The sequence below is a fragment of the Aotus nancymaae genome, unplaced genomic scaffold, assembly GCF_030222135.1.
Source record: "Aotus nancymaae isolate 86718 unplaced genomic scaffold, 86718_ANA_hifiasm-v0.15.2.pri h1tg000003l, whole genome shotgun sequence".
NCBI classification, from domain to species: domain Eukaryota; kingdom Metazoa; phylum Chordata; class Mammalia; order Primates; family Aotidae; genus Aotus; species Aotus nancymaae.
Genome location: NW_026988414.1, coordinates 16,458,259 through 16,602,437, shown reverse-complemented (window position 1 = coordinate 16,602,437; position 144,179 = coordinate 16,458,259).

The window sequence follows — 144,179 nt, the reverse complement described above, 5'->3', positions numbered from 1 at the left end:
GAGACACAGAGCCAAACCATGTCATTCTGCACCTGGCACCTCCAAATATTATGTCTTCACATTTCAAAACCAATCATGCCTTCCTAACAGTCCCCCAAAGTCTTAACTCATTTCAGCATTAACTCAAAAGTCCACAGTCCAAAGTCTTATCTACAAGAAGGCAAGTCTCTTTCGTATATGAGCCTGTAAAATCAAAAGCAAGTTAGTTACTTCTTAGATGCAATGGGAGTACAGGCATTGGGTGACCATTCCAAATGGGAAAAATTGGCCAAAACAAAGGGGCTATTGGCCCCATGCAAGTTTGAAAACCAGCAGGGCAATCAAATCTTAAAGCTCCCAAATGATTTCTTTTAACTCCATGTCTCACATCCAGGTCACGCTGATGCAAGAGGTAGGCTCCCATGGTCTTGGGCAGCTCTGCCCCTGTGGCTTTGCAGAGTACAGACTCCCTCCCAGCTGCTTTCATGGGCTAGCATTGAGTGTCTGTGGCTTTTCCAGGAAAACAGTGCAAGCTGTCAATGGATCTACCATTCTGAGGTCTGGAGGATAGTGACCTTCTCTTCAAAGCACTAGGTAATGCCCCAGTAGCTACTCTGTATGGGGACTCCATCCCCACACTTACCTTCTGCACTGCCCTAGCAGAGGTTCTCCATGAGCTCCCTGCTTCTGCAGCAAACTTCTGCCTGGACATCCAGGCATTCCCATACATCCTCTGAAATCTAGGTGGAGGTTCCCAAACCTCAGTTCTTGACTTCTGTTCACTGGCAGGCTCAATACTATGTGGAAGCTGCCAAAGCTTGAGGTTTGTACCCTCTGAAGCCACAGCCCAAGCTCTACATTGGCCCATTTCAGCCATGGCTGGAATGGCCGGGAAACAGGGCACCAAGTCCCAAGGTTACACACAGCATGGGGACCCTGCGCCCAGCCCATGAAACCACTTTTTTCTCCTAGGCTTCTGGGTCTGTGATGGGATGGGCTGCCATGAAGACCTCTGACATGCCCTGGATATGTTTTCCCTGTGGTCTTGGGGATTAACATACAGCTCCTCATTACATATGCAAATTTCTGCAGCCAGCTTGAATTTCTCCTTAGAAAATGGAATTTTCTTTTTCTATCATATTGTCTGGCTGCAAATTTTCCAAACTTTTATGCTCTGTTTCCCTTGTAAAACTGAATGCCTTTAACAGCACCCAAGTGACCTCTTGAATGCTTTGCTGCTTAGAAATTTTTTCTGCCAGATACTCTAAATCATCTCTCTTAAGATCAAAGTTCCACAAATCTCTAGGTTAGAGGCATAATGCTACCAGTCTCTTAGCTAAAATAGAGCAAGAGTCATCTTCACTCCAGTTCCCAACAAGTTCCTCATTTCCATCTGAGACCACCTCAGCCTAGCCTTTATTGTATATATCACTATCAGCATTTTTGTCATAGCCATTCAACAAGTCTCTAGGTTGTCCCAACCTTTCTCACATTTTCTTATTTTCTGAGCTCTCCAAACTATTTCAGTCTCTGCTTGGTACCCATTTCCAAAGTCGCTTCCACATTTCAGGTCTCTTTTCAGCAGCACCCTACTCTACTGGTACCAATTTACTCTGTTAGTCAGTTTTCATGCTGCCAATAAAGACATACCTGAGACTGGGCAATTTACATAAGAAAGAGGTTTAATTGGACTTACAGTTTCAAGTGGCTGGAGAAGTCTCTGAATCATGGCAGAGAAGGCAAGAAAGAGCAAGTCACATCTTATGTGGATGGCAGCAGGCAAAAAGAGAACTTGAGCAGGGAAACTTATTTTAAAACCATCAAATCTCATGAGACCTACTCACTGTCATGAGAACAGCATGAGAAAGACCCACCTCCGTGATTTAATCATGTTCTCCAAGACCCTCCTACAACATGTGGGAATTATGGGAGCTACAGGATGAGGTTTGGGTGCGGACACAGAGCCAGACCACATCACCATCTTTAAGGAGACATTAAGAAGTTGTTTATGGGGCTGGGCGCGGTGGCTCATGCCTGTAATCCCAGCACTTTGGGAGGCCGAGGCGGGTGGATCATGAGGTCAAGAAATCGAGACCATCCTGGTCAACATGGTGAAATCCTGTCTCTACTAAAAATACAAAAAATTAGCTGGGCACGGTGGCACGTGTCTCTAATCCCAGCTACTCAGGAGGCTGAGGCAGGAGAATTGCCTGAACCCAGGAGGCGGAGGTTGCGGTGAGCCGAGAATGCGCCATTGCACTCCAGCCTGGGTAATAAGAGCAAAACTCTGTCTCAAAAAAAAAAAAAAAAAAAAAAAAAGAAGTTGTTTATGATAAAGGCTCTGATAAAATGCCCATGCTTAGAGATGAAGTAGCCTTAAAAAATCATTGCAACTTAATTTGCTCACTAGCACAAGTGTCCTTTGTAAAACTGAGCAGAAATCAGCTCCTAGAAATTATGAATGTTTATCAGTTGATTGGATTGATGATTTCTTATCAGATCCTCCTGTGGTTGGATTCTTCATTCTAGACACTCCATTGTTTGTTACTGTATTGCTAAAATTGCTATGATCATATTAATTCCCAAGTTTATTCCTCAAGAGATTTTATATCTGTTTTGTTTGTCTAAGAATCGTAACCTCATTTGAGTCATTTAAACAATTCCTATTTCTGCCTTTCCTTTAGTAATCTTTCTCTTAGTCATCCCTGATAAATTTGGGCTTGTTTGCTTTTTGGCATTCTGCTTTTGATGCATCCCATGACACTCAAGCAGAGCAGTTTTCTAGACATTTAGAACAGAGGGCTAGAGTTCATGGCAATGTTAATGATACAGCAACTTTCTGCATGTTATTAATTTAGAGATGGATATATTTTAAGAGAATAAGTGAATAGAGAAGGAAAATGGAGCAGGGAAGGAAGACTAAACTTGAAAAAGAGGAATGAGGCAGCTAAACAAATGATTAATAATAATGATTCCAGTTAATAACAATTTCATTCATTAAGTAATTACTTGGTTCCAGGCCCTGCAAAGTACTTTATCCACATTATATTATATAATTCTCAATACCACCATAAGATATATTCTTTTCCTCATGTTACCAAGGAAACTGAGGCTTGGAGATGTTAAATCACTTCCTACAGGTCATACAGCATTTGAATTGCAAAGGAGATTCAAACCTAGTTTCTTTTCAACTTCAAAGTCTATTACATCTTTAACCACTGTGCCTGTTAAGTCTGAGAATAAGCCAGTCGTTCTTCACTTGGGGTGATTTTACCTCCGGAAGATATTTGGCAATGTCTGAAAACAGTTTGGTTGTCACATCTTCTGGGTGGAAGGAAAAAGGGGTGCTACTGGCATCTACCAGGTAAAGGCCAGGGATGCTATGAAACATCCTACCGTGCACAAGACAGCCCCCACAACAAAGACATACTTGCCTCTAAATGTCAATAATGCTGAGATCAAGAATGGAATGAAGTTCCAGCTACTCAAGGAGGCTGAGGCAGGAGAATTGCTTGAACCAAGGAAGTGGAGGTTGCAGTGAGCCAAGATTGCACCACTGCACCCCAGCCTGGATGACAGAGGGAGACTCCATCTCAAAAAAAAGAAAAAAGAAACCAAATAAACACAATGAAAAAATGATGAGGGTGATATTACCACTGAAACAAAAACAGTAAAGTATTGGTGAGGATGTGCTCAAAGAGGCATGCTCATATCTTGCTGGGAAGAATATAAATTAGTGTAAGAATATAGAAAACAATTTGGTTGTATCTAACAAAATTCTTTCTGGGAAGAATATAAATTAGTTTAAGATTATAGAAAGCAATTTGGTTGTATCTAACAAAATTCCGTGTGTGAATTTATACACACACACACACACACACACACACACACTCCCTTTGACCCAGAGTAAAACAATTCTAGAATTTTTTTCTCACATTTGTAGTAAAAAAAAAAAAGAATGGAATGAAGTTACTGATCTTTATAAAAATTATATTTTTGTCTCATTAATATTAAGATGTATTATCGTGTCTAGAAGGACTGAAAGTGCACAAGGAAATGGGTTTGCTGTGCAGAAAGAAGGGGAAAAGGAATATACTTTGGAGTGGGACTTAGAGCCTTGGGAGGAATTTGCTGACCACAAGCACATCATTGTTAAGAATAAGTTCTGAGCTACCAATGCATGTCAACCATCCTTTGCATGGGTGGTTTGGGCCTAGATAGAAAGAATTGGCCTTTGAATCAATACTCAATGATTGTAACAGATTGGCCTCTTTCCTGTGTTTTTGCTATTCTTTCTTCATGAAAAAAATAATGTCTGTTTTAAAAGGAGGATCTATTACCTGCTATATTTAGTGTCATGAAGGAGAACTGCAATATTTGCTTTCCATAAATTTGCAAAAAGAAAGATGTTTTCCACCCACCCCCATCCATGCCATGGTTTTCCACTGACAGCTGCATATATGGGTATCCTGCCATATATCTCTGGAGAGAAGAAGACCTGGGAGGCGTGGGCAGGCTGATGAATGGAGCCATTGACTCAGATGTTCCTCGATGGGCAGGCGTGATTATTTCAAGGGGCCAGTTCTTCCACTGTGACCACACAGCTGAGGGCACAGCCAATGAATAGGTTTCACCCAATAATTTCTGGTTGATTCATATTTGGGTCAGTGATGTGGTGGGCAACGCCAGCTGCCGCCCAGGCTTCAAGGGTAACTTTCCGAGCTGGGACTCCTTACAATTCTGCCCTGTTAATGGAAGTTGGGGGAAAATCTAGGGTGGATCCCTCCAGGCATGAGTGGGTGAGGAGAGGAAACTGAAGGAAATGGCTTTCATGAATTATTGCTAGAGTTTTTACAGAAATAAAAGTATGGCTTTGAGGAGGAGGTGGAGGAATATCAGCATCATGCCACTCCTATTGCTCTTCGGATAAAGTTCAAATTGCCTCATGTGGCCTACTAGGCATGACATGAGTGGGTTGCCATGCCATCTTTCTCTGTAGCCTCCTCCTAGGCTGCCCTTATCTTCAATATCTGCCCTCCAGTCAGGCTGACCACCTTTTAGTGCCTCTGACAGGGCATTGCTCTCTCCTCAAAGTCTTTGCAAATGCTATTACCTTATCCTGGGAGGGCTTGCTCTCGAACCCCTATCCTGTTAAATCCTTCTCATCCTTGGGATATAATAGGGATGTAACTTTCCTGACCTCCCGGACTAGATCAGATTGCTGTTCCATGTTTCTATAGTAACCTGATCTTCTTCATTGCAGTTACCCCAACAGCTATGTTTCTCGTCTGTCTTCCTCATGAGTCTGTGAGCTACAGGAGGGCTAGAAAATATCTACCTTAGTCTCTTTTGCATTCCTAATACCTAGTCCAGCACCTTGTCCATAGTAGGTTTTACTGAATGTGGTACTTAATAGAAAATAATAAAGGGAAGAAAGAAGGAGAGAAGAAAAGAAGGGAAGGAAGGAAAAAGGGCAGGAGGAGGGAAGGAGGCATGGAAAAAAGGAAGAGGGGAAAGGAGAGGAAAGAAAGAAGAAAGGGGAGAATTTAATTTGTGAAAAAAAATTTCAATCATCAGTTTCAATCTCTGGACTTACCTGTAAGTTGATGGTAGAATTGATTGAAGTCTAAAATCTATGTCTCCTGAATCTCAGTTCAATAGAACAAACACATAAGTGCAATAAATCCAGAGATAATTCAGAGAGAGGTCAACTATCCTCATAACTTGGAGGAAATATATGAGTTTGCTGTGTCTCAGTGAAAGCCAGTTCCCTGTCATGGCCTATTGAGCAGCTACATATTCTGTCTTCTGCTATTATTTGGAGAGTGATTAGAGGCACCAGGAAAATGATTAGAAACATCAAGAGAAAGATCAGGTGCATCAGAAGAATGAGTAGGGGCATTAGTATTGATCAAGCAGGAACTCTATGCCAAGGACTGTTCAGGGCACATCAAACATGTTTTCTCATGCCATCCTCACAAACCGCACATTGAGGTGAGGATTATTCCCCCAGTGAGGCTAATGGTGAAATCAAGACTCAGAGAGTCTCAGGGTATATTAGGAGAAAGAATCATGCCCTGGATATCTGGAGGCCTTTGTCATTTATTCCCTTTCCCCACCCCAGGCCTACCTGATGACTTTTACTTACACTTTACATTCCTATTCAAATGTCACCTTCTCAGGAGGGATTTTCTTACCTCCCTTACTAGGTCAACTCCTCTCTTACAGACCTCCATCTCCTCTTTGTACTTGTCACTTCTAATTAGGCATTTTTGAGTGATTAGTTGACTAGTATCTGAACGCAAGGTACATACCTGGACTGGTTTGCCCTTGTTTTCCCAGCTCCTGAATAGTCCCTAGTATGTAATATGTTGCCCATAACCACGTACAAGCAAATGAGTTAGATCATTTTGTTGAGCACACACTGTGTTCTGGGCCCTGTGCTGATTGATCTTGCTGTGTACAGTGGAAAGTCATACATGGCCACTGCTTTCAAGGAGCTCATAGTCCCATGGGGAGATTGTCTTATTTTTTTAAGATACTACTATGCTATTTTTTAAAGATACTACTTGAAAAAATAAGAGAATTAAAATGTTATTGGTAATAGGGAGCCCAGGGAAGTCCCTGGGTGGAGAGAAGGTAGAGATAGTTCATTTTACCTGGTAAGGGGTTTCAGGAAATGTTTTCTGGAGGAGACGGAGCTTGGTGAGAGCCCACAAAAGTGAAAAGGTGTTTATCAGGTGGACAAGGATGATATGTGGTAGGGGGAAGGAAAACAGATGAAGAGAGAAATATGAGCAGTGGGAAAAGAAAGGGAGGTATAAAACCACATCTCTAGCAAATGATTTGGTTTGCCTGGAGTGCTTGCTTGGTTCAGAGGCACATACAAAATTGCAGTTGAAGAGGTATCTGTGGGTTAGATCATGAAGTGTTTTTTATGCTTGCCTTGGGAGACTGAACTCTTAATAGTAACCACATGTTGATGGCTAAACACAGTTAAAAGGATATTGAACCATTCATCCATTATTTGAGTAAACATTTATTGGGTAGTTATATGCAAGCACACTGAAAAAGGTGGGTAGAAATAATACAAATTCCCTTCTCCAAGAAGCCTGCATTCTATCAAATATGTAACAGAAGTCAGACCCTGACCTCTACTTTAACTTGTGAGATGCAAAAAAAAAAAGAGCAAACTGAAAGCAATCAGTCATCTTCTACTCAGCATACCCAGAGCGGCCTGATAGTGGCAGAGTAGGCAATGGTGAGGGATGTGAGGAAAGACGAATTACTGTGAAGGGATGATACGTAACTCCAGGAGCTCTTCCCGGAGAAAGTGGCTCAGAGGATAAATTCTGCAATGCAAAGAGAAGAATGTGTTTTCAATGCACATAGTTTTATGTTCTTAAATATCTGTTGCATTTTTTTCCCCATGACACAGGTCTAAGAAAGCTTCTCGTCTCTGACACTAAGTGACTACTCCAACTTTGTAGTCTGTTCACATCCTCCACTTAACTAACCTTTCTTGAACATCTACATTTTGCTAGGCACTTTAATAAGCATTTATTTATACTATTCCATTTACCCACTAACATGTAAGATCTGTTTCATAAACGCCATCTTGCAGATGAGACAACTGAAACTAGAAAGTGTTAGCTTGGTGCAAAAGTAATTGTGGTTTTGCATTATCGGAATTTGCCATTTGATACTGAAATACATTCTTAAATAAATGTGGTTTATGTTGTACATCATTTTAATGGGCATTTCATAGTATTTTTGCTAATGACATTATTTGCTGTTTATTTTATGTTTATTTTAGACTATAGAAATGATGTTAGATGAAAAGCAAATTCGAGCAATTTTTTTTATACAAGTTTAAAATGGGTCATAAAGCAGAAGAGACAATTCACAAGATCAACAACAAACACTTTTGACCCAGGAACTGCTAATGAATGAAAAGTGTAATGGTGGTTCAAGAAGTTTTGCAGAGGAAACAAGAGCCTTGATGATGAAGAACGTAGCGTAGCTGGCCATTGGAAGTTGACAATGACCAACTGAGGGCAATCATTGAAGCTGATCTTTTTACAACTGCACAAGAAGTTGCTGAAGAATTCAACATCAACCATTTTACATTCATTTCACATTTGAAGCAAATTGGAAAGGTGAAAAAACTCGATAAGTGGGTGCCTCATGAGCTCAGAAAAAATCATCATTTTTGAAGTGCCGTCTTCTCTTATTCTACCCAACACACCATTTCTGAATTAGATTGTGACATGTGATGAAAAGTGGATTTTATATCACAACCAGTGTTGACCAGCTCAGTGGTTGGACTGAGAAGTTGCAAAGCACTTCCCAAAGCCAAACTTGCACCAAAAGCCTGTCATGGTCACCAGTTAGTGGTCTGCTGCCAGTCTGATTCACCATAGCTTTCTTAATCTGGGTGAAACCATTACATTTGAGAAGTATGCTCAGCAAATCGATGAGATGAACCAAAAACTGCAACACCTGAAGCCAGCATTGGTCAACAGAAAGGGTCCAGTTTTCTACAACGCCTGACTGCATGTCGCACAACCAGTGCTTCAAAATTTGAACAAATTGGGCCATGAAGTTTTGCCTCATCCACCATAATACCTGACTTCTCACCAACCGATTATCACTTCTTCAAGCAGCTCAACAACTTTTTGCAGGGAAAATGCTTCCACAACCGGCGAGATGCTGAAAATGTTTTCCAAGAGTTCATCGAATCCCAAAGCATAGATTTTTACTCTACAGGAATAAACAAACTTATTCCTCATTGGCAAAAATGTGTTTATTGTTATGGTTTCTATTTTGATAAATAAAGATGTGTTTGAGCCTAGCTATAATGATTTATAAAGTTCATGGTCCAAAACCACAATTCTTTTTGCACCAACTAGTCCAGCAAGAATATGTTTCCATAAATGTTCTACAATGAAATCTAAGAAATTTCCCATATATTGTACAGTATAACACACGTTCTATTCAGATGTCTGCATACTAAAAAAAAAATGCGATGAACAAAACCACTGAATGCTAGCAAAGGGATTATTCAATAATTATCATCTCCCAGTTATTTGTTATTGCCAGGAAGTCCTCTGACTTTATGCAAACCTTACCCCCTCATCTTTCACATTAGGAAACTGAGGCCCAGGGAAATTTAGCCCTGGCTCAGTGTGATAGAGAGTGTTTGCAGCCAGGCCAGAGGTGAGACCCAGATTTACAGATCTTATGATCTTCTCACTAAAATTTATAGTTCTAATGCTAGATTCTGATTCTTATTTCTCATTTTATGTTCTCCTTGCAGTAAGTAAGGTGTGCTGGGAACAGTATAGGTTTTGAAGCCAGTTAAATCTTGGTCCAGGTTAGAGCTCTACCATTGATTTACTCTGTGTCCAAGAACAAGATTCCTCCTGGGTTTCTATGTCCTGTCAAATGGGGTAAAACAATCTCTCTCTAGTAGGTTTGTGATGAATGTCTAAAAAAATGGCATGTATAGAGTAAATAGCACAGAGTTCAACATATAATCTGACCTAATACATATTAGTTTTTCAACTTCCCTTACTGGAAGATGGAAGGAAGGTGAATCTGCCATGATCGCTACTTTCAAAGAATGTGAACTCTCTTTGCTCCCTGTATCCCAACAAAGATTTGTCTCTTATCACTGTGACTCTGCTATCAGAGCGGGAGAACATAGTGGTTGGAAACACTTCCTCAGACTGGAGCAACTGGCTGGGATTTGAAGAATGTCCCCCCAGGGTCTCTGAGTCAGCAGGACTTTATGTTCACCAGTGGAGCACACCAGTTACTTTCTGGATATATAGAACAATTCCATTATTTACTTGTGCATAATGATTTCCTTCCTTGTCAGAGCTGAGGTGCTAGTGTTATGTTATGAGGGAGGACTCTGATTTGAGACTGCTCTTTAGTCTCTTATTTCAAAGATAGTTTTTTTCTTAGAAATGGCAAGATTGGACTGCACCTTTTCATGGAAATTCTTTTCTCTGAAATAGTGGAACTTTGTAAGACCCCTTCAGAGTGAAGTGGCTTAATTTTCAGATTTGAATTTCATTGAAGATGTTTCTGACAGACATATCCCTTCAAAGGTAGTCTTGCCTTCACTACGTATTTGAGAGCAGAATGAAGCATGTTTTGCATCTTGAAAATAGAAACCAAGGCACCCCATCTGTGTGTGTGTGTGTGTGTGTGTGTGTGTGTGTTTTACCTTGCTTACATCTCCCTTTTTTATTTTTAGTAAAACTTTATAATTGCTATAAGTCCCAAAAATTTATATACCTTCATTTTTTATTTCCAGTGGAAAATGACAAGATTCAGACAATTTCCCACATGTCTCCAAACCTACTTGTTCTAGAATCATGTAATGCAGTATATATGGACACAAATTGTATCTTTTCTTTTTATTTACCTCTAAGAGCTCACTTTTAAGTGCTCCCATGAGGCTTTTTTTTTGTTTGCTTTATTTTTCTTTTAAGTAAAATCTTAAACTGCCCACTCTAATGTTGAGGTACTGCATAGTCCCAGTGAGTGATTGCAATGGGATAGAATGTGATAGAAACAAAGACCATGAATCAGTAAGTACTTCCTAATTATTCAAAGAAGGTATATACAGTGCCTGCCATGTGGCAGACATAGTGCTGGGAGATGAATTTAGAGCAGGGAAAAAATAAAAAGAAAAGACATAGTACTTGCCCATATAGTGCTAGCTTCTTAGAAATTTTTGGCTGAATTTATGAATGAGAGTATTTTTTCATTTATAAAATGGAAATAAAAGCAACCATGTACTAGGGCAGTTGTGAGAGTTAAATTACATGTATGCATGAACATGAGGTAATATGGCAAACTGATTAGGAGGTCAGGCTCTGAAGTCAGAATGCCTGAGTTTGAATCCCAGATCTAAACACTGACCTCCTTTTGCCTCAAGTTTCTCTTCAGTAAAGTGAGAGATATGTTTTGGCTCTGTGTCCTCAGCCAAATCTCATCTTGAATTCTAATCCCCACGTGTTGAGGGAGGGAACTGTAATCCCCATGTGTTGAGGGAGGGGGCTGATTGGATCATGGGGGTAGTTTCCCCCATGGTGTTCTCATGATAGCGAGTGAGTTCTCATGAGATCTGATGATTTTATACGTGTTTGACATTTCCTCCTACACACACTATCTCTTTCACCTGCCACCATGTAAGACGTGCCTGCTTCTCCTTCCATCGTGATTGTAAGTTTCCTGAGTCCTCCCCATGTGGAACTGTGAGTCAATTTAACCTCTTTCCTTTATAAATTAACCAGTTTCTGGTAGTATCTTTATAGCAGGTGAGAACAAACTAATACAGTGAAGAAAATGCTAGTAGTTGCTATAAGGAGAAAAAGAGATAATTTACAAAAAGCACTTAGTGCTTAGCACAGAGTAAATGCTCAATGATGCTAGTTCTTGGGTACATAGTAGATGCTCAATTAAATTTTGTTAATAATTCACTGAAGCCAGAAGAAGTAGATGTAAGTAGAACTGAATGTGTTTTTATATGTGTAACTTATCTAAGATAATTACGTTTGAGAGTTATTGTTTCCAGTAAAGCTCTTTAAATATTATTACACAGCTCTTGGGAATCTGGAAAAGCTTTACTCATTATTCCAATACATCTCCCTGAAGACTGATTTCCACCCCCCCACAAGTTTCCACGTTCTTCATGGGTCTGGAATTTAGTCAGAGAGACAGGTTACTTTTCTCTAACCCAAGCCTTCTTCTTGAGTGATTAAGCACATAGTTTCATAGGAAGTTTAAGACCAGAACACATAGACACAGGGAGGGGAGCATCACACACTGGGGTTTGTTGGGGGGGCCAAGGAAGGGACAGCGGGGGAGGTGGGGAGGTCGGGGAGTGATAACATGGGGAGAAATGCCAGATGTAGATGATGGGGCCGGGGGACGGGGGATGGAGGCAGCAAACCACACTGCCATGTATGTACCTATGCAACAATCCTGCATGATCTGCACATGTACCCCAGAACCTACAGTACAATATAAAATTAATTAATTAAAAAAAATGAATTATGGCATTTGTCAAGTCAGGCACTCAAGAGTCAGGGATTTGACTTAAGTAAATTGATTGCTGGAAACCCTTGAAACTTGTTATCTTTAAGTTGCTTACAGCCCCTGTGACCAGAAATACATGGCGACTCCCAATAACATCCGCGTTTCTTACAACCCCACCCATATCAGTTCAAAGATCACATAGCTGATTCTTTTATTAATCAAATATGTATTGAGCTTACATAGTATCCAAAGCACTCTGCTAAGTGCTCAGGATTTAGACATGAATAAAGTGGTATCTCTGCTATGTGACTGTTGTCTTCCAGTGGAAGATTAGATAAGGAGGCAGAAAATTTCAGTAGATTATAGCAAACAGGATGGTGGCACAGGAACATGTCTGGGATACATAAGCAAGATTCCTTTCTCCTTTTTGGGGCTAGATTACAATTTAGTGATGATTGTCAGAAAAATGCGTCTGCTGAACTGAGGCCTGAAGAGAGGGTAAATGTAAGCCAGGAAAAGTGGACATGGGATTTTAGGGTGCATTTCAGCCAGAGATAACAGCATATAAAAGCCTAGGAATTAGCAAAAGCATAGCACATACAGGAAACTGTAAAGAATGAACAAAGTCTTGTATATAAAGTTGGACATAACGAGAGTTGAGGGTGGAAAAGCAAACCAAAGGCAAATATTTTCTAAGGAATTTGAACTAGCTCAGTGCTTAGAACATTGGTACATCTTTGTTGAAAGACTAAATGGATCAACATACTGTATTCTGAGGGAAATGAAGAGCATTAATTCATTTAAATTAGCCTCTGACTTGTGTTATATAAGCATAGAATCTAGGTTAACAAATAATTCACCTGGTGCCTCATATGAAAGCTTGATATAGCAGAAACAATTTTCCTCTGCGTTGCAATCACTATAGCATGTAACAAAAAGGGAATATGGGATACCAGGAGGAGGAGACAGATAGAAGAAGATGCATCCCAGGTAGCAGACTAAATAAGGAAGGCCTATGCCCAGCCCAAAGAAATGCAGAGATGGGCAAGTCATCTCACGTGGATAGGCAAATGAAAGGAATGTGTATATTTAAGCCCCAGAGAGCAGCATTCCAATGCTACCTTTGTCCCTACCACTTATGAACTTTAATCTTTTTGAGACTAAGTTTCTTTATAAGAAAGATGGGATTTATAACATTCCTGCTTGGAGTTGTTGTGAATAGCTTTATGTATAATGCCCTTATATACAAAATTCACAGCATAGAGCCTATACGTCTATTGGAACACTCAGAAAAGAATATTTAAGATAAAAAGCCATCCTAAACGTAGATGTTTTCTAATATACCACCAAGAATAACTATATTTATTGAATGCTTATATTGTGTTACGCGCTGTTCTAAGATATATAGTGACCGTGGATTTAATCCTGCCAAAGACCCTATGAGATAGTGAATTCTGTTATTCTCACTTTGCAAAGGAGAAAACAGAAGCCCAGTGGGAATAAGTATGAATTTGCATGGAGATGCATGGCCAGAGGTGGTAGAGTTGGGACTCAAACCCAGGCTGTCTGGGATTGAAATGCTTTCCTATATTGTTTTAAAAAATAGCCATACAGTAAATAAAATATCACAGTGTTATGTATGCAGTCAGTTCTGGCAACCCTGATCTAATGCTGCATTTGGTCATAAACTGAACTCAGGGAGTTTGGAAGCTGAGTTTTGAAACAACTTTAAATCATCTTAGCCCCTTAATACTCATATCAGAAATAATCTTATTTTGCTTATATTGTTAGACAATTACCAATAACCTAACTATGGTTTTGTCTAAGACACTGATTAGACTTAGTTGTCTGGAAGATTTAGTTGTCTGGAAATACGTTATGATATTGCATAAACTTCAAAAAAAAATCTAGGTAAGTGTTGCCTTTTACACACATACAAAAAGTTTTGTTTAATGTGAAGAGACTTGCTGAAATGTTTGGAATCAGTCCACGAAACTGATTTCCTAACAAAGAAGATATCGAGCCATGGAGTTTAAAAAACAGGGAAGAATATTCAGGTATGATGCAGTCATCATCACTGGATTCATAGTACTGTTTGGTTATATGTAACAGAAATAAATCAAACTTGTTTAGATAATGAAGGGGGATTTGTTTATGGTTGTATCCAAAAGTTCAGAGGAAGGAGGGGCTTTCTGTAAAGCTCACATCAGTGGCTCAGGATTATTACCAAAAGGCTATTTTGTCTTTTTCTTCTTTGTTTTCTATCTTTTTGTTATCATATTAGAATATAAGATGGCTGTGATAGCCAGATGCTTAAGCATGCATACCTGGAGAAAGAGTCTCACTGGGGATCAATCAAAACTACCTGAAATGGGTAGCCAAGAAAGGTAGCAGGTCAGTTCTCCAAAGGAAATTTGTGGAACTATTATCCTTAGGAAAGGGAAATGGATGGCAAACAGTAAACCAAGGTGTACACTGAAATCTCTTTCTAGGGGAAAAGAGTCCACATTCAAAAGTCCCAAGCATTGTCTGAAGCAGTTTTATAAGGCTTCAATCAACATTTGCAACTTTGTATTTATTGGATTCATCTGTGGTCACGTAGCATAACTGCCTGATCTGTCCATAAATATCTGAAGGTCATTCTTAGATCTTAGAGGAATATTAAAGTGTGAATGTTTTATTTCTAAGATTGGGAAACTGATGTTCTGGGAAAGAAAGTGCCTTGTCTAAATTCTTCAGGCTGGTAAACACAAATCCGGCATGAGAACCCATTCTTGCCTGTGTCTCTCTTGAGTACACAGAGATAAACAAAAGAAATTTCAACTAATCATGACAAATATCAAATTATTCAAATACCAAACAACTTAGCTAATTCTCGTTGTTTTAAACACTGAATCACAAATGAGGCAAGACAAGAGAATGTCAGAGGTGCACACATAACATGATAGGCATGCATGGGAGTAGTAGCATGTTTGCACTATTATTTGTTTATGTGGCTTAGTATCCAAGGGACATGATGTATTGTCATTTATCAGAGACTTGGGCTCGAGTGTGACTCTGGTTTAAGTTTTCCATAATCTGCTCACTACATTTCTTCCTTTAAGCAGCTCTTCCACAACGGTAAAAGCATCAGGTGACAACTTCCATCTGGCAGGTCCCAAGTTACTTTTCATGTAATTCATAATTTTAAGAAGCTATCTCTTGATTGTTGGGCCCAGTTTGACAAGCCATTTTGTGTGTGTGTGTGTGTGTGTGTGTGTGTGTGTTTGAGACATCATTCTAATTATCTTAATATCTTAGAAGGAAGAACTCCATAATTATCTTTTATGGGAAGACTCAAGACACACATTTGAAATTATATGCCCAGGACTTTATGTGCAGGAGAATTAAGGTGTCATATTATCCAGTGTCCCTGGCAAGCTTTTAGAACTAAATTTGAGGCTACAAGATGTTTGTTGTTCATTACAAAGGTCAGGTTTGACCACGTTTATTAAATTACAAACTTTCTTGTCTTGTATCATCGGAAGATGGTATAAATTAAGGCTTTCTTGTTCCAGTCACAGTACAGATTGCAGCTGAAAAACATCTAAAGGGGTTCGAGTGACCAAGAACATTGAACAGAAAAACCATAACAAACAGTACCTGCCCTTGGGGATTCCCTATGCTATTTGATACAACAGAAAACATACCATATGTTAAAATTTAAGACAGACCAAATATCAATCCCTTCCTCAAAATAAATCAAGCTGTCAGAAGATAAGCCCTGCTGCTTCTAAACTTGACCCCTCCTGTTCCCACCGCAATGATCCTGCTCTCTTACTACTTTCACAATCAAACAACATCAATAGGTTTTTAGTGCCTTAATGATCAAGTTCAAATGCCTTAAAACAGTGGTCCCCAACCTTTTTGGCACCAGGGACTAGTTTTGTGGAAGACAAGTTTTCCATGGACTGCGGGGGGCAGTATGGTTTCGGAGTGATTCAAGAGCATTACATTTCTTGTGCACTTTATTTCTACCATTATTACACTGTAATACATAACAAAGTAATTATACAACTCACCACAATGTAGAATCAGTGGGAGCCCTGAGCTTGTTTTCCTGTAACTAGATGGTCCCATACGGAGGTGATGGGAGACAGTCACAGATTCTCATATGAAGCACACCATCTAGATCCCTCACATACACAGCCCACAATAGCGTTCGTGCTCCTATGAGAATCTAATGCTCAGGCAGTAATGCAGCAATGGGGAGTGGCTGAGAATACAGATGAAGCTTCACTCTCTTGCCCACTGTTCGACTCCTGGTGTGTGGCCCAGTTCCACATGGACCACAAACAATCTGTGGTCCAATTGTGGGGGATCCTTAAAAGATATACAGTGACTCCCTTAGTCTCATCTCTTAATGTTCTTTAAGGCCCCATTTTACCACCAGACAAAAAAAAAAAAACGACCTAATTTTCTGCTACATGCTATACCTATTCACATAGCTAAACTTTTGAAAACACTATTTCTTCAGTCTGGAACGTTCTACCCTAGTAGTCCAAGTAACAAAATCACCCTTTGTGATATAGCTTAATTACTGAAATCTTTGAGAAGGGTGAATTTTATGGCATATGAATTATGTCTTAAAAAAGATGCTACTGAAAACAACAACGAATCACTGATGACCATTTTATGATAAGCTTCCCTCTCTTAACTCATCCTACCATACAGTCAGGTACCTGAAAGCAGATATTAACATGCACACAATACTACATTAGGGACCAATTTTTTTCTCCCTTAAAACTCTATGTTTATATGTTTACTTGTTTATCTTCCATTAGACTTGGAGTCTTTAATGTGGTAGCCTTTAATAACACGTAGGCTGTTGAGCTCTTAAAATATGGCTAGTCCAGAATGAGATGTGCTGGAAATGTAAAATTCACACACAACATGTCAAAGTTTTGTTAAAAAACAATGTAGAGTATCTCATTAGTAGTTTTATTTTGATTACCTATTGAAATTAAAACATACATTGGGCTAAATAAAAATATTATTAAAATTAATTTCATCTTTTCTCTTTCTCCTTTAAAATGTGTCTACATGAAAATTTAAATTTATGTTTGGGGCTCATTTTATGTCATTTGGACAGCGCTGATCTAGACAGTGAGATAGTTAACGGTAGAGACAGTGTTTTATTCATCTCTGCGTGTAGAGTCGGACCTGTGGTAGGTGATCAGGGACATCTCTGCATGAGGTGAGTGAATAGCATTAACTCCCAAATGAACAGTGCAGATACTGAGAACAACGGGACTATAAGGGAGAGGAAATGAACACTATTTCCATACAAGGCCAGGAGAATCTCATGTACAGATTTTCCTGGCCTTGTATGGAAAAGGCCTTGCAAAGGTCAGGTTTGCAGAAGGCCTTGAAGCTAGAAACGAAGGCCTTGGAGCTAAATTTTTGAGTAGCTAAAGAAGAGATTATAGGATTTCCCCCAAGTCACTCTCAGTGTTCATGTTTCTCCTATGAAAATAAAAGGGCAGCATAAAATGGGCTTTGATGTGACTTCATAAAGATGATCTCATCATGACCACTCCAATGGGAATATTTATTTTACCCTTGATTTGGGGTTGCTGATTAGCTTCCAAGGTATGTAGAGGGTCCTGGCACCCCTGGGATTTCTCTTAAGATTTTTTATATACATGTGGTTGGTTCAGCCAAGAAGAGGCACAGAGTTAATCTAAGGCCTTCTCTGTTCAAAACTGTCAGCTCTGCAGTTTTGATTCATGGTCGATTCTGTAGGCTATTCTGTAGGTTGATGCAAAAATAACTGTGGCTTTTGTCAGTAAAAGTAATGGCAAAAACCACAATTTCTTTTGCACCAACCTAATACATACATCTGAATGGGCTGTAAGCAGACATCTGCCTCATAGCAACCACTGATTGATGATTTTTTCTAATTAAATTAATCCATTCAGACAGACTCTCTGAAATTCAGATTTTAAAATACAAAAGAAGATAGGGCAGTTATTTGCAAGATAAATCTCTTTCAATAGTAAATATAGTTTTGTATAATATTATATCATAACAATGCTAATAATAACAAAATTTATTAAAAATTCACTGTAATGGACATTGAATGATATTTACATTATCTCATTCGAACTCCACAGAATAAAGTTTGGATTGCTATTCTACATTACAAATGAGTTAAGTGCTCAGAAAGTGGAAATAACTAGGCCAGGTGTGGTGGCTCACGCCTGTAATCCCAGCGCTTTGGAAAGCTGAGGCAGGTGGATCACGAGGTCAGGAGTTCGATAACAGCCTGGCAAACATAGTGAAAACCTGTCTCTACTAAAAAAACAAAAAATTAGCCAAGTTTGGTGGCAGGTACCTGTAATCCCAGCTACTTGGGAGGCTGAGGTAGGAGAATGGCTTGAACCCAGGAGGCGGAGGTTGCATCGAGCTAAGATTGCGCCACTGCACTCCAACCTGGTCAACAGTGTGAGACTCCATCTCAAAAAAAAAAAAAAGTGGAAACAACTGGGCCAAAGTTGAGGAGGAATTAGAACTCAAATCTGTTTTGCTTATTTTTGCTACTATGTGATGTTATTTTTAGGGTGTCAGGCATAAGTTTTGTTCAGGTTGTCCTGCCACTGACTTGATAAATCAGTCCCTTAGGAAATAATCTACATGCAGAACTTCCAACTGATTCAAGAAAACAGAAACTCAAAACCCTGCATTTCTGTCACATACCATTTCTCAGTGTAGAGTTGGAACTTTCAATACTGGGACCCTGCTCTCGAACTCCGCAGGCCTAATCATCAACACCTCCTCAAGGTGCCAGCCCGAAAAGGACCACGTTGGGTTGGCCTTTATTTCAGAGAAAAGGGGCCTATCTGCCCAGGCTCCTCTTTCCTCCTTGGCTTTCAGATTTACTTTCAACACTATTTTTCAGTTTGATAGGCTCACACAGACTGACTTTGGTGAATTGACAGAGATAAAAGAAAATAAAAACCTGATTATGAACCACATGTCTGAGTCTATAAACTGGATATTTCCTGGATGTGTGGAAAATATAACAGCGCTAGGTTTTTTTTTTTTTTTTATTCCCTTCCTCTTGGACTGTGAGTACAAGGCTCCTTTGAGAATGAGCAGGAATGCCTATAAGGAGTTTTCTTTTTCTTTTCCTGACTCCACTTTTTGTTTCTGGATTACAATTTATATCAGAAAACATTTCCTTTGGTTTGGAGATATTTTTAGAAGTCCGAGGGTGGCCTCAGGAAAAATGGAAAATACTCTGTTATTTATTTCTTTATCTTCCAACTTCTCAGTTTCTCTCTTTAGTTTCCAGTCTGGTCCTTGCCCTCACTCTTGCTCCTTTTACTATCACAGAAAATCTTTTGCCTCTTGTTTATTTCTGTAGGGAAACACCCAGTGTAGGAGGTGGTAGCTCTGGAATTTGTCATTGATAAGCCACCTCCTTCCAGAGATCACAAACTCATTCTGACTGAAGCCTTCTTTTTTTCTTTTTTTGCTTTAAATCTGAGGAGCAATAATTTCTTGTTTGAAAGTAATGGACACACGTGGATGGTATCCTGGGGAAGAGGAGGAAGAGCAGCACTACAGTGTTATTTTATGGGCAGCCTCCTACCTCAGCTGTAGGCACAGAAAGGCAAAGGGAGATCCTTATTTCATACCTCTATGAGAAGGTACACTTTAAGCATTGCAGAGATCCTGAATTGGTACTCTAGGGAATATGCAATGTCAATCATACAGCACCTCTGATGAAAAACCAACGGGCCTAGAACCTTTGAATACTTATGGTGCTGAAGAACTCATTACTTTGGAAAGTTTACTGTTATTATCTTGTGCTTCATATCATCAAATGCATTCTGAGGGCCCACTGAGTGCTAGGAAGATCTCAAATCATTTGGAGAAAATGCAGCACTGTGTATTTGTCCTCCAGATAGGTTACATTCCTGGCTGAGGTCACAACATCTGGTGCAAAACTAAATAATGCGAGGGTGATATGGGATTAGTAAACATTTTTACACTCCTGCTAAGACAAGAGAGGGTTTTGGAGATAAAGATTCAAAGACAATTATATGTGAAAGAGCAAAGTCTGATAGTTGAGGACATGACCTCAGGATTCAGAGTTCCTGAGTACAAAACCTGACTTCACTACTTATTATCTACATAAAGTTGGCCAGCTGACTTAACCTCCATGAGCCTTGGTTTTCCCATCTGTAACATGGGACTCATGGTAGTATTTGCTTCATCAGGGTGTTGAGAAAATGAAATCATTTAATACATGCAAAATATTGAGAATACTACCTGGCATATAGTAAAAAAAAAAAAAAAAAAACTCAGTAATCTTAAACTATTATGACCCTGACTCAAACATGTGTTGAAGAATCCTGAATCTTCAAGAGTAATATCATCATAGAGGAATGGAACACTTGTTTGTTAAATCTTTGCACTTGCAAGATTTTTAATGGACACTAAGTTCTTTGCTTTTACAACCTCATTTGTTCCCTTCTAAAATCCTGTTGTCTGGGTACATCTTAATGTTTCCCATATTTAATGAGAGACTTGTAGTTCAGAGAGGTCAGATATTTTTTCCCAAGGTCTCAGCTTAAATGTCAGACCTTCAGAGATAGATGCCTTCTCAAAGCACTCAATATAAAACAGTCACCCACTCCCCTTTTACATTTACTCTAAGATTATCATCTGCATATTATTCACTATTAGCTGGCATTTTTGTCATATTCCTATGTGCAATTGTGCTTATTTTATGCCTGTCCCCAGCTAGAACACAAGCTTTCTGAGAATAGGAACCTTTCTTGTCTTGCCACAGAACCAATCTCCAGCATTTAATATGTTGCAAACCTTTGATAAACATTTGCTGAAGGAGTAAATGAAGGACACCAGAAGGTGGAACAGAATAGAACAACTATTCTTTAAGAAAAATGGAATGAGCTGTCATTGCATTCCAGTGCTATTCCCAATTTTGTGATCTTAGGCAACTGATTTCCTGTCTCTAAATTGGTAATGAGAAGAGTAACTTCTACTTCCTTATAGCTATGATGAGGAAAAATAAAATAAAATATAAAAATCACTTAGCATAGTGCCAGCACATACCAAGGGCACAATAAACGCTGGCTTTTGTCATTGGAAGAGGCAGGATTTGTGAGGTTTGCTTGAGAGTCTTTCCTGCTACATTCTATGCTTATATAGGAAATTATGAATAATAACTTTGATGAGAACATGAAAGTTCAATAAAACCATCATCTCTTTGTTCCATTTGGTTACTTCAAATTTTACAATTATTTTTTAATGGAGAACCGAACCAAATGTTCTCATTATTTTCTTTCCAGACTAAATGCTCCTTCTTAAACTAAGTCTCCCAATTCCACCTCATATGTAACCATTTTATTTCTTCCCACAAGCCCAAGGAATGTAAAAAAAAAAATGAATCTTAAGATGTTAAGCTTAGTGGAAATGTAGGGAGGGCTTAGAGGTTGCCCAGCACAATTTTCTGTTATGCAGGGAAACCAAGACCCAGAGAGGGAAAGGGATTCACTTCATGACACAGTGGACAAGCCAGGACTTGAACCCAGGTCTCTTTAATACAGTTTCTGCCATGTTTCCCTGACACTCATACAGAGAAAACAAATCCAGAACAGTTATGTCTCCACTTCATACCTTCCATTCTCCATCACCACTTCCAAAGAAAGAATAATGGTTATTACAGGAATATATCATTACTTGCCTATTTCAAATTGCCAACCAAGGACTCCCATTTCCAACATGTTTATGTAAAAGATTAGGAGGCTCTTTGCTCTAATTGGTCATTTTTCCACTGAGCAAAAAAGTTGCACCATTGTTGAATTGGCTCAGCCTGATGCAGGCATACACACTGGTATATGTATGCTTTAATCTGTCAGGACCAATGAGGGAAGAAAACGATCATTTACTTTTTGTTGTGACCTTGCCATTTAGCCATGGCTCTTTGAGAGAAGACTTCATTTACTAAACAAACTGCTCAGTAGCATCAATAACTAGCTTTAGATTCTTTTAAAGAGGACTTCATATGACATTCAATCCTTGATTCCCCAATAAAACAACACAGCTGTTCCCTTGCAGCTCGTCTCTCAGCAGGAGCTGCAAAATCATATTTAATCAACTCTGCTTTAAAAGCCATCCAATTTCCTTTAGGGCTTTGGCGAGCTTCCCTGGTCAGGATGGCCCCTGCTGACATGTCAGCAGCAACAGCTTTTCCAAGCCCCGGTGGAGGGAGCTGCCATTTGCTGAGCACTTTCTCGTGTGCCAGTCCCTCTACTAGGCACTTTAAATTCAAGATTTTATTTAATCCACATGACAGTCCCGTGAGGTGGGGATGGGTCTCTGCTTTTAAGATGAGGAAACTGAGGCTTAGAAGTGTAAAAGCACTTTTCCCAAATCAAAGAGGAACAAATGAGAGAATTGGGACTCAGCCAAGTACTCTCTAATTCCAAAATCTGTGCATTCTCTGCTTTTCAGTCCGGCTTTCTACATCAAGAGCTACCAAAGAATTTCTACAGGGCTGAGTGAGAGGCAGTTTGGTCAGTATGTCAAAGTTGGCAACAGAGAGTCCCATTGCTATAGATCCTAAGACGTTTTAAGACTCACAGCTTTTCCTTACCATGGTGAAATTTACTATTAGAATACAAATAACCTTAATGGCATCTTGTATTCAATAATCGTTAACAATTATTATATATTATTTACTCTCCAAAGTGTTGTGAAGGGATGCAGAGATGAAATGGGTATACATCTTGCTCTCAAGAAGCTCAAACTCTAGAAATAGAGATACAACCGCAACATCAAACATTCCAATGAAAGATAGAAAGTGATATGTGTTATGAGTAGGTTAAATTATGATGGAAATTTGAAAAAGGAGTCTATTCTAGCTAAGGCATAAGTCTTACCCAAAACTTTGAACATAAAGACTATATTTATAAATATTTTCTGTAAGACTTTATAGAAGATTGTAACAGTCAGAATGATTCACACTAGTTCCTGTGACAGCCCCCAAATATCAGTGGCTTAACACAACAAGAATTTTTTCTTCACTCCTTTTTGGGGTGAGGCAGTGCTCTCATCTAAGACGTCACTCAGAATATAGGCTTCTTGTATCATGTGGCTCTACCCTTTGAGAGTCCTATGTTTCTAGCCACATGGTTTGAGAAGGAAGAGAGAGAGAGGGAGTGGAGGATCCAGTGGAAAGTGGAGGAGCCAGGCCTAGAAGTAGTTTATTTCATTTCACTTACATTCCAGTGGACAACAAGTCACATGGTCCCAACATAGATGAAAGGAGGCTGGGAAATATCTTCTTCCTGTAGGCCCAGGGAGGGAAAAGAGGTTCATTGAGCACTTAACATTGTTTCTGCCACAAGGAATGTTGACACAGGTGTTGCAGAGTTATTTAAGAAGTGGAGGGACATGCAGAATGAAGGTGGTGCAGGGGGTATTCATGGGACACTTTGATTCAAAAACAAATAGTTTGGGGCCAGGCATGGTGGCTCACACCTGTAATACCAGCACATTGGGAGGCTAAGACTGCTGGATCACCTTAGGTCAGGAGTTTAAGACCAGCCTGGCCAACATGGCAAAGCCTATCTCTACTAAAAATACAAAAATTAGCTGGGCGTGGTGATGTGTGCTTGTAATCCCGGCTACTCAGGATGCTGAGGCAGGAGAATCACTTGAGCCTGGGAGGCAAAGTTTGCAGTGATCTGTGATTGTGCCACTGCACTCCAGCCTCTGTGACACATGGAGATGCCGTCTCAAAACAAAACAAACAAAAAACAAAAGAGATTAGTTTGGAAAAATAGTTGATACCAGATCTGGAAAGGCCTTTAGTGACAAACATTTTCCAAAATGTATTTTTCAGAATGTTAGTGAGTTAAATATTAAGAATGATTTGAGTAGTCAAGTAGATTTTGGAAGTGCTGTTATCAAATTTTAATTGCTTTGGTTCCTGCAGGAACTCAAGATTTTTAGAGGGAGGCATGATGTGTCAATTATGATAAACGTTTTTGATCACAGAGTCTCTTTTTGGCAGAATATCTTTTAAGACTAATATTTTGTGACATGGAATCTTAGACAACAAAGAGCCATTAAGCAAGAAAGACAAGTGATTAGATTTGCTTTTAGAATTACAAGCCAGAGATGAGTTCCAACTCACATCGCAGATTTGACCAATTAATAATGGCTGGCAGCAGTGTTGTCATGAAAAAAATTATGAAACTTCATCTGAGCTTATCTGGGAAAAGGTAGTAATTGATTGATAATGTCTGCTATATAGTAAAGGATATAGAGGTGTCTTAGTCAGTTTGAACTTCTGTAACAAAGTATCATAGACTGGGTGGCTTAAAGAACACACACTCATTTATCATAGTTCTGGAAGCTGGAAATCTAAGATGAAGGTCCTTGCAGATTTGCACCTGGCAAGAACCTGCTTCCTGGTTCATAGATGGCCATCTTCTCTCTGTGCTCATATGGTGGAGAACAGAGAGAGGAAAAGCAAGCTCTCTCATCTCTTTTTTTTAAAGGCACTAACCTCATTCAAGGGGGTTCCACCCTTATGACCTAACTACCTCCCATATGTCTCACCTTTTAATACCATCACATTGGGGATAAGAATTTCAACATTTGAATTTGTGGGGGAGGCAAACACTCAGTCGACAGCAGGGTGTGATGGTTAATTTTGTGTATCAATTTAGCTAAACTATGGTGCACAGTTGTTTGATAAAACAGTAGTTTAGATGTTGCTGTGAAAGCATTTTGTAGACACGATGAACATTTACAATCAGTTCACTTGAAATGAAGGGTATTATTCTTGACAATGTATCTCATCCAATCAGTTGAAGGCCTTAAAGGTAAACCTGAAGTTTTTCAGAGAAGAAATTCTTCTGCCTCAAGAGTAATGTGGAAATCCTACCTGAGTTTCCAGTCTGCTGACCTGCTCTGCTCTGTAGATTTTGAATTTCTAGACTGCTGCCCTGCCATACAAATTTTAGACTTATCAGTCCCTAATATCATAAAGATATATATAAATACACATATCTATGTGTGTATACATATATATAGCTTATATATATGTCTGTGTGCATATATATGTGTGTATATATATGTATATGTGTATGTATATGTGTGTATTTGTGTATATATATGGGTGTATATGTGTGTGTGTGTGTGTGTTTAGGTTCTATGTCTCTGGAGAACCTTGATTGATATAAGAGGCATCAAAGGCATGATGGCATTTGATTTTGTTGCTTTAGGTGAATGTTGTAAGTTGGGTTAAAAAGAGATCTCCGGTGCCTGAAAGTGGTGCCAACACCAAAATGGAAAAGATTTCAGGAGGAGAAAGTTCAGATTTGGAACTTTGTGCTTCAGATGCCAGCTGGACAACAATAGATATCCTTTAGAATGTTCATTCAGAGATAAGCAGAAGTCAACATTATCTCCAGTATGCAAAGATATTTTAAAGAGATAGTATATCTCCTTTAGGATCCTTTTACAGGTATACCACCTGTCTGCCGGCAGCACTTTCCTGAGGCTGCAATTTGGAACAAATGCCTCTAGTGACAGAGAAGAAAAAGAGCTGCTTTGTCCTGAAAGGAGGTAAGAGTCATTTGAGGCTAACTATTCAAGACACACCTCAGTGGGGTGTGAATTAAGAGAAAGGAGGGCCAGGTGCGGTGGCTCACTCCTGTAATCCCAGCACTTCGGGAGGCCTAGGTGGGAGGATTGCTTGAGCCTAGCAGTTTAAGACAAGCCTGGGCAACATGGTGAGACCTCCATCTCTAAAAAGAAAAGAAAAAGGAAAGAAAATAAAACAGAAATGAGGAAAATGGATATAGAAAAAGGAGGAGAGGAGCGTCACTAAGGGAAAGGCTGAATGGAGGTGAGTCACTGGATATGACTAAGCCATGACTAAGACTTCCAGCGTGATAGATGAAGGTCTTACCACCAGGAGAGTGAAGTAATTATTAATGCATGTGTGCATGGTGAGTTACTTAGTTATAAAAACCACAGCAGAGGCTCTTCATTGTAACAGCTCAACAATCATATATAGGGTTCCCACAATGCAGACACTCAATAAACACTGGGGTCACACTAGGGAAAGACACAAGGCCAGCCTCATTTTGAATCAGTCTTTTTGTGTGTTTTAATAGCTCCCTGAATATAACTATGTCTTATCACTCATAGATGTAATGATGTAGCTTGATTCCACATTTATTCAACAAGGACTTACTGATTTCCTACAACAAACCATGCACTGTTCTTTGCACGGGGAATATAGCAGTGAATAAAATTGGCAAAAGTTACTCCTTGCTCTCTTGGAGCTAACATTCTCCTGTGGGTGACAGAAAATACCATGATAAATAAGTGGACTACACCTTAAGATGTGTGGTGATATGTTTAAAAAAATAAAGCAGCTGTTTCAATCAAAAGAGGTTAAGCAACCAACATGCAATGATTAACAAACTGACTTCTTCCACTCACCTAATTTTCATCATGGGCCAGAAGGGGCCTCTGCTCCTACATCCTCACTGTCTTCCTCACTCCAGGACCTTGACTACAGAGCAACGAATATCTGTGCTATTGTAGGTGAAAAAATACAAAGAGATTTCTGCTGGGTCCCACCTTGGGGAAGCAATGATCATCCTGACATTGATGCACATTATTTCCACACATCACTCATTGGAATGAACTGATTAGTTGTATTGACCTAAAATATGGAATCGGGAAGTATTGTCCTATCATGTGTTCAGACTGGGGGAAATCTATAAATATGGCAAACAACAATAAGGTCATTTAGGTCACAGTTAAGGACTTTGGCTTCTCCCATGAGTGAAATGGGAAGCCATTGGAGAGTGTCAACAGTAGAGTGAGTGCAGAATGAGACAGTCTTTTGTTGAGATCTTGGCTTTGTGACTCACAACATGTGTGTTCATCTGTAAATTGGGGCAACATAACCTACCTTGTTAGGTTGATAGTAAGATTAACTGAGGCATTTTTGCAATGCCTGGCATAAAATAAATTTTGGTAAAATCACAATGATATATTGAAGTTCCTATATGTGTATTTGTTTCATCAAATAGGGATGAATTTCCCCCAAAGCAAAAACCATGTCTAATTCATCATTGAATTCTCAAGTCTTAATATAAGATTTGACCCACTTTATTCTCCTAATATGTGTACTTAATTCTCCAAAGGATGGCTGAGAGGAGGGAAAAGAGGTAGAGAGCATCTGTGTATCCTTGCTGCTAAGAATTCACATTTTTCAAAAGAGGGAGCTGTCACCTTGCATAAAAAAAGCCAGAGTTGCAATTCATAAGCCATAGTTAATGATCAAGCTCATGGCATGTCAACTTTAGAATCTAGTGGAGGCATGTTCTCTGTGGCCTTATGGCTTGGGGGTGCTGTTTGGAAAATGGTTAGTTGTCACCTTCTATTTCTGATGTAAGCTATGACCTGCCTGCAGCTGACACATTTCTCTGCAGACTCTTTGTTCAATGAGAAAGGTAGACCACAATTGTACTAGCAATGGTTGCAATGCCTAAGCATAGAATTATAAGAAACTTAAAAAAAATCTTGCTTTTAGAATGTGTCACCATAATGAATAGATTGATGGTACAGGGCCAAACTTAATGCACAGTGGGAAAGTTGGAAAATTTTATTCTTATCTTTCTTTATATGTGTCTCCTTTCACTGCATAGTTTTCTCCCCACACTCCTTTCATATTGATCTGGCAATAATGCTAACGTTGGTGCATTATTGCCACCTTCATTTTGCCTTTTCTCTAACAACACTTGTTCTTCATATTGTTGAACACATTCAGCTAGTGGCTATGAATTTCGAAAGATAAGTATATAATAACTATGATAATCATACTTCTTAGTTTGCCTAGCATAGTCATGGCTTTTGCTTAATGTCTAGGTGTAAATATTAATGATAATCCCTTCATTCTCAAATTTTTCTCAGTTTGGAAGATATATGGCCTCATTTATTATAGAAGAACTTTATCTTTTTCTGAAGGGCCACATAATGTCAGAAACTATTATGCCTTTCCATCAGAGTGACCCTAGAGTTAACTCAAAGTTTCACGTGTTGCTAGAAATGTGGGGTTTTGAGGTCAACCAAAATAGCAGAGAGGGAAAGAGACTGTCATAGTCCATCCAGGGAGTTAGCAGCCCACTCTGCTGCCAGTCTCAACTGTCATTTGACGTCCCCATCAAGTTCTGCTGTCACAATATCCTCTTCTGGGAGAGAAAAGTTGGCAGTGACAAAACACCCAACTTTGGTCTCTGATGGACCTGAGTTCAAACCTTGACTGATCAATTAACCTATGACAGTTACTGTATTAGTCTGTTCTCACACTGCTATAAAGAACTGCCCAAGACTGGGTAATTTAGAAAGGAAAGAGGTTTAATCGACTCCGAGTTCAGCATGGCTGCAGAGGCCTCAGGAAACTTACAATCATGGTGGAAGGCAAAGAGGAAGCAAGGCACCTTCTTCACAAGAATGAATGCAGGAAGAACTACCAAACACTTATAAACCATCAGATCTTGTGAGAACTCACTATCATGAGAACAGCATGGTGGAAACTGCCCCCGTGATCCAATTACCTTTACCTAGTTTCTCCAGTGACATGTGGGTATTATGTGGATCATAATTAAAGATGAGATTTGGGCGGGGATACAAAGCCAACTGTATCAGTACCTCTTAATTTAAAATTCTTAGTAAGAATAATAACATATGATTCACCCAGATTGTTGTAAAAATTAATCACACAATGTCACATTGTGTGAAAAAAATTACATAATGTAAAAACTGCTTAACATAGTTTTTGACACTTAAGAGCTTTTATTAGTATTATTAATATAATAAAAATTGAATTTTTATATTACTGCAATAAAGACAAGATCTGAAACCTAGTAGTTAGTATGAACTTTTTATTTTGAATCTTGATTCAAAATAAAAGGAACAGAAGGAACTTTGGATGTGGGAGAGAAAGACAAGGAGTAATGTGAAAGCAGCCCAGTCATGTTAACGAATGGTAAGATATTCCCCTGTCCTGAGATCTGCTTTTACAGAGTAAATAAATGAATGTTCCATGAACCAAGTGAAAAGCAAGCAGGGTGTGATTATGTAGGCAGTCTTGGAGAAATTAGCACCTTTGTCAGGTCTGAGGGATCACAGGAGTAGAACAGCTACCCCTGAAAGTAAAAAGGAATCTAAATCCAGTTGTTGACAATGACAAGTTTTAAAAAACCTGAGTAGAATCTGCTGCTATTTTAATATTAGTTGGGTACACTGAACAGAGCATCTGACAGAGGTAGGATGTGTTAAGCCCTTTCCCTGCACAGTGTTGCAGCAGAGTAATGGTTCCTCAACTGTGAGCTAGGTTAAGACCTGAGACTCAAATGGATACATTTAACTCACTCCCATCCCAATCCAAGGCAAAGCTTTTCAAGTCTTGGTTGGTCTTGAAAAAAAAAGGGTTTTTTATTTTTCCACTCTAAGTATATTTTTTGAGGTTCAGACCCATAAGAACATATCATAGAATTGCTCACAAGTGCTAAAGTATCATCTCAAATTTGGGCTTAACTTGTTTTGGGGACTTATATTTGCCTTAGGGAGTTAAAATTGTTACTACGTGGCCAAGAACAATTGGAGAGATATATCAAATTATGGCTTATAGAACATCTGGTTTAAAATCATTTGGAAAACATCTTTAAAATGCCAGCTTCTGCACCTTATCCTTGACCTACTGAATCAGACTATTTGAGAGAGGAATCTGAGGATTGATTAGCTCACAGGGTCTTATTATCCTCATGACTGTGGAGAAACGACTAGGTTAGTAGCTCTATGAATAGGTTAGCATAATAAAGGAAAATTATCTTCATGAAGATCCAATAATGATAGATAGTACCATCTTTATCTGACCATTGAGAAAACTGATGTTGAAGGAGTTGCAGTCAGTCTAAGATCCTAAAGGATATAGTTACAAAAGAAGGAGATGACTTGTTTTTGCTACCTTCTAATGGGAATACAGGTAAGATGGTTACTCAGATTCTCATCTCCCTGAATCAGTGGAAGGCATTTCCATGGACCAAGGAAGAGAGATAATTTAGGCCAAAACACGAATTTTGATTATTTGATGATAATTTATATTAAAAATGTGAAAAAATAATAACCAAGCACAAAATAATTCTAGCCCCTTGAATGAGTCCTGGTAGTCCCTGCCGTCTCTGAAGATGTCAAGAAAGTCAGGAACATTTTCCAGGGGCAACAGTAACTATTTCCTTAAGTTTGTATTTTTTATTCACGTTAATGGAATTGGAAAAAGCTTATATTTTCGGGAAATAGTAACTCACAAGTTACCAAGCAGATGGCAATTTCTTCTCTGCCTCTTGCCTAAAAACACACTTTGGATGTGTCATGAGCAAAGCCCAGGACGAGTTATAGCTCTGTTACTCAGTCCTGAAGCATTTGCCTCTGTATTTATCATGGTGCTCAGGGTATAGATATAGACCTTAGACCTTAGGGGCAGTGAAATCAGTATAGATTCTGGGGGTGGGGTGGCATTTGTTTTTGGAACAGGTGTAATTTATAGTAATGGAAACTTTGATTGTTTTCTTTAGAACACAATTTTCATCTGACCAGTTTACTTCTTGCATCGCCCAAGAAGCAATTACTCATCCACTTCTTCTTTTTTTTTTTTTTTTGATCAACAAAGAGCCTGCTGACTTACAGCAGAGATTCTCAAACTTCAATGTGCACACAGATCACCTGAGGATCTTATTAAAATGCAGAGCATGCTTCAACAGGCCTGAGAATCTGCATTTCTAACCAGCTGTCATGGCTGCTGGTCTGTGGACCACACTGCGTGACCAAGTCTTAGAGCATGGTCAGTTGCCCAAGCTCATTTGAAACCATGAGAACATTACTGAGCTACTGAGTCTTCATTTCATCATTTCAAATGTTTGCATATAATACGGATAATGAAAGTGCCTAACATATAGGACTGTTTTAAGGACAGAGTATAGGCCACATAAAGTGCTAAAATAATTGATTGTCACATCGTATTATATCAGTAGGTGTTTACTATCATTATTAGGCATTTGTTGTGTGCCTTCTGTATGCTAGGGTTCTAGGAAAAGAAAGAGAAGACGTGCTTTTTGTTTCTTAAATCTGACAACCTAGAAGTGGTCAGTAAAATAGGTTATATATAGGCACATAAATCTACCATGAGTTAGCAGATAGATGGGTTATGCCACAACAGCAGAAATACTGGTCACGGAGTAAGGAAGCTGGTTTCCCTATTCCTTTGCCATAAGGAATTTTGTGCAAGCCTTTTCCATTCTCTGGATTGTTGTCTCATCATTTACAACAGAGGAATTTTACCCAGCCGTGTAGTTCTGACGGCAGTGCCTGCTGCCATCATGCCTGCTACAGCAGGGAAGCACAGCTGGGGCTGCATACTCCATGGAGCAAGTGGGATCCCCGCCCCTCCTGAGTTGGGATGGGCATTCCCCTTGCCACTGCAAGTACCCAAACTGCAGCTGCAAACCCAGGCCTCCCTGCTCCAGGGAGCAGGCAGGAGCTCCGCCCTCTTGGGTGGGGCTACAGCCCCCCAAACTGCAGCTGTGGATCCAGCCACCCTCCTAAGCACAGGACCGTCTCTGTAGCCTGCATCCTTGGGTGCCCCAGGAAGGATCCCCGCCTCTGTCCCTGCAGGATCAGGGGTGTCTGCTCCCACTGCCTGACCTCTCTCTGCTCCTGGCCTCTCCAATCTCGAAGTGGGGTTGGAGCCAAGTCAAGGGGCCATGAATGGCAGCAAGAGGCAGACAGAGTCCTGGGCAGAAGGGGACAGGTCCCCAGTAAGTCCCCACCCTCAGGCCAGGGAGGGCCCAAAGGCTGGGTGCTGGGCTGCCAGTTTCTCCAACCAGAGTGGGGACTCATAGGGCCTCTTCTGGCCCACCCATGACCACCCATGGACACATTCATATGTACTTCCCCTCTGAGGTCCATAAAAGCCCTGGGCTCAGCCAGGTGTGGTGGCTTATACTTGTAACCCCAGCACTTTGGGAGGCCAAGTCAGGTGGATCACCTGAGGTCAGGAGTTTGAGAGCAGCTTGGCCAACATGGTGAAACTCAATCTCTACTAAAAATACAAAACTTAGCTGCACATGGTGGTGGGCACCTGTAATCCCAGCTACTCAGAAGGCTGAGGCAGGAGAACTGTTTGATTCTCTGTGTGGGGGTTCCAATCCCACATGTCCCTTCTGCAGTGCCCTAGCATAAATTTTCCATGAGGGCCCTGCCCCTGAAGTAAACTTCTGCCTGGGAACACTGGCATTTCTATATATCTTCTGAAATCTAGGCAGAAGTTCCCAAATCTCAGTTCTTAACTTCTGTGTACCCGCAGCCTCAGCACTATGTGGAAGCTGCCAAGGCTTGGGGCTTCCACCCTCTGAAGCCTCAGCCTGAGCTGTACATTGGCTTCTTTCAGCCATGGATAGAGTGGCTGGGACGCAAAACACCAAATCCTTGGGCTGCACACAGCATACAGAACCTGGGCCCAACCCATGAAACCACTTTTTCCTCCTGGGCCTCTGGGCCTGTGATGGGAGGGGTTGCTGTGAAGGTCTCTGACATGGCGAGGAGACATTTTCCCCACGGTTTTAGGGATTAACATTAGGCTCCTTGCTACTTATGCAAATTTCTGCAGCTGGCTTGAATTTCTCCTCAAAGGCATTTTCCTTTTCTACTGCATCATCAGGCTGCAATTTTTCAAAATTTTTATGCTGTTTCCCTTTTAAAACAGAATGCTTTTAGCAATACCCAAGTCACCTCTTGAATGCGTTTGTGCTTAGACATTTCTTCTGCCAGATACCCTAAATCATCTATGAAGTTCAAAGTTCCACAGATCTCTAGGGCAGGGACAAAATGCTGCCAGTTTCTTTGCTTAAAGATAACAAGAGTCACCTTTGCCCCAGTTCCCAAGAAGTTCCCTGTCTCCATCTGAGACACTCTGAGAGAGAGAGGCTTGACTCATTTTCCCAGGACAATGCTCCTTGTCAGCATGAAGCAGTTAAGAGAGGTCATCATCTCTATCTTAACAGCAGTTAGGTGTACCTATTCAGAGAGGGGAAGGATGGCATTGGCTGCTGCCATCATGCCAGCTTCAGTAGGGATGTGCAGCTGGGGCTGCACATTCCATGGAGCAAGTTGGAGCCCTGCCCCTTCTGAGTTGGGATGGGAGCTCCCTGTGCAACTGCAGCTGCCCAAACCACAGCTGCAAACCCAGGCCTCCTGTTCTATGGAGCAGGCAGGAGCCCCACCCTCCTGGGCAGAGCTACAGCCACCCAAACTGCAGCTCTGGATCCCAGACTTCCTGTGCTCCTGGGGGAACTGGGAATAGGCAGGATCTGTCCTCTCAGGTACAGCTGCCCTGGGCCTCTGGCTCCAGGAAGCAGTCAGGGCTGGGGACAAGCAAGAGCCCTGCTCCTTTTGAGTTGGCAGAGTGAGAGCTCCTGAGTGCAGCTGCGGCCAGCCTCCCAGGCACAGGACCCAGGTGTCTCTACAGCCTGCACCCTCGCATGCCCCAGGAAGGAACCCCAACATCCCTTCAGGCTCAGGGGTGTCCATTCCCACTGCCTGCCTCTTTCTGCTCTCAGCAGTTCATCTGATCTTGGATCTGGGTTAGAGACAAGCCCCGGGTCCATGAATGGGAGTAGGAGGCAGACAGAGTCCTGGGGGGAAGAGGTGGGGTCCCCAATAAGGCCCACTCTCGTAGTGCCTCTTCCAGGTCCTCCCATGGCTGCCCATGGACCAATCAACATGAACTTCCTCCCCTCTGAGGTCCATAAAAGTCCTGGACTGAGTCAGAACAGGATAGAGGACTGCCAGAGCAGGAAGAGAGCAGAGGACTGAGAGACGAGGAGATGACCAGTTGCAGAGAGGGGCACCCTCTTTGCTGACGGCTGGAGAAGATGGGATGAGAGAACTGCAGAGATATTCCAATGACTTGCCTGTGGAGAGGAACCACTCTCTTCAGAGCCTTCTCTCTGCTGAGAGCTGAACACTTGACAGGACGACCTGCCTAGAAAGAATAGCTACCCACTCCTCTGAGCTGTTATAACACTAAATAAGACTCTTTTCCTCACCCCTCACTTGTCTGTGTACCTCATTCTTCCTGCATGCAGGATAAGAACTTGGGCAAAGGTGCCACAGCCACAGAGCTTTCCAGCCAGAAAAATTGGCACCCCAGAAATCCCGTAGCAGTTCCATCTCCCAAGTCATGACTTACTGGTTTTTATGACCTTGGTCAAGTTTCTTAAATTCCCAGACCTTATTGTCTTGATTTATGAAGTTGAGATAAGATGACAGTTGTGAGTATTAAACATATTAGCATAAAACACTTAGATTATTATCTTGCTTCCTTAAGCACTCAATAAATGCAATCATCATTATCCTCCTTCTCCTACTCTTATACTAGCCCTTTTTTTACTAACTCTGTGACCTTAGCCAACTCACATTAGCCACTATTCATGACTTTCTAAAATGTTCAATTATTACATATATTGTAGTTATTTTTACATTTTTTTGAGTGGTTTGTGAAATCAATCAAAAGTTTAAACCAGAGGTCCACAAACTATTTTCTGTCCTGGACCAAACAGTAAACATTTTAGGCTTTACTATAGACAATATATACACAAACAGGCATGGCTATATTCCAATCAAACCTTATTTACCAAAAATTAAAAATAAAATCAAAAAGGTAGGTCCATAGGACTGAAGTTTGTTCAATCCTGCTTTAACGTAAAGGAGCTGTAAATATTCTATCATTTATAAGGAAGTAAGCTTTGCCCAACCCAAACCTGTGATCCATGAAATAACATAATATTGTAGGAAAGTCAGCATCTCCATGTTCTTCTCCATTAGTCCTGCCTTCACCTTAAGAACCCCATAGCCTTAGAACCAGTCTTACCTTGGAGAAAGATCAAGTCTCTCTTTTTTAACAGCTATATTAAACTGTGGCCCAGGTAGGGGAACTGATTTATTAAAAGTCAACAGCAGCTCCAGGGATAGAGCCAGCAACAGAATCTTGATCTCCTGACTTCAGATCAGGGACTACACATTTTCTCTTTAGCTTGAAAGGAGAAAGAAATCATTTTCCTCAGAAAAAAAAATAACTTTATTTCCACTAGAGTCTTAATACAGAAATATATTTTTTAAACCTTCTTGTTAATGGCTATGCCATAGTGAGACATGAAAACACTGCTATGTCTGCTTAATGGGAATACCAGTCCCCTGTCCTTGTCACCTGGATCTCATATTAAAGATCTCCTTTCATTTCTTTTAAAACAGAAAAATACCCTCTTCTTCTACTCACATCTCCTCAGATTCCAGAATCATTTCTTTGGCAGTAAATCAGTGGTGAATGAAAAGGCTACTCACATCTATCCATAGCCTATTCCCAAAGAAGAAATCGGAACAGAAAGCCCTGGAATGAATACAAGCTTCCTTCTGCTAGGACCTGAATGGAAATATTTCTGTCCTTTTAATATGCCATCTGTGTAGATTTTCATGGAATCCCTTTTCTTATTTTTCTACCCTAGCCTTGCTGAACTGTGATGGAATAATAATAATAACAACAATAATAGCAATTAGGATTCAGTGAGAATGTACTGTTTACCGACATTATGCCAAATGCCTTGGTCATTTGTGGGAATATTGTAAATCTCATTTTATGGATGAAGAAATTATAAACACACAGGGTAAGTCAGACATGCAAGAAAAGGATTATGACTTTAGAGCAGATGATTTAACCCTGCTCAGATTCTTCCTGTAAAAAGCAAAGAGGTACAACATTTTGATATAAACTTAAGAATGTGTACCTATACAATTCCATTTATATGAAATGTCCAGAGAAGGTAAATGGTCAGAGATAAAACGCAGATTCGTTTTTGCCCGAAGCTGGGAGTGGGAATAGGGAGTGACTTCAAGGGCCTGGGGTGATGGGAAAGTTTTATAATTGGATTATTATTGTTATTATTATTATTATTATTTTGAGACAGGGACTCACTTTGTTGTCTAGGCTAGAATGCAGTAGCATGGTCATAGCTCACTGCGGCCTCGATCTCCTGGGCTCAGATGACTCTCCCGCCTCAGCCTCCTGAGTAGCTAGGACTACAGGCATGCACCACCATGCCCAGCTAATTTTTGTATTTTTTGTAGAGATGGAGTTTCACCATATTGCCCAGGCTTGTCTCGAATTCCTGGGCTACAGTGACCTGCCTGCCTTGGCCTCCCAAAATGCTGGGATCACAGATATGAGCCACCACACCTGGCCTTAAAATTGGATTATAATAATAGTTGTACAACTTTACAAATTTACTAAAGATCATTGATTTTTTTTTTTCACTTAGATGAATGAACTTTATGGTATATAAATTAAGCCTCAACAAAGCTCTTAAAAGAGTAAGCATATGGAACAAAAATTATGAAAGCTTTTCTCAGTCTTCACGGCTGCTCCTCTTGTGTGTGCATCTTCATTTATCTTTACAGACACAATCAGATTTGAGCATAGAAAGGTCCCTTCTCTTCCAGGATTGTTAACTATCAATTCTTCTTTGATGACAGCATATGGACAGATGAGGATTAACTTCTTCCTCAATGCCAATTTATTGCCAAAGCAAGAATCCTGGAATTTGAGTGGGTGCAAATAGAGGAAGAGGGTGCTTCTTTGCTTTAATAGAAATGAAATTTTATTACAAATGGCATATAATGGGATCAAGGGACTGTTTTTCCCATTAAGCAAACACAAGCATATTTTAATATATCTTAAAAAGGTCTCTCTGTTGCAATAAGGTCATTTGTGTATTTGCTTATTTACTTGATGTACATTCATCAAATCCTCCTTATGTGCCAGGCACCTTTCTTGACTCTGGGGATAAAACAATGAGCAACATAGTGTTTATCTTTGTCTTCCTAAAGCTTTCAGCCCAGCAGGGAATCTTACCTTCTTCTTTCTGTCTTTGTGACAATTCTACCTATTCTCCCAGGCTCTAAGTCTATTGGGAGGTAACCTCTCCCATCAATCCGCCACATCGTTTTATCTACATCTCTCTTTTGACTCCATTCATGTCTACATTGCACTGGAGTTATATTTCTTTACTACTTATTGCCAGAATTAGCTTCTCTACCATTCTATAAAATCCTTCCTAGTACATGCTGTGATTAATTCACCTCTTTGTCTGCTGAGTGCTCATCACAATATTTTGCACCTAAGAGATAATCTATAATCCTCTGTTATATAAATTTGCTAATTTATCCGTCAGCCACATATTTTAAATAACTTTGAAGCAACAGGTACTCTTCTGGGCACTAGGAGATTTGATGGTGGACAGGACTGGCAAGATCCATGTCCTCCAGGATCTTACCTTAGCTTAGAGGAGGCAGTCAATGAACAACTGATTAGAAAGACACAGTGAATTTGGATAATAAAGGATATTATGAAGGAACTAAACAGAGAGTAACTATTAGGGGTGAACTGCAGGAAGCTACTTCAGCAAGGATAGTCACAGATGCCCACTTTGAGGACACATTGTTTGATCTTAAACATTAAAGATAAAAAAGAACCAGCCTTTTGAATAGTTTAGGCATAGTAATAGTCTATATAGGGAGAAAAGCAAGTAAAAAGACCCAGAGGCAAGAAAGAATTTGGTGTATTTTTGGGGGAAAATAGGAAATCAGGCCAGTGTGGCGAAAGCCTAGTGAGAAAGGGAAAGAGAAAAGGAATAGGAAGATAGGAAGGATCGGATCATGAAAGGTCTTGCAGGCCACAGGAAGGAGTGCAAATTTCATTCTATGAGTGATGGATAAAGGATCTTTAAGAGCAAAGTGACATATATGTTATTTGTAGTTTAGTGAGATAATTTTGGATGATTTGTTGCAAGTGTATAATATTTTGGGCCTAAAGCCATGACATCATGAATAAATACATTTTTTTTTCTTTTTTTTTTGAGACAGGTTCTCACTCACCCAGGTTGGAGTGCAGTGACATGATCTCGGCTTACTGCACCCTCTGCCTCCTGGGTTCAAGTGATTCTCCTAATGATAAATACTTTGAATGTAAAGTTCCTTGGGTAAGAGTCTGGACACCTGGGTCTGGATTATAGAGTGATCTCAGTGTTATCAGACATGTAAATCAGTTTACTGTTTTCAAACCCAACTCATTGAGCTTTCTAGTATCAAATGTTCTTTGTTAACTTCATGCATCTCCTTATGGACCATCATGCCCAGCTAATTTTTGTATTTTTTGTAGAGATGGGGTTTCACCATATTGCCCAGGCTGGTCTCGAACTCCTGAACTCAACCGACCTTCCCACCTTGGCCTCCCAAGGATCAGATTATGAAAGGCCTTGCAGGCCAAAGGAAGGAGTGCAAGGCCTTTCATGATCGGATCCTTAGCCACATCTGAAATTATAGACATATGTTACAACCAAGAATCATCAGGAAGATCACTCAAATAATCAGGGCAGTAACCTGGAGTTCTGGGCATCTTCTGAGGTTGTATCATGTTTCTGTTCAGGGGTGGGTTTCTGCATCCTACTTTTTTCCTAGGGAATTAGATGCACTTCCTATTGCCCCAGTCTAACTTTAACTGCAGCTCTCATTGCCTTTTATTGGCTCGACTTTGCTGGCTTTGGCACTCCATGCACTTCCTCTCATTAAAAGAAATCCATTGCAACCCCAGTCTCCTCATTAGAACAAATATTTTATGTGGGCAGCATCCCATTCTATGCATCTCAAAATGAAGGAAAGATAGAGAACAATGGGCTGGGAGCCATGAGAACTTGTTCTATTCTCCATTTAGCTATAAATCATTGACTGGCTACTCCTCTTCTCTGTGCCTGGGTTTCTTTATTTGTGATTTAAGAGGGCTGAACTTGATGAGCTTTTATGTGTTTCTTTTGTTTCTTAACTTGTCTAAATCTGTATTGTGTTTTCCTCTCTGTAGTTTTTCTGGTCTCTCAAGGGTTATGGCTTAGTGCATTGCCTAAGCTTTAGCATCTGCAACAATTCTCTAATTTTGTTCCTTTGCCTACTCCATTCAACCATCCAGGCAGCGAGTTATGCACTCACTCATTGATGTTGGAAATATCCTTAGAATTCTGCTAGGTATCAGATACTATGTTGAGTAGTAAGGATTCAATACAATATATAATATGCTCTCTGCTTTCAGGGACTTCAAAGTCTGGGAGGAGAGAGACAGACATAGCCAACCTTACGGAGCGTATAGTGCACTGACTGCCATGGTGGAGAGAAACTCAGGATGTGGAGGAAATTAACACAGGAGGCATCTATGGCAAGTTGCGGAGCAACCCAGCAAAGATTCCTGTATGAGGCAATTCACAGGCCGAATCTTGAAAGTATAAAAGGAGTGAGCAGAGCTAATGTGCAGGGAGAGGTGCTCCAGGAAGAAAGCCTATGACAGTGAACCAAAGGTGAGAAATCTGTAAGAAGTCCAGATTGGCTGGATGACTAAATGAAAGCGAAGGGTGGATAAGCACTAAGACTGGAGATCTAGGCAAAGAACACATCAAACAGGGCCTTATATATCGTGCTAAAGAGTCAATTGAGTGACTTAATGAATGGCTGAGAAAGGAAAGGAGGCTCCATGAGATATTGAGTACAGCAGCATTGTACACAATGCAATGTGAAGTGTGTAGCACATTGCCTGGCATGTACAAGACATTGTAGCGTTGTGGTAATGTGCAGATTCTCTGGGCAAACAGTTCTGGATCTCAATCTCATCTCTACCACTTACCAGTCATGTGACCTTGAGGAATTTCTTAACCTCACAAGGGACCATCTTTTCTCATTTACATCAAGGTTACTGGAGGGATTAAATTAGATTGCATACATAGAGCTCTTACTGCCGGGTTTGTACTTTTAAAAGATTTAATAAATGTTAACTATGATTACAAATAAATGCTACCCTCCCCCCTCTTTACTGCCTTCCTTCTTTCTTTCACTCTCTCCCTCCATTCATTTTTTCTTTTTTTCTTTCCTTCTTTCTGTCCTTCCTTCTTTCTGTTCATAGACTTCTAGCCTAATAGATAAGGATGAGATTAAAAAAACATGCAGCCCAAGAGATTGCATTTCCCTAATCTATATAATGAGGCCACATCATTTATTTGGTTCAAACAGTGTCTGGATATTAGTGCATTTACCCAGGACTAGTCACCATGAAATAATTCGGATGTGTATTAGTGAAGATGGAGGGAGTCAAACCCAGTAGAACTGGTGACTACAGATCTAATACAAATCTTTCTTTATGCTAATTCTTTCATTAGGACAGAGGACCAAATTCCACCTTTTTCACACAGATGATTTACCTGACCACCTGGATGAGAAGAAGACAGTAATTAAATGCATGACTTGCCCAGTCAGGCCTGAGTGTTTATCTCGACCCTGGCCTTCATTAGCTATAGGATGTAGGCAAGTTATTTAACCTTTTGGAACCTTAATTTATTTATGTATAAAATGAATATTACATTGCGACCTAGAGGTAGTGCAAGAAAAATGCATGTCACAGTGTTTGACACAGAGTAAGTTTTTAGTATATGATAGATATAATATTCTTACTAGTTTTGTTAGTGTTATTATTAGTATGTGTATAAGAGCTATTATTAGTAGTTGTATAAATCTATTATTAGTGTTTAAAGTATTTTTTCTTTTACATTAAGTGCTCTCGTTAGTATTCTTATTTGTGTCTATATTATTACGTAACACAGAAGATAAAAATACTCATAGCTGGAGTCTATACATAGGCTACTGTTTCCTTGGTGAGGACCACAAATGGGCAAGCTGAGAGCATTTTTGAAAAGATAGATTAGGACACAGTTTTATATTTTCCAGGAAGCCAGTCCTCAGGAAACCAGATTTGAGTTTGCTGTTGCTCCAGAGGTCAGCTGGGATGGCCTTGCTAGGGTCTGGGAGCCTAGAAACAAGACCAGCAAATATGTTGGCTGGGGGTGAGGGTGGGAGCCGGTGGATGATGCCAATCCTGGTCCACTCAGAGTCACAGCACCTGCCCAAGTGAGGAAGCACGATTCTTCATGAACAACAAGGTAGCCACATTTTACTGGGAGGAAAGAGCTGCTGGGCTTGTAAAGGAGAAATGAAGGGTGGGGCTTAGCACTCTGGGCTAGGAAGGATTTGTCACAAAACAAAAACGGTAACTTACAAGGCATTAGAGAAAATTATCTCTGAGAAAAGACAAGCTCTGCTTAACGCATCTTTCCTTGTGGTTGCATTATATTGGTGCTTGCTGGGTGACAAATCATCCATTTTTAGCTTTTATGTTACTTTAGTTTTGATCTTAGGAGCTAAGAATAACTAATACCCAAGAGGGTATGACCCTGGAGCAAGGCATGCTGGGAAAGCACATTTCTGGGTGCATGTTGCCTCTGTGCCTAGAGACATGGATTCAAATAAAAGTCAAAGCTACTGTCCCACCGGGGGCCATTGCTTTGGAAAGTTTAACAGAGCTTTTGAATACGTCTTTGTTTGCCATTCTTATTCAAGGTTATCCAAAGACAAATCTGCTTCAAGAGAGGAGAAAGTAGTAAATTTAAGTGGAGCTTTCAAACAACGTTCAGTCCAAAACTGGAGAAGCTTAAGATCAAATACGTATTTAAAATCACTGGCTAAGAAACAAAATTAGTGTTTTCAATGGGCATCATTTCCTGGGTCTTGCTGGCTCAGAAGAGCAACTGCAAGGGATGAGAGATTCTGTTCTTGCTCAACTCCATTAATGGTCAGGCAGTCGGGGGGAAGAAAGCCAATCACCTCCCATCATTTTCTGACTATTTTTGTTGCCTAGAGTTATGTCCATAAGAGGTCAACTCGCTATGGCTGCAAAGAAGGGGTATGTTGGATCTTTAGTTGTGTACTTTTGCATGCACAGTCTGTGATGGGCTAGTCAGAGATTAATCACACCTGTGGGGCCAAGTTGTTTCTTTCAAGAATCATTGGAGGGAACCATGATCATTAGTGTCTCTACTTCATCTATGAGAAAACAGATTCCCAAGAATTTTGGTGACTCGCCTGAGATCATACAATAACCTAGTGACAGAGTCAGAATGTGAGCTGGAATCTCCCCAGTTCTTGTCTATACTATAATTATTTAAGGACCTAAAGATCTTTTTTATCTTACCAAAAATCACAAAAATGTTTAGTGACCAAACTCTGCATCTGGTCTAATTTCTCTTGACCTCTAGACTAAAATGTTCCCAATTTCTCTTTCTGAGCTATATAGCATTGTCAGCTGGTAACTTCTCAGGAGGCTTAATGAGATCAAATATGTGAGTTCAAATTGGGATGTTTTAGCTTCAAAACCATCATGTGCATCCCTGGAATCCCAGGTCACTGGGGCATAGACAAAGCTTAACCCCATCATATTATTTTACAGGAGGGGAAACAGATTCAGAGAGAAAGGAGTTGCTCATAGTCACACAACTGTTGTGACGTTGCATGTCCATCAGTGTCTTCCAAGAGTTGATAAAATAGATACTCAAGGAAGTTCAAAGAGAAGAGTTAAGGGGGAAAAAAAACATTCATTATTAACTGACAATCTCCATCACTTTCTTGCTGTACAATCTCTGTTAGGTGTCTTAAACTTTTCACTTCTCAGCTTCCTCCTGTGTGAAATAGTAATAATGTTGGAACCCTCCCCAGTGGTATATGAGGATTAAATGATGCTATGTATGTGAGTCTCCAAGCACAGGGCCTGGACCTTAGTCGGAAATTGATGCATAGGAGCTATAATGAGGTCTTATCAGGTCAAAGGCACAGAGAGAAAGAGTGGGTTTGTGAGGTCGAGTGGGACATTGCTAGAGGGAGCTGAGAGAGTGATATGAGGGGATGTCTGTCAGTTCCCACAGATCAGTTCAGTTTGGGAAAACAGAAGGGTGAAGATAACAGGAAAAAGGGGCATGTCCTTCGGTAAATTGCTTATTACTGCCCAGATATCACTGTGGTAACAAGGAAAGCCCCTGAAATCAGTTTGTCCACAGCTGAAGATATAACTCCTCAGGGCTTTCAGTGGCAAGTTCAGGGGTTCCAAGGAAGAGCCAGGAATGAGACCATCACTGATGGGAACATTTAGTTTTTTGAGAGTCTTCCTTCTAAGATGTTCTCAGAGTTTTGGATGAACTAGACAGGCTCTTCAGGCTGGAACTCGGTCTGGGAGGGCAGCTTCCCTTCCACCTGGCCATGTTTATCTTACTTCCATTAGAAGGCAAGATGCCAACTTTCCTATTCCATAAACTGTCTAGATTCTGTGAGGTTTGTAAATAGCCTCTGGAAACTTCTTTCTGAGACTTCCCATAGGACTTCTAAACTCTCCTTAAGCAGGACAGATTGCAAGAGCAAAGGCTTCTTATTGATGAGTTTTTAAAAAGTGGACAGACGGTAGATAAAAATCATAGTAAAAGTGGGAATTTGAGGAAGGCCTGTTTGCTCAGGAAAATTTTCTAAATTTCAAGTTTATAACTGAAAGTGTAGATGACCACTCAGGCAGGATGTGGTTTAGATTGGCTTCTTCATGATCATGATAATTTTTTTCACATGAAAAGATAAGTAGTACTCATAGAGCGATGCAGAGAAAACCATTTTGTTTGAAAGAATAAATTGTTCAAGCATTTTTAGGCGTCATTCAACTTTAGCTACAGACAACCCTTATCTGTTCAGTTACAATCTTTATCTGTTCATGGCAAGTAACCACATACTTTTCATCAATATCCTTTTCTGTAGCTCTCCAGTGAAGAGTTGACATTAAAGTTCCAGGGTGGAGTTGGAGTAGTTTTGTTTTCCTCCAGGGGACACAAGTGCAGAGAATGGATCAAACACAAACACAAACAGGGAATGGATAAAGCATCACTCTTTAATGCCACCTCCTGGAGCCTATCTGAAACCCAAAAGCGAAGAAAGTAAAAGATTCTTAGGCAAAACTAAGGATAACCATCTCTTATTTTCATTCCAGACAGGGTTTGGCCTGGCAGTTCAAGCTGATTGCACGAAGGAGTGGGTAGGTGGAGATGTCAGATTGCCTTTGAATTCTTTGTTTTCTAACCAGAGGGGAGATAGCTCTTTCAACGGAAAGTCCCAGCAAGTGCAACAACAGTGGCCTGGTGTGCCTCTGCTTGCCTTGCCTGCCTCAGAAGGAGCCCTGAACCTCCCCCATATGGCATGTCTATGAAACCAAATAGATGCAGTCTTATTATTTATCAGAAGTCACCAGGCAAGCAGTGACAGGATTCCCTCAAGGAATTATCCCAGGGATTCCCTCCCAGTTTTCAATCAGATATCAGAGAATTACAGCAGAGAAATACATATTCCTTGTACAAGAAGCAGTGTAAGTAATTCATATCTGTAGATTATATAATACTGATTAGTGCTTCTGTTGTTAAAATTATTTCCCTTCATATAAGATGTATTAAGTGTTTCAATGTCTATAGTGAATTTAAGAAGTAGATATTATAGTTATGGTGAAAATCCTCATTTTGCAGAAGAGAAAACAGAGCATTGCATATGCAAAATGAATCTACCAAGGTCCACAGCTATTAAGTGCAAAGCACAGGATTTGAACCTGTTTGAAAAAAATTGACAAAGTCTCAGGGCCTTGTCCTGGGTCTATTCTTTCCATTCAGTCACATATTTTCTAACTCATTTATTCATTCCTTTAGCAAGGATGAATAGAGCAACTGCTGTGTTACAAGCACTACTCTAGGTACTTAGATTATGTCACAGAACAAGAAAGACAGAAATATTTGCCCGTGCAGTCAGGTACAGAATAAAATATGTTTAATATCTCCCCTTCCATTGTCACCCAAACCACCTGTGCAAAATTTTCCACTTAGAATGTTATTGTGTAGGGGAGGTGGGCACGAACAACAGACAACAATCACAATACCAGTTTACATACTAGATGAAAGGTACCAAGTGATCTGGAAGAAAGAGAGGAGGGTAAAGGAGATCAGAAGTGTTAGGTAGAAGGACAATTACAGTTTTAAGTAGGATGACTATGGTAGTCCTCATTGAAAAGGTAAATTTGAATTTGAAGAAGGCCAGAGAGGCATTTGGGAAAGAGCTTTCCAGGCAGAGGACAAAGCAAGAAAAGAGATTCTAAAGCGCTGGGCATGGCTACAGCATGTGAATGAGGGGAGAGTAGTGGAAGCTGATAATGGGGCCAAATCATGGGGGGCCATACAGGTCATTGTGATGACTTAGGCTTTTACTCTGTAAGAACTGTAAAGTCATTGCTGAGTTTTGAGCACAGAAGTGGCATAATCAAATTATATTTTTTCAATGATTCCATTGGCTGCTGCGTTGATATTAGTTTGAAGAGGGCCAGGGTAGGAGCAAGAAATTCAAAGGCATACAGCAGAGACAGTAAAATGTGTGCATGAAAGCCTTCCATTTTGTCCTGGGGATACCTGAAGACGCTTCACATTCTCTTTTTGCAGTGAGGTGAGCATGATATGACTCAGTTTTGCTTAGAAGTGGTGTCACCATGTCCAGACCTGGCCCTAAAACCTGACATGTGTTCTAAATTCTGCTCCTTCTGCAGCAAACATTGAGACCTTGTGTTGAGGATGAAAGCATTGTAGAGTGGAAGGAGCTGAGGTCCTCAATGACAACTGCATGGAGCACAACCACCCCTTCCCATGCCAACCACACTGGACTGTGACTTGAGTCATTTTGAAAACTATAAAAAAGAACAAAGAAGAACATTTTGAAAAAATTCCCTGTCCCTCTCTATTTCTTTCAACCTTGTTGACAGTGATTGCTGAGATTCACTTCCTGTTTTCATTTTTCAAAGCAAGAAGAGCAGGGCACAGGTCAAATGCACCTCTTCTCCACATCTCCCCAAAGCTGCTTAAAATCATGCCTCTGCGCTATCACACTTTTCAACATCACAACATGCCTCAGGGACATCAGACACTTATGATGGAGAATCTCTAAGTTACTGTGTGCCTAATGTGGAAAACAAGACAATACTATAACACCAAAAATTATTAAAATTAAAACAAATTTGTTTTCCCTTTCTTTCTAAAAATATATCAAATTATTGGCAAGGTTTCCCTGAACATTTCAGCATGTTTACTATTTGTTGGAATTCTTTTCTAAGCAGATTGTCATTCACGACACCAGTTCTTGAAAATTATTTAAACTCCCCATGCCACCAAACATATAGAGAGAAAGAGAGAGAGATATAGATATCCTCTTATCTTCCTTCAGTTTGACATTTTATCAGATACCTGCTTTTAGAAAATTTCAAAGGTAGAAACTCAATTAGCCTTAATGACAGATAGAAAGTAAAATTTTCCTAAAGAAATTAGCATAATTCTCCCTAGACAACCTCTTAGACATAGAAAAGGGGAAATGGGGATTTATATACTTACTATATGTGGTGGGACTGCACTGGGAACATTATTTAGAATATCTCATTAATATCTTCAGCATTACTCTTAGCTCACCGTTAAGGTAGAAGGAGCCAGTGCTAGTACTATCTTTTCTGACAAATGGGAAGCAGACTCAAAGAGGCAACATGACTGTCACCATCCCACACTGCCAGGAAGAGCATATCTGGATGTGTGGGACACATCACAGCAGATGCTATTACTTCCTTTTCCTGAAACAGTCAGAGGTAGAGAAATATTGCAAAACTGATCCAGTTTTGCAGCAACAGCAATTGGGGACGCACAGTAGCACAGGAGTTTAAGAAACCACCATTGGATTTGGCCGGAACTGGGTATGGATCTTGGTTTTGTCACTTTCTAGAAGTGGTCCTTGACAATGTTGCTCAATCTCTCTCTGTATCCTTAAACATCAGTAATGGCTATAAAATATTTAGCACAGTACTCTGGCTTATATGAGTACTCAAATTGTAGCCACTGTGGGTTTATTCTAGTACCACTAAAAGGTCTCCTGATTTTGAAAAGAGGATCCCCAGAGCATTGTGTGGCCCACTTACAGATTTGTGAAATGTCCCATTTACCTACACCCCCAATATCTGCCGAACACTCTCAATAGGCAGTGATCATGGGTCCTTCTTGAAGGTCATAACCTAGCTAAGTCAGGAGGATTCTTCAGGGGTTTAGGAGAGAATGCGAGAGTTGACTCCTGAAAGTGGAAAGGAAGTCACCCTGGCTATCTCCCGTCTTTGCCACTCTCCTTTCTGATAAGGAGGGCTTTGTGAATGGGAGGGAGCAGCATCCTTGTCCATACTATGGGCAAGGAGGGATGGATGGTAGGACAGTCATGTGAGAACCATGGAGCAAAGATGGAAGGCTAGAGGGCAGCAGGAAATCTAATTAGCACTAGTCAATTATCTGTTTATGCAACTTGATGAGTTTGCTGTCAGAGGCAATGCAAAAACAACAACAAAAAATTTGTTTTTCATCTTCATCTCTGTAAGCTCCTGTGGTGCAACTGTCAGAAAGCACTTGCCCCAAAGATTCTATTTATTGTCAAGTTTTGCAGAGAATAGAGTAATTCCCATGGGATCTGCTAGGTAAGTTAGTGGAATTAGTAGATTAATAAATCATAGGCATATACTTCGTGCACTATACTAATGTGTATTGTACATTATTTCATTAGCTCTTTACAAAAGGTTGCCATCTTAGTCTGTTTTCTGTTGCTGTAACAGAATACCTAAGACTGGGTAAGTTATAAAGAAAATGAGTTTATTTCTTCCAGTGTCGGAGGCTAGGAAATGGAAGAGCATTGTGCCAGCATCTTTTGAGGGCCTTCTTGCTGTGTTACACATGATGGTAGATGAGAGCTCAAGAAAGGAAGTATGAAAGGCAAGGCTAGCTTTATAAAACCCAGTCTGAGGATAACTAGCCCACTCCTAACATAAAGACATTAATCCATTCATGAAGAGAAGCCCCTATGACCTAATCACTTCTTAAAGGCCTCACCTCTTAATACTGATACAATGGCACTTACATTTCAACAGGAGTTTCAGAGGGGACAAACAATCAAACCACAGCAGTAGCTATCCCATTTTTAGAGATAACAAAAATGCATTTAGCAAAGTTACATAGACAGAAAGTGTCAGAGTCAGAAATCTACTCAGGATTGTCTACTCTAGCCTCTTAAGCACTTATATCTCTCTATTACATCTCCACATTTAAAACAAAAGCCATGGCATATGAACCTACCCTGTTGAGGGGGCTCTAGGGTGCTTGCTGTTTGAGCCCCTGAGAGAAGCCTCACATCCAGTGGAGCTGGTGTCTGGCCTCAGACTGCAAGAAGAGAAAGTGCACATCTGTTAGTCTTTAGCATGCATCATTGAAATTCTTGCAAGGAGTCTGGATGGAACTGGTGTTCTTCCCTGTGCGTGACCTTAGGCCAGCCAGCAGCCAACAAGAGAGAAACATACCAAGGTTCCCGGGAAGGCTCAGAACAACTCTTTCCCAGAATTGCTTTTCCTGCCCAACCGAGTGTAAAAGGAATGAGGTGAGTGGTGCATCCAGGGAGATGGCCTACATGGATACCTTCTTTGTGTCTCTTATTATCTTTAGGTTGTTACTGATCCCTGCACAGACATAGGTCTGTAAAGTGGCAAGCAGGACTCTGCTACAACGGAGGAAAGGATTTTGCTATATCTCTTGTCAGGCGCAATGCTGCAGAGGGGATTGGTAATGTACTTCATTTAATAATAGTGTTTTAAGAGATAACATTATTTCATCCTGTGGGGTAGATAGGATCATCTTCATCTCACAGATGAAAAGAGACAAACTTGGGATTCAGAGGTACTTGCCTATGAGTTTCTTATAGATTTCATCTTACAATCCAGGAATCCTGATTCTTGGGTCAGTCTCCTTTGCAATATGGGATCTTAGGCATGGCAATAAAAGATAACTAAAAACTGGTTATTTGATGCTTGGACAAAGGCTTGGGGCATGGGCTTTGACCTAGTGAAGTAGTCGATTCTAGTCTAATATTTTAAAGGATTTTAAATAATTCCAGTTTATAAGCCCCATTCACTGTCTTCTAAGATGTCGATACACATTCCAACCTTCCTTAGCTCAAATGTGGAAAAAACAAGAGATTACATGTGTTGATACTTTACAAGTCATAGAAAATTCACATATACATAGGCAGAGTGGTTCTGTAATTAACCAAATCTTCAGAGGTCCAAAGTTAACAGTATTGACCATTCATAATTCAGCCATAAACTCAGACATTTTAAAAGCCTTGTGAAAATAGAAGTATACTTTTCAAATGTTACAGACTCCAAACACCAGTGTTCTATTGCCTAGAACAAACGTAGCTTGTGAATCATCACAAGGCCTTGCACAAAGGAAGTCTAATGAATATTTGTAGATTGAATTTAATGAATGAAGGCACAAACCCCCTGGCTCTCTTGCTGGGTTTCATGAAATCTTATTAAACACATTTTATTTAGTAAGCTTGGTTATTTGCTTTTGTCTCCCAGCAGATTCAATATAAGTGACTTGGAAAAGGAAGATGAGTTGCTGGAAACAGCTAAAATGTCAATAGAAGACTTGACAGCTTGAGAATAGAGGAAAAAATAAAAGCAAACAGACAAAAAGAACCTTACCTCCCCCACAATATAACATTGGGTTGCTGAGCCAACAAAAATCTAAAATCAGTTTAGGATCCTCTGTTTAACTCATCAGAGAAATGTGCAAACTATTCTAGAGAGGCTTACACCTACAAAGGTTACTTAAGAATGCGTTGACACATTCGGAGGGGTTAACTTACCAGTTATCATTTACTAGAAGGCTTTTTCTATAAGAATGTATGGAAGAGTTTCCTCTGAGCATTCAACTGGGCTTCTTTGTAGGGTACGTATACTACTTGGAGCCATAGAAGACCACGTCCTATAGAAGCCCTGTGTCCCTGAGGCACACCTATGTGTGCTGTCTCTCTGTCAAATTTTCCAACAAGTGTTCTTTTCTAGTCTATATATTCTGATTAATTTGTAATCAGAGGCAATGCAAAAAGCTTCCTTTTTAAATCCTAATCTCTGTAAGCTCCATTATGATACAGCTGTCAGAAAGCACTTGCCCTGAAGATTTTCTTTATAATCAACCCTTAGAGTAAATTGTATAGATCTGCCACTGTCTATTCTGGTTTCAAGATTTGGTCTTACGTCCTTTTTTTCCTTTTGTGGTAAACAAAATACAAAAAGAAATCAGCAAATAAAAAATGAAAACAAAGGGACATTTATATCTATGTGTATACACACACACACACACACACACACACACACACACACATATATATATAGAGAGAGAGATGTCTGCATGTATAGTTAGTGATATGGTTTGGCTCTTTGTTCCCTTCCTAGTCTCATCTTGAATTGTACTCTTATAATTCCTATGTGTTGTGGGAGGGCCAGTGGGAGATAATTTGAATCATGGGGGCAGTTTCCCCCTATACTGTTCTTGTAGTAGTAAATAAGTTTCATGAGATCTGATGGTTTTATCAGGGGTTTCCGCTTTTACATCCTCTTCATTTTCTCTTGCCGCCATCATGTAAGAAGTGCCTTTCTCTTCCTGCCATGATTCTAAGGCCTCCCTAGTCATGTGGAACTGTAAGTTAAATTAAATCTCTTTTTCTTCCCAGTCTCGGGTATGATTTTATCAGCAGCATGAAAATGGATGAGTACAGTTAGATAGATAATAGATACAGATATAGAAGTAGATATACAGATATAGATTTATTATAATGGTTGTTAGGAATGAATTATGAGCAAATTGTAGGATGCAAAAGTCAGAAAGAAGTCTTCTTTCTATGCTGAGTTTATCCATATTCCTATGACATTGATAATTAACATTGTGACAATTAATTAATGCAATTCACATGTATTAATTAGTGACTGTCCATATGCAAAGCCCTGAGATTGGCTGAGATGTAAATTCAATGTGTGGCTCTAGTGTGAATGAATGAATAGATTAATTATATTGATGTGGGTCATGGGGGTGGGGCATAGATTTATTGTGCTAAGCCATGAAGATTTCTTAGAGAGTTAATCACCAGACTTAACGTATAATGTCAACAATAGACACAATGATAGATTAAAAATGTCAATGGTGGAAATAATGATGACAATACAGATAAGAGTTACCTTTTATTGGACATCTGGTGTTTGTCTGAAATAACTCTTAATACCGTATCTATACTCTCACAATAAATCCTCATAAGAGCACACTGAAACAGAAGTCATTAGCTGCTCATTATTGAACAGGAAACTGAGAATCAAGGAGGTTAACTCAAAACTCCAATTCACTCAGCTAGTAAGTGACAGAACAGGGATTTCACCCTAGGTCTGTTTGTCTTTAAAATCCATCCCCTTCTACCCTTTCTCCTTTTTTCACCCTCCCCTGCCTTTTCTTCTCCCCTCTTCTTTTTCTCCTTCTCCTTTTCCTTCTCCTTCTTCTACTCCTTAAGGCTAGCTAACCTCATAGATGTCTTCTTTGATGGATTATTCATGATATCCTTTTCAAGAGTAAAATGATTCAAAATATGAGCATAAAAGTTTTTGATACCTACTTTTTGCAAAGCACCATGGCATAAAAACTTGCAGTTTACACAAGAATGGAGCAATAGAGTACATGTTTGCTAAGTGCTTACAATGAATTAGGTACTGTATATTTTATATTACCCCTTTTTAATCTTCTCAATAACAGTGTTTATTTTATTCTCATTTTACAAGTGAAGGGATTGTGGCCAAAAAAGTATAAGGAAGAAACTGGTGTAGAATCATGTATCCTGTAGAAACTCTGACTTGCCTAAATAGTAACCAATTCAGGCAATGTCTTTAGCTGGGACAAGACACACAGAAAGGAGTAATGCTCTGAACATCTAGGACAAAAGGACTTCAAGAGCCCCTGTGCTCAAGCAGACACACAGCCTCAAATGGAATGTTTTGGAGACATTCTTATATGGTATATGGGAGTTATAAATTCCAGAGAGCCATTTGATGATAGTTATCAAATACATAAAAGAGATTATCTGCTGACCAAACAATTACATTCCTATAAATGATAGGATAAATGCTAAAAAAATGTATGTATACAGTGATCCTCTTTGTGTATGATTTTAAAAGAAATAGTAAATAAATATGGTATAAAGTAAAAGTAAAACTCAAATAATATAGACACTTCATAAAATAATGGCATTGTCATACAATGGAATGCAATGCAGCTGCTAAAATGATGATTTACATCCATTCTGATTGACATGAATACATGTCTAATGTATAGCCTAGGTAAGAAGCATTTCATTGGTGACAACACAAACAAAAAGACAAAACTGAAAAAAAAAAAAAAGCAGCAGCATTTCAAAACTATGTATTAGGACTGGGCATTGTGGTTTACGCCTATAATCCCAGCACTTTAGGAGAGAAAGTTGGGGGAACACATGAGCCCAGGAGACCAGCCTGGGCAACATAGTGAGATCTTCTCTTATAACAAGCGTTATATATTAGATACTGAATAAATCCATATTTCTAGAATTAACACACACGCACACATATATACCTGAAAAAATGTGTATGAACCCACAACTTTATTTTTGATTGGCTTTTGATTGTGGGAATAAGAATAATCTGTACTTCTTTCTTAAAATTTTCCCCAATTTTTTGTTTTCCAATAATATAAACTAATATTTATTGAATGTTTACAGTGTGAAACATAACTTCACATGTTTTCCATTTTCACAATAATCTGTATTTTAATCTTATGTAACCTGAAGCACAGAGAGGCTGACAGTCTGCCCAAGAGAGTGGCAGAGCTGAAATTTAAGTAGATTTTCTGCTTCTGAAAACTCATGCTTCTATCTACTATTTTATACTATAATTGCTACTTAACAATTTTGACATTAAGAAGTACAAATGAACAACACTAATAAAAATAACTTAAAATTTTTGCTTTCCAGAAAATGCAAAATTATCTCTTAATTCTACACAACATAATAAATGAAATTTCAACTATTTCATCATTTAAATGCCTAGCCATTCTTCATTTTCAGGTATCTTCGTTTCTTTATTTCTGACAATATATCTTTCAAAAGATACTTAAAATAGATATTGTCTAATGTTTCTTCAACGCCTGGGAAAGATTGCCTCACAAAATTATTTATCATCCAAGATGTCATGGGATGTTTTAAGAGGTAGAGTATGTGGTTTTAGTGGTGGTATGGTTGTTTATTTTTGTAGAGGAATTTATGGATTGCCAAATGTCAAACTCAATAAGTTTAATTGCAATTTATCTTCCAAGCCACAGCTTTCAAATGTATTAGGCACTTTATAAGACATAGTAATGTTCCCCTGAGACCTCACCACCCTGTGGGCTGCCCTATCATGGTACTTATCATGCCTCCTAAAGCAGCCTGGCTTTTTCTCTATGTGTCTCATTAGACTGAAAGCTAGATCTGTCTTGCCAACTACTGGCATCCTCAGAACTTAAACATTCAGGTTCTTCTTACATCTGTTAGTTCATAGGGTCAGGAAGCCCTCAAAATTCTAGTATTGAATGCAGGGTGTCTCTTCTCTCCTATCCCCCTTAAAGCTATTTTTTTAAAAATGTGTAGAGTTTCTGCATTCTGTAAATAAAGATGAAATCTATCTCTTGGAGGAGGCTTTTAGATGTGCCTCTGACCTTAGAGATATAGGTAAGTTATCACTTACTGTTCTAAGGAAAGTTTAGAACCAAAGTAATAATATAGAGGGTTTGTCCTCGGTTTAGAATGTAAGCTTCTTAAACAAAGGATATTCGTTTTAAGCAGAAGACATCTCTCAGGGTTGATGATGATGCTGATTTTAATTTTTTCAATCTTCTGGTGGGGTTAAGAGACAGCAAGAGTTAAGGCAACTTGAGAAAAGTAACTTCTCTCCTGTGACACCTCAAATGCTAAAGAGAAAAATGACCATGGAGGTGTCCTGTAAAGAGAAATGCTGTGTACTTAAGGAGGAGATATATTGTATCCAGCTCTGGGTTTTTATTTATGCATTTTCATTCTTTTGTATCATGCTCAAGCCTTGGTAAAGTTTGATAAAGTTGAATGTTTTGTCTCAGCTGATGGGAAAAAAAAGTTGTGGGCATTGACCTGGAGTGAGAGATGAACAGCCCAACTAAGACAGATTTGTGAAACATATAATCACTTCCTAGGGATTCTCAGAAGTATGTGAGAAGCAGGCAAGGCTTTCTGCATACTCAGTATTGGGACCTGGATCACATTATTTGGAGGCAAAAGGGAAAGCTGCCCCAAGAAGGATAGAGAACCGGGGGTCACTTGGCTTACATTTAGTTTAGGAAATTTAAGTTTTCTATAGGATAAAGAGACCAGGAAAGATATCTGTCAAACATTTCATACCCACAATCATCTGAATTAGTTATTTATTCCCAAATCACTGTAGCTTTACAACCACAATTTGATTTCATATTCCCAAAGACACATTATATGGTAAATATTTTATAGAGTTAAAATATCTTTGAAAAAACATAGGTTTTCTGAATCCTGATATTGTGGCAATTTCATCAAAGCACAATGAAGTTCCAGCTTGGAAAAATAAAAACCATGATCAGAAAACTGTCCTCATGAACCAAGCTCAGTCCTTGCATCTCCAGCATAACTGAGCAATCACCATGCATTTCTAAGAACAAACTGCAAACAGACATCCCAAGTGGACATTTCAACACAGCACCAACTTGGAAACGATGGCTGGAAATGTCAGCTAGGAGAAACTTTTAGACACGTGGGATGGGATGGACCAGCCATAGGCCTATGTCTCTTAGATTGAGAGTGGTGAACCCAAGAATTGGAGAAGCAGGGGTAAAAGAACAAGCCCACTAGTCTTCTCCTCCATGATTATATGTGATTACTACAGTGTCTCCTTATCCTTTCAAAGGATTGCTGTCTTTGGCAAAGCCAAGGATCTGAATAGGAAAAGGAGGTGATTGATGGTCCAACTGATAGGATTTCCAGAGCAGAGCTGAAACCTCTGAGTACTGACTCTGCCTTCTTAACTTCTCCCTTGTCACCTCCTCCTTAACTGATGGCCAGTGGCCAACTGAGAGTCCCAGCCAGGGAAAGCCATTTCCTCTCCCCAGCGTGTCTGGAGAGCATCATCGTCTCCTGTACCCATCTCTCAGGTGTATTACAATGTCAGTATTATGATCTGAGAGTCTCCAGTGAGTCTCAGAGAGTCTCCACTGAGTCTGGTGTCCTAAACAACCAAGGGATTACAGATCAAAGGCTTTGTGAGGAGAGGAAAGGCCAGCAGCAAGGGGAAGTAATCACTTCTCAAGACCTGATCTGACCCAATCCAGTTAATATCATTTGCATCCTGCATGACTTTTGTTAATAGGGCTCAGTCAACTTGACATTTTTAAATGTTTCATCGTTTTAGTTCTTCTAGATAAAACCATGACTATTCATTGAACTGTTGTATAGACTATAGACTAAATAAAAGTGGCTTTTAATGTGTATAATGACTAATCTACTCCATTTTAACCACAACTGAAAGCTATGTATTAATGTTAAAATTTTGTACCAAAGATACTCAAACTTTTGGAGTTTTTCTTTATTTGGAAGGACAGAAATGTTTACTTTTTATTGTTACCATTCTTGTTTGACATAGAATAAAAATTAAGATTAAATTAGCCAAGGTCTTGAAATGGGACAAAGCTGGGAGTATCCCAGGTTGGATGAGATGGAAGAAGTGTCCCATCATGAAAAAAGTATTGACAACAAGACATTTTTGCCCACTATGTTGGGCTTGGAGATACAGTGTCTAGAAAATTATGCCCCTTGTCTCCAGAGGTATCAGAGTCTCATGTGGAGATCTCCCAGAAGCAGAAAATTATAATAGAGAAATGCAATTTGGTAAGTGATACAAGGGGAGCAGAATGAGACAAACTGATAGACCACCCTTTCTAATGGGGGGAAATGTGATATGCCAAGGAAAACTTCTGAATGGACTGGATAGACAGAAAGAGTGTTGTACTCACTGTAAGTAGTTATTTAAACATGGCTGGGACACAGTGTATGAGGATGGAAGTGAGTCATGATAAGGTGGCTGTTGAGAAATAAAGCTCAACCAAGAGTCAAGGATGAGATTCCAGAGGACCTTGTGTTCTAAGCAATTTCAATGTGATTCTAGAGCAACGGAGAGCCACCAATCATTAGGTGAGAGTTGCTTATTTGTACATTTACCTGTCAGGTATTTGTGATGCATATCTTGTACTTGTTATTTAACAAACATTTATTAAACACATAAAGGCACTGGAGACAAAGCAGAAAAATAAATAAACACAAAAACAAACATACAAAAGCCAGACAAATCCTTCTTCCATGAAGGAGAAGGTAGAAATTTTAGAAGTAGTAGTTAGGGAAAACCTCACTGAGAAGGTGGCATGTGGGCAAAGATATGAAGGAGGTGAAGGGTAAGCCATGTGGGTATCCATGAGAAATACATAGTAGGCAAGGGGGAAAACCAGGGCAAAGGTCTATGGGAAAGAGGGTATCAGGTGTGTTTGAAAAACACCATGAAAGCTTATGGGACTGAAGAGGAGGTGAATCTAGAGAGATGATGAACCATGTGGAACATTGTACAGACTTTGACTCTTACCCTGGATTAGAAGGGAAGCCACTGGAATGTTCTGAGCAGAAGCTTAAAGTACTAAGTCTTCCAGTCCAGAACAATTCCTTGGAGTTGAGATAAAACAAGGGCAGAAACAAATAAACCAGTTAGGAGGCTGGCACAGTAACACAGGAATAAAAAATGGTGGTGACTTGGATTGTATCTGGAGCAGTGGGTATGGTTAGAAGTTGTAGTGACATCCAACAAGATGTGTTGATCCATTGGAAGTGGTGTGCAAGGACAGATGAAAAGTCCAGAATGACTTCATGTTATTGGCTTGAGCACCTGAAAGGATGGGGTTTGTACATATGCAAGTACAAAGACAATTATTAAAAGCAAAGTTTTGGGGAGAGATGTGGTATGAACGTATAATTTGGAGTTCTTTGGTCTATGGAAGGTATTTAGATGTAGAAGAATAAATGAAAACACTGAGAGTCAGACATTGTTAGACACTGGGGAATTCAGTAGGGAGAAAGATAAATCAAATGTTTGTCCTTGAAGACCTCACAATAAATCACAATAAATAGAACAAAGTACAAAAAATAATGAGTAAAACAATACTATATTGATTTCTGGATGCAGAGTAGAGAACAACGTGGGCGGGAAGACAGACCTGAGAAGTTGCTTTTGCAATTCTCAGAGGACATCTTGTCTTGAATTTGGTGTTGGCAGTGGGAATAGAGAAAAGATTTGGGAGACACTAATAAGATTTGGTCTGCAAAACTGAGTAATTTTTTTAAGTTCACCAAAACATTTTGCTCAAAAGACACGAAAACAATTTTTGGCATTTAAAAAAAAAAAGGCCCATGAATGCACCTATGCAACAACTTTGCATGTTTTTCACATGTACCCCAAAACCTAAAATGCAATTAAAAAAAAAAAAAGGCAGCAGAGTGAGGTTGCAACTCATAGAATTGACCTTAGCTGTAATCCCTGGTCAGTCTGCTCAACCCTTTTATAACCTTGGGTGGAATTTTAACTTTTCTGTTTTAGTTTCCTTTTCTGTGAATGGGATAAATAAGACTTTATCATGTTTCTATGTGCGTTAAGGAAAAACTTACAGAGTAACTCCTAGCAGGCAGGGTTAGTGTGGAACAGTTTGCAGGTGTAGGAGAGGAAAAAATCTTTTATCCTCTACCCATCTTTGGTTCACTGGCTGGATCCCTGAAAATTAGACTAACAAATGACAGATTAACAAGATAAGAATGCAAAGAAATTTATTAATATGTGCATTGCAATATACAAAGAAATATTCAGTGATGAGTAACTCAATTCATTGATGAGTAATTCAGTGATGAGTAACTGCTATATATCATCTTAGCAAAGAACAATAAATTGGCAGACAAGTGACAAGACAAAAGAAAATGACTTTGATTTCTGGATGTGGCAAATTGTAGGAAGGAAAATATATGGGAAAACTAATGGAAGAATAGAGCTAATTAGTGAGATTTGTTATGTAGCTTCTCCTGGTACAGTCTTCACTCTCCAGGATAATAAGAGTTTAGAGTTGTTTCAAGTGATTAAATTATGTCCTTTCTGGTAGAGACGACAGGGGGCACCCTGATAAATTTATGTCCCATCTTTAGGCAAATAAGAGTAGGACAGATTTTATTTTATCTGCTTCCTCTCAATTGTCTTTAGCTCCAAATAATCAATATGCCAAAGTGGCATATTCTGCTACCCTTCACAGGCATTCAGTAGGTATTACTTTTCTTTTTATATAATTAAGAAGCTCAAAACTTCATAAAATAAAATAAAAACAGAATTCATTAACTCAAATAACTAAAAAAAAATGACTTTAGGTGTGGATGGATCCAAGCTTATCAAAGCTCAGCTTCTTTCCCTCTCTTACTCTGCTTTTAGATCTATCAGTTTTATCAGACAGATTTTAACCAGATAATACAAGAGACTGAGGCAGTAAATCTGGATATTCCAAGTGACAGGCTACAAAGTGATATTTGTTTTGTCATCCAGGCTCCTTTTGTCCTACCTCAAGCAGAGTTATCTCGTAAGTATTCCACCATCCATGTCCTTATATTTAATTGGTGCTCTGATGACTGGCAATCTCAGTGGAAAGAATGTCTCTTTTCCAATATCTTCAGCAGAATTTTCAAATATGACTATTGGCCCATCCTAGAATATGCTGCATTCTTGACTATGGACAAGAAGGTTGGAATTCTCTCATTTTCCAAGGGCTGGAATCAGCCTCAACTAAACCTCATAGAGTAAGGTTAAGGGAGGATCACGGAGGCATACATTTCTGTCCAGCATTTTACTTTTGCTATTTGATTATACTTTCAAGTACTTATAATGTTTGTGGCCACAAGGCTTCTCATTTTGTTATGTAGTAGCCATGATAGATTTCATGACTGAAAGACTATGACAACCTGTAAACTCTTTGTAAGAAGTAACATTCACTTGAGCCTGGGAAGTCTAGGCTACAGTGAGCTGAGATCAAGTCACTGCACTCCAGCCTGGGAGACAGAGTGAGATTCTGTCCCGCCACCAAAAAAAAACAAAAACAAGAAAAGTAATCTTGTGCTTGGGAGGAAAGCTAGGCATATGCCCTCACCCCTCCCACTACATTCCATTCCTGCCAGTGCACATACACTCTCTTTTTGGTCTCCTACCATAGATAGCTGTCAAAACCATATTGCTTTAAAACAAGATACGCATTTTAGTTCCACTCAGCCTTTTAACAACTGAAGAGACAACTTCTGTAGTTAACTATAAGATAAATAAAGGGATTCCTAAGGCCACAAGCACAGCATGACAAATTAGCAGGCTCATGGCGCTAAGGCAGGAGAGAGCTTCCCACTCAGTCTGAATCACTAGCTCACTGGTGGGAATAATTTATTTAATGCAAATAAAAAAATCAAACATTTATAAACAGCTAAACAAGAAGCTTAAGGGGAGAGCTTCTGGGACTTGGAAAAAAGATTTTATTCTCCATGGTAATTAGATGATTGGACATCTATCAGGACTTTGGACATGCACACATCTGGTATGTATTGCTGGGACACTTAGTCACTTAGTAAAGTCCTGACCAGCATGTAGCTTTTGATTATGGACCTTGCTCTTTCACTGGGAAGCCTTTCCTCTAATGTGAGAAGGGCATATTAGAACCGTCAATCATACCTCCAAAATAAACCTCTAATTCACTCCTTTCTATCTCAATGTCCTCACTAGAGTCTATTCTCTTGTCTAGAAAACTGGCTGCCACAGTTAACAGATTTTCTGCTTATTTTTTTAAATAATCTTTTTATTTTAGAATAATTTTAAATTTACAGAATGGTTCCAAAAATAATACAGACAGCTTTGGTACATCTCTCACCTGCTTTTTCCTAGTACTAACATCTTACATCACCACAGCACATTTATTACAACTAAGATTTTAAAATTGGTACATTACTATTAACTAAACTGCAGATCTTATTCAGATTTAACCAATTTTTATGCTGATATCATTTTTCTCTTCCAGGGTACCACATTGCACATAGTTATCGTATCTCATTAGTGTCCTCTGGTCTATGACAATGCCTGTCCTTTCTTGCTTTTCATGCCTTGACAGTTTTGTGGAGTACCTGAGGCTAGACATTATTTAGAATGTACCCAATTCATGTTTTTCTGATGTTTGCCTCATTAGACTAAGATTATGGATTTGGGGAAGGAATCTCACAGAGTTGAAGTTCCCTCCCTATCACATTATATTAGAAGGTACGTATCAGAATGGCCTGTTGTTGGTGACATTAACCTTGATTATTTGGTTAAGGAAGTGTTTGCCAGTTTGCTGGTTAGTTTTTTTCTATGAAGTTACTTACTACTTTGCCCTTTCCCATGCTCTACATACTGAATGTGAATTGCTAAGTATAGCCCACACTAAAAGTGGTGGTGGTGTAATAGACACGGTGGGAGGAATTGCCTCTTCCTACTTTTACCTAGTGCAAATTCATTGTACACATTAAGTGCACTTTTTAAAAAAGCAATAAATAAACAAACAGAAAACAAATTAAAGTAGGTAACTCTCTTACCTAATACCTTTCAGTGACATGAGAAATTAGCAGGCTCATGGCTCTAAGACAGGAGAGAGCTTCCCAATCTCCTCAGGAGGAATCTGAAATCTTATTGATATTGTGTCATTAACACAACATCCTTAGCCCCTCTCCCCTGAGACACACCCAACTTCTTACTTCTCTAACTCCTACTTTCAGGTCTCAACTCCAGGGTCACTTTCTCAGAGAAGTCACTGCGAATTCCCCTGAAATTGAAATTAGTATTCCCTACTGTCCCTTTTTATAAATGTAGTGTTTCTTGTAGAGATAACTACAAATGATCATAATTTATAAATTTGTGATTCTGTATTCATTTAGTTGATGTTTGCCTCCTCTGTGAATTTACAAGGATAATGTGGTCAGAGCCTATGTTTATTTTTTCATCAGTTATACAGCTTTTAGCATGAGCAGGATTTTGTATACAAACAACCACAACTAACTCTGAATGATTAAGCCGAAACAACTTGTTAAAAGAATAGGAAGTCGAGGCAGGAGAATTGCCTGAAACCAGGAGGCGGAGGTTGCAGTGAGCCGAGATCGCGCCATTGCGCTCCAGCCTGGGTAACAAGAGTGAAACTCCGTCTCAAAAAAAAAAAAAAAAGAATAGGAAGTCACTATTCACAATGTTGCTGCAAATTTTGACCCAAAAACCCAAACTCTGTAAAATACTTGAAGGGATTTATTCTGACCCAAATATGAATGACCATGGCCCAAGGCACTGTCTCAAGAGGGCCTGAAAACTTGTGCCCAATGTGAGGTGGTTGGGTTACTTTAGGAAAGGAGGAAGGGAAGTAAGGCAGGTAGGAAGGAAGGGAGGAAGGGAGGGACAGAGGGAGGGAAAAGAAAGTTTGTGCCATTCAATTTTTGATTCATCTGATTCCTGATTTACCAAGAAAACATCTGACAATAATTTGACATTTCATGAGGAACCAGCCACTGGAAAAGAATAAGCTGTTCAGACTGCCTGGAATTTCTCACTGTTAACTGAAAAACTGGCTTTAGACTTAGATGTGGTGTGCCCTGTAGCTTGGTACGGGGAAGGAATGTACTGACCTCAGGGACACTCATATCCAATCCATGTGACAGTTACATTTTGCAATATTGGTTAATAAATTAAATTTACCATTTTATACTTCATTCCTGAGAGTTTAATTACTGCGATTCTAATCCTGAGAGATGAATCTGCTCTTGATGGGTACACTTAGCGTAGGGAACGCAAGGCTCTATAATTATGTTGGCAACATTTTGTTTTCTAAACTGAATGGTAGGTATACACGCTTTCATTATTTTATTCTTTGTCACATTTTGAGCATTTATATTTTCAAATAAAATACAATAAAAGAAATAATGGTTTAATGAATGAAGAATGAATTTGCTTTTAGAAGATATTTGCTTTAGCCCAGATTAACCATTATTTCATTTCTTTCTATTTTACCCTCCAGCAACATTGAATTAATTGGATGAATTTTCAGTTCCATTCTTGCTATGCTATTTCTTATAGTTTCATGCCCTCATTTCTTATCTTCTTCCTTGGAAAGCCTTTCTTTATTCTTTCTTCTAGCCACTCCATCTCACAGTTTTTCTTTTTAAAGGACAACCCATAATCATCATACAAGACAATTCAGGAATTTGTTTTCTACTGACAAATCTTCTCTTTCAATCTTCCCTACCCCTCCTTACTGAGGAAGGCCTACTCCTACCCATGGCTTGTCTCTATCTCTCCCATCCAGCAGCATCATGTCCTCTGCTGCTCCCACCACACTGCACTACCTGTTGACGCATTCACCTTGCCACCAACTGGAAACTCCTCAGGAGAAGAAACTGAGCCGTATTCATTCCTTGACCTCCCATACCTAGCAATATGCCCAACTCACATTTACTGAACTGACCCTAGGAAAGCTCTATCTCTGAGACTTAGTTGCCCTCATTATAAACACACACAAGCAGACATAGTAAAGCCTACAGCCAGTTTTTAGCCGCATATTCGCTACATAAAGCAAAGCTTGCTTTATTATACTCTCAACACATCAAGGCTAACCAAATTTCCTTCTCTTAGCATTAAGTGAAATAAGGCTCAGAGAGGGAGAGTAATCTGTACAAGATTGCACAGGAGTGGGAAACCAATTCAGAGCCAGAATTCAGATCTCTTCCCTGGTACCTGTTGATGATCCTGAAAAGCAGGTTGTCAAACGTCCTAATGCTCCAACTCTGCAGAGCAGCCAGGTGGAAGTGGTTCTTACTGGCACTGCCCTTCAGCCAAACCAGATCAGACATCCAACGAACAGCTCGTAGAAGTGTCCACAGTCAGTGGCTATTAACACCGTGTTTTCAGACTTCTCAGTGCTTGGCCTACACAGGCAGTTCTGCTTCCTTTTGGTCAGTTTCACTGGCAGATACAGACACAGTAAGTAATATCTGTGTACCCTTTGAAGGCCTGTTCCCTAGGGCCTTGTTAGCCTTGGCTCTTGGAGCCTTGGCTGAGACTGTCTTTTCCATATTCTGCTGACCTGAGGTGATTTGGTGATAATGGAAACAGAGGAGCTGGCTCTCTGGAAATGCATCTCACAAAAACAAGTTGCTTTCTTTTCAAACTGTGAATTCCATTAACCAGTTGGAATGGGCTTTATGTATTTGGCGTCAGATATAGACTTGCCCTCCTTCTGTCCCTTCAGAATTTTGGAGGTAATAATGTTCTACCCTTAGGCATTTCCAGAGCCAACGTGGAGGGAACATGTTAGCATGGATTTCCCAGCTGGTTGTTTTCTTTTTAGGAAAGTGCATTTTTTTTTTAAATGGAGTCCCCCTATATTACTCAGGCTGGACTGTAGTGGCATGATCTTGGATCACTGCAACCTCCACCTCCCGGGTTCAAGCAGTTCTCCTGCCTTAGCCTCCCGAGTAGCCGGGACTATAGGTGCACACTGCCACGCCGGCTAATTTTTTTTTTTTTTTGTATTTTAGTAGAGACAGGGTTTTATCATGTTGCCCAGGCTGGTCTCAAACTCCTGAGCTCAGGCAATCCACCCACCTCAGCCTCCCAAAGTACTAGGATTCCAGGCATGAGCCACCACCTGGGGCCAAAAAAAAGCATCTTTTAAATTGCTGGTCCCCACTGATATGCTTGAGAATGCACAACTGAGTTACCACCCCTTCTTTTCTCTCTTCTGAATCTAGAGGGAAACTCTGTGATAGCTTCATCTAGTCCCAGACAGATCAGAGTATGAGCATTCTCAAAGCTAGAATATGAGCATTCCCTTCAGCAGCACCTGGGTGAATCCTCCATTTTTATGAATGGAGCATAAAAGTCTGAGAAGGGAAGAACTTTGACCAAGTATTCCCAATAGTAGAACTGGGACTAAATCCAGGTTTTCTGGGTCCTGATCTAGATATCAGAACTTCAAGGAATTCTCATGCAACAAATGACAACTAAAAAGGGCCTCAAACATTGATAATATTGATCAAAAATTTTTGATCAGTTTATTCTTTCAAATTCCCTCTTCATTGCCTCTCTTGCTTCGTTTATTCATGTGTTTACTCATAGATTAATTCTTCATCTATGTTTGCTTTGCCTGAAATGCTTTTCTAGTCTTTTCAATTTGTCCTTCAAACCCAGTTCTGTGAAGTAGAGTGAAGTTTTTTTTCATATCCTGGGACAAATAGTTCCAAACCTAACTGTGTCTAATTTATTGGGGAGTTTTTTTGAAGGCAAAAAATCCCCGTACTTAATGTGTGAAAATTCACAAACTAGAGGCCTAGAGTAGGTGCAGAATTGTGCATTTTTGAGAAGCACAACAGATGATTTAAGTATATTAAGTAAAACAAAACAAGTTTTGGTACAACTATTCTATATTTTTTCTATTAGAGTACAAGTGGTGAGCACATATACCTCTTAAGAATGAGCTTACTATAAGAAGTCTGGTTAATTCATACCTCAATTGCCCATCTTGTCCAAAGTAAAATCTCTATTTTAGTTTATATCTCAAATCCTGTAGGTGTTTTGTTATAGAAAGAAAACGTCTGAAGAAAGATCTAGAAATAGGTAATGGCTATTCACATTGTCCTAAAGTTAGACTTCACATTATTCTAAAATGGCTCTCCTCAACTGGAGTTTTAGATTTATAAAGATAGAAATTGAGTCTGTTTTTCACTTCTGCATCCTCAGCACCCTGATGACTTGGGACTTAGTTGTTGAATGAATGGGTGAGTGAATGAGTGAATGAGTGAATGCCTTTCCTGCTGGTCTGTGAGCAACTCGAGTGAAGAGATGAGTCTTGTGCAGCCCTAGTCCCTAGAACCCATCATCAGAGCACCTGGCACAGGTCAGATGCCAACATGTTTTATATTGAATTACATCCTTTCCTCCAAGATCGTTAAAATAGCAGCAGGGTTTAATTGGAACCATACCACCCAGTAGGAGTACATTTCCATTCTCATTTTATTACTGTTTTTATGCCAGATATAATTTGCTTTTCAAGTTGTAGATATAGTGTAAGTGTACTCCCTTTAGCTCAGCTTTTAATATATAAATATGGGCTTCTAGAATGCTAATTTTATGGCACGTCAGAAGTGTCAGTAAGAATGATATGATACAAGGAGAGAGAATTAAATACCTGGATACTACAGCAAAGAAAAAAAAATGAAAAAAGACAAGCTGCTTGTGATAGTCTAGAATGGTAAGTTATAAAAGTTATTTGTCTTATCCCCCAACTAAGAAATAGAAATTTGAATTATTTACATAAATAAACAGTGAAAGGAAAGGAGAAAAATCACTTACTGAATCTATTCCGAGTAAGGAGAACCCAGATGATGCTTTCCAAAGAGTAATGTAAAGTTAAGCATCAGAGAATGACCCAGGAATCCTGAGCTGCACACCTGGCCAACTGAAAGTACATTTTAATAGTCATCTTAGGTGATTTTCAAAGGTTGAGTTTGACCTAAAGAAGGTGGTTTGGTGAAAAAGAAATGCCTTTTTGAGAAATAAGGAGACTTCAGTCACACAACTGGCTTCTACAACTGGAAGGGAAGGAGTTAGGTAGATTGAATTATTGGTCTTAATTTTTCATTCCCCTGTAACAACATTAATCATCCACACTCTTGCTATGGCTTTGTGGTAATAAAATGTATTTTCCAACCTATGACTTTTGGGGTGGCTGTTGATTTGTCAGGTCAGGAGGATTTGAGCAAGCAAGATGAAAACAGATGAGAAATGTGCCTGCTCTCTTGGATTTGCCATCTTCTGCTTCTGCCATCACCATGTGCACATAGCCTGGGTGCCCACTGCCCTATAAACCTGGGCTGCAGAATAAGACATCAAGAGCAGAGCTGGATCAGATCTACATCTTGAAGCTAAGCCAAGAGGAGGCTACTAGAGCCCAATGGATGTAAGAAAGTGTGCCTGTAACTCTCCAGTAAAGGCCTCTGTCGTAAGAGAAAAGTGATACCTCATACATATACATGCGTGTGAAATATCCTTATCTCAAGATAAAATAGGCTTCAATCTTTATTCATTCATTAATTTATTCAGTCATTCAACAAATATTACTAAGCAGTAACTATGATACTATCTAAACTGGTGGCTCTTAATTCTCTTAAACTATATGTCCAGGTTGATGTATTTGCTCATTTTTCTATGGAAAAGATTTATGAATTTACCCATTTACTCAAATTAGTCCATTTATAATTTTATTTTATTTAAATTAACAGATAATACTTTTATATATTTATGGGATACAATGTAGTGTTTCTGTATGTCTATACAATGTGGAATAAATATTCAAAAAACCTGGGGGAAAACCCTATCAGCCAAGAATGTTATATCCAGCAACTTAGTCTTTCAAACATTAAGAGGTGATAAAGATTTTCTCAGGTAAACAATAGCTGAGAGAGTTCATCAACACTAGGCCTGCCTTACAAGAGATGTTACAGGGTGCTCTTCAAGATGAAGGAGGACTTCAATTAGTAACATGAAAACATATGAAAGTAAAATCCTCATTGGTAAAAGTAAGTACACTATGAAATCTGTAACACCAATTCCGTAATGGTGATGAGTAAATCAATTATATCTCTAGTATAAAGATTAAAAGGCAAAATGATTAAAAACAACCAAAGCTACAATAATCTTTTAAATGGGCTTGTAAGCTGTAACCAAATGAGTAAGAGCTCCTGGTAAAAGAGTTCACTTGGGGTTTGATTTATTTGCCATAAAAGGTTAATTTTTAAATAATATGTTATCTATCTGCTGGCCTATGAGTGCAGACTAAAAATATTTCTGCTCAAATCATTTGAATATTGCTAGAAGAATTGTCCAGTAGGGTTGAATTTTAATATTATAATTACTAAATTAATACATTATTCATTTGCAATGATCACCCATATAATGAGCAATTGACACAGTAACAGTGTAAAACTTGTATACTAACATTATGATAAAATACTAAATGTTTATAAATACTATCTTAAATTTTAACTATTGCCCTAATAATTTTGTAATTAGGGCTCTAGTATCTTTCTGTTAGCAACCTAACAATGTGAAGTTTTATAACACTCTCCTGTTAAACTAGCATAAGCCCCAATAGTTAGTTGCTTTATGGATAACTTACTTTTCTTCTTATATAACATGATTTTAAGATCCTTTACCATTTAAATTTCTCTTTGGCACATTTCCTGATTTGTCATTGATCCTCTTAAATACATCAATCAAAAGTGACCAGACTCCAAATGCATTCAAATGCTTATCTCCTGCTATTGATGAATTGTGTTCCTCACAGAATGCCTATGTTGAAGCTGTAACTCCCACTGTGATAGTATTTAGAGATGAGGCCTTTAGGAGGCAATTAGGTTTAGATGGGGTCATGATAGTGGGGACTAATGATTAAATTAGTGCATTTGTAAGAAGAAACACCAGAGAACTTACTTGTTTTCTCTCACAATCATGTGAAAACACAGTGAGAAGGTGCAAGTCAGGAAGAAAGTCCTCACCAGAAACTATGTTGGCATCTCAGACTTCCAGCCTCCAAAACTTTAAGAAAATAAATTTCTGTTGTTTTAGCCACTCAGTTTTTTATTATGGCAGACTGACCAGTCTAAGACGCCTCCCTTTGCACTTCCCATGCAGTGTCTGGCATAATGCTTGGCTTACATGGAGTGATTGATAGACTTGTCCCTAGGATGCCAGCCTTAGGGGACCATTTTTAGGTTGCCCAGAATCGACATAAACTGATGAGCCCAGCAAGTCCACCAACTGGATGCCAGATTCTCCCACTGTTGGTCTGGATTTCTGGGTTTCCAGTGCCTGTCTACCCATGCCAGCCTTGGGGAGCCAACAGCTTCTTGAGGAAGACACCACATTGATGAATAATATGACAAGCATATGAGTTGGCAGCAAGGGGTGGCAGAATTTTCTTAGGGTTAAGGCCAAGGCTGACAGACTTCCTGCTTTCATTCAGCTCCTGGAGGCCCAACAAATTCACATGACCATGTCTGGTGACTCACTAGTGGGAAGACTTAGAGAAAGCTGGGATAATATTCTCTTCTGCAGCTGCTGGGTAACTCCCTCATAAAGGACTGATGAATACCTGCTGATACCCACTAGTGCCCACAAGAACAGTAGAGCAGAATAAGTGAGTCTCTTCAATTTCCTCACCCCAAAAATGAGGGTACTGGTAATAAAAATATTGCTCAAGATTGTTGTGAGAATCAAATAAAGTAAATCAGTCAGGCCAAATAATTAGAGCTGCCATAACTAGGCACTGTTCTAAGAACTCTTGACATACTGTTTCTTATAAAGCCTGCAGTTCTATGAGCAAGACACCGTCATGATCATTTTAGATGAAGAAACTGAGGATAGGGATATTTCTTGACTTGCATGAGTTCACAAAACTAGTTAATGTGAAATTTCTTTCCCAGTGCTTGGTGCATAACAAACACTCAATTTGCACATATTGAATCTATAAAAGTACCAGATTTTTGTTTTTAATTCAAGTTGACTACAAAGTCATGTTTCTAACCATTGCATTGTATTGCTTAACTCTAAACTATTGAGCGTTATTCATCTGTAATGAACATTTGGTCATTGGTTCTGATTCCCAAATTGACCACCCTATGAGTCAGATCCCAGAAAACCTTCTGAATTTTATTTCCTATCTATTCATATCTTTTATGGGTCACAGATCTAATGAAGGCTTCTGTGTGGGCCAAAAGTAAAAAAAAAATGTCAGTGGCGACACTATGTTTGAAGATATTATGCCACAGAAGAGGGAGGACAGTAGGAAATAATAAAATTCAAAGAAAAAGCTTAATAATAGCCTGTATTAGCTTGCTCTCATGCTGCTATAAGGAAATATCCAAGACTGAGAAATTTATTAAAAAAAAAAAGAAAAGAGGTTTAGTTGACTCCATGTTCAGCATGGCTGGGGAGGCCTCAGGAAACTTACAATCATGCCAGAAGGCAAAGGGGAAGCAAAGCATCTTCTTCACAAGGCAGCAGGAAGAAGTGGTGAGTGAAGGTGGGTAGAGCTCCTAATAAAACAATCAGATCTTGTGAGAACTAACTCACTGTCATGATAACAGCATGGGGGAAACTGCCCCATGATTCAATTACCTCCCCCTGATCTCTCTGTTGAAATGTGAGGATTATAGAGATTATGGGAATTACAATTTAAGATGAGATTTGGGTGAGGACACAAAGCCTAACCATAGCATTCCACCCCTGGCCCCTCCCAAACAACATGTCCCGTTCACATTTCAAAACCAATCATGCCTTCCCAACAGTCCCCCAAAGTCTTAATTCATTTCAGCATTAACTAAAACATCCACATCTAAAGTCTCATCTGACACAAGACAATTCCCTTCCTCTTATGAGCCTGTAAAATAAAAAACAAGTTTCTTACTTTCTAGGTACAATGGAGATATAGACATTGGGTAAATACAATCATTTCAAATGGCAGAAATTGGCCAAAATGAAGGGGCTGCAGTCCCCATGCAAGTCTGAAATCCAGCTAGGCAGTCAAATCTTAAAGCTCCAAAATAATCTCCTTTGACTTCATGTCTCACGTCCAGGTCACGATGATGCAAGAGGTGGGCTCTCACAGCCTTGCACAGCTCCATTCTGTGGATTTTCAGGGTACAGCCCCCCTCCAAACTGCTTTCATGGGCTGGCATTTAACGTCTGCAGCTTTTCCAGGTGCACAGTGCAAGCTGTTAGTGGATCTACCATTCTGGGGTCTGGAGGACTGTTGCTGTCTTCTCACAGTTGCAGTAGGCAGTGCCCCAGTGGAGACTCTATGTGGGGACTTCAACCCCACATTTCCCTTCTGCACTGCCCTAGCAGAGGTTCTCCATGATGGTTCCACCCCTGCAACAAAATTCCGCCTGGATATCCATTTCCATACATCCTCTGAAATCTAGGTGGAGGCTCATAAACCTCAATTCTTGACTTCTGTGCACCCATAGGCCCAAAATCATGTGTAAGCTGCCAAGACTTGGGGCTTGCACCCTCTGAAGAAATATCCTGAGCTGTATTTTGGCCCCTTTTAGCCAAGGCTGGGATGCAGGACACCAAGTCCTGAGACTGCACAAAGCAGCAAGGCCATGGGCATGGCCTGAGAAAATATTTTTTCTTCCTAGGCATCTGGGCCTGTGATAGGAGGGGCTGCCATGAAGACCTCTGACATGCCTTGGAGACATTTTCCCCATTGTCTTGGTGATTAACATTTGCCTTCTCATTATGCAAAATTCTGCGGCCAGCTTGAATTTCTCCCCAGAAAATGGGTTTTCTTTTCTATCAAGTCATCAGGCAGCAAATTTTCCAAACTTTTATGCTCTGCTTCCCTTTTAAACATAAGTTCCAATTTCAAACTATCTCTCTGCGAATGCATAAAACTGAATGCTTTTAAGAGCACCCAGGTCACATGTTGAATGCTTTGCTATAATATTTAAAAATGTCTTCCACCATATACCCTAAATTGTGTCTCTCAAGTTCAAAGTTTCACAGATTTCTAAGGCAGGGGCAAAATGCCTTTGCTAAATGTCTCTTTGCTAAACTATATAGCAAGAGTCACCTTTGCTTCAGTTCCCAATAACTTCCTCATCTCCATCTGAGACCACCTCAGCCTGGACTTTATTGCTCACATCACTATCAGCAGTTTGGTCAGTCATTCAAAAAGTCTCTAGGAAGTTCCACACTTTCCCACATCTTCCTGTCTTCTGTGCCCTCAAAACTGTTCCAACTTCTGCCCATTACCCAGTTCCAAAGTTGCTTTCACATTCTCAGGTATCTTATAGCAATACCCCACTACCTCAGTACCAATTTACTGTATTAGTCCATTTCTACATTGCTATAAAAAATACCCAAGACTGGGTAATTTATAATGGAAATAGGTTTAATTGACTTTTTTATAATTAATTTATAAAGGAAATAGGTTTAATTAATTTAATTGACTTTTTATAATTAATTTATAAAGGAAATAGGTTCAATTAATTTAATTGACTTTTTTATAATTAATTTATAAAGGAAATAGGTTCAATTAATTTAATTGACTTTTTTATGAGTAATTTATAAAGGAAATAGGTTCAGCATGGCTGGGGAGGCCTCAGGACACTTACAATCACAGCAGAAGATGAAGGGGAAGGACAGCTCCTTCTTCACAAGGTGGCAGGCAGGAGAAGTGCTGAGCAAAGGCAGGAAGAACTCCTCATAAAACCATCAGATCTTGTGAGAACTCACTATCATGAGAACAGCATGGAGGAAACCACTCCTATGATTCAATTACCTCCCCCGGTCTCTCACGACACATGAGGATTGTGGGAATTACATTTCAAGATGAGATTTGGAGGGGGGACACAAAGCCTAATTATATCACAACCATTTATCACTGAATGTTTACCTGTGGCAGACATTTTGTTTAACATTTCATAGATAGTATAATTTTATCTTCATGTGACCTCATGAATTAGGGACCTTTACTATCTCTCTGTCACAGATGAGGAATCTGAGAATATTTATTTAACACTTACTTCATGCAAGTCTCTGATGTTCCCTGACTTGCAAGACAAAATTTAGCAAAGTCATCAGCACAGTAAAGAGACTGTGTCAGGTCTCAGGGAACTCTGAGTTCAGATCCCTTCTGCTGGTAAGTCCTGGTGAATCAGAAAAAGAGGATGGTCATCTCATTTCTAAATCTCAGTTAGCTCACATGTGAAAGTGGGGATACTTATTGTACAGTAATATGTGAAGTACCTGACATGGTTTGGCTGTGTTCCCATCCAAATCTCATCCCGAATTATAGCTCCCATAATCTCTACATGTTGTAGGAAGGAACCGGTGGGAGGTAATTTATTCATAAGGGCAGGTTTTTCTTGTGCTGTTCTCATGATAGTGAATAAGTCTCATGAGATCTGATGGTTTTATAATGGACATGCTATCTTGCCTGATGCCATGCAAGACATGCCTTTGCTCCTCCTTCATTTCTGCCATGATAGTGAGGCCTCCCCAGCCATGTGGAACTGTGAGCCCATTAAACCTTTTTTTCTCTATAGATTACCCAGTCTTTGGCATTTCTTCATAGCAGTATGAAAATGGACTAATATAGTAGCTATAAGGCTTAAATTAGATCATGTCAGTAAAGTACAATTTGTCTGCTTGATAAAGGATGCCTGCTAACATTATTATGTACACATAATAATAAAAACAAAAACTAAGCCAGTAGATTCTAAGTTCATGTGTGGGTTTCAGACAGAAAATATTTTCAGAATAAGGAGAAGCCTCTGACTTCTGGCTTGGAGGTGAGGGAAGAGCCGTGATCATCACCATTCAGATAATTAAGATCAAGTCCTTACAGAGTCTCTATTCTGTTCAGACCCTATGCTAATTAGGGGGCACACAAAGAAATGAATGAGACCATATCTCCCTTTCTAAAGTGCTCACAATCAATGCTAATATCCACATGAAATCCTGGCTGACTGCTGGTTTGGGGGCACAATAATGTTGCCTCATATATGTTCAGCATCTTACAGTTTCTAGAGTTCTGTCACATGTGTGATTTTGCTCATGTGGCTCCCTTTCCAACCTTGTGAGAGTCTCTCTCCTCCTTGTCATTTGAAGCAACTTAGCAATCATCCAATTCACTTAAGTGGGAATTGGCAGAGTTAGGGCTCAAACTCTGGTCTGCCTAACCCCAGTCCAGTGCTCTGTCAGCTCCTAGAGTGCAATAGTGGTAAGAACTGCCTAGGTAGAAATAGGAGGGATTTTCAGGGAATATTCCTTAGAAGAGGGGATAGTGAACCCCAGTGGCTCCCACCTGCCACAAATGAGTCCCTGGTTGGTGGTGTTGCTGGCTAGTCCTCCATTTCAGGAACTATGGAGAATCACTGACCCAGAAAAAAAGCACTTTTTACTATATTCTATTGCAGATGAAAAGTAAACATTTTCAAACAAATCATCTTTTTTAAAAATTGACTCTCCAAATAAGGGATATCCTGTTCTGAAACATTGAAACACATCTTAGCGGAAATAACATGGGTTTCAGAATCAGAGATAAGTTTTTTCTAACATGAGTTCTGATGCTTATCAACTGTGTGACTTTAGAGAAACCACTAGGCTACTGAGAGCCTCTGTTTTATCATCTGTAACATGGGGAAAATAATAACTAGCTGAAGGATTGTGGAGAGTATTAAATACTATAGTGTGTTCAAAGTATCTAGATCATAGTGAACCCCCCAAAATAAAATAATACATTTTATATTACCATTACATTATTAAATGAACAATTGAAATTATAAAAAAGAGTTACTTTCTAGATCCAGTGGCTTTTGAAGGCTTATGATTATGATGCCAGAGACTTTCAGGCATTTAGCTTGATTCTCCAGATGAGTTACTGGAGAGTAAACTCATCTCCAGGACAGGCAAACAAGTATGTAAGAGAGAAGCTAGAGTAGTATTCTCAGCTCTCCAGTCTAGATAAGAACACTAGAGTAATTGCAAAAAGTTCCTGGGGCAATAGGGGATCCTTTTAGAAGTATGACATCTGTCACAGATGTTTGGGCTTTGTGCATCCAATGAATTGTTGGCCATTTATTTTGCTTCCACGTTGGTTTGGTGAGACTGAAAAGGTTATGCTATCCACAATGACTCAAAACAGGCTGTATCTTTCATATTCTCATATCTACGCTTTAGATAGTATATTTCGGATGTGATCTCAGTGCTGAGCAAAGCTCTGGATTTCATGAGATGCTCATATAATCCAAAATTATCCAACTGGAAAGCCAACCCAGAAGTTGAAATTTAGGGGGAGGTATACAAGGAGGAAGACAATTTCAACAGAATGCTGATCGTACTGAGTTAGGAAACGTATGAGATGCTGTGGGAGCTGATAGGAGTGTCACTGAATGCAATATTGGTGATCAGGGTATTATACATTTACCTAGAGGAAGTGATGTTTCATCATCTGGATGATGAAACTATACTAAAATTATAACCAAGTGATCAGTAGAAGGAAGAAGGTGGAGATGGAGACATATCCTTGAATAAAGGTAATGCATGTGCAGAAGCATAGCAATGAAAGAGAGCATGATACATTCAAGGAACTGAATAGAAATCAGTTATGCCTGGAGTGTACAGTGGTTGGTGGGAAAACAGCAAGAGATGAGGATAGAGAGGGAAAAAGTTACCATTCCTTGAAGAGTCTGATAAGCTGTGCAGAGATTTGATTTTATCCTTGGGGTGAAGTGTTAAGCAGAAGAACACCAAGATCAATCTTAATAGGAAGTAATATAGAAGGTGGATTGAAGGTGAGATGTGATGATGATGGAGAAGAAGTAGGAGAAAAGAGAAGAAGAAGGAGAACAATCACCTTCAACAACGTCATCACCAAAGAGAAATATGTGGCCAAGACTTTGAAAATTTCTCATGTCCTCAGACAGCTCTATTCATGTAAGGAATGGGGTCAATTCATGAAAGGAGCTTGGTAAATGAACACCAGGTGGCACATTTGATTCCATAGATCTGTTTGAGATGGCCAGCCTAGCACTCTCAGAATGTGGCATTGGAAGTGTGGCTAATATAAAATAAAAAATATAAATTCATGTATTACTCTTGAAAATCAAAGAATAAATTGTAGTTTTATGTTTAGCTAGAAAGTTTTCAAAGGCAAGGAGCATATGTTTAAACAAAGCTGTTATTCTATCCCCCACCTAATAGGCCTCATCACAGACACTGGAGGGTAGGGCAGTAGGAAAGTTGCAGATTATTTTGTAAAATCTATTTGTTGAACAGGTTGAAAAATCAGCTCAGAGAAGAAAAGATGTGCTCATGGCCATAAAGCAAATTAATGAAAAATTAGTAATATTGTCTTTTGGATTGCAGTCTTTTGTGTGTGTGTGTGTGTGTGTGTGTGATTTTAACTATATTCATGACTTTATCACTTACAAAAATGAGGATGAGGTAAATTTTTACAATAACTTATTCTAACTTATTCCCTGGGATAAGATATATTCACCAGGATGTAACAATGGTAAATGGTAGTAGCTGGTTTGTATGTGGGTTGGGAGAAGGGAGTGAATGTTGGTGGAGGTGGGGGAATTTTAGTTTTATATACGTGTGGAAATTATGGTAAAAAATAGAGCTAAGTGGATTTTATTATTACAGGATGTTTAAGAGCTTTTAATAAGCTAATGTGCCTTTGGAAATTCTAAGAGGAAGATTTCCATCATGCTAAAGTGTTGAATAGGACATCAGATTGATATGTTTTTTTCTGTAAATGATGCTATCATATCAACTTTTTCAGCATCTTCAGAATTGACATTATAATTATATATCACATGAAAGGCTCTTAGACTTTTATCTGCATTTCCCATTATGTACTTCATTTAAGTATGTATCACCAGAAGTTAATCAACTTCTCTTGAAATTCATCTAGAAGGCTTTGACAGATAAAATAATTCAAAGACTAAATAAATCAGACTTCTCCCAACTTTGAAGATTTTATGATTTACTTCAAGAGATTTGGCATGTCTGCTACTTTAAATTGAAATATTTGTCTTGAGACTGTCAATCTTCACCTTCATAAAAATATTTCATTTTAATGCAGCATTGGAGTATAATGTTTTATAAGCAATAATTGAGGATCCAAATTAAATTCAGCAACGTGAGGTGCAATAAATGCCAATAAGTCAACTGAGGTGATCATTAGATAATTGCTCATTATCTATAAATAGTTAAGTTTGTTCAATCAAGGTCTAGTCCCTAACAAAAAAAAATCATTTCACATTATGTAATAGGCAACCCAGTCTCAGATTCATTAAAATGGGGGTAGGTAGTTATATGTTAGAATTAAGAACTCGGTACTATGCAGCTGACTGTTTTTTTTACAGACCACATTTTAGGAAATATTGTTTCTGTATGGCAAGAAACAAAGTGCCCTAGAATCTTGCCAACTTCCTACCACTGGGTAACTATTCAAACTCGAGATTTACTATATTCATATAAGTCTTCAGGTCATTTCTCAGAGATATTTGTCCTCCAAATATAATCCCATTTTTCTCTAAGGACTCAAGAAGCTATTTCAAGTTTTAAATCTATGAAAATGTGACATATTAAGATATCTAAAACTTAAAAATCTATGGTTTAAAAAGTATAGAAGTGAGAATATATGTTCCAGTATTAAAAGTAATATACAAATCTATCTTTTCCCTTAGAATTTTACTTTTTCATTGTGAAAATCTTTTTACCCATTTAATCCACAAATTTAGTTAGTTGTTTTTTTTTTTTGCCAAGTTAACACATCTGAATGATATTTTTAAAACTGTCAAATGAGGAAAAACTAAAACATATGATTTTAATTAAGTTGAAATGAATGTTTTACCAATTCAGAATTATAGTTAAAAAGTCAGTACATTATTTTAGAGAGGGAAAGTGAAAGTTTATAAGTCTGTTTTTGCTATAAGTCAAAACACACCTGCCCCTATCTCAGAATCATTTATATTCCTGAGTAAGAGTCCTATGTCTGATAACGGTCCTAGGACATGCATTGTGAGGGTGATATTGGCTCTGTGTCCCTACCCAAATCTCACATTGAATTGTAAGCCCCCCTAATCCCCATGTGTCAAGGGTGGGACTAGGTAGAGGTGATTGAATCATGGGGGCAGGCTCCCCCATGCTGTTCTCATGATAGTGAATGAGTTCTCAGGAGATCTGATGGTTCTGTAAATGTCTGGTATTTCCCCTGCTTGCACTCATTCTCTCTCCTGTCACCCTGTGAAGAGGTGCCTTTCACTGTGATTATAAATTTTCTGAGGCCTCCCTAGCCATGCTTAACCTTGAGCCAATTAAACCTCTTTTCTGCGTAAATTACCCAGTCTTAGATATTTCTTCATAGCAGCATGAGAATGGACTAACACAGAGGGGTACGGAAATTGCCTCCATTTTAAGTAAACTACTTAGAATTATGTCTTGGATACTATTAAGTTTCTATAAAAATCTGAAATGGCTTCCCTAAACACCTGTAATATGTTTAACGGTGGCCTCCAAAAAGATATGTCCACATCTTAACCCCCAGACCTGTGAATGTCACCTTATTTGTGAAAAGGGTCTTTGCAGATGTAATTAAGGATCTTGAGATGAGGTCATTCTAAATTACCCTCAGAGGTCCTACCTCCAATGATAGGTGTCGTATAAGAGGCAGAGGAGGAAGAAATTTGTAGCCACCAGTCAAGGGATGCCTAGAACCACCAGAAGCTAAACAAGGCAAGAAAAGTGCTCTGCTTGAACCTTTCAGGAGGAGTGTGGCACTGCTGACATCTTAATTTCAGACTTCTGGTCTACAGAACAGTGAGGGAATATTTTATTATTTTAAGCCGCTAAATGTGTGGTAATATGTCATGGTAGCCATAGGAAGCTAATATACTACTCAAATACTCAATGTCATTCCTTTTCTGAAGTCATTAGAGACCAATATTATAGATTTGAAAACCAACTCCACAAATGTGGGGACACCTATTTGAACTTTCAGTGATGCTATCAACGAATGGCAGTGGAGTATTCTTTATTCCTTCTGAGATTGTTGGAACGACTTGAGGATTTTTTTTTTAAATAAAGCACTTTGTGAACTATAAGCAGTACATATGAGGCAATTGTTTAAGCCTTTCTGTGAAAAAAGTCAGTAATTCCTCATGTTTTACTTTACTGCCAATAAAAATTTAATAAGGTGAAAATGTCTGATACCTTCCACTCTCCTCACTAGGTCTCAATTTACTCATCTGTAAAATGAGCTTGGCCTCATGGAATTCTTGAGAGGACTAATTGAGTTAATACATGGGAAGAATTCAGAAGAGTGTCTGACACATACTAACAGCTCTCTAAATATGAATTGTTATTATTATTATTAAATATGTTAGTATCCTACTTACTAATGTACTAATAGCAAAGTAGACACTCAATGTTTGTGACCTGAGTAAATACTTAATCTAAGTTTGATTTAGCTTGATGTTCTCTAAGAGAAAAAGTCTAGATATCTGTTATGTATGGATAAATTTTTATGGACATTCTTCAAACTACCAAGCATGACAGTGTCATGGTGTGGTAAAGACATCTTGGACTTTAGAGCTAGACAGACCTGAGTTCAAATCCTTGCTCAATACTTCTTTGTAACCAGAGTCAGATTACTTGTGACAGATACATCTTAGGCTGTCTGCTCAAAGTTTCTTCTCTTTTCCACCCACCTTATAAAAGCCCCAGCATCTGTGACCTAGTCAGAGGTTACTGATGACTGAATCAAGATTGAGGATTGGATGCAAGCTTAGCTATGAGAGTAACTGTACAGGGATTTACAAACTGAGCTGAGAGAAGGAGAGAGATATTTATTATTTTCTAGGAATTGAAAATCCAAGGATTAGTCTGGAGTGTTAAAGCAAACTAAATATGGTATGAGAAGGACTCCGTACTTCTATATTAGAGTCCTTGTGGATGAACAGCAACGTAGCTTAATAGGTAGACAAGATTGAGAGACTAACGTAGGAGTATGCGCCTGTAACAATAGCTGAGTCCTGGCCAATCCCAGAAGACACACTTCAACCAGTCATACACTGCTGAGTGTTCAAACTGTTCAAATAGGGCAAATGCCGAGCTATAACCAATCCAGCTGTTCTGTACCTCACTTCCAATTTCTGTGAGTCATTTCCCTTTTATTGTCGATAAATTTTCCTCCACCATGTGGCTGGGCTGTGAATCTGTTGTGATGCTGGGGGCTACCCAATTCACAAATCATTCATTGCTCAGTTAAACTCCTTTAAATTTAATTCAGCTGAAGTTTTTCTTTTATCAGGAGAAAGAGAGGTGAGAGAGGACACAAAGGAGTGAAAATGAGGTAAGACAGGCTATGTGAAACATAAAGGAACAATGACAGAATTTCCTGGGCATCTAAAAGGTTAGGCTATATCTTCGACCTTAGATTCCATGAGACACGTGTCTAGGCTATAAGAAATTTCACTTTATTTTTTAAGCCAGTGGGGCTTTGTTCTTATTGTTTGTGTCATTACTTGTAGCTAAAGGAGTCTTAAATAATATACCGTTTATTTGTCTTTTATTAAAAGGAAGAAAATGAGTATATGAATATTCAGTTCATGGTCTTTATAATTAAAGATGATGTCTACCAAGTGTGCAGCTCCAACTCTGAAGCAATAAAATGTCCTAACTTATTGAAATCATCCTCCTGCTCCTCTGTTTGCTTCTCCTTCATCATCCTCATTATAATTGTCATGATCCCTTTCCTTTCATGTAAAAAAGCAAAACCAAACAAAACACAGATGACTGAGTTTGTACTTCAATCATTAGAAGCGACATAAAAATTTTTGAATAAATAGGTAGATACGATTTTGTCGACTTTCCAAGGCTTAATAAACCCATGTATTTCATTAACTATGTTCTTTTCTAAGTGCTTCAACTAGGATTAGAAGATATCATAGCATTTAGCCAATCATATTTTGTCTACAATTGTCCAAATAAGCAGATGTTCCCAAGTCTTTTTAGAGATTATTTTGAAATATGCACGCACCCTTGGCTACTAGATGGATGGTTCCAATTAGTTTAGTCAATCGAGTCAAATAATCAGTCATTCAATCAAGCAATCAGTTGACCTGCTTCTACCCTTCTCCCCTCACCAAAGTGGCTTAATTTGATTATGCTGTTGTTCAGTTTTACATTTAATCTTCATGCGTATTCCCCTAAGTAGAAGAGTCATCCATTACAAGGGAACAGAATTTTTTCAAAACTAAATAGGATAGACTTGGGATTTTCTGATTTCCAGAGAAACTACTTTTCCTCCACAGATATCACACACACACACACACACACACACACACACACCATGTACACCCAGGGGAAAGAGGCAACTACCTTTGCCCTGAAGTACAAGTCATCTTTCCTCTATGTGTAGGGAAACTAACGTTCAGATAGATGTGACTTTGCTGATGCCACATGGCACCGCGTGTTCCAAGAGCCTGAACCAAAACCCACAAAATCTAGATCCACTATTCTGTAAGACACAGTAGCTAAGTGACAGAAGCTTGATCTAGGACTCCAAGGAACATAATTTTGCAGACAAGACCAAACCATTGAAACAACTTCTGGCAAAAGATGGGCTAGAAAACTCATTGTCAGTAAGGTGGAAGGGATTGCTGTAATGGCCCAAGCATGAAGTGGAAAGAGTGTAGAGGAAAAAGAGATCTGAACAAGATTGACTGCCCCCTTCCAGGCTGCATTTCCCTTTGTTGAAAAACAAAAGAAAGTTTAATTCAAGAAGCATTATCTATAGAGAGTGAACTGGGTGGGAGTGAACCATTTGCCTAGAGATAAACATGTTGACTCTGTTTTGTTCATTTCCAGCTACTTTGTATTTAATTAATATTTATTTAATGGCTTGTTTGAGGCAGCAGACATCTTTAGTAAGAAACTACATCTTTTTATTATATCTTTGGGGTTCATCAAAGAGCACAATAAATAGTTTTAAAATGTGGAATGGATTTTTAGATATGACATTCCCCCAGCCTCACAATTCCTTTTTCTTGCTGCTGACGCTAAAAGACTCAATTTAAAGGTTATTTTATCAAGGACACCTTTCCTATTTTTCACCTTTTTCCATTAAAATTAATGTCCCCACTCCCTGAAAATGTTGCCTGCATGTCTATTGTTGCAAGCATGTTATTCTGCTTTATTACTGTATTAAATTACTGAAGACAGATTGCCTTCCTAGCTGTAGGGTCACAGAAACTTGTAACCATTTTACCTCAATACCTAGGCCTAGGATAGTGATTTTCACTTTTCACTTTTGATAGGACAAAAATTTGATCAATAAATAAATAATGATATGATACGGCTATCACACATGTTGGGTCACTCCTAGGCAAAAGCTGTAAAGTTTGATTTTGGTATTTCTCCTTAAATATTTAGTATTTGTGGCTTTCTCTTTCCTACCATTCAGGGATTTTCATGGGATTATCATAAACTAAAACATACTAAGATATAGAGTACTAAAAACATCCTAGGGGAGCTTCTTCTTAGCTTGGAAAAGGCATAAAGTTGAAGGATTCTGCTGTCATTGAATTGACAGAGATTACTTTAGTTGGGGAGGTGGATCAAGAAATGAGTACTTCTTAAATTGCTCTAAATTGATAGTTTTAAAATACGTTTTACCCTTTAGGAAATGTAGGTGTGGCTAATTGTGATTGGAAATGGGTTCACTGGAATCTACGGTTTAGATAGTTTTAGCTCTGTCAATTCAGTAGCCTGGATTACACAAAATAAGTCTCTGCTTTCAAAATTTTCTATTCATTATTTCTAGAATATCAGCTGAAAAAAAATTTTAAATTACCTTTGGAATCCAGGGCTAGAATTGGATATGAACCAGGAATAGTAAAATCAAACAACTGAGTATTTGAGCATTAGTCATTTTGTGTATTCAAAACTGGGGCAAGGTAGACCAAATATATGGGAGCAGGTCATATATATGAAAGGAAAGAAGAAGGGAAAGGTAAAGGGATGAAGAAAAAGAGAAAACAAAAAGGCAAGAAAAGAAAAAGGGAGAGAAAATAGTTGAGAACTAACCGGGGCACATTAAATACCACATGTCATTGACTGTTGGAAAAATAGACGTATTCCACAAAACCCAAGTGCATAGTAACCGACATAAATATTTTCTGCAAAGATCTACTCCATCCTGGGTTTACGTCTGTTTATAATTGATGACAGCAACTCTTGGCTCAAGAGGACAATCTTTATTCACATCACTCAGCTAGGCTGGTTTTAATTGCCCAAATATAATTCAATCTTTAGAGTTTGTAGTTCTTAACTAGGTAATGTCAACATTGAAACTGGCCAATGGAACATGAATGGTAAGACAGCTACCTTCATTCAAACTTTCTCTTAAGGTGGATTATAACCAGAACCTTCTACTGATTGTTTCTCACTTTTTCTTCACATCTTTGTTTTCTATAGTATAAGATTATACAAAGATTTAATATACCCACCAACTATTTATTTTTATCTTCCACTCTTATAGTAATCAGAAAATATTTAATGTTAATTGGATATTACCCTTTGTTAGTACTTTCATTTATGTTTATGGCACTGGAATTTACTGGTCATCCACATTTTAATTTTATTCTCACATTAATAGAATCAAGGCATTTCTCTATACTCTTACACCTTCTATATTACATTTTATAGATAAAAAAATGAAGGTCACAAACAGGTAAATAACAGAGCTGAGATTCATGTGCAAATCTGTTGGGTTCTAAAATGTTTTCTCTTTCTTGTTCTGCCATCATAGATATTTTGATCCTAAATGTGACACACTCTCTTGATGAAAAGCTGCAGCAAGTATTGTATGAAATATCTTATTTAGCACTTGTATACAGAGATATTTGGTAATAAAACTTTGCCAACAGAAAGACGTCCATCAAAGTTATTAGCAAGTAGCATGTAGCATACTTTACCATTTCTAGAAATTTTGACAAATACTTTCTCAGTTAATCTTTCCAGCAATGAGTTAAGTGAACCAGTTAGGACAGCTGAAGCTATGATGCATTGAAAAATATACTCCTAAATCTCTGTGGATATACCAAGTTGGTTACTCTCTAGTGCCACATCTAATGGGAGGGAGGTAACTCTTCAAGACAGCTCTTCATGTGGCAATGCAGGGATCCAGAGTGCTTCTGATTCGTGTCTCTGCCATCTCAACAAATTGTTTTCTTGATTGCTGTGGCAGGGGAAGAGAAAGTATGGAGAACTAACACTTGCTTCTCAAGTTCTTTTATTGGAAGTGATACTTGTTACAGCCCACTGGCCAGAAATAGCCACATAACCTCAGCCCAGCTTCAAGAAAATCTGGAAAGTCTTCTCACAATCTCAGGAAGGAGAAGACCAGGTGTGGTAAGTGTTAGTAATTTCTACCCCAGAAAGCTTGTACTCTTTTCTCTATTTTGCATAAAACTCTTCCCTTATGCTTCCAGGAAACATCTGGATTGCTCTGTAATGGGAAGAATCCCATGTTATTTATGACCAATCAAAAGTAAGTGAACATGCCATAGTTATTCAATCTTCCCATAGATTATCTTTATTTCCTTTAGGAATCAAGCTGAATTGAACACTTGGAAACCACACTTTCTTTGTCTTTCCTCTTTATTATTCTTATATTTTCTTTTTACCTTGGAATCTCAAGAAATCTTATCACCACAATTTGTTTTCAGTCTGTCTAGTCAACTATAGTCTGGATTCTCATGTCTTTAGACTGGTTCACCAACAAAATAAATTAAACTTTATAATCCTATATTAATAATATCTCATAGTATAACACTGATATTTTATTAACTTAAACAATGTTCACAACTGGAGACAAGATGTGGAGGAATAAATGGTGCTAAGAGAGAATGAACCCTATCTTTTCACTTACAGAAATATAACTAAGGTTCAGTGATTTTAATGAAGTTGCCCAAGGTCACAGATCTATTTAATGCAGCTGGTATAGTGATGGTTGTGTTTATGAAGACAGAGACGGATGGGTGATGAGGATAATGATATTTGGATTAAGTCCTCTTCAGCAATTCTGAGATTGTTTCTTGTTGTAGGAGAAGAAATATAGCTCATCTTTGTACACCTCAAAAACATTGTTGATGAAAAAAATAGAATTTGCATCACTCTGCAAAGATGTTCTTCTCTTGAAGTTCCTGCCATCCATATATAGTAACCTTTATCTTGTGAAGCAGTATCACTTATCCATGTATTTTATTCAACACATATTTATTGAGCAATTACTATATGCAAGGTTTTAAGCACTAAGAATACAGGGTCCACTGAAATGACTATCCTTTCATGCTTCCACGGAAAATCCTGTCTGCAGCATTCCTAAAATCTCCAATTCAGCTTTTCCTACCCAGGTGTATCTTAGTTTACTTATGAAGCAGCATTGCTGCTGGCTGACATATATCATTCAGTGCTCCCCTCCCCTTGTCATGTACGATAGGACACTGCTGTTTGCCTCCCTCCAAAAGAATCTAGGGATTTCCCGAATTAACACAAGAGTAAGCACAATTAGACTTATTTAAACTCAGGAGAAACATGCTTTGCTCGTGAAGTAGTGGAAAACCTGACATCATGTTTAAACTTCATCCAACTGCAATCAGATTTTTAAAGCTGAGAACTGAAATGTCAGACAGGAAAAAAGTGTTACCCTAATGGCTACTGTGCTCTGAGCTGAAGATGATTCAAGTAAAAGACTTGTGTGCATGCGTGTGTGTGTGTGTGTGTGTGTGTGTGTGTTTGTGTGTGTGTGTGTGTTTCCCTCAGAACATTTGACAATTACTAGAACTAGGAACTGGGTAATTACAATATGATTGAACAATTAGGAAATGTGGACTAAATCTGAGATTTGGGATCTCATTGGGTGGTTTTGAGATTTTCTTGAAACATGTACAGAAGTAAAAGCAAATCCCAGACACAAAAGTACCTCTTTTTTTGTCTAATGGATGCTTTTGCATAATTTTTTTTTTTTTTTTTTGGCTCTCTGGTTTTCACTCTGCCATGGGTAAAATATTTACAAGCAGACTGGAAAGCTTTTCTGGAAAAAGGAGCTTTAGATTTCAAAATAGAAAATTTGCTAGTAAGTACAGTTGAAGAATTTTTTTTCTAATACAAGGAGTTTATCTATTGGTAAATAGTATATATTTATATCATTATTTCCCACTAGTAAAGAAGTAATGTATAGAATAAAGGCATTTGGGAAATTATTTTGTTTTTAAATACATCCTTTGCTTACATGTTCTTTTTCCTGTTGAGCCAATTTTTCCTTCCTCCTCTTCATAGACACTTCCTTGTGCTTCTTCACTAAATTTGGAAAATCCTTATGAAGCATCTTCTACATGCCAGTCACTGCTAGGCCCTAAGGATCTCACAATTTAAACCAAGATCAGGTTATGAAGCTGTGGGACAAGTGCTGTGAAGTGCGATGTGGGGGGCCTAATGAGTGGAGAGAGGAGCTGTCTAACTCTGCCTAGAAATTTGTAAAATTATTTCACAAAATAAATGTAATTTATATTGCGTTTTGCAGGAGCAGTAGGGTAGTTTGGGCAACAAAGCCTGGGAGCAAGGGCACTGCAGGTAACTGGAATTCCTAGGTCCCAGATGCAAATGAGAGCAATACCACTGGACTGCAGGGAAGGTGGAGTGAACTGCAGTGGGAAGTAAAGCCATAGGAAGAATAGTCATGAAGAGCATGACAGGCCATATGAAGATGGTTTTCTTATGATTCTGAGTGTGTCTTTTGGCCTTTCTGTCTGCCAACCTATAAAATTAAAGCAACACAAAATGCCAGGAAAAATTAAGGTGATATGTCCATGTGGCTCTCAAAGACACAGTACTGGAGACTAGCCTTGTGACTTCCCAGGGAGTTTCCAATAGTTTATTAAGTAAAATGATTCAGGCCAGGTACAGTGGCTCACGCCTGTAATCCCAGCATTTTGGGAGGCCCAGGTGGGCGGATCACCTGAGGTGGGGAGTTTGAGACCAGCCTGACCAACATGGAGAAACCTTGTCTCTATTAAAAATACAAAATCAAGAACACATGGACACAGGGAGGGGAGCATCACACACTGGGGTCTGTAGGGGGAAAATAGGGGAGGAACAGCAGGGGGTGGGGAGTTAGGGAGAGATAGCATGGGGATAAATGCCAGATATAGGTGATGGGGAGGAAGACAGCACATCACACTGCCATGTGTGTACCTATGCAACAATCTTGCATATTCTTCACATGCACCCCAAAACCTAAAATGCAATTAAAAAATTGGGAGAAAAAAATAAATAAATAAAATAAATAAAATTTAGCCAGGGGTGGTGGTAGAAAAAAAAATACAAAATTAGCCAGGTGTGGTGGTGCATATCTGTAAACCCAGCTACTCAGGAGGCTGAGGCAGGAGAATTGCTAGAACCCAGGAGGAGGAGGTTGTGGTGAGCTGAGATTGTGCCATTGCACTCCAACCTGGGCGAAAAGAATGACACTCCATCTCAAAAAAAAAAAGATTTACTGAGATTTATTGAGTACTTTCTACAGAACCAGCAGAGAATCCAAGGCTGTGGAAAAGAAGCAGGAAATAACTAGTATGTTTTATTTAAGATAATGCAAGGAGAGAATGGATTGACTCAATTGCTTCAATTACTTACTACCATGAGCTGAACTTTTACAATATGAAGTCATTTTGTTTGAAGCAAGAAAGAACCACATTTATATCTACTACAGCATTTACTAAAAGGAACCACTTGTCTTGAAGAGGCACGTTGTGTACTACCTAAATACTATATACAAATGAATGTGATATAAGGAAAATTATATACAAAATGTTTATGAGAGAGTCTCCTTTAGGGTAACTTGGATAGAGAAAGGAGATTGGATATTACTGAGTATCCTCTATAATCCTCTATAAAACCAGAAGTTTGCAAATACAATCCCATCTTCTTCACAACGATTCCCCAAAATAGACATCCTTCTCTTCATTTTACAACCAAGGAAAGAGCTTAAAGAGGTTAAGGTAACCTGCCTAAATATAACCACTGCTATAATTAAGGACTTGAACTTAGGTGTTTCTGGTTACGTAATCATGTTTTTCTGCATGTTATATGGGCTAAGTGAAATTTAGAATACCATGGAGAAAGGAGTGACATTCAAGAAAATCTGATTCCGATATTCTCATAAAGACATGGCCTTATGTGTCTTAGCTCTTCTATTAAAAGCTGGTCAATATGTCTCATTGTCCAAAGAGGTCAAATTTAGATAAAAACAAAGCAATGGAAACTTTCAGACTTAGCATGTTCAGATGGTCTCCCGTGCAGACACAGGAGTTTCATGGCATGTAATGTGTATGTATCCTTTCTAACTTGCTTAAAATCATCTGGCGCCAGTTATATGGCTGGAACCAGTTTGCAATCACTTCTGCTTGTTCTTCAAACATTTATAATAACATTGAATAAATAATATTAGCCCATGAACAATGTTCCTTGCCAGGGAATACATTAATAGAACCCTCAGTTCTCTAAGGACAATTTTGGTTGAGAAGACTTATCGGCTCTGGTATTAAAGATGTTAAGATGTGAAGGTTTACACATGATGAGATGGAGTGTAAATGACTTTGGTTGGAAGCTCTGTCACTTGAAATGTGGACAGAGCCATGAGAAGCCTTAGTGAAAAAGTAAACTTGGGATTGTAAATAACGCCTGACCTGACATTTCCTTTGTAGAGACTCCAGTAATGCGGTCCAGCTGCTAAATGTGATGCTCCATTGAGTCATAGGGGAAAACAACAATTTTTTTTTCGAACTGATATTGTGAATTAAAATGCATGACAAAATGCCATTTATTTTTCTGCTTTACAACAATTCAAACCAGACTATTTTCTACTGCAGCCACAGAAAAACAATCCCCACTGCCAGCCCCCATCCTTCCTCTCTCCTGACAGATCTCTTTGTTCTCAAAATACAGGTTGGAAATGGGAGCTGTTTACTGAGTTTTTTAAACTGTTGCATGATGAAAAGATTTCATAATTGATCCTGAGGTGCTACAGTGCTTTTAATCAGTGTGTAGAATTTTAATTAATCCCAGGCTGTTCCCTTTCCCAGAAGCTAAGGTGCAAGTTTATATTCCTCTAGGTTATGTTTGAGTGAGGCTGAAAGACTCCTTTAGAAGACAGAACAGAGAATGCAAAGAGTTTCATGCATTCTCTGAATTCTGGCTTGTTTATGTTTTTCTAGGATTGCATCTGCAAAATGAGGAGACTTGAAGAATGACTTTCCAACCTCTGGTCCAAGATTCAGAATAATGCGAATATATGCAGAGATGTTTTGAATTTAAGTTTATCCATATGTGCTTTGTAATCGCTGAAGTCAAAGGCTAATGTCATAGTCTGTAATTTCTACTCACATTTTAGAATTCTTAAAGTCAAAACTGGACAGCCATAGTTAAGTTGGTTATCTCCTTTCTGTGTTCTCGTTTGTAGAATAAAAGGTGTGACCGGATAGAGATGCTATGGCTTCTGTGACAAAGTTCAACTTCCTAGCTTCACAGTCAAGTCTTTTCAGGACGTGACCACTTGACATCCCTCCAGATCTGCCCCCTGCAAGCCCTCTGCACATTCCCATGTCCTAAATGCTGATTCCAGAGTTCTACACTATTCTACACTTTCTGCCTTCTGAGAAGTTACTGCTTCTGCTTAGAATTTACTTACTTGTGTTATTAGGCCAGAGTAGTAAATAGCATATTCTAGAGATACCAGCATCTTTTTTTCTTTTTCTTTTCTTTTTTTTTTTTTTTTTTTTTGAGATGTAGTCTCAATCTGTCACCCAGGCTAAAGTGCAGTGGTACGATCTCGGCTCACGGCAACCTCCACCTCTCAGGTTCAAGTGATTATCCTGCCTCAGCCTCCCGAGTAGCTGGGACTACAGGCACCCACCCCCACGCCCAGCTAATTTTTGTATTTTTAGTAAAGATAGGGTTTCACCAAGTTGGCCAGGCTGGTCTCAAACTCCTGACCTCAGGTGATCTGCCTCCCTTGGCCTCCCAAAGTGCTGGGATTTCAGGTGTGAGTCACCACGCTGGCCCAAGATACTGGTATTTTAAAATGAATTCAATGAAACATTGGTCTCACAATGTTCCTCTGGTGTGTTGGGCATGTGTTTTGGGCAGAAGTTTTCATGATGAAAAAACAGGAACAATGATGTTTATTCTACCAATTACGGAGCCATGACACAGACAAGTATAATAAAGGTTCTGAGAATTCCTGAAAAAGAAAACTGTTTAATCCAGCATTTCCCAAATGTACATGATGGCAAATTCCTTCTGTTACATAACAGCTACAAACACACTCCACATCATAGTGGGAAATACCTGTTCGAGTTAATATAAAACGTATGTCACATACAGAATTGTAAATTTTTAAGGACTGATGATGTGCTTCATTCTTAGCAATATAATTTAATTAATCTTTAAATTTTGAGATAATTATAGTTTTCTTATGCAGTTGTGGGATACTATAGAGATATCTATGTACTGTTTACTCAGTTTCCCCCAATGATAATATCTTGAAGATCTATAGAATAGTATCACAACCAAGATATTAACGTTGCTATAGCAACGCTACAGAACATTTCTATCACTCTAGGATCCCTGGAGTTGACCTTTTATAGCCACAACCACTTCTCTCCAGCTTGTGTTCCCTTCTTAACCTCTGATAACTAGTAATCATCTATTCTCTAATTTTTTTAAATATATATTTTATTGCATTTTAGGTTTTGGGGTACATGTGAAGAACATGCAAGATTGTTACATAGGTACATACATGACAATGTGGTTTGCTGCCTTCCTCCCCATCACCTATATCTGGCATTTCTCCCCATGTTTTCCCTCCCCAACTCCCCACCCCCTGCTGTCCCTCACCTAGTTCCCCTGCACAGACCCCAGTGTGTGATGCTCCCCTCCCTGTGTCCATGTGTTCTCATTGTTCAACACCCGTCTATGAGTGAAAACATGCGGTGTTTGATTTTCTGTTCTTGTGTCAGTTTGCTGAGAATGATGGTTTCCAGGTTCATCCATGTCCCTACAAAGGACACGAACTCATTGTTTCTTAGGGCTGCATAATATTCCATGGTGTATATGTGCCACATTTTCCCTGTCCAGTCTATAATCGATGGGCATTTGGGTTGGTTCCAACTCTTTGCTTCTATTCTCTATTTTTGTAATTGTGTCATTTCAAGAAAGTAATATAAACAGAATAATACAATATGTAATCTTTTGGGTTTAGATTTTTCACTTGATGTAAGAGCATTCAGATAGCTGCATATATCAGTAGTTTGTTCATTGTTATTGTTGAGTACTATACCATGGTATGGATGTATCACAATTTGTTTAATCACTTACCTGCTAAAAGATGTGTGAGTTTTTGTTTGTTTGTTTGTTTGTTTTTTAGTTTTAGGTTGTTATGAATAAAGCTTCTATAAACATTAGTGTATAGGTTTTTGTTTGGATATAAATCTTCATTTCTCTGGGTTAAATGCCCATTCTAGGTTAAATCCTTCATTCTTAGCAATACAATTTAATTAATTTTTAAATTTTGAGATAATTATAGTTTTCATTGCAGTTGTAGGAATGCAATGGTAGGATCATGTGGTAGTTGAATGTTAGTTTTAAGAAACTACCCATCAGTGGTGGATTGAATAAAAAATGTCATACATATACAGCATGGAATATAATGCAGCCATAAAAAATAAAATCATGTCTTGCAGCAACATGTTTGGAGCTGGAGACCATAATCCTAAGGAAATTAACAGAGGAACAGAAACCAAATATTGTGTCTTGTCACTTATAAGTGGAAGCTAAACGTGGATCACATATGGACTTAAACATGGGAACAACAGACACTACAGACTATTAGTGGGGGTCAAAGGGAGGGGGCATGGCTTGAAAACCTATCTATTGGGTACTATGCCCACTACCCGGATCCAGTATACTCATGTCACAATCCTACACATGCACCCTCTGTATCTAAAACAAAAGCTGAAATTAAAAACAACAATGATAGCAACAAAAACAACTGCCAAACTGTTTTCCATAGTATCTGTACCATTTTACATTCTCAACAGCAGTGTCTGAATGAGTTTCTTCACATCCCAGACAGCATATGGTAGTGTTACCACTTTTAATTTCAGCCCTCTAATAGAGGTGTGGTGATAATGTATTGTGGTTTTAATCTGCATTTCCCTGATTGCTAATAATGTTGATTTTGTTTTTCATGTACTTGTTTGCCATCCATATATCTTTTTCTTTGAGGTCTATTCATATCTTTTGCCTTTGTTCTAAGTATATTGCTTACATTTTTTTAATGTTGAATTTTGAGAATCCTTAATATACTTTAGATACTTTGTCACATATGGAGTCTGCAAATCTATATCTCCTGCTTTACCTTTTTCTTTTTTATCTATATGTCTTTTATTTCACTTTCTCCCTCATTCTATTGGCTAGAACTTTCAGCACTATGACAGCAAAGACTCTTCCTTTGTTTCTGAGCTAAGAAATAAAGCCTTCGGTCTTTCACCATTAAGTATAGGTTTAGCTATAGGGTATTTCTTTGTTTTTGCTAGATGTTTATTATTAAGTTTGGGAAGTTCTCATCTCTTCTCTTCCTATTTTTCTGACTTTGTAAAAAAATTTTTTACTATGAATGGATGCTGAGTTTTGTCAAGTATATTTTCTGCATTGATTGATATATTCATGAGATTTTTCTTCATATGGCTATTGGAATGGTGGATTACATTGAATTGTGAAGATTTTCTCTTAAAGAAATGGTTTTATAAATGTATGCTTTACATGTAAGTTCATAATCTATTTTGAGCTAATTTTGTACAAGATATAGATTTAGGTTGAAGTATTGTTGTTTATTTATTTTTTATTGCTCATGCATATCCAAGTGCTCGGCACAGTTTGTTGAAAAAACTATCTTTCCCCATTGAGGGCAATGGTAGCTACATACAATAAATTGTAAGTATTCCTGTTATTTAATTGAATAAGTTATGTATAATTTGTGTTATTTTTCTCATAAATGTTTGGGAGAATTCTCCAGTGAAACTAAATGGACCTAGAGATTTCTTTTTAGTGAGGTTTTCATTTATAAAATTGATTTCCTGAATAGCTATAGGACTGTACAAATTACCTGTTTTATTTTGAATAACAATTTGTGTCTTTCAAGGAAGTGTTTCATGTTGTCTAAGTTGTCCGATTTACATGTCTAGCTTTATTTGGAGCCACTCTTCATTATCATTTTTACGTCTACAGGTTCTGTAGTCACATCTACTGATTTGTTCATGAGTTTTATAGTTTGCATCTTCTTTAATTTTTTTCTTTGCCAATCTCACTAGAGGGTTGTCAGATTTATTGATCTTTCCAAAGAACTATGTTTTTAAAATTGGTTTTCCATATTGTTTTTCTATTTTCTATTTCATTAATTTCTGTTCTTATTTTTTCTTTTCTTTTCTTTTTTTTTTTTTTTTTTTTGCTTGCTTTGGGCTTATTTTGACTTTTTCTCTTTTCTGATGTATATTTTTAATGATACACATTTTCTTCTCAACCCTGCTTTAGCTGCATTCTACAAATTTTAATATGTTGTATTTCATTTTCATTCAGTTCAATGCATTTTCCTTATTCCTGTGAGATGCTATATTTGACCCATGAACTATTTAGTTGGATGTTGTTCAGTTTCCAAGAATTCAAAAATTTTCCTCTTATATTTCTATTATTTATTTACAGTTTGATTTCATTGTGGTCAGAGGACATTGGATTACTTAATTCTTTTAAATTTGTTGAGGTTTCTTTTTAGTCCTAGGAGATGGTATATCTTGGCATCTGTTCCACTGACACTTGAAAAGAATGTGTATACTGCTATTGTTGAGTCAAATGTTCTTTAAATGTTTATTAGATCCTATTGTAAATTATGATGATGCAAATTTTTCCATATTAGCTTTGATTTTCTGTCTAGTTGTTCTATCAATTACTGAAAAAGGTGTGCTGAAGTCTCCAACTATAATTGTACACTTATTTATTTTTCCATCAGTTTTGTTTCATATATTTTTCAGCTCTGTTACTTTATGCACACACACTTAGGTCTCGTATATCCTCTTGGTAGATTGACTCTTCTTTATTGTGTAATACCCTTTTCTGTCTTTGATGATTTTCTTTGTTCTGAAGTCTACTTTATCTTACATTAATGTAGCCATTTTTGTTTTCCTTCAATAAAAATTCATAATATATTGTTTTCATCTTTCTACTTTTAACCTGCCTGTATCATTATATTAGGTTGGTGCAAAAATAATTGTGCTTTTTGCCATTACTTTCAATGGCAAAAATCACAATTACTTTTGAACTACCCCCTAATACCTGGAGTTTCTTCTATGTAGCAAATGACTGGGTTATATTTTTTAAAGCAATTTTGCCAATATTTGTCTTTTAATTGTTGTTAATTGTTTAAATGATTTACATTTGATGTAATTATTGCTATGTTAGGCTTTAAGTCTGCTATTTGATTTGATCTGATCTTTTTGTTTTGTTTGTAATGTTTTTACATTTTTCTAATTTCTTTCCCCTGCCTTCCTGTGGGTTACTAAACATTTCTTGGAATTACAATTTGGTGTTTCTTTAGTATTTGTAAGAGTGTATCTTTTGTGGTTTCTCTAGATACTATATCATTTATACATAAGTTATTGCAGTCTACTGTTACCATCATTTTACTAAGTGGAGTACAGTATAGAAAGCTTATTTCTCTTTATGCAGCTTTACCCTTTAAAATCTTTGTCAGCTGATACTAACATCTCTGTTATCTTAGTTTTATTATTTATTGTCTTTTTTCATTCTGTTTGAGGTCATCTTAATTCTTGGTATCGTGAGTGATCTTAAATTAATATAAGGAGATTGTTTTGTAAAAATCTGGATCTTATTTAAACCTAACATTTAAATAAGACTGGTTTTCTCTGACATTGCCCTGCCAGGGGAAGGAAGAAGACCATCTTGTTACTGTTTGGTGATGGTAAAAGTCTGGGTTCTCTACTTGATCTCCACTGACACTTAAGGAAGGGAGGCTTGTTGTTATTTCTGGGAGAAGGAGTGTGGCTTCCTAAGGGATCTCCACTACCACTACAGAAGGGGCAGTTTTATTACTTTGGATGATGGTGAAAGTACTGAATCTTCACAAGGACTGTGCTGATACTGTCCCAGTGTGGAGGGAAATGGGGAGTTGGATAGAAGTCCAGAAATTTTATATGGTCTCTAATGACACCAGCAGGATGGCCCATTCTGGCTACAAGAATTGAAATCATTGGTCCTAACTTGGTCTCTTAAACCACCCCAATCTTTGGTACTGGGAGTGCTTCATTACAGCCTTGAGAGGCTGGACGTCTAGGCTGCTTCTCACCTGGTATTTGCTGGTGCAAATATAGATTGGTCACAGTTTCTGATGTGTTTGTCCATGGTAGATTGATGTTTGCCTAAAATCTGTCTTTATGTCTGACTTGACTGTTCCTTTTCTGGTCTTTTGCTGGAGAGAAAAACCAAAAAGCTTTTGTTGGAGATTTTGGTCTATGCTAATGCAAATGTCTATGTCTGTTAGCATTTTTAGGTTACTGACTTCTTCTACTCCCAGTCTTGAATATATGAGGCAAAAAGAAACCCACAGAACTCACTATCCCATTGTTCTTAAGGTCACAAGGTCCCTAGATGGTCTGCCTTTTTCTCATCAACCTTCTGAGTCTTCTTTTGTGTGTTTGTACATATAATATCTACAGGTTTTAGTTGTACTTGCCAGGAGAAAAGCAGATCTGCTCAATCTTTCTGAATGTGAAAGTTCTTTATAAATAATTTTAAATCGTCATTTTGAATGCTTATTATCTATAGATACAATATGATATTCTTTGTATATAGTCATACTTCTGAGATATTGTGGCTTAAATTCCAAACCACTGCAACAAAGGAAATATCACAAGTAAGCAAGTGACACAATTTTTTAGTTTAACAGTGCCTATAAAAATTATGATTACATTATACTATAGTCTATTAAGTACGCAATAGCATTATGTCTAAAAATGTACAGACCTTAATTAAAATAGTTTATTACTAAACAATGCTAACAGTCATCTGAGCCTTCAGTGAGTTGTAATCTTTTTGCTAGCAGAGGGTCTTGCCTCAATTGATGGCTGCTAACTGATCAGGGTGGTGGTTGCTAAAGGTTAGGTGGCTGTGGCAATTTAAAAAAATAAGACAACAGTGAAGTTTGCTGTGTTGATTGGCTTCCTTTCATGAAAGATCTCTCTGTAGCATGTGACGCTGTTTGATAGCATTTTACCCAAAGTAAAACTTCTTTCAAAATTTGGAGGTTGGGCCTGGTGGCTTACGCCTATAATCTCAGTGCTTGGAGGGGCCAAGGCAGGAGGCTCGCTTGAGGCCAGATATTTGAGAACTGCCTGGATAACAAAGCAAGGCCCTGTCTCTAACAACAACAACAATAAATAAATAAATTAATTAGTTAATAATAGCCAAGAGTGGTGGTACGTGCCTGTAGTTCTAGCTACTCTGGAGGCTGAGGGGGGCAGATTGCTTGAGCCTAGGACTTTGAGGCTGCAGTGAGCTATGACCACCATGGCACTCCATCCTGGATGAGAAAGTGAGGCTTTGTCATCAACAAATGAATAAATGAATAAAACAAATAAAACTGGAGTCAGTTCTGTCAAACCCTGCTACTGCTTTGACAACTACATTTATGTAGTATTCTTAGTATTCCAAAGCCTTTGCTGTCATTTTAACAATTTTGTCAGCATCTTCCCTAATAAATTCCACCTCAAAAACCACGTTCTTTGCTCATCAATAAATAGTAACTCCTAACTTGTTAAAATTTTATCATAAGATAGCAGCAATTCAGTCACATCTTCTACTCCTAGTTCTGTCTACTTCTATTTCCACCTCATCTGCAGTTACTTCCTCCATTGAAGTCTTGAATTCCTCAAAGTCACTCATGAAGATTAGAATAAACTTCTTCAAAAGCCCTGTTAATGTTGATATTTTGACCTCCTCCCGTGAATCATGAATATTCTTAATGATGCCTAAAATGGTGAGACCTTCCTAGAAGGTTTCCAACTTACTTTCCCTAAATCAGAGGAACTACTCCATATGGTAGCTAAAGCCTTACAAAATGTCTTAAATAATAAAACTTAAAAATCAAAATTACTGCTTGATTCATGGTTGTAGAATGGATATTGTGTTAGCAGGCATGAAAGCAACATTAATTTCCTTGTACTTCTCCATCAGAGACCTTGGATGACTAGGTGCATTGTCAATGGACTGTAATATTTAGAAAGAAATCTTTTTTTTCTTAGCTGTAGGTCTCAAAATTGGGTTTAAAAAGTTCAGTAAACCATTCTGTAAACAGATTTTCTGCCATACAGCCTTTATAGTCTTTGATTTTTATTTATAGGACATAGGAAGAATATATTTATCGTAGTTTTAAGTGTCCTAGGATTTTTTGGATGGTAAGTGAGAATTGGCTTCAATTGAAAATCACAAGCTGCATTAGCCCCTAACAAGAATCAGTATGTCCATTGAAGCATTAAAGTCAGTCATTGACGTCTCCTCTCTAGCTATAAAAGTCCTACATGGCATCCTCTTTGATATGGTTGATGTGTCTTTGATATGGTTGATATGTCAAAGAAGACATATCTTCTTTGATATGTCTCTGTGCCCCCACCCAAATCTCATCTTGAACTGTACTCCCATAATTCCAATGTGCTGTGAGAGGGACCTGGTGAAAGATAATTTGAAACATGGGGGCAGTTTCCCCCATACTGTTGTCATAGTAGTGAATAATTCTCACAATATCTGGTGGTTTACCAGGGGTTTCCACTTTTGCATCTTCCTCATTTTTCTCTTGCCACTGCCATGTAAATAGTGCCTTTCACCTCCTGCCATAATTCTCAGTCCTCCCCAGCCATGTGGAACTGTAAGTCCAATTAAAACTCTTTTTCTTCCCAGTCTGGGATGTCTTTATCATCAGCATAAAAATGGACCAATACATCTTTCAATATAAGGCTGTTTCATCTACATTGAAAATCTGTTGTTCAGTGTAGCCATCTTCATCAATTATCTTATCTTCTTGATAACTTGCAGCAGCTTCTACATCAAAACTTGTTGCTTCACCTTGCACTTTTATGCTTTAGAGACAGCTTCTTTCCTTAAATGTTATGAACCAAACTGCTTAGTTTCAGGCTTCTTCTGAAGCTTCCTCTCAGTGATCATAGAAGTGAAGAAAGTTAAGGCCTTGCTTTGCATTAGGCTTTAGCTTAAGGGATTGTTGTGGATAGGTGGATGGTTTGATCTTCTATCAAACTAAAACTATCTTATATGAGGAATAAAACTGTTTTGCTTTCTTATTCATGTGTTCACTGCAGTAGCACTTATCCTTCAAGAATGTTTCCCTTGGATTCACAACTTGGCTAACTGTTTGGCATAAGAAACTTTCTTCTCTTTTTTTTTTTCCTCCTGTCTTGGCTTTCAACATGTCTTCCTCACTGAGTTTACTCATTTCTAGCTTTTGATTTAAAGTGAGAGACATGTGACTTTTGGCCTAATTTCAGTAATGTTGTTTCTTGGGAATCACGTAGGCCTGAGGAGAGGATGAGACGTGGGGGAATTCAGGTTGGTGAAGCAATCAGAACACACACATTTATCGATCATTTGCTCTCTTGTATGGGTGTAGTTCTTGGTGCCTCCAAATAATTACAATAGTAACATCAAGGATTACTGCTCACAGATAACCATAACAAATACAATAATAACAAAATGCTTAAGGTAGTATGAGAGTTGATAAAATGTAACACAGAGACACAAAGTGAGCCCATACTGTTGGAAAAATGCCACCAGTAGACTAGATGCAGGGTTGCCACAAACCTTCCATCTGCAACAACTGCAACATCTGTGAAGCACAATAGAATTAACCACAATAAATGGACTGCCTATTATTTTACTTTGTCCTTAATAAACAATGAGTGCAGTATCATTATCTCAATTTAACAATTGGGCGCTGAGATTTGGAGAAGGTAAGCGGACTTAGCTCAGCAATTGACAAAGTAAGGATTTAACCTGTATCTTTCGCTTGTATTCTTTTCTTTAACATGTTCACTAACTTAAAAAGTCATGCTGTAAATGCTGCTCAATCCAGAACTGTTGATTTACTTCCAGAGGTTTGTGTTTGTGATGTTTTGTTTTGCTTTTGGTGAGAGAACTATTGATAACTAAAACATTTCTGAAAGAGAATAATAAAAATGGTAAGAGATTCAGGAGTAAGAACATATGAAGGAAAACTGAAGGAAACTAAATATTGGAAAGAAGACTCTTTTCACATATTTGAATAACTCTCAGATAGTTGATACTTTTGAACTACTGAGAGTCTCTCAAGAGGATATGACTGTGACTAATAATTAAATGTTATAAAGATACTGAGTTCAGCTTCATTACAAGGAAGAACAATTACAAATGCATGAAATGAAGATAACTGTGTTTGTTGGTAATAAATCTCCATCCCTGAGTCCATCAGAGCAGAAGTGGGATGGGTATCTTGTTGCTGAGAACTATGCAGAGCTTTGGCAAATATAACCGTGAAGTCCCATCTAACCTTCACAGTCTTTAGTGCAGGTTCTTCAATGTAACCGTTATGTGGTATTGGACTAATTACTTCTTTTCGAACTTCACTTCTATAGAATGGCAATAATGATAGTATGTACCAGCCTCATAAGATGACTGTGAGATCAGATGAGATAATGGATGACTGTACTTGCAATGTAGAAAACACTGAAGAAATTAGCAGTGATAAGGAGGATGATAATATGGTGGGTTCCAAAGGCACTGCAGGATCTTGGGAGTCTTCAGGCTATTGGATGAGATATAGGTTGAAAAACTGGTTAATGGTCTTAAGTAATAAAGATAAGTAGATCTAAGCAATGAAAAACTCACTCTACCTAAACGGTCTATGGGAATTTCATTATTCTAAAACTGACCTAAACTTATAATTGATACTTGACATGTCTTGTACTTGGGATACATCCCTGCATACAGCAAGTACACAGCAAACACTGTTCATTTATAGGCATCCAGTTATAGGCTAATTCAAGTTTTTCAGAATTTGTTCATCATGTGAGTTAACCAGTCCCCGTATCCAGATTACTGTTTGATCTTTGGTAAGTTTCTTAATATTTCTTAGACTTCAACTTTCTATTTTACAAGATGAGATTAAAGAAGCTCATCTGTAGTCTGTGATTTTGCTCTGAGATTTAGTAATTTTCTATTTTGAAGTTAACCCACACATCTAAAGGGGTCAGAAAAACTATATCACTGCAACTGACCAGCTTCTTTTTTAGCCATAATCCATTGCAGAGTCACAAATCAGAAAAATTTACATTATCAGTCCAGTAGAAGATTGCAATCCAGCTAGATCCTATTCTAATTTTATTTCAGTTTTAAAAGTCATGATTCCATGGCCCACTGCCATCCTGCTGAGCTTCACTTTCTTAGAAGAATTAGCTATTCCCAGCATTGCTTTTTGCAAAATTCCTGACACTGTCAGGGAGAAGTTCGTATTGCTTATTTCACCTCCTTGCAAGGAAAAGTCTTCCAGAAGTTTAGGAGTTGGGGCTGGTTCCAAATAGACACTTTCACAGTTAGATCACTTCTAATGGTGAAATATTTTCCAGACAATCTGAGTATTTTCATCTATTTAAACACTGTAGTCATCAGGACATGCCTGCTTCCTGTAAATGCATTCTATATGAAGTCCCAGCCTTCCAATGGCTAAGGGACATGTCCAATCATAAGAACTATTCCCTCTCAACTCTCTAAGTTCATGGTGGAAGACTTCTTTGGAGAAACATTTTTTTCTATTGCCTCTCATGCAGTCAGTGTCACCAGTGTCTCCCAGTACCTAAAACCAAGTGCCTAGAACTCATTTTAACCTTCCCCATTCTCTCTTTCTCCATCATCAGTTGATATTCACTTCCAGTTCATTCTAACTTCTACGTATCTTTTTTTATTCAACTCTTCTTTACTATTAAAACATCCAGCAGACTGAACTGTCTATCAGCCTGGAATGCAGTCTCATTCCCTCACTATTCGGTGTCACTATGTTTTTCAACATCCTCCACACTGCTTGACCAAGCCATAATTTTCAGTTCTAAATCTGGGCACAGTCATTCCTTGTATCTGTTGTTTTAGTGGCTTCTCATCACCTACAGGTGAAGTTTATATCTCATATGTAGCATGCAGAGTTTCTCATGATCCAGTTCATGCTCCTTTTCTGATTTTATTTCTCACTAAAAACTCTTTTGCACCCAAACTCCTAAGTATGGAACTTGTAATATTTCAGCAGTATGTCACATTCTTATTCCTCTGGGGTTTTGCAATTCAATTCTTTTTGCCTATCATGTTCTTCCCTTCAGAATCTATACCTATGAAATTCGCACTATTTCACCATGAAGAATTGCTTTAACTATAACCTCTTCTATAATGCTTTCCCTAATCAGCTAGGTAATTTTCTCCCTTGTACTCATTACGCTTCTATAAAGGTTATGCTGATTTGATTATTTTTTTCCTTAAAGATTATGAACACCAGAAGGAAAAATAAAAGTTCCTTTCTCTTTTTAGGCACAGATCTTGTGCTCTACTAATGTATTAAGAAAGTGAACAAGTATTTCTCTCTTTGTGGAAGACTAGCTATCTCTTATTCAGATATGAGACAATGCTGATATATGTAACTTTGGCATTTAAGAAGGCAATAGCCCATGACTAGTGTCTATAGTGGTAGCCAGGGTATAAAACTGCAAGGGGTTGTAAAGGATTCAATTAATTGTTTTTGTGCTAGCTGTGGGCTATGGTTGTTGGTTAACATTTCTCCTATGAGCCTTTTTTTTCTGCATTCAAAATAAACATTTGTTTAGCTCAGGAGACCCCTATGAAAGTCTTGATTGGAGTAGGGTAGTCACCAGGGAAGGGAGTCATACATGTGTTTGTAACGTTCATCTTTCTACCCTGTTTCTGACTATCGAAGGAACATTTTGGCCAAAATATATATGCAGAATAAGACAGATCAAGACTACACCATCCCTTCTATCCTCAGAACCCCAGATCTAGCAAATCTTACTAACAATAGAGACAAAGCTGGCAGGTAGTTGAGATTCTAGTCTTCCATCCCTCACATCATGAGGAAGAGAGTGCAGGTGACTGGACCCAAGGTGTGACTGTCCATCTATGTGGTGGCAACACCACTAACCACTGAATCTTGGTGTGGAGTATAAAGATCCCTGTTTGTTCTGATCTTGCAAACATGAAATTATAAACGGAAAATATGTAACAGAGCAAGGGAGACTAAGAAGGAGTGGATTATAAAAGTAACTGATCAGCAAAGAAAATATCACTTGAAGAAGGTGACATTTTTATACATCTTCATAGAGAAGGTTTATCATGTGCTTCTTGGTTCTCGAGTGTCAGATATCTCCTGCCTTCACACTCCTCTGTTCTTTTTTTGCATTCACTCCTCCACCAGGTTTTGATAATTTTTCCAGCTCAAATGAAACCCTATCTCTTTCATGAAGGTTCTCTGATCTGTTTCACAATCCTGATTCATATCATTACCCTGCCTGGCACATAGGTCAGGTGGCGTGGTTCTGGGAGCATCTCCCATAAAACACCTTCTTTCTTGCTAATTATGTTAAACTGATAAGTTGGCTTGACCTCTCTGTATTACAAAACCTCTGACTTGTATTTCTGTGAGAAGACACAAAGACTCCAAATCACAGAAAGGTGCAAAATGATCCTTTTCTGATGTTTTCTGTGACAGAGGGGTCAAGGAGAAAACAGAGCCAGATACTTGTTAAAGGTGGGAAGATGGATTTTATTCAGATTACTGTAGAAGAAGGAGAGACTCTAATATAGAATGAGCTCAACTCCAACTAAGACAACGATAACAAAGGTTTTTAAAGGGAGAATACATAGAAAAGAAAACTGGACTAAGCAGGAATGAGAAAGGGACTGGAAGCTATGTAGAAATGGAAAGTTACAGAAGAGAGGGGTAAGTGGAAAATTGCTTAAAATGGTATTGCAAAGTGGGTTAGAACAATGTATCTTTTGGAGTTTGGTGGCTTGTGTTTCCTCCAGTAAAAACTCAGCACAGAAGCAGAGATTGCCTTCAGGGACCTAGCCTGGTACAGATGAAAGCCAGTCTAGAGTTTGATCAAGTATCCTCAGAGTTTGGGCAAGTCCTTCGTGCCACATGAGAGTCCACTGTTCACAGATTAAAGAGCAGAAAATACAGAAGAAATAAGGGAATTCTATGGCAGGGAATTTAGTGGACAGGATAATGACCCCAAAGATGTCCACATTCTATTTTCTAGATCCTCTGAATATTTCTTTACTGGGCAAAAGAGACCTTACAGATGAGATTAAAGTTAAGGATCTGGAGTTGAGTAGACTATTCTAGGTTATTCTGACTGCATGCAATGTAATCACAAGGGTCCTTGCAGGAAGGAGCATCAGAGTTACAGAAGGTAATTGATGCAAAACAGGCCAGAGAGAGAGAGAGAGAGAGAGAGATTTGAAACCACCATGCTCCTAGTTTTAACTATGGGGAAGAGGCTAGGGATGAGGAATAAGGGCAGCCTTGAAGTTTGATTAGGGAAGGAAATGGATTCTCTTCTAGGGGCTCCAGAAGGGACATAGCTCTATAGATTCCTTGATTTTTGTCCTGTATGACCCATTTTGGACTTCTGGTATCTAGAATGGTAAGATAATTGATTTGTGTTGTTTTAAGCCATTAAAACCTGCTTATGTGTGTGGCCATTTGTTACAGCAGCAGTAGGACAATAGATAATAATGACCATGACCCTTGTGCTACCCATTTCACCATTGCTCCCAGGCTCTGGCATCACATCCCAGGGACTGACCTGGCACCACATCCTGAAGACTGTTACATCCCGGGGACTGAAGAACAGAGTATGCTCTGAATCTTGTTCCCAGAAGCAGAACTTTGCGGTAGAATAGGAACATCATTGATATTCATTTCCCCAGGAATGTCATGGCATTTACTATGTTGCTGTGGTTTTGATATTAATATTAATGATCCTAATGTGATCATCATTTTATCATTTAATTGCATTTCCTTGATGAATTAAATGACTCCCTAGCTAACTGACATTTAAAGACAGAGTACACGCTCCCTTCATTGGCTTACTTAAACAGGAAAAGGTTGAGGTGATTAGCACAGGCGAAAGCTCATTTCTAAACTATTTCAGTCGTCTTTTCACAATCTGCCAATAATCTCTATTCCAAAAGCAATATTGGCTGGAGCACTGGAAGAATGTGCTAGTATTTTCGGACAGACTGCAAACTACCAGTAAAGTTTACTGAGCAACTCTGTTACTAAAGCCACAGAGATGATAATTCTTTTTCTCCTGGGAAATCATATGTTCCCCTTCACTGCTACTTCTCAACCCTTCTGTGCAGGTTATGGTGGTCAGTGCTCAGGACATAAAGTCCTAGAAATGTGGCATTGCATACTTTATCAGCTTCCTCCTCTGAATTCCAGTTCTGTTCGCAATCAGATCTCATTCTTTCACATTGATGTAATTGAGTTAAGATTCAGGTTTTAAATAAGATATCAGGGAGCAAAGAGCCACCACAATCACTATAGATACTGTGAATAAAGAACATCTCATATGCCAGGAACAGTGGTAGCATTTTGTAATAATTTCATTTCTTTAATCTGAATTGTTATGTTTTCAATCTGAGATTGGTTAATGTTGTTGCACTATTGGTTGGAGTCACAGTTGGGCTTGGAAAGTAAGAAGCTACAATTCCTAATAGCTAGAGAAGTTTTGGAGGAATAATGTATACTTTTGTTCTTTTTGCCTTAAGAAATGGGGCCGTTGCCTTGTTACAGAGGCAAAGTATATGGCATTCTAGGCCTATAGGATAGTTGATACCAAATGTTTTTTTGAACATATGTGTGTTTGTGTTCACCCTTACAATTAGAAATAGTTTTTGTAGATTTTGTAGACTTTAAAACATGTCGCATATGCATTCTGGAATTAATACTGTCTACTGTGGTTGTGCCTCCACTAGTTCATTCATTCATACATTTATTAACTAAACAAATATTTATCAGTGTCTAGGAGCACACCTCTGAATATTATGAATATTATGTGAACCAAACAAACAAAGTTGTTTCTTTCATGAAGTTTATATCCTAATAAAAGAAACAGGCAATAATGAAAAGAAAACTCACTTATGTAAGGTCAGATGGTGATAATTCTTATGGGGAAAAATAAAGCAGGGAAGAAAAAAGGGAGAAACAGACAAATACATCAGAGAAAGCTTTCCTTGAGGTGGTGATGTTTGAGCAGAAACCTGACTGAAGTGAGAGTAGCCGGCCATGTGTCTGTATGGGAGAAGGGAGTTCTGGGTTGAGGAATAGTGACTGCAAAGGCAATCCTGATGTAGGAGAGTTTCTAAGGCCATTGTCCTAGGTTAGGTTGCCCATCTCTCTTATAAGTGATTTGTTAAGGAAGCACTTGCAGAAGGAATCTGTAAGGGAGTCTGGGAGGTAGGACAGGAAAGAGTAAGAATTTACGCAAAGTGCTGGCCTTAGCTTCATCTTTCCTGGAGCTAATACTACACCTCAGGGAGCCAGGGAGGAAGTCAACTCCCCTAGATTCCAGGTCTCTGCTAGGACAGGCAAGAGGATTAGCTCCAGATGCCCAGGGGCAGTCCTTTAAACAAAGTCCCAGGGGTCAGCCATTAGAGGATATGGCTTGCAGAGGCTGGAGGATGAGCACAAGACCAATGAAGAGATAGAAAAGAGTCTGGAAAAACCATCAACTGTGTCTGCTGGAGCCAGCATGCTGAAGTACAGTGCGACAGTGCACAGAGCAGAGGATCAGAGGGCCCTGTCAAGGAGGTAGTCAGGAGCCAGACTATGGAAGGGCTTCAGAGTTTTATAAGTGCCAGGAAACTGGAGGTATTTGGAACAATAGAGTGGCATGATCTGATTGACATTTTTAAAAGATCATTAGACTGTGATGTAAATCATAGACTTGGTGGAATACGAGTAGAACATTTAGACTTGCTAGGAGGCTATCAGAATTCTAGGGGAATTATGACCTTGGAACTGCACTACTTGTTCAACATACAAGCCACTGGTCAAATATGCTTACTGATAACTGAAATATAGCTCCTTTAAAGGAACATACTTTGTAAGTGTAAGTATGCATCAGACTGTAAGGGCTTAATAGAAAATAATGTAAAATGTCTGACTAATATCTATTTTGTATTAAATATATGTTGAAATAATATATTTTTCTCAAGTAATTGCTCAAATTGATGAAATAAAACATTAATAAATATGTTAATAAAATGCCATTAAATATGTTATTCAATGGTTTCTTCTTTTAAAACTGTGGCTACTGGGAAATTTAAAATTGCATGTAGGACTCACGTTATATTTCTATTGGACACCCAGTTTTTATTTAGATAGGGAAAAGTGCTTAGATTCTGTTTATACTTTGAAAGTAGAGAGAACAGGAATTGTTGATAGATGGTATATCGAGTATAAAGGATAATCATTCAATGATAGTACTCTTTTCTGAGATGCAAATAATTGGGAGAGAGGGGAACATATTATGAAGCATGATAAATGAAATTTACTTTTGATCATAAGTTGGACATGTCTAAAGAACCTTAAAATGGAGGTGATGAATGAGGTGGTTGAATATATGAATCTGGAGCTCCTTGTAGAGATCATGGTTGGAGATTTATGTGTAAAGATAATTAGTATTACATAGTTTTTTAAGTGATTAGACTAGATATCATCACTGAAGGAAGAACATAAAGAAAAGATAAGCAACCAAGTCCTGGAGTGGTCAGTCTTGTGGAAGACTGGGATCTGGTGGGGGATCTTATGGATGAGACTTGCTACCCATCTGAGCCTTGTCAGGTCACTCAACTTGTTTAAGCCTTTGTTTCATTATGCATAAACAGGCACTAATAATAGTGTAAATCTCATAGGGCAGCTGTGAGAAGTAACTGGGATGAAATAACATGCATCCACACTTAGCACACGGTCTGGCAAAAATCAAGAACATGGTATCTCACTGCATCAGTCACGAGGAGTAAGAAAGCCCAAATTTTGGGGGTGTTTTCCCAGTTTTTCTAATACGGAAAAAAATGAAACTGTTTGACCACTCCAGACTAGGAACAGAGCTAGCACCCTTTTTGTCTCTCAACCTTGGCTTCCATTTGATACTTTTTCAAATACAGATGCCATATCTACATGGACCTGGAATGGACCAGCAGAAAAACCTGCTTGGTTTCCAACAAAAAGTGAAAAGATATTTAATTTGAGACCCTGAGCCAGGGGACGATCAGGCACCCACCCACGTGTCTGAGTGTGAGTGTGTGTGTGTGTGCATGTGTGCACGCATGTGTGTGGCTGGAGAGGTAGCAGAAGTGTTCTGTTGGTTGGGCAATGAAACTGGATCCCTATCTCTCACTGTATACAAAAAAAGTAACTCAAAATAGATTAAAGACTTAAATATAAGACCTGCAACCCTAAAAATTCAAGAAGGAAACACAGAAAACACTCTTGTGGACATCGGCCTAGGCAAAAAAATTCATGACCAAGCCTCGAAAGAAAAAGCAACAAAAACTAAAATAAATAAATGAGACCTAATGGAACTAAAAAGTGCAGCACAGCAAAAGACATAATCATCAGAGTAAACAGACAACCTACAGAATGGGGGAAAATGTTTTCACATTATGTATCTGAAAACAAAACTAATATCCAGAATCTATAAGGAACTCAAACAAATCAGTGAGAAATAAACAAATAATCCCATTAAAAAGTGGGAAAATAACATAAATAGATGCTTCTCAAAAAAAACAAAATAAAAATATATTATATATATAATTCATATAATTATATATGAAATGTATTGAACATTAAAACATGTTATATAAATATGTTTAACATTAATATATAACATATGAAATATAACATAAATATATTTAACATTAAATGGAAAAAGAAGATGGTTCAATTCCATTTTGAAGAAAGTGTTACATGCACTTGTATGTTCGTCACAGCACTATTCACCATAGCAAAAATATGGGATCAACCAAGATGCCCATCAGTGGTAGGCTGGATAAAGAAAATGTGGTACATGAACACCATAAAATACTACACAACCATTAAAAAGAATAAAATCATGCCTTTTGCAGCTACATGATTGCAGTTGGAGACCATAATAATTCTAAGCAAATTAATACAGGAACAGAAAGCCAAATATCACATATTCTCACTTATAAGTGGAAGCTAAACACTGGATATTCGTGGACATAAAGATTACAACAATAGACACTGGGGACTTCTAAAAGGGAAAGGGGTGTAAGGGGAGTAAGGATTGTAAAACTAACCATTGAGTACTATGCTCACTACCTGGATAACAGGAACATTTGTATTCCAAACCTCCACATCTCTCAATATACCCATGTAGCAAACCTGCCCATGTACCCCTGAATCTAAATTAAAATTTAAAGTTATTTTTTTGAAAAAGTGTTAACACTCCAATTAAGCAAAAGCCATGATATGTGTAGAGAGGAGTGATTTTTCAGCTCTACATATGCATTTAATTATATGCACACATATAAACATAAAGGTATTTGGGTGGTAGATACACTAAAAGCCCAGACTTTACCACTGCATAGTATACCCATGTGACAAAATTGCACTGGTACCCTTTAAATTTATACAAATTTTTTAAATGTAGAAGCATTAATATGTGCACATATAAGCTTGGATTTGGGCTAGTTTGAGGTTAGAAAGTTGATAGATTTAAAAAAAAAAGAGGAATGGGAAATTATATATATCTTACTTTGTTTTAGACACCATGCTCTGTACTTTACATAAATGACTTTACCTATTTTTCACAAATTATTTGTAAAATAGCTGCCAGTAGCCCGGAGTCCTTACATAAATTGCCCTGAGTCACATTACCAACAAGTAACATGTGAAGGCTTGGAAGTAGGTCTTTCTGACTTTAAGGTCTAGATAAATTTTCTACTCCATTGGGGAGTAGAATACTTCTTAATATTATTCCAAAAGTAGTCCAGTGATTAAATTTCCATGATAAATGTCTGCCTGGGGGTTAGCAGGTGTACAGGAGCCCCTCTCCTGGATAATCTTCATGTCTAGAGTTACTGTGGACTTGAAAGGCTGTGGACATCCAGCCAACTCATTTGACATGTGAGGAAACTGAAGCCCAGATGTGATTCTTACACTTATGGCCATATGGTTAATTACAATGAGGAGCAATGATCAGGATTCCTGTTGTCCAATCCTAAACAATGTCACCTCCTGTCACCTCTCAAAATGGGGCACATGCAAGTGTGCTATAGATGGCCTGGAGCCAGAACCTGAGCAATGCCATTGTATAAGACAAAGCTGTGTCTCCAAAAATGAGTTGTAATAACTGCCCCATTCTCCTTGCAATAACTGCTGACTTGGGTTCTGTAAATAAGACTGCTAGTCTGCTCTGGATAATGTCCACCAGGTGAAGTTGTTTACCTTTCTCATCAGTAACTGATAGAATTGCTGGCCTTTGCTTATCAGAATGCGCAGCCCAAGCTAATTTCATCTTGGCCCCTGTGAACTAAAATCTGTAATTTCCACCGGTACCCAAACCATGTGTAAACTAACATTTGTCTTGACTTTTCTCGGTACCCAAACAATGTGTAAACTAATGTTTGTCTTGACTTTTGTGAATCATTTATGTAGCAATTAAAGTGACAATAAGCCCCAGAGCCCTCGGAATGTCCGGAGGCCCCCACCCCTGTCCCTGCCCAGGAGATGATTTACAGAATCCACCAGCCCTCGGAATGTCTGGAGCCCATTGATCCCCCTCCCCATTCCTCAACCCCACTCCCAAGGTGGTCTTTGGGGTATAAAAAGCCTTGACACTCTCCCCTCGTGGCCGCGGGTTAGAGAGACGTGAGTCCTCCGCGGTCGCCGGCAATAAAGACCCTGCAATTTGGCATACTTTTGTCTTGGTGAATTATTTTAATCTCGCATCCCAATACTACACAAGGGGCAAGACTTTTAGGACTCACATGAGCTCTTATAAAAATGTGGAAGAGACAACTCCCTGACAGAATTTAAATTGAAGAGAGTCCTAATCTGGGCCACTTGATTTGAACATTCTCCCACTTGGGTGGAATAAAAAGGCTCAGGTTAGGCTTGGGGAGATCAATTTGGTATCTGGGCATTCTTGGAATTCACCCCACAGAGGACAGAAATCCATAGGCATGCTGCCCTTATGGAAAGCACTTGTTTGCCTAGAGGGGTCTCTTCCCTTTTAACTTCTCTGGGGACTATGCTCACATGTCAAGGAGAGCTGATCAAAACAGTAAATGAGGACCCTGACAAGGATTTTCAAAAATTGCAAGCAGATGTCTCCTTTTCAGAGAATTGGAAACACAAATCTTTTTTGGATTGCTGTAGCAACAGGGAGAGACAAAACAACACATTGCAAGAAGCTGTCCTGTGGGGACTGATGGCAATTTAGGAGAGTGGAGCCGGGGGACTGCGGAGTCCAGACTAACATGTGCTGAGACTGGGAATCCTGCTGTGGAACATGGAGCTTGTGTTCTGATGGAAACCACCAGTCTCTAGGGCACATTCCCTTCGGTCTGAGCCCCCGTGTGAGACTGTGAGAATGCGAAATTGGGAAAGAAAAGGCAGAGAGCCAGAAGTAAAGTGTGGGCTGGAAATGCTGTATTTTTGGCTCAGTCTTCATTTGCCCTCTACCAGTCCTCCAGATCAAGACCAGTAGAACACAACAATCACGTGTTCACAGCAGTTTACCATTTGCAAATTATTTTTCTGAGTCTACTATTTGAGTTGCTCATTTCATCATTTCATTTTGGAGAATGGATGACCAGAGCTCAGGGACAGGAATCTAGAACTGTAGTTTTAATTTAAGCCCTTCTGGCTCTAAAACTTTTGACACTAAACCACAGTAACCAGAGAGTTCTTCAATCATTTCATTGTTATTGAGAAATTTTTACTTTCTTTATACTCCTCCAGTTGGGCCTCGACTTCCCTCTGAGAGGTAAATCTGTGGTGGCCAACGAGGCCAGCCTTTACTTCTTCATTTGCCTTTACTTCCGAGTTATAAATTGGGAAAAGGAAAACTACAAAGTTCAGGATCAAGCTGATGGGAATATGTTGGAGGCAGCTGATAAAATCTAATGATCTCAATGCCCAAAGGATCTATAAAGATCTACCAATCTAATTCTTCAATGACATACAATGTTTAAGCCACGTATCCAAGTATGCAATCTCCCAGTCAAAACTGAAGCCTTAGTTGATTTTAAATAAATCTTAAATATTTAAATGGATCACTCAACAAGAACTGGTTGTACCCTCATGACTGTTTTTGACATCATGACATTAACTAGTGTGATTCACTACATCCTGGTTCACATTATGTTGCCTAAGTTAATGACCATATGTGTACCAAAAATAGTGGTTAACTGAAGAGTCTATTTACAGGCAGAAGTGAGCAGTCCAAGGGCTCTGGATACCCACAAGGATCAACGGGATTAATACCCTTGCAGGCCTCCTGACTACAGCCCCTCAGATGGGAAACTCAGAATTAAATGAACAATAAAAATTTAGAATAACTTTTCTGGGGTCAGGGAGAGTATATACATCTTTTGACTGTGCCTCTTGACTTAAAATAGTGAAACAGGAGAGTTCCCTAGGCCCCTTAGCAGGACTTGTGAAAGGGGTGGCTCGTTTACTCGGCCATTGTATTCAACCCCTTATGGGAGGGAATATGCGAGCAGACATGTGTGAGAACCAGAGTGAACAAACACTGGAACCACCAACCACTTCTCTCCAGTGGGAACAGGCCCTATTTAGTCCCCATGGCAGCGTCCACCTGTGTTACAATGCTCTTTTATCTCTGCCATTGGGAAGGGATGCCTGTGACCACTAGAGCCCCAGAGGGCATGCTACCAGCTCATTGAGGCTTTTGCCTCATTGTATGGGGCATCTGCCCTCTACCAGTGAGGGAAAAGGGCCAGTGTGACAGCGTTTTGGGGTTCCTGCACCCAGGGTGTCCTGAATTCTTGTCCAATGCCCAAGAGGAATTAGGACACATAGACCTAAAGGATGGTGAATGCGGATATTTTATTAAGTGATGGAAGTAGTTCTCAGAGGGATGGGGAACTGGAAAGATGGAGTGGGAAGGTGTTCCTCCCCTGGAGTTTGGCTATGGTATCTGATGTCCAGCTGCTTTTTCTCCTCTCAACATTCAGATACTTCTCTCTCTGTCCTTCTCTGCCACACTGCTTTGCTCCTCTGCCAGTGGAGCTTGGGCACAGGATAGGGAGAGTAGCAGGTCAAAAGGAAACATTCAGGTGGGAAAATTGGGATGTGAAGCTCTAATTTCAGTATTTCCCTGCCTTCTGTCCATTATCAATAGCATTAATAAACCTTATCACATTTATGTGGTATTTCAAAGCTTTTTTTATTCTCTTCCTATTGCAAATACCACTGTCAATATAACATCAGCAATACTATGAATGGGGCTTTGTATATATTTATAATGGGGATCTGATGTGAATCACATCTTATAAATGCTTTATATTTTTTTTTCAGTTTTGCAATGATCTTTATGGCTAAGTGTTTTCTTCTTCCCTTTACAGAAGAGTAAGGCATAAACCACTCTTAAAGAGATTTGCCCCAGATCACACAGTCAAGTGAGCCCCAGAACAAAAACTTGAATTCGTATTTGTTTGAATTCAAGGTCATTGCTTTTTAAATCTCAGAATAACATGGAGACAATAAGAAAAACTGATTTTTTTTGGAAAGGAAGAAATTGGCATATAGTTATTCATAAACAAACTAATAAAATAAAAGAATAGACTAAGTGGAAGTAAAACAGAGAAGAGAATGTAAAAGCAAGAGGTGACTCCACAGGCTAATGTAAGAAGAGAATAGTAGTACTAGAGTTTTTTGTGTTGTTTTTCAATGTTTAATTTATTTTATCTTTGTTGTTTTTTGCTTATATAAAATGTTCCAGTTACCATCAGTTCTAACAGAGCCTCAGTGGAAAAAGTGCTTAACGGTCAAATAAGCCACAGGCTGTATTCTCTCTGGGCAAGTACAAATATATTATCATCATAAAGGCCCTCTTCATTTAGAAAGTGGCAACCTAGAGGGATAGATTTAGCTTTACCTAGTGTTTCCTAAACGATTTAGCACTACCTTTCTCTTGAAAATACCTATTAACATTCTATAGAAGCAGTTTTCTCAGGAAGTCTTTTTGGGGAGCCATGTATTAGATGCAGGGAAAGCTTTCTCCAAGTTTGCCAAGAGGTCCCAGGATAGATTAAAAATTCTGGCCAGGCACGGTGGCTCACGCCTATAATCCCAACACTTTGGGAGGCTGAGGCGGGCAGATCATGAGGTCAAGAGATAGGGACCATCCTGGCCAACATGGTGAAACCTCATCTCTACTAAAAATGCAAAAATTAGCTGGGTGTGGTGGCACATGCCTATAGTCCCAGCTACTCAGGTGGTTGAGGCAGGAGAATCGCTTGAACCCAGGAGGTGGAGGCTGCAGTGAGCCGAGATCACACCACTGCACTCCAGCCTGGGTGGCAGAGTGAGACTCCATCTCAGAAAAAAAAAAAAAATTCTAAGGGCCCCACACAAATCTTTTCAAATCCATCTCTACCCAGTCACCAACCTAGGAGGTTGAAACAAAGCCTGACATTTCTGGTAGGGAACTCAAATAGCATTACCATTAGAAACTGAGGAAATTTTAATTTGAAATTGCAAGGGATTAACGTCAATTCCCCACTACACATTTGAAGAGAATGATTAAAGCAGTTCTTGAGTTCTTGGTGCTGAAACGTTTGAGTCATAGGGATGGTATCTGGGGGCAGGTGCTTTGTCTTTCTCTGCATGTTCTTAACAGCTGGGCATAATTAAATCACAGATGTTGACAGCCATGGGTAAAACAATTATTGCTACATGACTTTTCTGAGAACTTGGTGGGTGGGATTAAAGAGGCAACTTGGTGTGAAAACTATGTTTAGCACAGCAGAACTTGGGACTGACAAAGACATTTATGAATTTTATAAAGCTAGATGGACTCCCAGATGAAGGACTTAGGGTTTGGATTTGGGATTACTGGATGTGAGACTTTTCAAGGTTGCAGGAAAAGTGAGGATGATTTCACCCATTAGCGTATGTCAAAGTGTGCCCTGCTGGCTTTGAGCATCCAGTGTGAAGCCAGGGACAGGAGAGGCGTCTTCACACAATATCAAAATGGAAATCAAAGTCAACTTTCAACCTGGAATTTAAAGAGAACTGAAGCTGGGACTCGGAAGATCTGTGCTCCAGTCTTCTTTTTTTCTACCTTTTTTAGGTAGTAAAAACTTTGGTCAATGGAAGATTCAAATCCAGCATGCATTTATAGGACATTTATCAATACTGTAGAAGCTATCCAGAAAAACAAAACACAGTTCTCGTATTTTCAGTGATACAAATTTAGAAGGAGAAGGAAGAAAATAAAATAGGCAATTAACTAGCTGACGTAAAATATAAACCAATCATTAAGGATAATAAGGATAATAACAATCAACCAAATTAAGGAGCTACAAGAAAGTAGACGTGATGTCCGAGTCGATCTTTAAAAGGTTTTGTCGGGTAGCATTATCCAGGTCAAGAGAAGAGCAAAATCAAAGTCACGGAGGCTTGGCCATAGTTAGAAATCATTTAAGAACTTGTGATTTGAAGGTAGAGAGTTGTGGTTGTAACTCAATAATAACTTTGGATAATTTATTATTCTTTCAGGTAGCAGGAATGTAAAGATGAGAAAAGGGGGAACTTCTGAAGTTTTTGGAACAATTGTAATTCATATCACATTTTAGGAAAAGACACAATACATTCCATATCTCCTATCCTGAGATGGATTTCAAAAAAATACAGATTTTAGCCCTATTTTTATCATTTTATCAAAAACACTGGAGACTTAGCCAGATAACATCCTCTCTCCAGACTTCAGTCTGAAATGAGATGTAGACTTTGTCTTCTTTCAGAACAAAATCGACTCCCTGTAGTCTTTGTGGTGGTCAGGGAAATTTGAGAGGTGAGTGGCTTCCTTCTTCTCACCAGGAATCTTGCCCCCAGACATCAGGACAAAAGGTAATCTATGAATGACTTTAATTCAGCTTGCCTATGGATTGATCAGCTTAAAGAGCTAGCTCTAAGGTTTCTGACCTGTTACAGGAAGTGCTATCTTAGAAAATGTTGTCAGTGTACTCATGCTGTCCCTGAGTTCTGCACAGAAACAATTCCTGGTAAGCACCCTTTATGGATGGCACTGTTGTAAAATGCAGCTTGTAATTTAGCTGTTTTTTGGAGACGTGCTTTCATCTTGAGGCTAGATGACCACTTTTAAGCTTTGGACTATTATTCTTAAATGTTAATTGCAAATTATATTGCTGGGTCTCTATAGCAAAATCTTCCTCAAAAGTAAATAGAAATTTGTTTCTAATAATCTCTTTAATGCCAATTTTGAGAAATGTCAATATTTAACTGGATTTTTCAGAAATAAGAACAATAATACAATCTTACAGAGTAAGTTTTGTCCAAGAGGCTCAACAGCATGCAAAACTCATAAATGTCCAACATTTTTTTTTTTTTGCCATTGGAGTTCCACTTTTCAAAATTTTCTATAGAGCCAGTGAATTCAGAAAACCCAATGATAAGTGTATGAAACAACACATGTAACTAAATCACTGTACAGACTTGGGCAAATCTCTTTCTTTCCCCATTCTTGTTTTTTTCACTGAGTTATTATTGGATTTAAACTGGATTGAAAGGCTGGTTAGGACTTATGTAGAGGAAAAGATCTAGGGATAGTATACCTGTTAGAAGAAACAGCATGTTCAAAGGTAAAGATGAGACTCATTTATATGCTAAGTATGGAAGAGGGGGAAAATAATATGCAGACTGATTCTATTAAGTCCCATCAATTCTGAGTAAAAAGCACAAGCTAAGTGTGAGTCCTTAATTTGAAATTCTTAAACATCTGAATAAATAACTTTGATTTTTACCTCAACTTTATTAAAACTCTAATATGATTATTGGTGAGTTAATTTTCACAATTTTGGGAGATGGGTAGTGTTGTGCCCATGGTAAAGAGGTGGGGACACAGTGGCTCAGAGAGATGAGGAGTTGCATCCGAGATCTAACAACCGGGAGTGGTGGAACCAGGGCAAGAACCCAAACCTCCTGTCTCTAGGGTATCTGGCCTCTTAAAACAGCAAGTGGCCATTTCAAGTTCTGGTTTCAATTATCTAACTACACTCTCAATGCAAATAAAGATTTTGAAGCAACATTGAACCCCACAGAGAGATCCTGGAAAAATATTCCCAGTGCTTCTGCATACACACAACATTGTTTCTGTAGAGGCAGTAAAAGTAGAAAAAAAAATTAATACAGCCTCTAGCATGGGCTTCCGTAAGGCCACTCGAAATTCTGGGACAGCTCTACTATTCCAATGTGACACTTAAGAAACATCATATAAAGTTTTATGAGAGGAAATGCTCCTACTTTTTGCACAAAAACCACCTCCATATTCTTTCATTGTAAGCAAATATATAAGACATCATCAGTATACTGATTAGTTGATGACCAAAGATTATTTTGTACTTTTGATGTTTTATATTTTACTTTATTTTTTACACTGGCATAAAATTATACAAATTTACTGTGTACAACATGATGTATTGCAGTACACATACATTGTAGAATGGCCAAATCTGGCTAACATATGCATTAACTCATGTAGTTGTTATTTTTGTGGTGAGAATACTTTACAACTACTCTCTTAGGATTTTTCAAGAATACAATATATTAATAACTATAGTCAATACAATAGATGCCTTAAATTTATCCCTCCTGTCTAACTGAAATTTTATATCCTTTGACCAACATCTCCCCAAAATCTTCCCTGACAACTAGTCTAGTCCCTGATAACCACCATTTTACTCTCTTCTTCCATGAGATCAGTATTTTTTAGATTCCACATGACTGCAATCATGTAGTATTTATCTTTCTGTGCCTAGCTTATTTCACATAACATAATGTTTTTCAAGTTTGTCCATGTTGTCACAAATGACAGCTTTCATTCTTCTTTGAGGATGAATAGTATTCCATTGTGCATATATACCACATTTTCTTTACACATTTATTTGTTGTTGGAAACAGGTTGATTCTGTATCTTGGCTATTGTGAATAATGCTGTGTGCAATAAATATGGGAGTGCAGATAGGTTTTGAACATACTGATTTTATTCCCTATAAATATAGACTTAGAAGTGGAATTACTAGATTATACAGTAGTTCTATTTTTAATTTTTGAGGAAACTCTATACTGTTTTTCATATGGCTCTGCTAATTACCCCCAACAATGTACAAAGATTCCTTTTTCTCCACATTCTCAAAAGTGCCTGTTAAACATTCAATTTTTGATAATAATCATTACACAGGTGTGAGATGATATCTCAGTATGATTTTTATTTGTATTTCCCTGATGATTAGTGATGTTGAACCATTTTTCATGCACCTTTTGGCCATTCATATGTCCTCTTTTGAAAAATATTTATTTCATAATTTTGTCTGTTTAAAATATTGGGTTATTTGTTTTCCTGCTATTGAGTTTTTTATATGTTTTGGATATTAACTCCTTATTAGATGTACAGTTTGCAAATATTTTCTCCCATTCTGTAGGCTGTCTCTTCATTTTGTTTATTGTTTTCTTTGCTATGCAGAAACTTTTTTGGTTTGATGTAATCTCATTTGTCTATTTTGGGGTCATATCAAAAAAGTTATTGCTCAGACTAATGTCATGAAATTTTTCCCTATTTTTTTTTCTTCAGTAATTTTATAGTTTCAGGTCTTACTTTAATTCTTTAATCCATTTTTAGTTGATTTTTCTATACAATAGGAGAGAAAACTCTAATTTAATTCTTCTAAATGTGGATATTCAGTTTCTCAACACCATTTATTAAAGACACTGTCTTTTCCCCAGTATGTATTCTTGGCTATTGGTCGAAAATGAGTTATCTGTGAATGCATAGATTGTTTTCTGGGCTCTCTGTTCTGTTCTATTAGACTATGTGTATGTGCTTATGCTAGGACCATGTTGTTTTGTTTACTATAGCTTTGTAGTATTTTTTGAGGGCAGGTAGTGTGATGCCTCCAGCTTTAGTTTAGTTTAGTTTAGTTTTTATTTCTTTTCCTTAAGATTGCCTTCACTCTTTGGGGTATTTTATAGTTTCATGGGAATTTAATTTTTTTCCTATTTTTATGAAGAATCTAATTATTATTTTGATAGAGATTTCATTGAATTTGTAGATTACTGTGCATACTATGGGTATTTTAATAATATTAATTCTTTCAATTCACGAACATAGGGTATCTTTCCGTGTAGTGATGTCTTTCTCAATTTCTGTCATCAGTGTATAAAATTTATTGTTTTTTAAATTTTGTGCATAACTATCTTGTCACAGAACAAACAACATTATAAAATCATAGTTCTAAAGAAAGTGAACAGAAATCATCTCAAACCAACCATCCTGAAATTCTTTCTTGGAAGACATCTAATTCCTAGAGGAAGTCAACTTTGGTATATATTATGTTATTATGTTATCTTTTTTATGTGCATCTATGTGAGCTTGGCAAGCACTTTTAGATACTCTCTGAGTACAACTTAATTAATATCTTAATTTCCAGGGTTCTTCAAAAGCTAGTACTACCTTGAATGAGACATATACATACCCTGTACTTCAAAACAGTGTGTTGAGAGGTAAGGGGTGTCCTGGCACACTTCCCTGAAAGCAGATATTTAGCATAAGTACTGTTGATTTCAGAACAATTTAATCATTTAAATAGTCTTGAAAAGAGTGAAATGCTAGCTCAAGAAAAATACAAAATAATTTAGAGTAAAAAGAAGTAGGAAAGTCAATCGCATCAAATTTAAAATTATTAAACATTTTAATTCATTCTACTAATAATTTATTGCTTACTGTGTTTGTCAGGGTTTTCAGAGAAACAGAACCAAGAGTATCTATATCTAATTGATCTAAAAAGATTTATTATAAGGTATTCGCTTCTGTGATTATGAAGGCTGAGAAATCCCTAGACTATCAGTCAGCAAGCTGGAAACCCAAGAAGATTTATGCTCTAGTAGTCCCAATCTGACTCTGAAGCTCTAGAACCAGTAAAGCTGATGTTGTAAATTCCAATCAGAAACCTGGCAGGCTTGAGAACAAAGACGAGCCAATGCTGGGTTGCATAGCTCTTAGCTGAAGGCAGTCAGGTAAGAGAAATTTTCTTAGTCTTTCTGTTGTAATCAGGTCCTTAGCTGATTGGATTAGGCCTACCTACATTAGCAACAGCAACCTTCTTTATACATTCTACCTATTCAAATGTTAATTTCAAACAGAAAGATTCTCACAAACACACCCAGAATAATATTTGACCAAATGTCTGGATAACCTACGGCCCAGTCAAGTTGACACAAGAAATTAACCATTACTTCTGCAATATATCAGACACCTAACCAGGTCCTGGAATTCATGTAAGAGAAAAGTCAGGTGAATCCTTGCTTTGAAATTTGCAATCGAGTGGCCCAACCCAACTTAGAAATTCCTTCTGCAGTATTTTTGATACGGAATCATATGCTACTTCTGTTTAGATATCTCTGGGGACTAAGATCTAGCAGCTACAATTTTTAAGACACAATTGACCCTGCTTATGATTTAGATTTAACTCTAATTTATTGAAATCTATTAAATATCACTTCTATGTGTTCTCTTATATATTTCATCTTATGCATTTGAAATCATAAATAATACTGTGAGGTGGGTATTCATTGACCTGTTTTTAATTTACAGATGGGAAAGATGAGATTTAAAATAATAATTATAAACAAAAAGAAGAAAAATTATTTAAGAATTAAACACTCACAATTAAACTATCCTAATGTGTTAGCTGTGATAATCAGATGAAAATAATGGTGCTGATATTGTTTGAAAAGGAAATTTACACTGTTTTGTAAACAGTAAGTAATAGAACTGAATTTTCTTGTAAACACAAATGCAAGGACTTTATCCATCTTACTAAAATTTCATTTGAAGTTTGGCTTAACACAGCTACATTAGAAGTTATATTAAGTAGTTTTTTTCTCCATCAGACAACTGCTGTTCTCTAGTCATAATATCACAAAATTGTATCCCTTCATAGTCCTCAATACACTCTGATTTTTGTGTGGTCCTCCCCAACCCCTCCATGACTACAAAGCAAAAACTTTCCATGTATGCAAAGATTACGGTTCTGTTTTCTACAGTGAATTTTTCATCCTAGGACAGATTCTGGATCCCTCTGGGTGCTCAGTAAAGATTTAAATAATTTATACATGACTTTTTTGAATCCTTCAGCATTGAATAATAATTGTGTACTTATGAGATTGTGTTTGTGTACTTATGAGATCCCTCCACACCCCCGCTCCACCCCACTGTAGATTCAGTTTCCTCTATGGTATGGACTATGTCCCAATCATCTCTGAACTTTTTTGAATACTTCAGCACTGAATAATAATTGTGTACTTATGAGATTGTGTTTGTGTACTTATGATATCCCTCCACTCCCTGCCCCAACCCACTGTAGATTCAGTTTCCTATATGGTATGGACTATGTCCCAATCATCTCTGAATTCCCAGTTTTAAACACATTGCCTAGCCTAGAATAATCTCAGCCAGTTTATGCTCGCTAATGAAAGAGCCCTCACTGAGAGTCTATCCTTCTGGCACATCGAGAAAACAGGCAAAGGGAATAAAGCTGTCAATGAAGAGATAGACAGGATTGTGGTAAGGAAGACGGGGCAGAATATGTAGAAGAGCAGAACATAAAAGGTCATTTGTCTGACTGTTATCACCTCATGCAGTTCAGCTCCTTTCACCCAGACTTATTCTGGGGCTGTGGAAATTATACTTGGACTTCAGTTTTTTTTTATTATTATTATACTTTAAGTTCTGGGGTACGTGTGCAGAACGTGCAGGTTTGTTACATAGGTATACACATGCCATAGTGGTTTGCTGCATCCATCTTCCCATCATCTACATTAAGTATTTCTCCTAATGCTATCCCTCCCCTATCCCCCCACTCCCTGCTATCCCTCACCTAGCCCCTCATCCCGCGACAGGCTTCAGTGTGTGATATTCTCCTCCCTGTGTCCATGTGTTCTCATTGTTCAACACCCACTTATGAGTGAGAACATGCTGTGTTTGGTTTTCTGTTCTTGTGTCAGTTTGCTGAGAATGGTGGTTTCCAGCTTCATCAATGTCCCTGCAAAGCACATGAACTCATCTGTATTTACGGCTCCATAGTATCCCATGGTGTATATGTGTCACATTTTCTTTATCCAGTCTATCATTGATGGGCATTTGGGTTGGTTCCAAGTCTTTACTATTGTAACCAGTACCACAATAAACATACTTGTGCATGTGTCTTTATAATAGAATGATTTATAATCCTATGGGTATATACCCAGTAATGAGATTGCTGGGTCAAATGGTATTTCTAGTTCTAGATCCTTGAGGAATTGCCACACTGTCTTTCACAATGATGGAACTAATTTGCACTCCCACCAACAGTGTAAAAGTATTCTTATTTCTCTGCATCCTCTCCAGCATCTGTTGTTTCCTGATTTTTTAATGATCGCCATTCTAACTGGCATGAGATGGTGTCTCAATGTGGTTTTGATTTGTATTTCTCTAATGACCAGTGATGATGAGCTTTTTAAAATATGTTTGTTGGCTGCATAAATCTCTTCTTTTGAAAAGTGTCTGTTCATATCCTTTGTCTACTTTTTGTTGGGGTTGCTTGTTTTTTTCTTGTAAATTTCTTTAAGTTCTTTGTAGATTCTGGATATTAGCCCTTTGTCAGATGGGTAGATTGCAAAAATTTTTTCCCATTCTGTTAGTTGCTAGTTTAATGATAGTTTCTTTTGCTGTGCATAAGCTCTTAAGTTTAATCAGATCCCATTTGTCTATTTTGGCTTTTGTTGCTATTGCTTTTAGTGTTTTAGTCATGGCTAGCCATATGCAGAAAGCTGAAACTGGATCCCTTCTTTATTATGCCTTATATGAAAATTAACCCCGATGGATTAAAGATTTAAACATAAGACCAAACACCATAAAAACCCTAGAAGAAAACCTAAGTAGTACCACTCAGGACATAGGCATAGGCAAGGACTTCAGTCATTTTTTATAAATTATCTTAATAGTAGTCCTCAGCAGAGCTGAGATTCTCTTCTCCTTTGTCAACCCATCTTCTGTCCACTTTATTGAATTACTTTTTTTCCCTTGTTCTCATTTATTAGCTCAACTTAAAAAAAATGTTTTTAGCATCTACCATATGTCAGACACTTGCAATACTGATGTTACTCAGGTATCAGAAAAGATACTGATACTCAGGTATCAGAAAAGATAACTCCATTCTCCAGAGTACCAGAGGATTCGAGATGAGTTCTCTAACAACTCCATAGCCTGTGAAATCCCAAAGCTTTCACCACAGTCTGCTGATGCCTGAAGACTCATATTCTACTGTCCGTCACTTCTGCATCTCCAGGTGTGGAATCCTACCGCATACTTGGTTACAGCAACAAATCTCAGCGATTTTGTATGTCCTTGAAAAGATTCTTCTCATATAAAAGCATTATTAAAGAGTGGAGATGTGGAGAATGTATTAAAGATTTTGTGGAGACCTGTGGGACACCATCAAGTGTACGAATATACACATAATGGGAATCCTAGAAGGAGAGGAAAGAAAGAAAAAGGAGAAAAAAAGGGGCCTCAAACTTCCCAAATTTGATAAATACATCTATACATCTAAGAAATTCAAAAAAACTCCAAAAAATATAAACACAAAGAAATTCATGCCAAAAAAACATTTTAAACTATCAAAAGAGAAAGACAATGGGAGAATATTAAAAGCAGGAAGAAAGAAGTGACACATCATGTACAAGGGATACCCAGTAAAATTAATAGATGATATCTCAGCTAAAACCATGGAGGCCAGAAAGCAATAAGATGACATATTTACAGTGCTAAAAGGAAAAAGAAAACTTTATCAACCAGGAATTTCATATCTAGTTTCATATCTAGCAAAAATCTATCTTTTAACAATCAGGGCAAAAAGATTGACAAAAGCTAAAGGAGGTTGTTGCTAGTAAATCTTCCCTTCAAGAAATGCTAAAGAGAGTCCTTCAGATGAAAATGAAAGGACGCTAGGCAAAACATCAAACAAATAAAAACAGAACCCTGATAAATATAAGTACATAGATAAATATGTAACATAGCCCGTTCATTTTTGGGCCTGCTTTAGGGTTACTTTCAATTTATTTTTTCCGGAAAATAAGCCTTACTTTTCTGTTTCTTTCTATGTCTCATAATTTTTTGTTGTTGTTGAAAACTAGACATTTTGAATATTATAATGTGGTACCTCTAGGTTATGGCCAGGCTGGTCTTGAACTCTTGACCTCAGGTGATCCACCCACCTTAGCCTCCCAAAGTACTGGGATTGCAGGCGTGAGCCACCGCACCTGGCCTGGTAATAAACAAACATCTTTACTGGTTTCGATATGTGCCACCTAGGCTGAGAAGGTGAAATAAAGGCAAGAGTCTGCAATGGTCCCTCAGGGAAGCACCAAACTGGTCAAAATGCACAAGAACAAGTTTTTGAAAACAAGGTCTCTGTTGCTCCTTGGCATCATCAAATCACACCAGGAATGTGGACCATCATTCCCATAGCTGCTGCCAAGTTGGGGAAAGGGAAATGGTGAGTAAGCAAAAGCACCATAATGCTTTCTTTTCAGAATTCAGAGGCCTCTTTCTTCATTAAGCACCCCTTTGGTTGTATAAATTGTTTATTATATATAAGAATTATGAAAACACTAATGCTGTCAGTTTTTGCCTGCTTATGATATTTTATTGGAAGAACCAATTGTTGGAGCTCCCCATTTTGTCATTTCCCATGATGTTCACAAACACATAAGTACCTCTCGATTCACAGAATTCTCCTCTGGGATTCTATCCCAGTGCTGTATATGTGCACATGGCAAAATGATGTTGGTCTACAGTTATTAGTTTTGACATTGTTTGTAATAGTGAATGATTAAAGGCAACAGTACATCCATTAGTTAAACAAACTAAGGCATATCTATATAACGGAGTACTCTGTAGCTATATAAAAAGAATTAAGATCTGTTTACATTTGAAGAGAAAAATCTCCAAGATATGTTAATTAATACAAACAAGTGTCAGATCAGTGTATATAATATTCTATTTTGTGTATAAGTTAGGAGCACGCATAGGATTGCCTGTATGTATGTTTTCTTGTATGTGCGTAAAAATCCTTCTGGAACAAGACCCACGAAACTTTGCCCAAGGAGTGGGCTTGCTTAAGTCCATTTCTGTTTTCAAATTGGCTGGTGACTTCCGTGCCTGGCAGTATTCATGTGGAAAACAGCTCAACTTTCTGCCTCCCTATTGTTCTCTACAAGGTGCTATAAATTCAAGGGCCTTGAGAAAACAGAGGGCCTGAGAAAAGCCATCATCCATACTGGATCTTATCAAATGGCAGAAGCATAGGTTTTCTGATCTGATAGATAAGGGTTAGTTCTGGAGCACTGTTATTTCAAGCAAATAGTTTACTTTCTTCAAGCCTATTTTCACATTGGTAGGGGAAATATTTGTTTCATAGATCATGATGCAAATTAAATTAGATCACACAAACACCTGTCTCAATGCTTTATACAGTAATTGGCTGTTTTATCCTTTCTATAATATGCATACTTTTTATTAAATCTTGTATTTATTTACAGCGCTTGTTATGAAATATTTCAACTATAGATAAATTGATGTATATTTACTAAAAAAGGCAGGGGAAGGTTATCCACAGAGTCTCCTGAGGATTCTAAAACTGAAATTGCCTTCCTAGGCTCAAAATTCTATCTCTGAAAGTTGACACCACTTTCACATTTTCTACTACAAAGTAGCATTTTAAATGTACTTGGGCCACACAACCATCAATCACCACAGTTCTGCCACTATGAATTATAGCATTTTAAAGCTTATGGCAGTGAGTACTGTTATAGGTCACATTGTGAAAAACACCGGAATTTCCAGTGCACAGTAGCATAAAGGACTTACCTTCATCATGTTAGAAACTAACCTACCAATGATTAGACTGTAATCTTATTTTACCTGAACACCTTATATGCCAAAGGCAGGAGAATAATAAAATTAGTGAATGAGAAAGAAATATACAGCATTTCAGACAAAAGAAGCAGGACATGCTGAGGCTTGTGGGATAGAAACTATCAACCTTAGGCAGCCTGGTTCTGACTGACTCTACAACCAGTCCTTGTCAGGCCCTTATCCTATAGCTGTAGGATATATATCTGTTCTCCTCTGTGTCTCACTTTCAAGTGAGACAGTGAGTCTGGATGCATAGATGATGAAATTATTTAAGACCAGTTTCTTAGGTAAAAAGGAGGGATGTACCAAGGGTTGATGATTCACACTCTGGGAAAGGTAGACATGAGCTTTTCTGTATAGAAGGTGTTGAGAAAACATGCAGGGACTGCAGTTCCCAAGAGTTGGCAGAAGGGTTACAACAGATGTGAAGTGTCATCACAGTCATTCTAAATGGAGAAACTGTACCTAAAGAGTTCACATTCACTGGCTGGTTTCCACTTGCTCTTTCAAATTGGGTAAAGGAATGGAGAAGTGCTTTCCATTCTCTTTCATTTGTGTTTCAGAGGGTGGACTGCTATTCGTGCCTGCTCAGACCTTTGTTGACTTGTGGACCAAACCTAGAGGAATGAGAGCAGTTGGAAAATACTACTACCAGCTACACACATGCAAACTGCAATGAGCATTCTAGACACCATCTGACCCCTCCTGTGGCCACATACTTGCTTACTCTCCCTGTTACAGGGAGATTGTCTACCCGCCTACACACTCCCTAGGTCTTAGTGTTATACCACTCAGCTGCTGGTATCCACAGGCAAAAGTCTCAGATAGCCTTTAATTTGGAGTCAGTTGTAAAGAAATAAAAATTAACACTTGGTGCTGAATATGTAACATTACTTGAGTTAAGTGATTCACTATAGCAGGACCATAAAACACTGGTGTTGGGCTGCACTGGATTCAGATGAGAAGCCCAGTGTCTTCTGGTATAAATGTGACAAATGATATTTTAATTAAGGTAGAAAGAAAAGGTAGAGAAAGGAAGCTGGAAAAAGAATAGTGAATAGCAAAAGAATACAACATGGAGATAATATAATATCAAACTGAAAAACAGGAATGTAGAGACAGATCCACCCAGGTTTGACTCTGGACTCTGAATTCTGCCACTTACCTAGTTCCTATCACCCTTCAGTTCTGAGGTTCATCAGTTAAATAATTTCTTTGATGATTCCACTAGAAATTATAATTAGGTCAGGGCTTAGCACACAACAAATGAATATGCTATTATTATTCTTCATGATTATCCATGTAATACTCCCAACTATCTTGTGTGGTAAATACCTTCTCTATATTTCGGTTAAGAAAACTAAAGCTTGTAGCATTTAAATTGTTTGTTAAAGTTCATATAGCAAATTCCTTATTGAGATTTGACCCTGTGTTCTCTGACTTCAAAGTCTCTATTTCCCTCATAAGTAACATATCATTTTGGAGCTCACATATCTGAGTTGGAGAGCAGTGGATCTCTTTAAAGATTTGATTGACTTTAAATGGTATGTGAAATGACTCTGCTTAGTTCAAGGAAGGTGGAATCTGAGCTAATTTTCTTATTTCCTGAACTGAAAACAGTCAGGCACAGTAACCTGAGCTGGAGAAGGCTTGAGACAGCAGACAGACACATGGATGGCCCAGGTGCTTGCCTCAGGAGGGGCCATCTTACCTCTAGGATGAACTTCTTGACCCACAACTCTCTGATAGGCTGCCTCCTAGGCCTCCTGATCCACAGTTACAGCAAGGTAAGGGAAATCCCTGCCAGATCTCTTTCCAAGGTTAGCTGCACAGACAGGCTGAGATCATTCTTTCAGTCCTGGCCTGCTTTACTATGCTGGAAGACATCCTGAATAAATGAGTACATAAATGAACAAGTGAACAATGAACTCCATGGGAACAATGAACAGAGTCTGCATCAAGAAGGCATTTAAGCCTCTGCAAGATGTATCAGTCTGCTACAGAGGAGCAAAATCACCTGCCCTTCTGATTGGGCGCCAGGCGTGATTGAGCAACCCTTGCATGGATGATCTCATTGACTTGTGAGTTTCTCTATTTTCTTCCGCTTTTGTATCTCCTTAGGGAGACTACTGCAGGGCTCAAGTCCTCTATAAACTACCTTTTGGGGATGCATACAATTAACTGCTACAGAGAGACTGATAAAAAGAAAAATGGATTTAAAATTAGAGGTCTGGGTTTTCAGTTTGCAATTCATGGTTGGGTGATGAATAAATTATATAACTTCTTTAGACTCTCAATTACATAATGTGATAAATGGGTCTGATTAAAAAAAGAAACCTCTTACTTTACAGAATTATATAAGGCAGAGGATGAGAAAATGCTTTGTAAATGGAAAAGAGTTTTAAAATTGCTATTTAAAATGTCAGTTCACTTAACACTTTGGACTCGGACTGATAACTGTGTCTTAATTTAGTCATTTGCTGAAATATCTAGTTCACACAAATTAATCGAGGAATGGCTATGGGCTGAGATTAAGCCTGGGAAAAACACCAAAGTATTTCCTGAAACCATGATAATTACATTGCCACCTTGGACTGTGAGATTCGTGGGAGACAGGAAAATCATCTGATTTATTCTTGTGTTCCCACTGTTTGTCCTTGTTCCACCCCTCACACTCAGCATCATGCTTGTCTCATAACTGGCATTTGGAATGTATGAAATCAACTGGTGTATTAAAGATGTATCAGATGAATGCCTTAGCTTGGCATCAAGCCCCTATCTTTTCCATTTAAATAGGCCTTCACCTTCCCAGTGTGAACCCTTCTGTACAGTCACACTGTTCTTAAATACCAAGGCCTTGGCCCACTCCCAGTCTTATGTATTATATCTGCATATTCCTACTTTCTGCCTATACAAATGCAATGCATTATAAAGGCCTGTGACTTTCTCTATCCAAGAAAATTTCCCTTACCTTTTCTTCCAAGCTCCTAGTACCTTGAAATTCCGGATTTGAAAATTCAACTCTCAAATACATATGACCTTTGGATTTTTCCCCATATTTGAGATGTTTTATTATTTATATCCTTTCTACTAGAGAGGAAGCTGGGTCAAACATGGTATTAAGTGGCAAAGCAAGGATTTGAACTCAAGGCTTCTGACTCTTTCTCCTACCCAGTATAGGGTATCCTGAAATAAATGGAAAGTTACACTATTCTCTTTACCCTGAACCCCATGTTTAATTAGAATGAACCCACCAATCTCTGAAATAAACCCTGACACTCCTTGAATGGAGGTAAATCTGTGTCTTCTTAAATTATCCAACAAAAATATCATATCCTGTCAAACATTTCATCTTATTCTAGATAAAATTAACTTACTAATCATTTCAACATGACTTGAAGATATTTATCTTGTTCATTTCTGCATTTGGAGGACATATTTAACTAGATAGGGTTTACCTCACTCGCTGTTAATATCCAGTGCTCTTCAGAGCCTGGTCGGGCACATGCTGAGTTTGTTGTTGTTGTTGTCACTGTTTGGTTTGTTTGTTGTTTTCATTTGTTGATGAATCAAATGTAGATTCCACCAGGCTTACTAGATGCTTAAAAGTAGTTATAAGTACAGTGTAAGAACTGTTATGATACTTGGGGCTAGGATGGTAACTCAATTTATGTATGTCAGGGAAGGATTCTAATGAGGAGTGATCTGAAAGAGCTCTTCCAGATTGCCCCAGGATGAGCATTTGGTGAAGAGGCATCCCTGGAAGATGGAACAGAGTTCCTATCATTTGCCATTTCTCCTTGAATAGAGACATGGCAAACAACAGGGCATTTAGGGAGCTCTATGCAGAACATTATTATAGGAGCACAAGGAAAACGTAAGAAGTCAGAGGCAATAAAATTGAAGAAATCGGTCACCACCACACTATAGCATGCATGTACAGCAGATTACTGTGAACATCTTCCCAGAATTTTCTAACTTTTCCATTGGAAAAGCAGGGTTTCTTTCCATCTGAGGGAGCTTATTTAAATGTGTTATCAATTCTCCAAAGGGTAGTGGTAATTTTTTTTTTTTTTTTTTTTGAGACAGAGTTTCGCTCTTGTTACCCAGACTGGAGTGCAATGGCGCAATCTCGGCTCACCGCAACCTCTGCCTCCTGGGTTCAGGCAATTCTCCTGCCTCAGCCTCCTGAGTAGCTGGGATTACAGGCATGCGCCACCATGCCCAGCTAATTTTTTGTATTTTTAGTAGAGATGAGGTTTCACCATGTTGACCGGGATGGTCTCGATCTCTTGACCTCGTGATCCACCCGCCTCGGCCTCCCAAAGTGCTGGGATTACAGGCGTGAGCCACCGCGCCCGGCTGGGTAGTGGTAATTTTATAGCTCAGGAATGAAGAGATGTCCACATTCTTACCACCTGGCTTTGGAACAAAATGGAAATGTCTTTGCCAAATTTAAAGATTAGAGAAGAAGAAAAACATCCCATTTTACAGTAATTGTCCAAAAGATATAGATTACACTTTTACATCTTTAGCCTGCACTTACTTAGAATACTTTTCATAAGACAATAAAAAAGGGGGAACTATTACGAACTATTCTTGGGAAATTGAGGAACTGTTTTAAAGTGCTGAACTATTAATAGTTGTGTTTCAAATGGGCTTCCTTCCACAGAACTGTAGAGATGTTGTTTGGGGTTTTTTGTTTATTTACTTACTCACTTATTAAGATGGAGTCTCACTCTATTGTCCAGGCTGGAGTGCAGTGGCACTAACTTGGTTCACTGCAACCTCTGCCTGGGTTCAAGTGATTCTCCTGCCTCAGCCTCCCAAGTAGCTGGGGTTACAGGGGTCTGCCACCACACTTGACTACTTTTTATATTTTTAGTGAGATGGGGTTTCACCATGTTGGCCAGGTTGGTCTCGAACTCCTCATCTAAATTTTTCTGTTTGCTACAGCCTCTCAAAGCACGGGGATTATAGGTGTGAGCCACCACGCCTGGCCTTATTTTTGTTTTTGTTTGGCCACAGAGACCAACATTAAAAAATCACCCAAGGACAAAAACAAGAAGCCTTGCAAGAAGAACTAGAGCTTCAAGCAGTGGTGTAAGGCTACTTTTTTTTTTTTTTTTTTTTAACAGAACAAAGGGGGAACATTGTCCAAGCCATCAACAAGCTCATATTTGGGAAATAAGCGCTTTCTTAAACTCCTGAAAAACATTTAAGTTTTGAAAACAAATTGTAAGACACTCAGTATTTCTGCTGGTAACTTATAAAAACAAAATATTAAACTTTGGGGTTGGGAGGAATCTGAACATCTAGCCAGACCAATCCCTCTCACTGGAGAGATAAGACAACTGAAACCAAAGAAGTGGTTTGCTTGAGGTCAAACAATCTACTTCTAGCATTCTTAACCTAGGCTCAAAGAAGGTTAGAACTCAAACGCAACTCTTAAAGTTTACGCAATATAGTAACTAAATTAGATAATCCCTCAAAACATAAATTGTCTTTAAGTGACAAGATCAATGAAAATTTGAGGATGAAGTAGCAGAGGAATAAACAGAGAAGGAAAGAGAGAAAGAAGCAAGGTCCAATTAGATTTTCCACTTGGGTCAATTTAAATTTGCTCAAAAGAATTTTCCCGAATAACAGTAACTAGGACCTATCCTTGTCAGAAAGTTAGAGACATTCCATGGTTTGTTCATTCCATAACAAACTTCAATTAGTCTTTCATTTAGCAAAGAGGGTGGTCTTGGACATCTCATACAACCTGTGGGGAGGAATTTTGCATGGGGCAACTGGAATGTTTATAAGAACTTTGACCAACAATAAGGTCTTGAAATGTAGTCTAAACGTGAAGAACAAAGATCTCACACTGGGATGGAAAACTAGTGATTTGGAGTCAGGAGGCTAGTGTTCTGGTTTGTGCTCTGACGGTTTCTTTAAAACATTAGGCAAGTATTCCTCTCACACATTCCCTCTCTAGTGGCCGGTAATCCCATCTGTAAAATGGTGGAGTTGGCCTTGAAGAACCTTAAAAACATCCTCCTATTTTTATGTCCTTGTCTATGGGGTTATTTCTGCCTGGAATATCACTCTTTGATCTTTCTTTGAAGTAATCTTCCATGATTCTTCAGGCATTGCTTCTTTCAGGAAGATTTGCTTATCATACATTCTCACCCCTACTCCCCATCCCAGCCCAAATCAGGAGCCCTTCTTCAGGGCCCCACCCCAACTTGCTCTTATTATCTTTATTACAACACTCTATAAAATACGCCAGACATTTAAAAAATTATTATGATGATAATAATCACCTAATTAACTCCTACACAACTAAAACAATTCTTAGAGTTGCTTATTTTGGTCACAGAATTTAGAAAAATGTTATCTCGAAATTACCTCTGCACTCAACTATCTCTTCACTTCTTCAAGAAAGCCTAGAACTCATATGGAACTTTCTTAGAGTTCATAAAATTTGGTCACTAAGGGATATTTCATCCAAACTATAAATTGTCTTTCAGTGACAAAAGGCACAAAAATTAGAGGGTGAATTTAGTGAAGCAAAAAAAAGATCAGGAGAAAAAAGAGGAATGCCAGGGATAATATTTAATTCATTCTGAAATTATTAGGATCAAACTGCTCCTGGTACATAGTAAACATTAGACATTAAATATGTATTTTTGAAAGTGACCTAAAGTATGCCAATAGTCAAGTTATCTAAAATAATGGGATCATAATAAAAATCCAGTTTCTCATAAGCCCAAGATAAAGGGCAACCTTTTAAGTATTTCTTTCAATGACTTAAATGGACTTCTTTGCAACAGCTTCATGGCAAAGTCATGATATCACTATGACTTCTGTGTCATTTATCTAAGCAATGTTTCAATTATGCTGTCCCCAAACCGTAGCCAAAACAAGCTGTCTTATTCCCTGGGGCAATGGCCAAAGCTTGGAAACCATGAGTATACACATGCATAAATCTCAAGGAGGAAAAATATCCTTAAACCTTTAAAGAACCTATTTGTATTTAGGTCTTCAAAGTTGTTTGGTTTTATAATAAACAGGATAAGACTGTCCAAAGAAATGTGAACATTTAGAGGAGCTGTGCGTGTATAGGCTTCAGTGAAGGTGGCAATTTTATTCTTTGAAGTATCCAGAGAATTAAGAAAGAAGACTTAGATAAATACAAGGCAACTTCTCCAGTTACAGAGTGCTCAATCAGTGAAGACCGTAGTGCACCTCTGCATATGGTTCATTGATCCTGTTGGGAGAAACTGCAATTTATTATGATTGTTTAAACACTGGTGCAGATGAAGGAGACTTGATCTAGGGATTGGAGTTGTCAAGTGTGCCAGCGACCTTCTGTGTGACTTTGAGCAGGTTGTTTTTATTCTCGGAACCTCTATTTCCTTATCTATGATTTTTCTGTAATTCAGTGATCTTATATGCATTGCCTGGAAGAGGGACTGGCACATGAGATGTATTTAACAAGCATATGTTTTCATTCCGTGATATGCAGGCTTATCATTTGCAACAACTTCCTAGTCTGCTTATTGCAATCTGGGATTCCCTAGACAGAGTATGTATTGCCAAGGCTCACACTTTTATTTTGCTCTGTCCTCTGAAGGAGTGCTTTCTTCCTTTCTTTTCTGCCTAAAGGATTGCCAGATAAAATGCAGGGCTCCCGGTATAATTTAAACCTCAAGTGAACAACAGATAAAATTGTAGTATAAGTATGACTCCAATATTGCACAACATGATCTTTTTATTTGCCTAATCTGGCAAAGACATTGGCTTAACACACACTAATCTTTTGAAAGGTAGGTCAAATGTCTATGTTGCTTCTCTCATCCTGTCCTGTCTTCCCTTTCTCACAGAGTTTCGTAACCCTTTTCCCTGTGTGCTTAGTAGTATTTTGTCCAGATTTTTATTATAGTGCTTCCATGTTGCTGTGTCTGTCACTCCATCTTCCCTTTCTCTTTCACACCCACCACAAGACATAATGTATCCCTCAAACTTTCAAAGACCTAAATCTTTCACCTGTGTTCTGAGTCCCATCCCTTCATATCTTTCTAAATACTCCACACTGGTCTGGTTTTGCTCTTACCTTTATGACTACTTTATCTCATTCTCTCTGCATATACCTCTGCTTTCTTCAGAGAATGCAGTTCTTTTTCAGGGCTTCTTTTTCTGCTTTGTTCCTTTCTCTCTCCCTTATTTTTTCTTCCTCTCCCTTTATGTGCTGTCTTCCTGTCTTGCTTATTAGGCAGTTGAACTTTTCAAGATCTCAACCTCTCTCTCAGCTACACCCACGTTTGTATTTTCAGCCTAGACTCTTCGTTTGCATTCTAGACATGTATATGTGATAGCCTACTTGACATGTCTGCTTGGCTACATTGCACGCATTTCAAGCATAATGTAATAATCATAAAATGATAATGTCAACTTGTTTTAAATAAAAAAAATGCATAAGTTGGAATAGGAAATCAAACAACAAAAGACATGCATTAAAATCTCTTCTGCAGGAGATGAAGAGGGAAGCCATCTTCTGAAATTGAAGAACTTGGAGTCTTTAAAAATTAGTGTGTTGAGAATAGAGAGTTCAAAGGAAACGAATGATGTGACTTTTCCACAGTAACAACTCACATTTTCCCCATAACATTAGAAGATTTATTGAAGGACAATATTGGCCATTTAAGGGCTTGTTCTGTCTAGAAAAGACGTGGCGAGTATGGGGGTTAAACTCAATGTTCATTATTGATGGGGCATGTTGTTCTGTTTGAAATGCAGTGTCCTGTTGAAATTCTCAGAAGCCTTATCAGAACTATCAGTCCATATAAAGCCCCAACACCAACTATAAACACATGAGAGATTTTACTGTATTTAATATTTCTGAGCTGGCCAAAACCAGCTTTTATTCAAGATGGTTTTATGCTTCCACATTTGGACTGCACTAGTCTGTGAAAACAAACTGAGGAGAAAAAAAAGAAAAAACCTCTTAATCTTATGGCTCCTTTTAAAGAGAATAGTTAGATTCAAGTAGAGAAATGGATCAAGGTAGAGAATAAGACTTAACCATTTACTCAGCAAATACTTCATGCACTGAGCTCACTGGGAGCTTTCATAATTATCTCACTTAATCCTCACTAGGAACCTGAACTATAAGTATGACCCTTCTCATTTAGTAGATAAAGAAGCCAAATTTTAGAAAAGTTCGATCATTGTGGAAGATGGTGTGGTAATTCCTCGAGGATCTAGAACTAGAAATACCATTTGTCCCAGCAATCCCATTACTGGATATATACTCAGAGGATTATAAATCATTCTATTATAAAGACACATGCACAGGTATGTTTATTGCGGCCCTGTTCACAATAGTAAAGACTTGGAACCAACCCAAATGCCCATCAATGATAGACTGGATAAAGAAAATGTGGCACATATACACCATGGAATACTATGCAGCCATAAAATGGATGAGTTCATGTCCTTTGCAGGGACATAGATGAAGCTGGAAACCATCATTCTCAGCAAAGTAACACAAGAACAGAAAACCAAGCACAGCATGTTCTCACTCATAAGTGGGAGTTGAACAGTGAGAACGCATGGACACAGGGAGGGGAACATCACACACCAGGGCCTGTCATGGGGTGAGGTACTGAGGGAGGGCTAACATTAGGAGAAATACCTAATGTAGATGACAGGTTGATGGGTGCAGCAAACCACCATGGCACGTGTATACCTATGTAACAAACCTGCATGATCTGCACATGTACCTCAGAACTTAAAGTATAATAAAAAAAAATTAAAAAAAATAAAGCCTACTTAAAGGGAAAAAATTCTCACTTCCTTCATTAAACAAAAAATGAGAAGTTATAACATAATTTTCAAGGACCAGTGAAAGGTGAAAATGTACGGCCCCTTGTTCAAAAATTATTGAGCATTTCGAGATAGCAGTAGCAGAACATAAAATTAGGCATGAGGCCCTTCTACACATAGGCTCTTATGTGACTTCACAGGTCTCATGCCTATGAAGCTAGTCCTTGTCAATCAACTCACTCCATGTCACAGAGTGAATAAATGGGAGAATCCAAGATGAATACTCAGCCATTTATATTTAAGCTACGATTTATGCTCCTCTAAAACTCTCAAGTCTATTTAGTCTTTCCCTCCTTTCATTTATTCCCTACATAGCAGCTAGACTTCTCTCGTATTGTTTTACAAAGGGCTTTTTGAATATATTGATTTTTTTTTCTTTTTTTCACATGTAAAGCTTTGAAGTGAGGGCTGGGCACCGATCGCTGAGTTGGGCGATATCCCAGTATACCATTTCCATCCTCCTCATTGCTTTCTCAAGGTTTGCTTTTATGTCAGTGAGCTCCTCTTGTGTTTTGGGCATAAATCAGAGATTATCTTTGAGAATTCATATTCACAGAAGCTCAGCTTCTAAAAGTAGCCTCCTAGATTTTTATAGCCCATAAAATGCTTATAGGATGTCAGTCAAACTCCGGCACCACATACCTTAGAAACAGAAATAATCCTAGTGACTGCTGAATCCTTCAATCTCATTTTTGTCTTGAGGTTGTTGTTTTGGTCCTCTAATTTCTTTTATGATAGTTATACTGAGGCCCAGAAGAATCAGGAAGTAGCCCAAGGTCATAGAGTACATTCATGAAAAATCTGGGACTTGAAAACAAGTATCTTAAACCCAAACATGAGATTATTTGTATATTTACAAAATGAGCAGTTTCTATCTAGTTAGTGTCTTCCTTGGTTCACTAAACAGATTCATCAAGAGTTAGATATGGGCTGGGCCTGGTGGCTCACACCTGTAATCCCAACACTTTCCTAAGACAAGGTGGGCAGATCACGAGGTTGAGAGATGGAGACCATCCTGGCCAACATAGTGAAACCCTGTCTGTACTCAAAATACAAAAATTAGCTGGGTGTGGTGGTGCACGCCTGTAGTCCCAGCTACTTTGAACGCAGAGGCAGGAGAATAGCTTGAACCCAGGAGGCAGATGTGCAGTGAGCCGAGATTGTGCCACTGCACTGCAGCCTGGCAACAAAGCAAGACTCCATCTAAAAAATAAAGAGTTAAATATGTTCTCAGGTTAACAGCTGAATAAAAAACAAAGAATTCCACTGTGCTTTGCAGCTAAGAATGTGAGAATACTGGGTCTCCCATTCTATGCCTCACCCTGAAGTATGAGAAGATGCCACCTGGGTTATCTTGGATGGAGCGGTTACCCCTTAAAGACTAATGTGCCACTTGCATGCTTAAAATTTTGGCTCGAGTGGCTTATTGGATTATACAACTTTGTCATGACAGTCCCCTGTCTCTGAAATTCTCATTTACTGCTGTTTGGAAAGACTTCAGTTGCTGAAAATAAACAGGAACCAAAAATGCAAGCTGTCCCCTGTTCCCTGGAAAACCTAACTGTACAAACAGTTTCCTACTCATGAGAGACAGTACAGGGCCAGGTATAGGATGACTCACTGGATTTATGAATCTTCTGTCTATTGAGTAAGCAAGCACTGAGGATGTTTAAGATTTATTTTAGTGTTCTTTGAAGGTGTTACACTACATGGGGAAATGCCCTCCCTTAATGGTGCTATCATAAAATCCTGACATTCCCATAAGCAATGTTTTTTTTTTTTTGGAGTGCAATGGTGCAATCTCGGCTCACTGCAACCTCCACCTCCCAGGTTCAAGTGATTCTTCTGCTTCAACCTCAAGAGTAGCTGGAATTACAGGTATGCACCATCTCGCCTGGGTAATTTTTGTATTTTTAGTAGAAACAGAGTTTCACCATGTTGGCCAGGCTGGTCTCTGACTCCTGACCTCAAGTGACCTACCCACCTCAGCCTTTCAAAGTGTTGGGATTACAGGTGTGAGCTACCATGCCCAGATGCCATAAGCAACCTTTATATTAGTGAGTAATAGCAGCCAAACAATAGGCTCATGTTAAGTGTCTTGTCAAATGCTGACTAGCACTATGAATACAAAAACTGATCACTTGGTCGTATCCAGCAGTCCATAATTTATGGTGTAAAATAATTTACAGAGACATCTAACTCAGGCCAAGCCTCTTGGCAAACTTAATTCATGCTATAAATATTTATTAACTTAAACATTATGACAATCTCTGTGCTAGAATTCAGGTAGGCTGTCCAGGAAAATTTAGAGCTCATGGCTTTACTATTTCAAGCACATGTCTTTACCAACAATTCCCATTGCATCCAGGAAGCCTCCTTTTCTTATCTGAATTCAAATTAATCCATACCTTTCACTAGACCCTTGAATTCCAGGCTGGGTTGGAAAATCATCCAGCTCAGTATTTCATAAAGTGAAGAATGTGCACTATTAGTGGTGTGCAAGATAGTTTGGCAGAGTAAACTGGTAAACTTTAAAAAAAATTATAAGTAAGTAAACACGAAACCTCACAGTGTAATGACAATTGTGATGGAGGTGTGCCCAAGATGGAAGCCTATTTTGCTTACTGCATAATACTAAAGATGTCAGTGATTAGTTTTTCACCTGTGTTTATAACAAAATTCTCAACTCCAGAGGCTGTGTGGTGAGTGGTCATAGGAATCAACTCTGATTTCTAAGATTTCCTCCATATCTCAATGTCCTGTTGTTCCTTCTGTTCTTTGGTTGCCTCATATTTCAGGTGCAAGGAGAGTCTTCTTGGTGGGGATAATGTCTAAATGGATATGATATTTATAATCTGATATATCCCAAAGATGTATCTCTACCTGGGACCATTTCAAGCTGGAGAGGCTTATATCAGACTGCCTATTCAATGTCCATACTTAGATACCTAATACATATCTTTGTACAGCCTGATCCCTGTTGAGCACAAGTTGATGATGAAGTGGAGAATAATATCCAGACATATCTACTTTGAGGAAAAAGTGCTTTCTTTCTTTCTTTCTTTCTTTTTTTTTTTTTTTTTTTTAGGCAGAGTTTCGCTCTTGTTACCCAGGCTGGAGTGCAATGGCGCGATCTCAGCTCACCGCAACCTCCGCCTCCTGGGTTCAGGCAATTCTCCTGCCTCAGCCTCCTGAGTAGCTGGGATTACAGGCACGTGCCACCGTGCCCAGCTATTTTTTTGTATTTTTAGTAGAGACAGGGTTTCACCATGTTGACCGGGATGGTCTCGATCTCTTGACCTCGTGATCCACCCGCCTCGGCCTCCCAAAGTGCTGGGATTACAGGCGTCAGCCACCGCGCCCGGCCTAATTTCTTTCTTTCTTTTTCAAACAGACAACTTTCACAAGCAAGTGATGGGCTCTTGGGGCTTCCTCTTCCTAGAGGTTCTTCCTCTGTCTAATTCTGTACAGATATCAGGTCTTTCTCTAACTTGCACAAATACATCCTATAACTTAGTAGCAATTTTGCCCTTAAGCAAAAGCTAACATGGTATGTATGGGAAACTGAAAAAACTCAAGATTCCTGATGAAGCTAGAAGTGAATAATGAGACTACTTTCTTGAGAACTTCTACATGTTTTTATATTTTTGATATTTAAACTTAAGTGGAGGTATTTTGAAGGGAGTGATCTTACTTTATTCTTCACATATAGCATAGCTACTGAAGAAATTTTGTGCAGTGAAAGGATAAACATGGTCCTAGAAAATATATTAGAAGTGGGCAATAGTATAATAGATGTAACAAATCACAGTGTGTGTGTACTTAGTTATACATAGATATAAACCATTATTAAAACAAAGTAGATTGAGCCATGAGAGGGCTTATTTTTAAAATGCCATTTGAAAACACTGTTTGAACCATAGTGGATGGCTTAAAGGAGCTCAAAATTGAGTTAAGAGAAAAGTGAATAAACAGAGGAGGAAACAAATTATACTTAGTGCTAAGTTATAATGAATTCATGCTTGCTATGGAATAACAGAGGAGGGGCTTTAGCCAGGCTGGATAATTTTTAAAATCTTCTTCAACACTTAGAATAATTTTAGAAGAATGAATAGGAGTGACTTTATCAGCAGAACAGATAATTAAATGTCTAAAATAATACTTATGTGAGCAAAATGTCTAAAACGCTGGGGAAGGATGATTTTTTGCCTAGAGGCATCTGCTGATATCTGGTGGCCCAGAGCTTAGGTTTTAAAAAGGTACAAACAGAGTAATGGGAAATAAATTCTGGGGCCCAATTAAGTTTGACGATCAGATTGGAAATGCCTCAAAATCTGAAATTCCTAAGATGCAACACATCAGTGGGTGAACTAGAGAAAAGCATGTTTTTCAGAGGCATGTTACGAAATTGCTCACCTTCGTTCTGAGAGAAGAAAAAAGAAAATTCCTTTAAAACTTCCCAATCATAAGCTCACTCTCACTCAGGTTTAGAGGTATAATTCAGACAAACTTTGTGGTGTAAGACATGTTAAGCTGGACTTTAAAGTTCTGGATTGGTAATACCTCTAGACAAATGTCCATGAGGAATGCACTCTCAACATAGGTTTTAAATATTTCCAACAAATATAGACCAGTGAATTTGAACTCACAACAAAAAATCACAAAGCATATAAAAATTAATGATATTATAAAGAAAACTCGGGAGAAACATCAAACAATATAATCACATGCAAAAGACTACTGGTACCAATATAGAATGTAAAACAATTTTATATGTATTATATTCTTAAAAAGAAACAAAATAAATATCAATAAGAAGCAAGAACTTGTCAAAAATGGTCAGGTAAATTAGGTAAAAGATCAGAAATTATAGAAATAAAAATATGATAATTTAAATTAGAACTACATTGGATATATTAAACATCAATTTGAGTTAGAGAGAAAAATCAAGAATTGAAAGGACAATGTACAGACATTAAACATAGAACAATGATAAAGTATAATAAGAGAGAAAATATAAAGAAGGAATAAGGAGATGGTTCACAGAGTTATTTGCATCTCTTGGCAATACATGATAGATTAGTAGGTCTGATACATGCTTTATTACAGTTCTAGAAATAAAGAGGAGAACAGATTATCAAAAGGCATTACACAAAGAGATAGCAGCAGTTTAGTGAATGCTAAGTAGAAAGACAAAGACACAGATAAACAAAATAAATTATAGTAAAACTACAGTGCCATAGGAAAACATCAATAGCAAGGAAACATTGTTAAACTATGACAGAAGAATAAGCCAGTTTAAGTCAAAGGCATGAAAGTTAGACTAACTGCTAACTTTAATCCACAGAAAGAGGAGAGTGGAACATTTCAAATTGTTAAAAGAAATCAAGCTGGAATTCTATATCCAGTAATACTAATATTAAGAACAGTAGTAAAATCAAGACTTCTTCAGATAAACAACTGAATTCACTACCTTTACTAGAGTAATTTAAAAAAAAATAAAATTTTGGTAGGAAAACAATAAACCATAAAAGAATGTCTGGAATGCAATAAGAAATATTGAGAAAAAATGTTACCCATGTGGATAAGTCTAAATAAACCTTGATTATCTATTTGAAATCTAGAACTAAAATTCTGCAATAAACAGTGTATGTCATGTAAGAATGATGAGAATCGTCACATCCCTAGATTCTTATGTTCAGAAAGAGAAAATAAACATGTGACTAACTTTGGATGAAATAAAGCAGGTAGAGTATTTAATTTCAGGATAAACACTGTAATAGTAGAAATCTATTAGGAAACTTCCAAAACAGGACAGAGGGGGAAAATATGGAGTAAAAGGAAATAAATCCCTAACTAATCAAATATTTTAAAAGGGCAAAACATGAGAAAGAATGAAAAAGCATGCATAAAATAAGATGACAGAAACAAATCCAACTACATTAATACTCAAAATTAATGGCAATGGACTGCAGTTTCTAGGTTAAGAAAAATCACTAGATTGGAATTTTTTTCCAAGTGAGCTCTCTGATTAAAAAAATGTAGACTTGGAGGTAGAATTAATATTTCTAATATTCAATAATATTTTCATTAATTTTAACATAGGCCTTAAAATAGCATTTTCAGATATTATGTGAAGCATAGGTTTTTGAGTATGTGGATATATCTACACACACTTCGTACCACCAATACACATACACAGGGACAATTCCTCTCATCCATTAGCTCAAGGTTGATAATTGTGACATTTAAGTTTCCTATATCCTTGCAGACTTTTTAAACAACTGGCCAATCTGAAAAGACTATGTTTTTAAAAATACTTTAATATTATAGTAGATTTATCTATTGCTCCTTGAGAATTTCTTAATTTGTGCTCTGTATGTTATTAAATATTATCATGTGCATATAAATATTATCTCTTGCTGGCAAAATAAACATTTAATCAACATGTAGGGATCCTCTTTATTTTTGGTAAAGAGTTCTAAACTCCAAGTCTACATTTAAGATTATTATATCACCTATTTTTATTACTATTTCCCTAGTATAACTTTTTCATTCTTTACTCCTTTCTGTGGCCTTATGAATAGATAGAATTGCCACACTGTCTTCTAAAATCGTTACATTAATTTACACTCTCACCAACAGTGTAAAAGTATTCCTGTTTCTCCACATCCTCTTCAGCATCTGTTGTCTCCAGATTTTTTAATGATCACCATTCTAACTGGCATGAGATGATATCTCAATGTGGTTTTGATTTGCATTTCTCTAATGTCCAGGGATGATAAGCATTTATTCATATGTTTGTTGGCCTCATAAGTGTCTTCTTTTAAAAAGTATCTATTCATATCCTTTGCCCACTTTTTGATGGGGTTGTTTTTTTCTTGTTAGTTTGTTTAAGTTCTTTGTAGATTCTGGATATTAGCCCTTTGTCAGATGGGTAGATTGCAAAGTTTTTTTCCCATTCTGTTGGTTGCCAGTTCATGCTAATGATAGTTTCTTCTGCTGTGCAGAAGCTCTTAATTTTAATTAGATCTCATTTGTCTATTTTGGTTTTTGTTGCCATTGCTCTTGGTGTTTTAGTCATGAAGTCCTTGCCAATGCCTATGTCCTGAATGGTATTGCCTAGGTTTTCTTCCAGGTTTTTTATGCTATTAGTCTTATGTTTACATTTTTAATCCATCTGGAGTTAACTTTTGTATAAGGTGTAAGGAAGGGGTCCAGTTTCAACTTTCTGCACATGGCCAGCCAGTTTTCCCAACACCATTTATTAAACAGGGACTCCTTTCCCCCATTGCTTGTTTTTGTCAAAGATCAGATGGTTGTAGATGTTTAGCATTGCCTCCAAGGCCTCTGTTCTGTTCCATTGCTCTATATCTCTGTTTTGGTAACCATACCATGCTGTTTTGATTACTGTAGCCTTATAGTATAGTTTGAAGTCAGGTAGTGTGATGCCTCCAGCTTTGTTCTTTTTGCTTAGGATTATCTTGGCTATGCAGGCTCTTTTTTTGTCCCATATGAAATTTAAGGTTTTTTTTCCAGTTCTGTGAAGAAGGTCAATGGTAGCTTGATGGGGATAGCATTGAATCTATAAATTACTTTGGGAAGTATGGCCATTTTCATATTAATTATTCCTAACCATGAGCATGGAATGTGTTTCCATCTGTTTGTGTCCCCTCTTAATTCCTTGAGCAGTGGTTTGTAGTTCTCCTTGAAGAGGTCCTTCACATCCCTTGTTAGTTGTACTCCTATGTATTGTATTCTCTTTGTAGCAATTGTGAATGGGAGTTTGCTCATGATTTGGCTCTCTGTCTGTTATTGGTGTATAGGAATGCTTGTGATTTCTGCACATCGATTTTGTATCCTGAGACTTTGCTGAAGTTGCTTATCAGTTTAAGGAGATTTTGGGCTGAGATGATGGGATCTTGTAAATAGACAATCATGTTGCCTGCAAATAGAGATTTGACTTCGACTTTTCCTAATTGAATATGCTTTATTTCTTTTTCTTGCCCGATTGCTCTGGCCAGAACTTCCAATACTATGTTGAATAGGAGTGGTGAGAGAGGGCATCCTTGCTTAGTGCCAGTTTTTAAAGGGAATACTTCCAGTTTTTGCCCATTCAGTATGGTGTTGGCTGTGGGTTTGTCATAAATAACTTCTATTATTTTGAGATACATTCCACTGATACCTAGTTTACTGATAATTTTTAGCATAAAGGGCTGTTGAATTTTGTCAAAGGCCTTCTCTACATCTATTGAGATGATAATGTGGTTTTTGTTTTTGGTTCTGTTTATGTGATGAATTACCTTTATAGATTTGCGTATGTTGAACGAGCCTTGCAACCCCGAGATGAAGCCGACTTGATCCTGTTGGATAAGCTTTTTGACATGCTGTTGGATTCGGTTTGCCAGTATTTTATTGAAGATTTTTGCATCAATGTTTATCATGGCTATTGGCCTGAAATTTTCTTTATCAATTGTGCTTCTGCCAGGTATTGGTATCAGGATGATTTTGGTCTCATAAAATGAGTTAGGGAGGATTCCCTCTTTTTGTATTGCTTGGAATAGTTTCAGAAGGAATGGTACCAGGTCCTCTTTGTACCTCTGGTAGAATTTGGCTGTGAATCCCTCTGGTCCTGGACTTTTTTTGGTTGTTAGGCTACTAATTGCTGCCTCAACTTCAGAACTTGTTATTGGTCTATCAGGGATTCAACTTCTTTCTGGTTTAACCTTAGGAGGGTGTAAGCATCCATGAATTTATCCATTTCTTCTAGATTTACTGTTTTATGTGCATAGAGGTGTTTGCATAATTTCTGATGGTAGTTTGCATTTCTGTAGAATCAGTGGCAATATCCCCTTTATCATTTTTTATTGTATCTATTCAATTCTTCTCTTTTCTTTTTTATTAGTCTGGTTAGTGGTCTATTTTATTGATCTTTTCAAAAACCAGCTCCTGGATTCCTTGATTTTTTGAAGGGTTTTTGTGTCTTTATCTCTTTCAATTCTGCTCTGATCTTAGTTATTTCTTGTCTTCTGCTAGCTTTTGAATTTGTTTGATCTTGCTCCTCTAGTTCTTTTAATTGTGACAATAGGGTGTTGATTTTAGATATTTTCTTGCTTCTCATGTGGGCATTTAATGTTATAAATTTCCCTCTAGACACTGCTTTAAATGTGTCCCATAGATTCTGGTATGTTGTGTTTTGTTCTCATTGGTTTTGAAGAACATCTTTATTTCTGCCTTCATTTCATTATACAGTAGTCACTGAAGAGCAGGTTGTTCAGTTTCCATGTAGTTGTGTGGTTTTGAGTGAGTTTCTTAATCCTGAGTTCTAATTTGATTGCACTGTGGTCTGAGAGACTGGTTGTTATGATTTCCGTTCTTTTGCATTTCCTGAGGAGTGATTTACTTCCAATTATGTGGTCAATTTTAGAGTAAGTGTGATGTGGTGCTGAGAAGAATTTATATTCTGTGGATTTGGGGTGGAGAGTTCTGTGGATGTCTATTAGGTCCACTTGGTACAGATCTGAGTTCAAGCCCTGGATATCCTTGTTAATTTTCTGTCTCATTGATCTAATATTGACAGTGGGGTGTTAAAGTCTCCCACTATTATTGTGTGGGAATCTAAATCTCTTTGAAAGTCATTAAGGACTTGCTTTATGTATCTGGGTGCTCCTGTATTGGGTGCATAAACATTTAGGATAGTTAGCTCTTCTTGTTGCATTGATCCCTTTACCATTATGTAATGCCCTTCTTTGTCTCTTTTGATCTTTGTTGGCTTAAAGTCCATTTTATCAGAGACTAGGATTGCAACCCCTGCTTTTTCTTGCTCTCTATTTGCTTGGTAAATCTTCCTCCATCCCATTATTTTGAGACTCTATGTGTCTTTGCACATGAGATGGGTTTTGACTTTTTATCCAATTTGCCAGTCTGTGTCTTTTGACTGGTGCATTTAGCCCATTTACATTTAAGGTTAATACTGTTAT